The sequence below is a fragment of the Myxine glutinosa genome, chromosome 2, assembly GCF_964187855.1.
Source record: "Myxine glutinosa chromosome 2, kmMyxGlut1.1, whole genome shotgun sequence".
NCBI classification, from domain to species: Eukaryota; Metazoa; Chordata; class Myxini; order Myxiniformes; family Myxinidae; genus Myxine; species Myxine glutinosa.
Window position 1 is genome coordinate 77,857,853 of NC_136262.1, and position 144,179 is coordinate 78,002,031.

General features: G+C 46.5%; 2 protein-coding genes across 2 annotated transcripts; both read left to right on the forward strand.

The window, feature by feature from the left end:
- The first annotated feature begins 1,103 nt into the window (after positions 1-1,103).
- Positions 1,104-31,613, forward strand: C1QTNF3 (C1q and TNF related 3). Its single transcript, XM_078772790.1, has 6 exons — positions 1,104-1,409; positions 15,689-15,803; positions 25,496-25,650; positions 30,221-30,350; positions 30,836-30,935; positions 31,200-31,613. Exons 1-6 carry the CDS (start codon positions 1,341-1,343, stop codon positions 31,357-31,359), a joined length of 729 nt encoding a protein of 242 aa, XP_078628916.1. The 5' UTR covers positions 1,104-1,340; the 3' UTR covers positions 31,360-31,613.
- Positions 31,614-56,118: 24,505 nt separating this feature from the next.
- On the forward strand, positions 56,119-121,167 carry SLC45A2 (solute carrier family 45 member 2). The gene is made up of 7 exons (XM_078772862.1): positions 56,119-56,461; positions 60,837-61,007; positions 62,411-62,634; positions 65,412-65,561; positions 90,770-90,893; positions 120,533-120,738; positions 120,865-121,167. Exons 1-7 carry the CDS (start codon positions 56,119-56,121, stop codon positions 121,081-121,083), a joined length of 1,437 nt encoding a protein of 478 aa, XP_078628988.1. The 3' UTR covers positions 121,084-121,167.
- Positions 121,168-144,179: the final 23,012 nt, after the last annotated feature.

The following is a 144,179-nucleotide window of genomic DNA, read 5'->3' on the forward strand; positions in this document are numbered from 1 at the left end:
GGGGCCTCACAGCCCTGCCTGCTTGGTGCTGCGATGTGGCGGCTGGCGGCGCCAGCAGTATTTGAATGTCCTGGTTCTGGTTACTTTTATTTAGTGTCTTTAATACGTGCCGATTGCTTGGCGGGTAGTGTGTGTGTAGTGCAGTGTCATAAGGAACAAAGGAAAAGGTCACAGACGCAATTACATACAGGGAATTATTCTTATACCCTAACTAATTAAGATAGCCCCACCCCTCGCCATGGGGACAAATATATGACCTTACACGACATCCGGCCTGAATTATGTACATCAAGGTGGCTGCACGACATATGGAGCAAACTAACCTTATACAATTCTACCTGGCCTAGGTTATTCCATTGCCTTCCCCCTCACAAACGTAACACGAGTTATACAAGGCCTCAACCACTGTTTGTATTCTCTTAGTAATATGAGTTTTGGACAACCTGTATTAATTTTATGTGATAGGTTAAGGATGGCTGATGTGGCCCAGATTTGTTGGATTGGTTGACTCTTTTTAGCCTAATTAAGGTAAGACTGTGTCATCCAGCTGTGTCCCCCGAGTCTGCCCGGGTGAGATGGGAGTGCCAGGCGTCGCCAACTTTGCCGTGGCACGTCCTCTCTCTCATACCATGCAACCGAGAGATAATATGCGCATCGAATAATGCATCCGGCATTTTTGAATGAAACACATGTCTCATGTTATGCAAACCAAATTTAACATTTATCTGTGCATGTCAAGAGGTGGTGTCTTCAGCTGCTTCATTGGCAGTAACAAAATAGTTATGTTAAATTGAGTTTGGGTTAAAACTTTGTTTGATTCCCTGCAGCTTGATGTAAAACTTTTCTTTAAACAGGTGACATGCCATTGTGTTTGCAGGTGACGATTTTGATTTATTTTCAGCTTTAGTAACTTATGGCGTCGTCTTTGGAGAAGCTTTTGTCCTTCATAGGAAGTCATGGTCTCGAGTGACTTGAGGATGATATATTCATAAGAAAGAAATGGCCAAGAATTTGTTTTTGGCTGGAAATATTATTATGGTGGGATGAAAAACGACGAACAGCTGATCGTGTCTCCGCTTGGTGAATTCGGTAATTCAAACTCCAACGGGAAAGGGTTTTTGCCCACAGTGGACAAACGGGAGATTGTGCGCAGAACTTGCCAGGTGCCTGGCATTTGACTAAATACCATGTAATGAAAACATGATCCCTGCTCCACATGGTCAGCTTCGTCGGGCATATAAAACGGGTTTCGCACACCAGTAAAATCCTTTTTTTCCCCCCCACAAGTGTGTGAAATACGTTCCACTTTGGGTGTGCAGCAGAGCTCGCAAATTCATAACATGTGGAGAAGCGGCGCAACTTTCCTGATGTTTCTCATCCTTTCCTGGTCCTTCGCACAGCACCTTGAGGTGAGGCAGGTCAGGTACCAAATAAGCAGATATCGTGATAACTCGGTATTGTGGTATGTGGAGTCTGGACGAGCAGTGTTGCCTATCGAGGTGTGAGCACTCTAATCTATCCTGGGTTGGAGTCCCGACCCAACTATGCATTGTTACGCTAGTGTTTGTCATGGAGAACAAGGCATCAATGTGTGCCCCTTCCCGAAGGATGGACGTTAAGCCGGACCATCAGTCGGCCAGCACTAGTTGGTGGTGCATGCTAAAGATCCCTCGGTATCTTTCGTCAAGAGCAGGCGAGTTATTGCCAGCACCCTGAACAAATTACAAGCTCCCGTCCAGATCACCTTAGTCGAACGACAGGCCTGGGCAACTGATTCATGAAAGACTTGAGTCGAAAACGCTACCGGACGAGACTGCCAGCATAATGTGCTTCCAATGTATGGCGTACTCGTCGATGCATCACCCTGCCTGTGAAGCACCTCCCTGACAGTTTGTAGCTTATTTGGGATTCCAACCCACACGAGACAACACGAAATGCAAATACAAAGGTTTTTCACAAACCTAAAAAGCACATTATTAAATAATTCAATTTTATCATTTGAGTAATCGCAAGTAATGCAAATGTAAATAATTCGTTGTAATTAATTGTTTTCTTTTTGCTAAAAATGCACAAGGTGTACTTGTTAAATGTGTTACAGTTGTTGAATAATTTAGCAAACCATCTTAAATGTCTGGAATTACAAGTCAATCCATTCAAATGCAAAGTACGATTTTATTGTGTGATTCACACTGTAATTTTATTGTCATTGAAATGAAATTGCAGGCCTTGTGATGAAAGCAACACAACAATGTGAAAATAGCACAGCAAGGTGCTCAGGGCCAATTGCACACCTTGATTTTGGTGAAATTGTTAATTTTACATTTTGAAGGGAGGAAAATGCTGCATGGATGTTCCTTAATATTCCAGCTTTATAACTGCATTTATTGGAATATTTGTCATGATAAACGATTCATATTGAAAACAAAGTAAGCATTTACCGGTGCGGAGTCGAACGAAGCAATTTCATACCTTGAGGAAGGTTGAGTACGAATTAAAGATTTAAAGTTGTTGTTTTTAAGTGGTGAAGCCGCTTCAATATTTGCCTCTGTCCGTCCGTCCGTCAAAAATGAACAAAAAGAACCTTCTAACCACTGTTTAGTTGTAAAGGGTTCTAAAGGGTAATTCTGAAGAGTTCTAAAGGGTTGTAAAAGGTAATTCTAATGGGTTCTAAAGGCTAATTCTAAAGGGTAATTCTGATGGGTTCTGATGGGTTATAATTGGTAATTCTAATGTGTTCTAAAGGGTAATTCTAAAGAGTTAGAATGGGTAATTCTGATGGGTTCTAAAGGGTAATTGTGCAGGGTTCTAAAGAGTTATAATGGGTAATTCTGATGGGTTCTAAAGGGTAATTCTAAAGAGTTATAATGGGTAATTCTCAAGGGTTCTAAAGAGTTATAATGGGTAATTCTGATGGGTTCTAAAGAGTTATAATGGGTAATTCTGATGTGTTCTAAAGAGTAATTCTGATGGGTTCTAAAGGGTAATTCTCAAGAGTTCTAAAGAGTTATAATGGGTAATTCTGATGGGTTCTAAAGGGTAATTGTGCAGGGTTCTAAAGAGTTATAATGGGTAATTCTGATGTGTTCTAAAGGGTAATTCTGAAGTGTTATAATGGGTAATTATGAAGAGTTATAAAGAGTTATAATGGGTAATTCTGATGGGTTCTAAAGGGTTCTAATGGCTAATTCTGATGGGTTCTAATGGGTTCTAAAGGGTAATGCTGAAGGGTTCTACAAGGTAATTCTAATGAGTTTTAAAAGTTAATTCTAATGAGTTTTTTAAAGGGTGATTCTGATGGATTCTAATGGGTTCTAAAGGGTAATTCTGAAGGGTTCTAAAAGGTAATTCTAATGAGTTTTAAAGGGTAATTCTAATGAGTTTTAAAGGGTAATTCTAATGAGTTTTAAAGGGTAATTCTAATGAGTTTTAAAGGGTAATTCTAATGAGTTTTAAAGGGTAATTCTAATGAGATTTAAAGGGTAATTCGAATGAGTTTTTTTAAAGGGTAATTCTAATGAGTTTTAAAGGGTAATTCTAATGAGTTTTAAAGGGTAATTCTAATGAGTTTTAAAGGGTAATTCTAATGAGTTTTAAAGGGTAATTCGAATGAGTTTTAAAGGGTAATTCTGAAGGGTTCTAAAAGGTAATTCTAATGAGTTTTAAAGGGTAATTCGAATGGGGTTTAAAGGGTAATTCTGAAGGGTTCTAAAAGGTAATTCTAATGAGTTTTAAAGGGTAATTCGAATGAGTTTTAAAGGGTAATTCGAATGAGTTTTTTTAAAGGGTAATTCTAATGAGTTTTAAAGGGTAATTCTAATGAGTTTTAAAGGGTAATTCTAATGAGTTTTAAAGGGTAATTCTAATGAGTTTTAAAGGGTAATTCTAATGAGTTTTAAAGGGTAATTCTAATGAGATTTAAAGGGTAATTCGAATGAGTTTTTTTAAAGGGTAATTCTAATGAGTTTTAAAGGGTAATTCTAATGAGTTTTAAAGGGTAATTCTAATGAGTTTTAAAGGGTAATTCTAATGAGTTTTAAAGGGTAATTCTAATGAGTTTTAAAGGGTAATTCTGAAGGGTTCTAAAAGGTAATTCTAATGAGTTTTAAAGGGTAATTCGAATGGGGTTTAAAGGGTAATTCTGAAGGGTTCTAAAAGGTAATTCTAATGAGTTTTAAAGGGTAATTCGAATGAGTTTTAAAGGGTAATTCGAATGAGTTTTTTTAAAGGGTAATTCTAATGAGTTTTAAAGGGTAATTCTAATGAGTTTTAAAGGGTAATTCTAATGAGATTTAAAGGGTAATTCTAATGAGTTTTAAAGGGTAATTCGAATGAGTTTTTTTAAAGGGTAATTCTAATGAGTTTTTTTAAAGGGTAATTCTAATGAGATTTAAAGGGTAATTCGAATGAGTTTTTTTAAGGGTAATTCTAATGAGTTTTAAAGGGTAATTCGAATGAGTTTTAAAGGGTAATTCTAATGAGTTTTAAAGTGTAATTCTAATGAGTTTTAAAGGGTAATTCTAATGAGTTTTAAAGGGTAATTCGAATGAGTTTTAAAGGGCAATTCCAATGAGTTTTAAAGGGTAATTCGAATGAGTTTTAAAGGGTAATTCGAATGAGTTTTAAAGGGTAATTCGAATGAGTTTTAAAGGGTAATTCTAATGAGTTTTAAAGGGTAATTCGAATGAGTTTTAAAGGGTAATTCTAATGAGATTTAAAGGGTAATTCGAAAGAGTTTTTTTAGGGGTAATTCTAATGAGTTTTAAAGGGTAATTCGAATGAGTTTTAAAGGGTAATTCTAATGAGTTTTAAAGGGTAATTCTAATGAGTTTTAAAGGGTAATTCTAATGAGTTTTAAAGGGCAATTCGAATGAGTTTTAAAGGGTAATTCTGAAGGGTTCTAAAAGGTAATTCTAATGAGTTTTAAAGGGTAATTCGAATGAGTTTTAAAGGGTAATTCTAATGAGTTTTAAAGGGTAATTCTAATGAGTTTTAAAGGGTAATTCTAATGAGATTTAAAGGGTAATTCGAATGAGTTTTTTTAAGGGTAATTCTAATGAGTTTTAAAGGGTAATTCGAATGAGTTTTTTTAAAGGGTAATTCTAATGAGTTTTAAAGGGTAATTCGAATGAGTTTTTTTAGGGGTAATTCTAATGAGTTTTAAAGGGTAATTCGAATGAGTTTTAAAGGGTAATTCTAATGAGTTTTAAAGGGTAATTCTAATGAGTTTTAAAGGGTAATTCTAATGAGTTTTAAAGGGCAATTCGAATGAGTTTTAAAGGGTAATTCTGAAGGGTTCTAAAAGGTAATTCTAATGAGTTTTAAAGGGTAATTCGAATGAGTTTTAAAGGGTAATTCGAATGAGTTTTTTTAAAGGGTAATTCTAATGAGTTTTAAAGGGTAATTCTAATGAGTTTTAAAGGGTAATTCTAATGAGATTTAAAGGGTAATTCGAATGAGTTTTTTTAAGGGTAATTCTAATGAGTTTTAAAGGGTAATTCGAATGAGTTTTTTTAAAGGGTAATTCTAATGAGTTTTAAAGGGTAATTCTAATGAGTTTTAAAGGGTAATTCTAATGAGATTTAAAGGGTAATTCGAATGAGTTTTATAAAGGGTAATTCTAATGAGTTTTAAAGGGTAATTCTAATGAGTTTTAAAGGGTAATTCGAATGAGGTTTAAAGGGCAATTCCAATGAGTTTTAAAGGGTAATTCGAATGAGTTTTAAAGGGTAATTCGAATGAGTTTTAAAGGGTAATTCGAATGAGTTTTAAAGGGTAATTCTAATGAGTTTTAAAGGGAAATTCGAATGAGTTTTTTAAAAGGGTAATTCGAATGAGTTTTAAAGGGTAATTCTAATGAAATTTAAAGGGTAATTCGAATGAGTTTTTTTAGGGGTAATTCTAATGAGTTTTAAAGGGTAATTCGAATGAGTTTTAAAGGGTAATTCTAATGAGTTTTAAAGGGTAATTCTAATGAGTTTTAAAGGGCAATTCGAATGAGTTTTAAAGGGTAATTCTGAAGGGTTCTAAAAGGTAATTCTAATGAGTTTTAAAGGGTAATTCGAATGAGTTTTAAAGGGTAATTCGAATGAGTTTTTTTAAAGGGTAATTCTAATGAGTTTTAAAGGGTAATTCTAATGAGATTTAAAGGGTAATTCGAATGAGTTTTTTAAAGGGTAATTCTAATGAGTTTTAAAGGGTAATTCGAATGAGTTTTAAAGGGTAATTCTAATGAGTTTTAAAGGGTAATTCTAATGAGTTTTAAAGGGTAATTCTAATGAGTTTTAAAGGATAATTCGAATGAGTTTTAAAGGGCAATTCCAATGAGTTTTAAAGGGTAATTCGAATGAGTTTTAACGGGTAATTCGAATGAGTTTTAAAGGGTAATTCGAATGAGTTTTAAAGGGTAATTCTAATGAGTTTTAAAGGGTAATTCGAATGAGTTTTTTTAAAGGGTAATTCGAATGAGTTTTAAAGGGTAATTCTAATGAGATTTAAAGGGTAATTCGAATGAGTTTTTTTAGGGGTAATTCTAATGAGTTTTAAAGGGTAATTCGAATGAGTTTTAAAGGGTAATTCTAATGAGTTTTAAAGGGTAATTCTAATGAGTTTTAAAGGGCAATTCGAATAAGTTTTAAAGGGTAATTCTGAAGGGTTCTAAAAGGTCATTCTAATGAGTTTTAAAGGGTAATTCGAATGAGTTTTTTTAAAGGGTAATTCTAATGAGTTTTAAAGGGTAATTCTGATGAGTTTTAAAGGGTAATTCGTATGAGTTTTAAAGGGTAATTCTAATGAGTTTTTTTAAAGGGTAATTCTAATGAGTTTTAAAGGGTAATTCGTATGAGTTTTAAAGGGTAATTCGTATGAGTTTTTTAAAAGGGTAATTCTAATGAGTTTTAACGGGTAATTCGAATGAGTTTTAAAGGGTAATTCTAATGAGTTTTAAAGGGTAATTCGTATGAGTTTTAAAGGGTAATTCGTATGAGTTTTTTTAAAGGGTAATTCTAATGAGTTTTAAAGGGTAATTCGTATGAGTTTTAAAGGGTAATTCGAATGAGTTTTTTAAAAGGGTAATTCTAATGAGTTTTAAAGGGTAATTCTAATGAGTTTTAAAGGGTAATTCTAATGAGTTTTAAAGGGTAATTCTGAAGGGTTCTAAAAGGTAATTGTAATGAGTTTTAAAGGGTAATTCTGAAGGGTTCTAAAAGCTAATTCTAAAGAGTTATAATGGGTAATTCTGATGGGTTCTGAAGGGTAATTCTAAGGGGTCTAAAGGGTCATTCTGAAGGGTTTCGTTCGTTTCTAGGTTTTGCCTATTTCATATAAAAAATGCAAAACTGAACCACTTCCTTCGGACACAGGTACGATAAAAAAAACAAAAAAAAACTTTGCTGCAAAGGGCAATTTCTTAAAATCGATATAATGCATACCTTTATCTACGGAGATCCAAAAGGGTCGAACGATCACATCAAACGTTTTATAATTCTTTAAAGAGGACATTTTTGTTTCTTCAACCTCTCGCACCCTTGGAGGAACAATCACGAAAAATAAACAGGGTGTGGAATTGATCATGGTTATCTTTCTTCAACATTGTGTGTGTGTATACCACACACACAAACAAGTTGGGTCACCCAATTAAAAGTTGTCTTCAACCTCCGACCCAGCATCACCTGTGCAGGGCTAAAATCTGTCGGCTCAATAGGAGTATTACGGTAAGACATCAGCCATAGATATGGATCAGGTTGGTGCAGGATCCATAGATATGGATCAGGTTGGTGCAGGATCATTTTTGCAATGTGTACAGCTTTTTCAGCACATCCGTTGGCCTGTGGATACCTTGTGCTTGCGGTCACATGTTCAAAGCCATATTTTCCAGCAAATTTTGCAAACTCCTTGGACGTGAATTGGCTTCCATTGTCTGAGATGAGAGTATCAGGAATGCCCCAACGAGCAAAGGTTGACTTCATCTTATGAATGAGCATTTCACTTGTGAGAGACGGTAAGTATATGAGCTCGTTGAATCTGGAGTAGTAATCCACCACGACCAGGTAGTGTTTCTTGTCAAACTCAAGGATATCGGCCGCTCTCCGTTCCCATGGACGAGACTGAAGGAGAGTAGGGATTAACTTCGTCACTCCCTGATGTCCATCATCAATAATTATTTTCAACATCTCCGCCTTCATGTTGATCGGTATGACGAGAGTCATACAATAACAGTCCTTCGTAGATGGACAAATGCCCACGATTTTTTTTTTTTTTTTTTGTATACTGAATCGTGGCTCGTGAAAGAGCTTTTTTTTTCTTCTTTTTTTTCTTTTTGTATACTGAATCGAGGCTCGTGAAAGAGCTTTTTTTTTTCTTTTTTTTTTTTGTATACTGAATCGAGGCTCGTGAAAGAGCTTTTTTTTTTCTTTTTTGTATACTGAATCGAGGCTCGTGAAAGAGCTAACATTTATTTCACAAACAAATCAACCAGACAAACAAAATATATAAAAAGAGGGAGCGGAAGACAAGATGGGGAGAGAAGGGGAAGCACACAAACACAACATTTGAGAGCAGGGAGAAGTGTGGGAGGGAGAGGGCTTGGGGGGAGGAGGCATGGGAAGGGGGGGGGGGGGGAGAGGTATAAAACACAAGGGGACCGAAATTAGCGGGGGTAGAAAAGATCAAGGTTTTGGATTGGGGGAAGATAAGAGATGGTGGTGAACAGCTGTTTTAAAGACCTGGAGGGTGGAGTGGGATTGAAGAGAGTGAGGGAGTTTGTTCCAGAGGTGGGAGAAAAGAGGGATGAAGGAGTGAAGGTGAGCAGAAAGTCTTGATTTTGGCAGTTTAACCATAAGAGGGTTGCATGCAGATCTTGTGCGACCTGTAGGAATATTTGGAGGACAGAGCCCAGAGAGAGCTGGGGGGGGGGGGGGGGGGGCAAGGCCATAGAGAAGTCGGTAGAAGACGGAAAGACCACCAACCTGCCTCCGGTGAGTGAGTGAAAGGCCCTTGGAGTTAGCTTCATCACGGGAGATTCCAATGATTCTGAACGCTTTGGTTTCAACAGCGTGAAGACGAGCTAGGTGTGAGGCAGGAGCACCAGACCAGAGGGGAGAGCAGTATTCCATAGAGCTGCGGATGAAAGCCTTGTAAGTGGTGAGGAGCTCAGGTGTGCCAAGGAAGGACTTCGCACGACGGAGGATGCCCAGTCGGCGACTGGCTTTGGAGGCCAGATTTGAAATGTGGTTTTCCCAGGAAAGATCATGGCAGATAGTGAGACCCAAAAGATTGAGTGACAGAACTTCTTGGAGAGGATTATTCAGAAAGTGGATGGGAGGGTTGTCCAGTCGGTCTTTTCGGAGAGACATCGTAAGAGTGTGAGATTTGTCAGGATTGAAAGACATGTTCCATTTGTTTGCCCAGTCTGTGATTTTGTCCAGGTCTGCAGAGAGTGAGGAGGCTGCAGACTGCCGATCTGAGGGATGAGAAATGGAGCGACAGAGAGTGGAGTCGTCAGCAAAGAGATAGAGGATTTTCAAGAGAGTCAGAGAGATCATTGATGAAGACCAGAAAAAGCACAGGGCCCAGAACACTGCCTTGGGGAACTCCAGCCTGAACAGGAAGAGGAGATGAGAGAAACCCATTCAGGGCCACACGTTGACTACGACCAGAGAGGAAGTCCGCCAGCCATGCGTGGAGATTTCCATGGATACCAAAGGAGGAGAGTTTGGTGAGCAGAGCGGGGTGCCAGACCGTATCGAAGGCACGTGAAATGTCAAGGGAGACAGCTCTAATTTCCTGTTTGGCGTTTAGGACCTCCATCCATTGTTGAGAAAGCAGAAGCAGCATGTCCAGAGTAGAGTGACCAGGTCTGAAACCAAATTGATGGTCAGAGATCAAGCCATTGGAGCAGAGGAAAGATTTCATATCTGAAGCAATGATGGATTCCATGACTTTGCTGATAATTGGGAGAAGGCTGATTGGTCTGTAGTTGCTAGGATCTGTTTTTGCACCTTTTTTGTGCAAAGCGGTGATGTTGGCTGATTTCCAAGCAGATGGCAGATGACCTGGAGCAAAAGAGAGGGTGAAGAGAACAGAAAGAGGGAGTGAAAGAGCGGAAGAACATGATTTTAGGACCCGTGGCTGATGCCGTCAGGACTACTTCACAAACAAATCTACCAGACAAACAAAATATATAAAAAGAGGGAGCGGAAGACAAGATGGGGAGAGAAGGGGAAGCACACAAAGAGAGCAGGGAGATGTGTGGGAGGGAGAGGGTTTGGGGGGAGGAGGCGTGGGAAGGGCGGGGGGGGGTGGGAGAAGTATAAAACACAAGGCCACCAAGGACTTCCAGGACAGAGATTGGTATTTCAAAAAAGTGGAATTGGGGTGAAATTAGCGGGGGTAGAAAATATCAAGGTTTTGGATGGGGGAAGATAAGAGATGGTGGTGAACAGCTGTTTTAAACACCTGGAGGGTGGAGTGGGATTGAAGAGAGTGAGGGAGTTTGTTCCAGAGGCGGGAGAAAAGAGGAATGAAGGAGTGAAGGTGAGCAGAGAGTCTTGATTTTGGCCGTTTAACCATAAGAGGGTTGCAGGCAGATCTTGTGCGACCTGTAGGAATATTTGCGGGACAGAGCCCAGAGAGAGCTGGGGGGGGGCAAGGCCAGAGAGGAGTCAGTAGAAGACGGAAAGACCACCAACCTGCCTGCAGTGAGTGAGTGAGAGGCCCTTGGAGTTGGCTTCATCGCGGGAGATTCCAATGATTCTGAATGCTTTGGTTTCAACAGCGTGAAGACGAGCTAGGTGTGAGGGGCAGGCGCACCAGCCCAGAGGGGAGAGCAGTATTCCATTGAGCTGCGGATGAAAGCCTCGTATGTGGTGAAAGCCTTGTATGTTTTCCCAGTACGGATCGAGTATATCCGGTTGGTCATCCATGTACTGAGGCCAACCATGGATGGTGTCATCACTCACATGTTGCAAAACATGATCCAGCCTGGACGCATCTCTGATGACATCTAACTTTCCCTTGGATGCTGGAAAACCTGCCTCGACTCCATGAATGTATGCCTCCACTTCTTCTGACAACTCGCGGTCTGAGGCATGTGAACTACGGGGTGAGGCATGCTGGGAGTGAACTACGGGACAATGCCTCGGCAACAACCATGGACTTGCCTGGCACGTGTTCTCCTGCCACATTAAACCGCATGAGATGCAGGAGGAGGCGTTGGCATCTCAAAGGCAGTTGATCCAGGTCCTTGTTGTTGAGTAATGGCACTAAAGGCTTGTGGTCAGTGACCAACCTAATGGTCTGTAGCCCCCAAAGGTATTGATAAAAATTTTCGCAGGCCCAAACCGAAGCAAGGCATTCTTTTTCGATCTGTTCATACCTGGTTTCTGCAGGACTTAGTGTGCGTGATGCAAAACAGACAGGTCTCAACTTCCCATTAGACTGCTTTTGTAGTCAGACAGCTCCAATGCCATAGCTGCCAGCATCCGCACTCACGATTGTCTCCTTATTTGTATCAAAGAATGCTAGGACCCTTGAAGAGGATAACAGTAGATCTCGTCTCGAAGTAGATCGTTGAGCAGCTTAATTACTGACGATAGGTTAATGACATAACGGCCTAGATGATTATTCCTACCCAGGACCCTGCGTAGCTCTGTTTTGTTTTCAGGTGTGTGCATATCCACAATCACCTGAACTTTAGCTCATGAAGCTCTGACATCTGGTGGTCGATCATGTGACCCAGAAATTCAACTTGGTTCTTCCGAAATTCACACTTTTTCTGGTTCAGTTTGAGACCAGATTTCTTGAGAGTTTCGAGCACTCGATCAAGATTTACATCATGTTCTTTGAGAGTCCTTCCAAAGACCAGCGTATCATCAACATATGGCACGACTCCATTGTGACCCTCCAGCAATTGCGTCATCTTCTGTTGAAAGATTTCCGGCGCCGATGTGATGCCAAAAGGTAACTTATCAAAGGCATACCTGCCAAAGGGAGTGATGAACGTCGTGTCGTTGCACGAATCAGGATGGAGTGGGACTGACCAAAACCCACTCGAAGCATCTAGTTTTGAAAAAACAGAAGCACCAGCCAGTTTGGGAAGTATCTCCTCCATTGTAGGCATTTGAAACTTTGCACAGCGAACTGTTTTGTTCAGGTGTTTCAGGTCAACACAAATTCGGATGTCACCACTCTTCTTGAGAACCGGAACCATGGGGGAGCACCACGGAGTTGGCTCCATCACTCGATGGATGACACCCTTGCTTTCCATTCGTTTAAGCTCAGCCTCTATCTTGGGCAATAGAGGAGCCGACACAGGCCTAGGTGTAGAGACACTGGAAGGTGCAGCATTGTCTTGAAGCTGAATTTTTACTGGGCTGCACCGCAGACAACCCATGTCTGCAAAAATGCTAGCATGTACCTCACCCCTGTACAAAACCAGTCCCATGGCACTTGCTGTTGGTCCACTCAGCAAATTATTGGTACAGTTCTTGACCACATCAAGGGATCACATTGGATTTCCCCACTGACACCTCGAAGTGCTACTTTCGCAGGTTCCAATTTGGGTTTTGGAGCAAGTTTGTCAAACATCCTTTTATTGAGAATATTTACACCTGCCCCAGTGTCTATTTTAAAACACACCGAACAGTTGTTCAAGTCAACCGTCACACACCACGGATGATCTCGGGAACCCGGAACACTCACCTCCCAGAAACATGGTATCTTCCTCATGACCAATCACAACATCAACTACCCTTACACGACAACACTTTCTGTAGTGCCCCATTTTCATGCACCTGTAGCACTTTCCCTTGGCAGCTGGACACGTCTGACTATCCTTATGTGCAAAACCTCCTCAGCCAGTACATTTGGTCATGGGACGAGGTTGAAACGTTTTGTGTGATTTTTCCTTTTGTCTGCTCACCTCTTCCACAGCGGTTGAGTGCTCCTCTTTAAGACCCATCTGATCTATAACGAGTTCTCGTTCTCTTGCCATCTGAATTGCCATTTTCAGATTGAGATCTGCCTTCAGTTGTAATTCCAAGGTGAGTTTCTTGTCAGCCAGTCCCAACACGAGTAGATCCCGGATTTTACTCATTTTTACCATGGATACCACAGTACTCAGCACCAGTGTAAAGGCGCCGCACAAATTTTTCCACAGACTCATCCGCTTGCTGTGTTATTGACTGGAAAACAGCTCTTTAATGAATCGCGTTACGTTTGGGAATGAAATAGGCATCAAATTTCCTCAACACCGTCTGTAAGTCATTCTCATTTTCACCAGGATGGTCGCCATCAACAGCAGGAGTATAGGTAAAGGTGCTCACGACTTCTTCTGCCTCCGGACCCATCGCATAAATAAGGGTACTCACTTGGACCTCCCCCGTTTCTCCGGTCAGCTTCGTCGCTTTGGAGTATCGATCAAACCGCCGTTTCCAGCAGGGCTATCCAGCAGGCTTTGAAAAGTCGACGTTTTCCGGTGGTTAAACCTCGCCATGGCCCAGAACGATCTCCAAAACGATAACTGCAGACTTACTACAATTCGACCGATTTAACAATCGCTGAGTAACACCACTGCCACCATGTAACAGTAGCCGAAAGCCCGGGAATGATCGAGACACCAGTGATCAGCCATGATGGAACTACTTTATTATACATATGTCACAGGAACGCGTCATCAGTCCCACATTAGCATATGTATGAGCTGTACTTCCATAACACATACTATTCTCATCCCTGTCACGAGCCAATTTATAGTTCATCTTCTTCTTGTTGTACACATCCTCTTACAACTTGTTGTACACATCCTCTTCCAACTTGTTATGCACATCCTCTTCCAACTTGTTGTGCACAACCTCTTCCAACTTGTTGTACACATCCTCTTCCAACTTGTTGTACACATCCTCTTCCAACTTGTTGTACACATCCTCTTCCAACTTGTTGTACACATCCTCTTCCAACTTGTTGTACACATCCTCTTCCAACTTGTTGTACACATCCTCTTCCAACTTGTTGTACACATCCTCTTCCAACTTGTTTTACACATCCTCTTCCAACTTGTTTTACACATCCTCTTCCAACTTGTTTTACACATCCTCTTCCAACTTCTTGGAACTTCCAACTTCTTCTTCCAACTTCTTCTTATCCTCCAATATCATTTCCCCCATGTTATCCACCACTCTCCTTGTTGCCTTGCTCTAATGTCTTTGTTATAAAGATGCGAAACGCAGAGAGCATCAAGCACCATCTTTATTCCAGGCAATGGCAACACAGGCCTCATTCGGCCCCGCCCACAACGGCTTCATTTGGCGCCGCCCACAGAGGCCTCACTCGGTGGTCGTACCCGGCACTACACTTGCAATCCTGCATCCCGCTGCCTCTCTCCATCCTTGATATTCTCTGTCCTTTTCCAAACCTCCTCCTTTTACCAACTACCCTCTCTACTCATCCGTCCATCATACCTGGTTTCTATCCTTACCCCATACACCCTTTCATGATGTCCTTCCACGCAATATTTCTACAAGCCTCTCCGTACCTTTTCCATTCCTCCTCCAACCCTGTGTTGTTTTCACAACGTTCCTCAAACCCAGCCCTCATCCTGTCCTTGTACTCTACGGAAATGTTGGCCGTGCACTTCCCCACCTTATCTTACGCTGACCCCTGCTCTTAACTTCCCTCCTTTTTTGCATTCAAACAACAAAACACCACAGGCCTTTGCTGGGTGGTGACATGCTCTCCCACCACTGCCTTGCCTTACGATCCTTAACCCTCCACAACTGTTGCTTCCTCATGACCAACAAATCCAGCTCTGTTCTGTGCTGCCCACTCCTATAAGTAATTTTGTCACTCCTGTCCCGCTTATGAAAGAACGAATCAGCTATGGCCATCCCATTCCTTGCCACCAGCTCCACCTGATCTCGGCCTCCTATTCCTCCTTCCCCAACCAAATTTACCAACACATTCCACTACCCCCAGCTCTGATTCTCACACACGTACGTTAAAGTCCTCCACAATGCACAGCATCACCTCCTGGTCAACCATACCCATCATCATCTCCAGTGCATCCCTGAACCAAACACAAACACACACAATTATCTTGTTGTACCTTCAATGTTTTGAGTCCATTTTCATGAATGATACTGCTTTTTGCTTATGATGCTTGGGACATTTTCTCATTAATCTATCCTTTCAGACAATGGTTAAGAGGTAGCACACTCGCATTATTTGAGCTGTCTCACCTGGGTTCGTCTTCCCAACCTGATTATAAACTGTATCCTTGGAAGCAGAGCCCTGTATCGATGATTGTGCCATCTGTCAAATGGAGGTGAATACACCGAGGATCCGTTCACCAGCCTCATGATAGATGTTAAAGATCTTAGATGGTACACGCTGTCTTTAGATGCGAGTTGGCGAGTTATCTCCGGCTCCCTTTACAAAAATTTACATTTTCTCCACCCATGTGACGAGGCATTGCATCAGCGGCACAGCCGCCCCTTGGTTAATTAATTATATAAATATGCCGCCAGTTGACCAATTGAAGAACTGAATTCTGTCTCTCGCTGCTTTTTATTACTTTGTTTCGGCTAAAAATGATAATTTGTGCTGTTATGACAGGCACTTGTCTTCCCAACCCCCAAACCCAAACCTCGTCTTCCACCATCCCCCCTCACCCGTCTCCATCCCCACTCAATAACAGGAAACCTTGGATGTTCCTGGACATATGTCTCCCTGTGGTTGCTGTGGCCGCAGTCATGCTATCATTCCAGGCCCGAGGGGTTGGCCAGGCTCTGTGGGAACCCCAGGAATACCAGGTGAGAGTCTTAGAACCTCAGGAATACCAGGTGAGAGTCTTAGAACCTCAGGAATACCAGGTGAGAGTCTTAGAACCTCAGGAATACCAGGTGAGAGTCTTAGAACCTCAGGAATACCAGGTGAGAGTCTTAGAACCTCAGGAATACCAGGTGAGAGTCTTAGAACCTCAGGAATACCAGGTGAGAGTCTTAGAACCTCAGGAATACCAGGTGAGAGTCTTAGAACCTCAGTCATTCCACGAGGGATTGAGCCTTGATGAACTTTGTGTTTCTGCGAGGAATCGTATCCCCAAAAACCCCGCTCTATGGTACAATGCCAGTAACTGCCACTGTATCGTGGAGCACATAATCTCTCAAGGGAGACGGTGTGGCTGGCTGTTCCATCTGCAACGTGGATGTTCGATTTCTTCCATGACATTAATATATGCTATATGTTAGAAGAGTACTTCCGGGTCAGGGTTTTGTCACACGTGGACATCCTCATCAGCAGTTGCTCTCTCCAGTTAATCTAAGTTCCCAGATCTAATCCGTCGTGTTTTACTGTTTTATTTTAACCGTTGACTTGCTGGTCGTGGTTTTCATCACATTTCCTGTCCCAAACCGTATCTTGTTGTGTTGATTAATTGGTTTTGTGTCCAATGGTAAATTCCAGGCCTACTGGTGATAGTCGGGTTGTGCTTCTGTCCCCGATTTTTAATCCCACATGTCTCCTTTTGTCCCTGGTATTGTTACTTCTGATCTATCAGTAAAATCCGTTTCCCATCTTTACTCCAAAAAAAATACAAACAACATCAGAAAAAACCCAAACTCTATCTCCCGTGCTCAGTTCCTCCATAATTCCCCATCCCTTCTTCTTTTCAATATCCCCAAACTGAATTTTCACTGAATAAAACTTTTGACTCTTAACATGAAAAACTAGAAGGGTGCACCAGAGAGCGCACACCTCAGCCAGGTTGAACAGTTTGTTTTGTATCCCAGTGATAGGCCAGATCTGGATTCGGACCTGAACCAAAATCTAATCGGCTTGTTCTCGTCACCCAACCATCTCGTCCACCAAATTTAGTCATAACCCATCCATAACTTTTTTAATATCATGTTATATATCACTTTTCACCTGCTCTCTCAATGGTGAAGAGATCTCTCACTCCAGCTTGCTGCCAATAAACTGGACATCATCTGATTAACAGAATCCTTCCTCCCACACGACAACACTGACTCGTTAGTCTCTCTCTCTGGCTATTGTCTCCTCCAGTTTGATCAAACTGAACCCCATCCTGGCAGCGGAGTTACACTGTATTAAAAAACTCCATTTCTCACTCTCCTTGTACTGTTCTTACACCTCCCAAACCCCAGGAATACCTCTGGCTGCCACTTCCCCTCCGCTCCCGCCTCCGGTCTGTGTGTTTTACTGTCCCGTCAACAGTGACGACTCCATCTACATCTCTCTCAGCCAACATGGACCAACCTTTAACCACTCATCCCACACATGGTGTTGTACCTTTCACCAGCCATGGCACTTCAGCAAAGGACTCCTGTGTCTCCATGGGAATGACTCGATCTGTAAACTTTCCAACCTGAATTTCTGTCAATGGTAAATCCTCTCTCCTGGAATTAGTGATGACCAACTTCCCTGCCAATGTATCTATTGCTCTTCCTCTGCCCCAATTGGCTCATCTGATCATGTTCTTGTGAAGGTCAAACATCTCTCTGGCCATTCTCAGAGAACAGCCTCAGTGCCAGCGAGTCTGGCAGTTTACTCAGGTAAACTGCGAGGGACTGCGAGCAGCCATCACACGTCAGGACTGTATCACATATCTACTGCCACTGATATTAATTCAGCCTGGGATTTCTTCCACAGAAACCTGCTCTCTCTTATGCACAGATGGAGCCCATCTCGTCTTCAGTTATCTTACCCATCTCCCACCCTTGGTACACTGACTCCTGTGGTGAGGCAGTTGCCTTGAAACAACTTGCATTCAAATCTGACCGAAGACCACTCAGATCATTCCACAACGCCCACAACAAGTGTGTTTGTACTCTCAGGAGAGCCAGAAAACATCTGTCCAATCTCAAGATTGAACTTTTAAACTTGTCTCTCTCCTCGAAAACCTGGTGGTGCCTTGTTAAGTCTTTCTCTGTTGTATGCTGCCCCTCCATCACACCACAGCCAACACCACTCGTGAGCAGGCCTAATGCCTCAATTATGTATTTGCTTCCAAATGTCCCAAACCCGTCTCTCTCCCCGTCTCTCTCCCCCTCTCTCTCTCCGTCTCTCTCTCTCCATCTCTCTCTCTCCGTCTCTCTCTCTCTCCGTCTCTCTCTCTCCGTCTCTCTCTCTCCGTCTCTCTCTCTCCGTCTCTCTCTCTCCGTCTCTCTCTCTCCGTCTCCCTCTCTCCGTCTCTCTCTCTCCGTCTCTCTCTCTCTCTCTCTCTCTCTCTCTCTCGTTTGTGGTGGGCGTGGCGTCATGGCGGCTGTGAGCAACTGCTCTGTGGTGTAGTGAGTTATTTGTGAGTTTTCCTCCTCCCCAGCCCCCCCTCTCCTTCCTATCCTGTGTACTTTGGCATTTTGTTTTCATCCGTTCTACACCTTTGTCTGCGAAAGAGAGAGGATTGAGAGCGGGCCCATTTTGGGTGCGGCCTACTGGCTTCGACGGCATTTTGTAAGCCATTTTTGTGCTTATAATGCACGTTTATTACTTACTTTAGTTCGATTATTTAGGTTTGATACCTTCTTGTCCGGTTCGGACAAGTGGGGGGTGTTGAATTCGCTGGTATGGCGAATGCACGCTCTCGGTTAGAGGCGTTCGATAGCCTAACGAGGAAGCATGCATTTGTGTGTGTTCCACCAGAAGGAGTCCTCACTGAGGATGTGGTACTCGCAGTGGGGAAAATAATCGGGTGCGAGCATGTCCGAGCTGCCTCACGAATGAATCAAAAAGTTGTTATTTTCCTGTCCGAAGAAAACTTTGTTCACGACGTCGTGAGTGCAGGTTTAACCACAGAAGGTGGTGTTTTTATGTTAGCGTCCCCCATGGATACTCCAGCGATGAAAATCGTTGTATCAAACGTACCACCATTTATATCAAACGACAAACTAATGTCAGTCCTTTCTCGTTATGGAACAGCTGTGTCGAGAATGTCCATGATCCCTCTGAAGAGCCGAGACGAGAGGATAAAACACGTTATGAGTTTCCGTCGCCAAGTTTACATGGTACTTCCCGATCGTGGTGATGATACAGGGTTAAATATTTCATTTAAAGTAAAATCCGACGATCGGGAGTATCAAATGTACGCCTCGTCAGCCTCACTAACGTGTTTTCACTGTGGAGCCTTTGGTCACGTTAAACGTTTTTGTCCCAAGGTTTCGTGTTCAAAGTGTGGGGAAAATGGCCACGCATACACCGATTGTAAAAATGATAATACTCGTGTTCCTATTAAACCGACTGGAGTTAATCCTGTGAGTTTACCGGTTCCTGCTGTTCCCTCCTGCAGTGAGACGAACAATAGCAGCATCGATGCGCATATCCCGAGTCTAGAAAACGATCGCACTTCACTTCCTGTCACAGAAACCGAAGCGACCCCAACTCGCACAACCTTTGCTGTGATTCCCTCATGTAGTGAAGGAATGGAGGAGGACCCTATTATTGGTTCTAAAAAACGAAGGGCGTCGGTTGATAATTTTTCTACCAGTAATCCAAAAAAGGTGGTATTGGAGAAGGCCAGTGTAGCTGAACACACACCTCAATGTGTTCCTCATGCTTCCATCGGGTTTGAAAAAAAGGATGGTGAATCGGGTGCTGCAATTGAGGATAATATGTCTGAAAGTTTGTGTACAAACTCTGTGGACGCAAATTGCTATATGGGTGAAATAAGTTGCAACGCTGAATACGTTGATAAACCCTCGAACGAACCATTACGATCATTGACATCAGTCACTGTGAACGAGCAGACAGTGACTGACTCATCCCTCCACAGTGCTGCTCCACCGATGCAGATTCAAAACTGTGTTACCGAGTCACTCATCGATTCGGTAGATTGTGCTCCACAAGAGGATGAAACCGAGGCTTCAACTTCTGACGAGCAGAAATATCACCATGGCATCGTGGATTGCACAGTGGAGCTCTCCAGCGAATCCCCAGAGATACTGACAATTCCCATAGTGACCACGGAGGCCGACATCCTCGATCCTGGAGGGACCTTGTCAGACTTGTCGGAATCTGATGAGGATGACGAGGTGCCCGAGTTGTCTCAGTCTCAATTGAGTCAGCCAATGATATCTCCTCAACTCGTACTCTCCTTTCTGAATGAAACCTACAGACAGCGAAATGTAGTTATCAGGGATACATTTCCTGATTTAGGTTCATTCATTCAATCAGCAAAGGAAATAACAAGAAAGGGCAAAGAATTTCCACTAACAAGGTCACAATTTCACCGACTCAGGAAATTTATTACAAAAGCCAGTCTTGAGATTTCGCAACACCCAATCAAACCTTTTGATAAGGAATGAAGCAAATTACCTTTGGCACCTTGAACATTAACGGTGGAGGTGCAAACCCAAACCGCCAAGCTCAAGTGCAAAGTTTGTTTCGGCGCAAAAATGTCGATGTGCTTTTACTGCAGGAAACGCACATCACCCAAAACGTAGAATATGATTGGTGTCGCGTTTTTGGGGGACAGTGCTTTTTTAGCAACCTGTCTTCCCTTTCGGCAGGTGTTGCTTTCGTACTTCGACCAGGGCTAGTACCTGAGTCAATCCTCTTCCAGGAGATCATTAAAGGCCGATTCAGCTCTCTTGAACTGGAGGTTAATAATTTCCATTTCACATTATTCAATGTGTACGCACCAAGTGAGAGCACAGAACGGAAAGCTTTCTTTGCGTCTGTGATTAATCACCTGCAGACAGTTGATCTAAATCAATGTGTGTGTATCGGGGGTGATTTCAACTGTACCTTTGAACCTGTAATGGACAGGAACTCGGCAGAACCTCATCCCGAATCATGTATTGATTTATCCCTTTTCCTTTCTCGGGTGGGTTTGCCAGATGTATGGAGGGTACTTTTCCCCAATGAACCTCAGTTCACCTGGAGCCGCATCACCAGAGGAAGAGTGTCCTTTGCGAGACTCGACCGATGGTATATAAACTCACCTTTTAGAAACGCTATAGTCTCTCCCGATTATTTTCCGTCAATATTCTCAGACCATCATTTAGTAACCATGGGGTTTCTTTTTCCTCAGTCAATAAATAAAAGTGCATACTGGAAATTTAATACCAGTCTTCTAGAAGATGGTCTATTTAAAGAAGCCTTCCAAGTTTTCTGGGCTAATCAAATCCAAAGAAAGCCCTCTTTTTCTTCAGTTAATCTTTGGTGGGACAATACGAAAGCCCAGATTCGGGTGTTTTGTCAACAGTTTAGAGCAAACATTACAAATGTTAAGAATATAACAATGACTTGTTTGGAAGCTGACATTGTACAGCTCGAAGGTAAACTTGCTAAAAATAATAATGCAAGAAACTTCCAGTTATTACTAGAAAAGAAGACTCAGCTGAGAGAGTTAATCCAGGAGAAAGCAGCAGGGTTGTTGCTCAGACTAAGGGTTAAGAACTTAAAGGTTTTAGATACCCGTAGTAAAGCTTTTTTTCGTCTGGACTCTGTCAGTAAAGCACCCAAGAACATTTTTTCTGTAATTAATCCTGGCGGAGCTGTCGTTGTAAATCCCAGAGACAGACGGTTATGTGTTCAAGATTTCTTTTCCAAACTGTTTTCAAAACAGGTAGTTTGTGATGAAACAATGAGACTTTTAACCTCTCACCTATCCTCGTTAACCGAGTCCCAGCGGCTGGATATGGACTCGCCAATTACGCTCAAGGAGTTAACGCAAGCCCTGGCTGGAATGGACTCGGGAAGAGCCCCTGGAATCGATGGTCTGCCGGCTGAATTTTATGTGGAATTTTGGGAACTATTAGGTCCAGAACTGATGCATGTTCTTGAATCATCACTGACTCATGGAGAATTGCCTTTAAGTTTGAGAAGAGCGGTGATGTCCCTTCTTCCAAAGGCTGGTGATTTGCGACAAATGAAGAATTGGAGACCTGTTTCTCTACTATGCACTGATTATAAAATCCTTTCAAAAGTTCTGGCGAATCGAGCTAAAAGGGTAATTTGCGATTTGGTTCACCCTGATCAGAGTTATTGTATTCCAGGTAGATCTATGTATGATAACATATTTTTCATTAGAGATCTCATAGATGGCAACTGTGTGCAGAATGACTTTGGTATAATTTTTCTTGATTTAAAAAAGGCTTTTGATAGCATCGATCATGTCTTTTTGAATCATGTGCTTGAAGCCTGTGGATTTGGAGATAATTTCAGAACTTATATTGCTTTATTGTACAACAATATATTCAGTTTAGTTAAGGTGAACAATGAGCTTTGTTCTCCCATACAGGTTCAAAGGGGGGTAAGGCAAGGTTGCCCTGTCTCCGGCTTACTGTTCACCCTTGTAATGGAATCACTTCTCGTGTTACTAAGGAATAACGTTTCTGGAATGAGTATATCTCCTGATCATCCTCCAGTTGTCGTATCGGCGTATGCTGATGATGTTGCAATCATTGTTAAAAACAATAACGACATTGCAGCTCTGGCTAAGTGCCTACATTTGTTTGGTTTAGCTTCCTCGTTGAAGTGCAACTGGGAAAAGAGCAAAGCGCTATGGGTTCCCTCTGTCAGGGACAGTGCATCTAGAATGGCGCAAGACCCACCAATACACCTTCCTGCAAGTTTAAAGTGGGTGGATGGAGGTGTTCGCTATCTTGGAGTGTTCCTTGGATCCCCACAGTACGGCCAGAAAAACTGGGAAGGTGTCGCTGAACGCGTAAAAAAGAGATTGAGTAGATGGAGGAGAGCCCTGCCTCACCTTTCGTATAAGGGCCGAGTTTTGGTAGTCAAGAACCTCGTCGCCTCCTTCTTGTGGCACAGATTCATCTGCCTGCAACCACCAGAAGGCTTGGTGAAGGAAGTGCAAAGGCAACTGTTGGAGTTCTTTTGGGGAGGGCATCACTGGTTACGGCCAAATGTTGTATGCCGTCCATTGGCCGAGGGTGGCCAGAGTATGGTCGACATCAGGAGCCGCATAATGGCCTTTCGGCTATGCACTGTGCAAAAACTTTTGGTGAAAGAACAATTACCAAACCATGTTTTGGCCACCCACATTTTGCGGCAAGCTGGTGGGCTGGGATATGGCCGCGAATGTTTCTTGGTCCTGCTTCAACAAGTTGACACATCTCCTCTTCCTGTTTTTTATCAGAGTGTGTTGAATGCTTGGCAGAACCTCACAGTGTGCCGTCAAGAAGACAACTACGACATCCATATGTTTGCACAAGAGCCTTTGTTCTGCAATCGGCTTTTCCCAAACATACCCAAAAGTAGGGACCTCTGCCAGCATTTCGTAATTGCCGGCATCACAAAAGTATGGCACCTCCGGCAAGTTTCAGGTTGCGGGTGGAAATCAGCTCGAGAAGTAGCCGAGCTAGCAGGAATTCGGTCCGAAAGAGTGACTGCAAAAGTGTTGAGAGAGGTGATACGAATAGGGGTACGGCTGAGAGTATGCTGGTCCCACGAGCTCGAACCATTGCACGATTAGTGGGTTTTTCCTGGGTTACTGGTGCACTTCAAGTTGGAAGACGGTTAGCATGGGGATAAGCCCCTTTCAAGAGACTAGCAGTAAAGAGCTATACAAGTCATGTGTCAAGTTACTGCTGGGGGATATGCCGCTAAATGGAATAATCCGGTGAAAGAGACTGTTGCCTGTGGGACCCCCCTCTGAACCTGTATGGAACTCCATGTATAGCAAGCTCATAAGTAAAAGATCTGGTGATCTCCAATGGAGACTGATCCACTGGATAGTCCCCTCCAATAAGTTAATCAACCATTTCTCTCCTACATCCACACGTTGCCCATTCTGCATATGTACGGAGGACGTGTTCCACGCCTTCATTAATTGTGTGAGATTGGTTCCTTTGTTTCGGTGGTTTAATCTTGTGGCACACAGAATGAAGGTTGTTTTCTCGTTGCGTTCTTTTATTTTCGGCTTTAATGCCAAGTCAAGCAAGGAAAATATGTTAATGAGGTTTCTTGTCGCAACAGCCAAGCTGGCAATATATCTCTCAAGAAGGGAGAAATTGAACGGTAAACCTGCCGGGGAATGCAATGTAATGTTGTTTTTCAATGCCCTCGTGTCAGCAAGACTTAAACTAGAGTTTTGTTTCTATAAGGATGCAAACAATCTTGATGAATTCACCAATACTTGGTGTCATGAAGGGTTGTGTGAGGTTCGTGAGAACCAACTGGTAATATTTTTGTAGGTTGTATAAAGTTAATGGTTTATTTTGGCAAATTGTGTGCCGTGATACTTCTGTAACCTTTTCGTTTCATTGCTTTTTCATGTATTTATGATTGGTGTAAAGATATAAATACATTTTTTTGTATTATTTTGATAATAAAAGGACTTCAAAAGTCAGAAGTCTCTCTTTCTCTTTCTCTTTCTCTTTCTCTTTCTCTTTCTCTTTCTCTTTCTCTTTCTCTTTCTCTTTCTCTTTCTCTTTCTCTTTCTCTTTCTCTTTCTCTTTCTCTTTCTCTTTCTCTCTCTCTCTCTCTCTCTCTCTCTCTCTCTCTCTCTCTCTCTCTCTCTCTCTCTCTCTCTCTCTCTCTCTCTCTCTCTCTCTCTCATCCAGTCATACCTAACTGCTCCAGGACTCTTTTGCACTTGAGAAGGTGGAGAATTTATTGACAAGTCTTGACTCTGACTCTACTACTCGACTGGATGGCATCAGCTCATGCATCCTAAAAATCTACTCTGCTGCTCTTGCACATCTTCTCTCTGCCCTTTTCATGTTGTCACTTGCCCAGTCATCTTCCTTGCCCAGTTGGCTTGGTTTTTGCTCTGATATGCATTGTCAGCTGTGAGACCTTATATAGACAGGTGTGTGCCTTTCCAAATCATGTCCAATCAATTGAATTTACCACAGGTGGACTCCAATCAAGGTGTCGAAACATCTCAAAGATGATAAAGAGAAATGGGAGGCATCTGAGCTAAATTTCAAGTGTCATAGCAAAGGGTCTGAATACTTATGTCAATGTGATATTTCAGTTTTTTCTTTTTAATAAATTTGCAAAACTTTCTACAATCCTGTTTTCTCTTTGTCATTTTGGGGTATTGAGTGTAGATTGATGGGGGAAAAAATGAATTTAAACGATTTCAGCATAAGGCTGCAACATAACAAAATGTGAGAAAAGTGAAGGGGTCTGAATACTTTCTGAATGCACTTTATATCCTTATATTATTGGTATTAGTGCAATATAAATCAAAATTATTACAGTAAAAAACAAAAATGTTATACCTATGCATATTTAGCATTACAACCCATTTTATTTCACACATTTTAACAAATATGATCAGCCATTATAATTATAATACACCATACTTGATACATGTAAGGTACTTAACATATCATGGACCCTAGAAACAGCTATGATAAATTTGAGAAACTAATTATTATTTTCAACATCCTAAAACACGGGAATCCTGGGAAGCAAACATTGAGTGATTCAGCAAAAAGGTTTTTTTTTAATGACTCCTCCCCTCCCTTTACTCTTCCCCTTTCCTCCTAAATGCCCCTCCCCACATCCTCCTTAGGTAACCATGGTAATAATGGAAACAATGGACTTCCGGGAAATGAAGGTGGACAGGGCACAAAAGGTGACAAAGGCATTTCAGGTACTCGAGGAGAGCGTGGGCTCCCTGGGCACAAGGGAGAGAAAGGACAAGCGGGAATTCCGTCTGAACTCAAGGTCAGACAAAACCTCTTTCTTCAACACTTGACTGTACCTTTATGGAACAAAAAATATTTAAAATTCCACTTCATGGCTCTGTTCAATGCTTTGTTGTTATATGCAGGCACAGTGGAATAATTTCAGTTGTAGAGAGGATTGTGGGAGAGGGTGGTATGGGGGTGGGGGTGGCTAGGCCTCCAAGTTAACAAATCAATGCATTGGATTAAGTTTCTCTCGTGTAAGTTCAGCTCAGAAAAAGAAGTCGACTAAAACCAGAGTCCGCCTGTTTTTTATGTATGTTGAACGTTTCCTCTATTGTCAGATTGACACTGAAAATCCTCATTCAACAATTTCTCCAACATTTATAATTTGGCATAAGTTCAGGCAGAGGGATAGCAGAATATTTAGACGCATTCTCCTTCACCTTTAAGCTGCATAGACGGAGTTTGAATTTCGGTCCAGCAAAAAACGGTCATCCTGGTGTTTCACATGCATGGCGAGGCATCATTGTGTGCGCCTTCCGTCAAAAGACGCTAAGCCGACCCTTTTGCCAGTTCAGGTCATTGGTCGACATTAAAATTCCATTGGGTTGGCAGTATGGCCTAGATGCCGGTCAGGTTGAGATGGTGTGTTGGGAATGGTGCTGAGGTGTCGTCCACCGAATGGTGGTCTCCTTGGATTAATATATGGGGCTCCCTTTGGGTGGGTGCATGGAATGTCCTCACTCTAAAAGAGGATGATCACCTGTCTCTGCTGTCACCTGAACTCCAGTGTTTGCACATCAGTATTGCAGCACTTTCTGAGGTTCAGATACTGATTGTGGTGAGATCGTAGTGGGTGGCTACACCTACTACTGGTCTGGTCACTCTGATGGTTACTATTCACAGGGAGTTGCTGTAGCGGTGTCTATCGAGCAGACTCCTATTGTAATTGAGGTAACACCGGTCAATGAGAGTATTGGGAGTCTTAGGATTCATCACTCTCTGGGTGTCATTTCCCTGGTCTCTGTATATACTCCGACTGAGGCGAGTGATCTCACTATGAAGGAGGCATTCTATGTCGCGTTTGAATGTTGTTGATCACTGCACCAGGAGAGATACCATACTCTTCTAGTCTTGGGGAAGTTCAGTGCACTGACTAGCACTGATAGGGATGGTTATGAGACATGTGTTGATCCCCATGGGGCTGGAACCAGGAATCAGAATAGCACTAAGTTCATTGACTTTGCAAGGTGTTGTGGATTTAGGGTTGTTGGTTTATGGTTTCAACGCCCACAGCCTCATCGCTGAACTTGATAGTCCAATGCTGGTGGTGTAGCAAAGGAGATGGACCAATGGACCATGTTCTCGTTGATTGTCATTGGAGGATGCTTCAAAACTGCAGGGTATACCTGAGTGCTCAGTTCCTCAATTCCGCTCACAGGCTTGTTGTAGCAACTCTGAAGCTGTGGTTCAAATCCAGGAGAATGGTACCATCCAAGCCTAGTCTGGGTGTTGGCAAGCTCAAGGATAAAAGGGTAGCTGAGGAGTTTGCAAACAGGTTGAGTGGGGGTCGAAGGGATCCCGGTGTTTCAGGGGATCCTGAAGAGTTGTGGAGTGCCTTCAAGACTACCATCCTTGATGTTCCAGGTGGGTGTCTTGGCACCCACCATCAGGCGAAGAGGAACTTTGTCTCCCAAGGGACACTGGATACCATTGGCCAGAGCCGCAGAGCCAAGCTTAATGGCAGAACTGAGCTGTTCAGGGAGCTGAGGTGTAAAACTGTATGTTCGCCACTGAGGGTGGACGAGGAGGACTATGCGTGCAGAATCGGTGAAAGGGTACAGCATCACCTGTAGTCAAGAGATTCTTATCCTCCTTACAGAGGAATCAGTGCATTGCATTCCTTCAAGTCTCTCAGTCAGTGTACTGTAATTAGAGCAGAAGTTGGTGATCTATTGACAGAAGAGTGTGACGTGATGGCCCGCTGGGCCGGTTACTTTGAGTGGCTAAACCAGGCCAATCCACCAGCTCTTGAGTTTGATGTTAGAGGTGTTACTTTCTCTATTGCTGACCCTCCAATCAACTGTGAACCACGTTTGTTTATAGAAACACAGGCTGCGGTGAACAATTTGAAAGGGGCAAAGCTCCTAGGATTTGTAGCATCAATGCAGAACTTTTCGAGGCTGGTGGAAATTCTGTTCTCATGTTGTTGCATGCAGTTCTCTCATATCAACACTGTATCCAAAAAACAGAGATCTCTCTTTCTCACCAGAAAATCCATTGTATCACTGTGCACATAACTCCAATCTGCGCAGGATAGTTCTTTAATCCTGTGCCAGACAAGCTGTTGCCACTCACTCTCTCCACATCACTCTCAATTAAATATGCAACTGGTCATCGACCTGAAAAATGTCTTTTACTGTAAGAAAGGGGCCCATGTTCTCACTTTCACCCTTAATAAGCACCCATGGACAAATCTCCCACCTTACCTCTGTGGTCAGCTTCTGGGAGAGATATGGTCTCCCTGTGCCTCACTATCTGGTACATATAACCTTTTTGGACAGGTCATATCTCCAAGCTCTCTTCCAAAGCCAGCCACCACCAAGGAATTCTTCGCAGGACTTGATCTTTCCTTTGCCAGCTGCAATTTATAATGACGAGCAATGGCTACATCGGAATTGCCATGGAATATGATTTACCTGCAGGAACTGGTGCTGCTACCTCACATCCTGCCCCTGTTGAAAATGAGGAATCTATGGCCTTACATGGCATTGGCATCTCACGACAGGAAGCTTAATCTCAGGGTCTTCTACTTGTTTATCACAGTCAGGTTGATAGCTTTGAAGTAATTTTTTTCACCAGCAATGTTTTGATGCTTGTTCCTTCCACTTTTTCACCGCTCTGCCCGATCCATAACCCTCCAGGTTGCATGCATCCTACCAGAAAAACATTTCCTTGTTTCCTTTCTTTAATATCTAATTAACAGTCACCCTCATTCATCCTGCTAACCCCCGCTCTAGCGGAGAAAATGGCCTTAAAACGATCATTCATTCATTCATTCATTTATATTCCTCATTCATCCTGCTCTTCTCTCGTCCATGGAACTATATTCCTGAGTGTTATCTCAAGATCTTCCCTCAACAATTTCAAGCAGGCCGACCATTGCCACCTCGTGGTCTTTCCCATTTCTACATTTGAGCTTTACTATAACTAACTGAGACTCTGTTCTCACCCTCACCAAAACGTTCTTCCTGTTGTGCTAAAATGCATCAATATGTCTTGTCCTATTGTTTTCCATTCACCCCATTTTGTGTTTTCTGAATCATTGCCCCTGGTATTCTGCTCTTCCATGAGCCTCGACACCTGAAGATAACAAAAAAAAATCCTGACAAATATTAGCCAGTTAGATTATTAATCCTCATGAAATTTACAACTAATTTCATTTAATTCATATAATTTTTCAGCGATTATATATTACCAGCTGAAACCCGTGGAACATCCACGGAAGGGAGGATGTGGTGTATGGATAGAGTGTACCATTATGGATGGCATAGGGGATTTGCTTGTCCGAGTAAGAGTTAGGAAGAAAGATGAGAATGAAGAGTGCGTATATGAACAACGATCGCCGACACCGGCACAAATGCATGCTCTGGATTGTCCACTCAGTGGACGGCTTGCTTTCGCCTTCGCCTGTCCAATCAGCGAACGGCTTGCTTCGCCTTCGCCCAGCAGACGCCAATACGATGGCATCGTAAGATGGCGTCGTATCGGCAGTTAATCGGATGCTTTTGGGCCCCAACGTCGGCTAATTCAGATTTTTCGAGTATGGCTTTACGTGATAAACAAAGAGCGCGGTTCGTAGATCGTAAATCCATTCGTGCCGTGGGCATCGGGTCACTGGGTGCGGCGTAAAAGGGATAACAAAGTCGAGTCCTTACGCTATTATTATATAGATTGAGGGGATGGGTAGCTAAAGCCAGCCCCATAGCCCTCCCCCAACCCTCCTCTTCCCCGCTTCCCACCCCTCAACCTCCCACCCACCGTTCAGCCATCTCTGATATAATCGCCATTGCGGGACTTTGCTGAGGGGCCATTGACAATCATGCATCTTTTTTTTTCTTCTTTTTTTTGTATACAGAATCGAGGCTCGTGAAAGAGCTAACATTTATCACACAAAAAAAATCAAACAAACACACAAAGTATACAATAAGGGGAGCGGTAGACAAGATGGGGAGAGAAGAGGAAGCACACAAACACAACATTTGAGAGCAGGGACATCGGGAGATCTGTGGGAGGGAGAGGGCTTGGGGGGAGGAGGCGTGGGATGGGGGGTGGGGGTGGGAGAAGTATAAAACACAAGGACACCAAGGACTTCCAGGAAGGAAGTTGGTATTTCAAAAAAGTGGATTTGGGGTGAAAAAGGGGTAGAACAGATCAAGGTTTTGGATGGGGGAAGATAAGAGATGGTGGTGAACAGCTGTTTTAAAGACCTGGAGGGAGGAGTGGGAATGAAAAGAGTGCGGAAGTTTGTTCCAGAGGCGGGAGAAAAGGGGAATGAAGGAGTCTTACGGAATAAATCTTACCATCACTGTTATGTTCTCTCAAAGGTTGCTTTCATGGCTTCCATGGCAACGCACTTCACCAACCAAAACAGTGGAATTATCTTCAGCAGTGTGGAAGCCAACCTTGGAAATTACTTCGACATAATCACTGGACGGTTCACTACACCTGTAACTGGTAATGTGGACATTATTAAAATGTAGATTGCTCTAAGGGCTAACTATTTCATTGGGGTTATCCTTTTAGTTTGTTTAGGATATTTTAGGGCTCATATTTGTTACAAATGCATGTTGGGGGCAGAAGGAGATACATTTAAAGTTTAAAAAAGGAATACATCTTCACATGGAATTATCATAGACCACCACTGAAAATGAGCATTGTACAATTGTCACTTTCCATGGTACATTACCATGGCCCACCTCTTAAAATGTTTGGAGTATGCGCAGTATGAGTAAAGGGAAGGGAGGGAAACATATGTGTAGTGGGAATGGGAGGAGCACCATGCTAAATTCCACCATGTTTACAGACATAACGAATGACGGGACCCTTAGCCTTTGGCAGGAATTGCATTCTTTCTTTCTGACCCTTTTTATACGTGACATCTGGTCTATAAGACTGAAGTTTGGACAGGTTTCACTGTTTGCCAATGTACATTCCCACAGGTGCATATTTCTTTACCTTCTCCATGCTCAAGCATGAAGATGTAGAGGAAACGTTTGTGTACCTGATGCTTAATGGAGAGACTGTTATCACCATGTTCAGGTGAGCACCTTGTCAGCTCCTTATGATGTAGTAACCTGCCTTCGGTGGCACATTCGAGATTTTGTTGTCCTTCAATGAGAATGTTTTGTCTCGTCTGTCCCCAAACACCACATTCCCTGTATATGCTAAGTATCGGGCCGGCCACCTTTCCAAGTCTGTGATGTCTCAATGACCCTATAGGTCCATGGACTACAAGTTGGATCTAATTTCAAGCGGTTTAATGCATGTCCACGTGACCTTTTTGTGTCCTTGTGTCGGACACAGTTATGGGCTCAAAGGAAAACACGACACTGCTTCAAACAGCGCAGTTCTGAGGCTCAAGGATGGTGATGAGGTGTGGTTGAGATTGGGCAATGGAGCGATCCACGGAGACCATCAGCGTTTCTCAACATTCTGCGGATTCCTTCTATTCGAGAGCTTGTGATCCATCTTTGATTCCTTCCATCCCGATTGGTTTTGGCATCGTTACACCGATGACAAACGACTCATTGTGCATTTTATATCTGCATTATGTCTTCAGCTGTGGTGGTCTTTCCCTAGGCAGCTGTGGTGGGCGCTTCCTTAAGAGGCTTAACCACAGGGACGTTTCCCACAGAGTACAAGCTACTTTACCCATGAGACAAGCCACTATCCAAGCCCAGATTTGTCAATAAAGTATGCCACATCGTATGTCGTTTCCTCATGTGATGAAGTTATTTTTATTGCATTTTTGGGTCTTATGAGGATGTATGACCAATTATATCTACATCTTGTTCCTCATTGAATGATAGACGAGAACGGTACTCGGTAGGGCACATACTCCCACCAGGCTGAGCACTTTACGTTTTGTATCCTACTGATAGGCCGGATCTGGATATGGATCTGAACCAAAATCGAATCGGCTTGTTCTTGTCACTTATCAAACTTATTCACCAAGTTTTGTCCAAATCCGTCCACAGCGTTTGGAGATATTGGGCTATATATCGTTTTGGTCCTATCTGTCAATGGAGAAGAATCAATTAAAATAACAAGACCACGGGTCCTTCAGGTGGATCAGGAGCAACAGTCACTCATACCCCCCACAGATCCCCTCAGACCCTGATATTTTTAATGCCATGAACAAACTTTGGTACATCACAGATGATGAAGGTGGTGGGCAAGCTTCATCGAAATTGTGTGTGTAGTTTGGAGAAGAGAGCAAATACCTATTTGGGGCGGGGGGGGGGGGGGGCACCGTAAACCCCTTACTGAGTGCAGATTTTGATGCAGTCAACACACCTTCGTTAGGCATCAGATATGAAGCTTATGGCCAACTTTCATCGAAATTGTGTGTAGTTTTGGAGAAGAGAGCAAATACATATTTGGGGGGGGAGGCAAAAAAACAACCATAGCCTCCACAATGAGCGCAGATTTGGATGCAGTCAATACACCTTTGTTAGGCATCAGATATGAAGCTTATAGCCAAGTTTCATCGAAATTGTGTGTTTGGTTCAAGCGACAATGACTGAAGTCTTTACGGACTCACTCACTCCCTCACTCAATGGCTGCCTGACTTACCGAAGGACACTGCTCAATCGCATAAACTCACCGGACTTAAGTCCAGGTGAGCCAAAAAATGATAGTATCCGGATCTGGATCTTCACCAAAATCGAATCAATTTGTCCTTGTCGCATACCCAAAAATGTCCACCAAATTTTGTCCGGATCCGTCCATAACTTTGTCAGATAACCTGCTCAGAGAAAGACAGACAAACAGAAGTGTAAACATAACCTCCAACCAGCTCTGGACCACTTCCTACCTGCCGTTTAGGCAAGAATTTTCGAATTTGGCCATGGTGCAGGAGTTGACTAACCCACTCTTCATGAAAAACACCATCATATATATGTATATACCATATAAAATACAATGTGTGTTTGTGCGATGTCTGTCCCACTTCATAAGAGTAGGTTTTAAAGGCCTCCCCCCCCTCCCCCCTTCCCCCCTCCGCCCTTCCCCCCTCCCCTCCCCCCTCCGGCCCCTCCCCCCTGCCCTCCCCCCTCCCCTCTCCCCCCTCCCACCCCACCCCCCCCCACCCCCTCCCATCCCTCACCCTCCCCATCCCCCCCTCTTCTCCCCTCTCCCCCTCCCACTCTTCTCCCCTCCCCCCCGTTCCCCTCCCGTCCCCTCCCCCGCCCGGCAATGCCGGGTACTTCTGCTAGTACCATATAAAATACAATGTGTGTTTGTGCGATGTCTGTCCCACTTCATAAGGGTAGGTTTTAAAGGCTTTGACTAGGGCTTTACGAGGGTTTTGAGTGGAGTTTTAATGGGAAATCTTTGAACACCACTGTGTGTCCACCGGTTAAAGGACCTAAAAGACTCAAAGGACCCAAAATACCCCAAGGACCCAGAAGACCCCAATGACCCAGAAGAGCCCAAGGACTCTAAATACCCAAAAGACCTCGAGGACCCAAAATACCACAAAGACCCTGAAGACTGTTGAAGACCCCGAACACCCAAAAGACCCTTGAAGACCCTGAAGATTCAAAAGACCCAGAAGACCTTAAAGACCCAGAAGAACGAAAATATCTAAAAGACCCAGAAGACTGAAAATACCATGAAGACCGAAAATACACCAGAGACCCTAAATATCCCAAAGACTCTTAAAGACCCAAAAGACCCAAAGACTCCAAAGACCAAAAATACCAAGAAGACACTTAACAACCCCACAGACCCAAACAATCCAAAATACCCAAAATATCCCACAGGCCCTTAATGATCCTGAGGACCCAGTGGACCCAAAAGTGTTTTAGGCAAAAAAAAAAATTTTTAAATACATTTTTGAAAAAAAAAAAGTTTGTTTATGGGGATTTAAAAAAACATAGCTCTATAGTGCTTAAGCCTTTTTGATTAATTGACTTATATACAAGTACACATTTGCATAGATAAATACAGAACAATTACCAGACATTTGAACACAAATAAACAATTCTGGGAAGCGGTCAAAGTTGGTGGTAAGGCTTCTTCTTCTTCCTGAGCGTCATCATACTTAACTCAGAAATGTGATCAATGGCACATTCAGCAACATATATTCAACGAAAAGGTTAAATGAAAAGGACGGACTATAACCGAAACAGGCCCGGACAGGCCAGGCCCGGAAATGTCAAAACGAAGGTTACTGACCTTTAAATGAGATAGAAAATAATGTATAATCAGTTATGAGGTTAGTTAGCTACACAATACCGAAAATTCGGTTCAATTCCGACAACTTGGAAACTTTGACCTTTGTGGCCTTCAAAGGTCGAAGATTCTGAAATTTGTTGGAAAACCTGTATTTCATGATGTATGTGATAATATCAGATCATGTACGACATTTCACCCTATCAGGAAGCGAACAATGTTATAAAACCATCAAAAATCGACTTTTCTAAATTTCGTGACCTTGTGACCTTGACCTTGGGGCGAAAATGAAAGATCGAGCTCCGTGGGGCTAGACACATGACATTGGCCGAACCAAATACCGAAACCCCTGTCAGATTCCACCAAACCCCTCGGAGAAGATGTAGCTTGAACTCGATTACCCCCTAAAAATACATCTTTTCGGGCGTGGCTCCGCCCCCAATGGGCGCAATACGCCCACTCTAGGCAGGACACAACTAGATCATGATATCAACCTCCCACCCAAGTTTCATCAAGATCGGATGATATCATCGGGTAGTTATGCTGCGGACAGACAGACAGACAGACAGACACCCATGACGAATATAGTGGTCACTCTGTTTGATAACTCATGAACCAATACAACGAACTCGTGAGATCACGAGAAGCAACTTACAGGAACACCCTGCAAACGCTTCAAAGACTCCTTCAAAATGAATCTGGAGCACTGTCACATCGACCCGAAGTAGTTTGAAACTATAGCTTGTGACAAGTAGTTGTGGCAACAAGTTGCAGATTCGGCACTCAGAGCTTTGAATCTGAAAGAATCAGCAGGCTGGTTCTGCAGAGGGCAAGGCCTGCAAGGATGGAGTGCTGACATAACGGACAGTGAATCATCAGCATCATCAGTAGCCCCGCGGGGATGCTTAAGGGAAGCTCACAGCCCCAAGGAAGCCAGCCACACCGACTGGATTCCCCCAGATATCGAGCAAAGAAGAAATGTTAAATAATTATTACCCCCGCCACCAAAGGTGGATGGAGGTTATGTTTTCACCCCCTGTCTGTTTGTCTGTCCGTGTGTCTGTCCGTTTGTCTGTCCGTTTGTCTGTGAACAAAATATCTCAAAGAGTTGTGCCCGGATTCGGACGAAATATGGCAGAGATGTGGCGTATGTGACAGGGACGAAATTATTAGATTTTGATGAAGATCTGGATTCGGATCCGGCTACGAGAATTTTTAAACTGATTCTTCACCTTTGGGAGATCGGGCCAAAAACGATACGTAGCAGGATATCTCAAAAAGTTGTGGACGGATTTGGATGAAACTTGGTGGACCGGTTGGGTGTCTGACAAGGACGATTCGATTCGATTTTGGTGAAGATCTGAATATGGATTCGGAAATGAGAATTATTTAATTTTTTAAGTGATTCTTCACCATTTGGGAGATTGGGCCAAAAACGATACATAGCAGGATATCTCAAAAAGTTATGGGCGGATTTGGACGAAACTTGTTGGACAGATTATGTGTGTGACAAGGAAGAATCGATTCGATTTTGGTGAAGATCCGGATCGAGCTTGTGGAATTGTCTAAGTGATTCTTCACCATTGAGTGATATGGCCAAACAGGCGGAGGTTTGCTCTCTACTGAGTGCCGTTCTTGTTTGTATTGTGTGAGTTGACAGGAAGTTGTAATTAAGTGGTGTACAGTGTCAAGATAAGGTGACAGCGCAATTGGAACGGGTCCTGAGTTGGGTTGTGTTGATGTTGATGGGTTTTCAAGTGCAGGGTGGAGACCGGAAGGAAGTCCAGATAATGTTGCTCTGGAGGAGCGAGTGCGTTTGGGTTTGTTTATATGGATTGATCATGGAGTGTGGTTCGTTGAGTATTTTATTGTTGCGCTGTTGTTGCAAGGCGATGGTGGTGATGTTTGTGATGGTGGTGACCAAAGCGATGGTGGTGGACGTGGCATGCCTGAAAAGATGTTGTTATAGCATGTTGCTCTTGTGATATTTTTGTTTATGAGAGGGAGTTGGTGATTGAAGAAGTGGTGACATTGTTGTTCTCGTGTTCGAGGGGCATCAATGAAGAGTGCACCTCTGATATCAAGGTGGTGTTGGAGGATAAGTATTTTTGTTTGGTTGTGGAGATAATTTATGTAGATGAGTTGGGTGCAGGTAAGACGTTTTAACAAATTTGTTTTAATTGGGCAAGGTGAGTGCCCAACTTGAGATGGCATATTTAATCGTGGTTCAGATAAGCTGTTTGTAAGTTGTGGTTTGGGATTATTTTATTATTAGTTGTGGTTTGGTATTGGTTAATGCTTTTTGTCGACTTTAGCTGTAGTTTGTTGTATGTTTTTGAATGAAGGTCACGTGAGGGTCATGTGTGATTCCAGGTATTTGGGGGTGGGGGGGTATTTAGGGAGGGTTGTTGGTTGTACTGCTTATACAATATACATTGTAGTTGTTGGGTGGTAGTTGGGTTGACGCTTGTCCAGTGTTAGGAATGTTGATTTAGTTTCGTGAGACGTTGATTCTGTTAAGTGTGAGCCAGTGCTGGAATTGTGTTTGGATGTATGGTTGGAGTAAGCGAGTGGTTGTGTGTATGGTGTGGTCTGGTGCTGCTATGGAAAGGTCATCTGCGTAAGGATTTGTCACGTGAGGAGGAGGTTCTGGAATGTCATGGAGAAAGAGGACAGTGAATCATCAGTCATCACCATCCATTACTTCACATGGCGAACTACCACACATTCTCTTCAGCGAATGTGGAACAGTTCTATAAAATTTGGTCTTAAAGTACTGTAGAATGTATATAGACAGGTTCTATGGAATATATATATATATACATCCGTCCGTGTAAGCGTTATGTGTCTCCATGCAAGGGTTGGAGCTATGCTAATTAGTTAGGGCCTATGGATAAATTCTCAGTGTGTAATTGCCCTTGTGATTTTTCTCTTTGTTCTTATGAAGCACACTCGGCTGGCCATGTGACCGACTGTAAAGTATCTCGACAAACTGCGATCAATTGTCGTACGCGTTTATTCACTCTGCCGATCAAGGCCCGATTCACAGCAGCGCCATCCGAGGTCTGGCGTAGGGATACAACCCGGTCCCGGTGTAGGGATACAACGGTGAATATTTGCACTGCATACATGACATCCTCCCCTTTAAGTCCAAAATTACCACGAGCAATACGTGCTAGATTTCCAGAATTGACATTTCAAAAGCAACATTTCCAAAACATGTGAAAATATGTGTGCAAACGGTTATGAGAATAATGAAAATACGTGAAAATAGAACATATGTCAACGTGAAAATAGAACATGTGTCAACGTGAAAAAAAAACATCTTCAAAGATTCAACCGGTCGGGTGCTTTTCTCTCACGCATTGAGCGTCGCGGTGTACCAGTGGATACAGAGTCCGAGGTGATTCCTTTGGGTCGCGGTGTACCAGTGGATACAGAGTCCGAGGTGATTCCTTTGGTCTCCACGAAGGGTGTAGCGTTTGCAGAGGTTTTCGGGGCATCCGAGCCGGCTGGGGCGGCCACGACGATCTCCGGCAGTGGCGGGTCGAACTGTTGTCCTGACTGTGACGATGCTACAGGCTCCATCGACTCACAGTGACGGTAGGTTATGTGGTCCTGATGTCGACGAATTTCGCGGCCGTCCTGCAGGCGAATCACACAGGACAGTGGACCTGGCTTCTCGATGATGTCCCCCGGTAGCCACGTCGCACCTGCACCAAAATTTCGGGCAAACACTGGGATCTCCAATGTTGATACATCGACTGTTGGACGTCTTATCGTGCACCAACTTTTGGGGCTGGCTCTGATAAACATTTGATGATATGTCTGGTTTGAGATTGTCAAGTGTCGATCTCAAGTGTCGTTTCATCAATAACTCAGACGGAGCTGCACCGGTTGTTGATTGTGGCGTCATGCGGTATTTGAACAGGAGACGAGACAGCTTTGTTTCCAGGGTTCCCTCCTGAAGTTTCTGCAATCCGGATTTGATGATTCCTACAGATCGTTCGGCCAAGCCATTTGAAGCCTGGTGATGTGGGCTGACAAACTTATGTTTGATGCCGTTCTGACGTGTGAACTTGGCAAACTCGGTACTGGAAAAACACGAACCATTATCACTCACAATCATCCTGGGCAGACCATGAGTGGCGAAACAGCGTCTGAGTCTTTCGATGACAATGGCTGACGTAGTACCACGCGTCACATAGGCATCAATCCATTTTGTGTGCACGTCCGTAATTATTAGAATCATGCTGCCGTTAATAGGCCCGGCATAATCGAGATGTAGGCGATGCCACGGTTCGCTGGGCCAATCCCAGGGATGCAGTGGCGCTTTCGCAGGTGTATTCCGGGTGCTCTGGCAGGGGTAACAATGTCGAACATGATGTTCGATATCAGCATCAAGATTCGGCCACCACACATAGTTTCTGGCGAGTGACTTCATCTTCAAAAATCCCGGGGTGACAGTCATGGATTTCATCCATGACCCTGGAACGCAGATTTTTCGGGATCACGACACGACATCCCCAGAGTAGGCAACCATTTTCCACGCTGAGTTCGTTTTTACGTGCTTTAAAAGCCGCAAAATCTGGGTCACCCTCAGGTAGCAAATGCCATCCAAGCTGTACAGCCTGGACAGTTCTGGACAGAACGGGGTCTCGTCGAGTATGAGTGCGGATCTGGCCGGAATCGACAGCACAATCTTCCAGATGATCCATCAGTGCGATAATGGATCCTGGTGTAGGCGAATCATCAACGGATTCTGGAAGGGGTAACCGACTCATGGCATCTGCATTTGTGATAGACGAACTGGGCTTATAACATATGGTGTAGTCATAAGCAGCGAGAAACAGGGACCAGCGGATGATCCTGGGCGGTAGTGTGTCAGATGTCGCCTTAGTTGGACCAAACAGACTGATCAGCGGCTTGTGATCAGTGCGAATCGTGAAATGATGTCCAAGAAGGTACTGGCGAAATTTGCCGACGCCAAAAACGATTCCCAATCCTTCCTTGTCAAGTTGGGAATAGTTTTTCTCTGCCGGGGACAACGTTCTGGATGCAAATGCAACCGGTCTTTCCGTACCGTCAGGCATCACGTGTGATAATACACTCCCCACTCCATACCGACAGGCATCGCATGTCAGCACAAGATCCTTCTCTGGATCAAAATGAACGAGAACATTGGACGATTTGAGCAGATCCTTAGAGGTCTGGAATGCTGATTGTTCAGTAAACCCCCAGCTCCAGGAGACTCCTTTCCTCAAAAGCCGATAAAGGGGGCCCAAAACGTCGGTCACATTCGGGATGCAACGACCATAGAACTGAAGCAAACCGAGGTATGACTTCAATTCAGTCACATCTCGTGGAGCAGGAGCATCCTTGATAGCTCGGACTTTCTCATCTGTCGGGTGTAGACCCTCGGCATCAATCGTATGACCCAGGTACGTGACTGATGGCACCATAAACTTGCACTTGTCTCAACGCAAACGTAGGCCGGAGTCCGAAATCTTCTTCAGAACTCTCTCCAGGTTCTGTAGATCTTCCGCGTCCGTACGACCAGTAACCAGAATATCATCCTGGTAACAAACGACGTTGCGTTCGGCGGCAAACAAACTGTCCATGACACGCTGATAAATTCCAGGTGCAGATTTCACTCCAAAACTAAGTCGGTGGTACCTGTACAACCCACGATGCGTGTGCCTCCATATTGTCGCGGAAGTGGAGGGTGAGACTCAAGACGCCAATGGTCGGAAACAGGTTTTACAAAAGGTCACAACTTTATTAACTGGTTATTCACTTGATTCCATTTACCAAATAATACCGCATTATTCAATGGCTGAGATTAACTCTTTTCCATGGTCCTTTTCGTTCGGCTGATGTTCCTCCGCCATGGTCCCGTTCGTCAGAGCTCCTCGCAGCAAGTCCTCTCGACTCCAGCCGCAGCTCCCGCTTATATGGACCAACTCGACTTAATCCTCTGTCCGCTGAACTCGTAATCTCCTCTCCGCCGACGTCACCGGTCGCCTTCCTGGCGCCAGCTAGCCCCCCCCCCTGCTGTGAGTTCCTTTTATCAAACAATAGGGGGGTGCTCCAGCCTGGGGCTGTGACCAGGTGTTTCAAGAGACCATCATGTTCGTGCACATTCCTAACTCATTTACAAACCCGTCCCCCACAGAGTTTGCATGTAAAATGCATCTGCTTTGTTACTAGGTCAACCAATAAGTTACCAGTGCCAATTAATAAGTTACACTGAATTACACTTCCACAATTCCCTCATCTTTTTGTTTTTGTTTATATTAACCATTAATCTAAACATCAATATAAGTAAACAATCAATCACTACAAGTAAACATCATTACAAGTATAAGTAAATAATCATAACTTTGGTAATCAAATTCCCTTAGGCATACACCGTCATCCTGCAAGAATCACAAAACATTTCGTTGGTCATTGACTCCTTCCATATTGTTCAATCTATTGCATTTGCATCACAAATATATTTTCAAAACAACACTTCATCATCACCAAGATACAACAATTTCACTTCATTTTCAAGTTTTGTAAAGCATCTGCACCATCTGGCAAAAACGTTTGCCTCCACACAAATGTTGACTTTGTTTGAAAGGAAGGGCTGATCACTTGTGTTTGAATCCAGGTATGAAACATTTTCTCCTAATGTCTTCATAGCTCCTGCACTACTTCGTGTGGGATTTCGCTGTTGTGGTAACACTGCGGAGTCATAGACTGACCCTTCTCTCCATGTAGCATTCTTGCCACTTTTTTGCTGTGAACCATAATGATTCCTTGAACAAGGCCTTCACCCAGTTGTAGTCGACTTGCCTCTTCCCTCATTGTGAGTGGGCAGCAAGTATTGGTGTGACGTTGATTGGCCAGCAAGATGTGGAACAGGGATGCCGGATGCATCCACACTGATGTTGGGACCATGGTGTTCAGGTCATTCATGGTCCTTACCAGGAGCAACCAGCAGAATCGTGCACAGCTGTTGTGACAAGGGCACAGCCGTTTTTTGCAGCTCCATGCTGGTTCCCCGGATGTTGGTGAAGTAATAACATATGTCCCCGCATTTCACAGAGGTTGCAGGTAAAATGTCGTTGTCCTGCAACTTCTGATGTGGTGAATGTTCGAAGTCTTCGAACAAGAGTAAGTGATCGCCTTTCTTTCATATGTTGCAGTGTGATCCAGGCAAATGGTCACATAAATTTCCTTGGTGAAGGTAAGCATTCATCTCCAAGTTACATGGGAGAATGTCTTCATCATTCTTTGAGAAAGAGGGTGTATGCCACGATTAACTTCATTTTTAGCCACAAATTTTCTTTCTTTCTTCTTCCCAATTCCGTTAGCAATCCCTCCAAAATGTGATCTCGTCTTATCCTTATGCTCAGTCATATCTGAATCTGCTTTCCGCACACACTGAATCAGATAGGGTACATCTTACCATGAAATCAGCATAATCATGTATATCTTCCGACAGTTTCACATTCAACAATTTGTTGTTTTTCCTTCACACAAAAAGTTATATTCATTTATATGCGTCACACAAATAATATTCAATCAGGTATGTATTTTATTACTAAACTAAGAATAGCATTGTATATGATTACAATCACAAACGGGAATACCTAATTCCCAACAACAATTTTCCCAAACCAACAAATTAAGCATAATGTATTATTACCATAATTCCTCTCCACTTTTTCTTTTCCCTCTTTTTTTTTTTTTTCTAACAGTGTGTCACTCGTGGTGATATGAGTTCATTGATATTGTAATTGACACAACTCATAACATTGTCGTTATGCCATTATCTTAATTCTACTGTTTATGTCGCCATAAAAGTCTTCCTTTTCTGGTTCCACATTTCTTTCCTCATTTGTCACTTCATGTGTTATCATCGTGTTGTTGGTTACCTTATTCAAACACACCGTCACTAAGGCTTTCAAGCAAGCCACCACTAAAACAATTGCCAATATAACTACTAAACCAACAAACAAGTCTGCTACTCCTTGTATATATTCATATCTATGACATAGTTATATGTCGATGACATTTAACATTATATACCAAACTAACAAGCTTCCTAAAAGGTAAATAAAGAAAATCCCTTAATATGTAACATAATCAGATTATTTGTCTTACCCTGATCCCCCTATCTCCCGGGGTTGAACTCAATCCCCTGATCATGAGTGTAGTTGTGATACATTTTTTCACTCATGCTGTATTAATATCAGCAGGTAATTGTATGTCATGTAGGCAAATAAATGTCACTATTCCAAGTAGGAATATCACATGTTGAAAATGTAATGTTTATCAATGCAAGGGGTGTTAAAATGTAATTCAAATGACTGTAAATCATGACTATCATTTTTCTACCACTGAATGTTCTGCTGGGCTGCTAGGTGCAGCCTCATTTTCTGTGGGATCGTCCACCTTAGCCCCATGTGCTTGCTTGCAATGAGAGGCATGAATCCAACTTTCTATTTTGGGTCCATATTTGTTTCTATTCTTATCAATCTCCTATGGTTTATCAATTCGTTCCAAGATACCGCAACCAAAGGTTTTAACCAAAGCTCTACCAAACTATTTCCAATTTGAACAAAAATGCCAGTGAAACAATGATTCGAAGGATTAACTTCAAGGGGTCAATAAATTTATTCTATAGCCAGATCTAATTTTCCCATCCAATAGTTTGCCTTGCCACATGTCATATTATAACACTTTAATAAACCTTCGAAAAATGTTTCCCATCTCAACAAATTTCCTTTTTTACAAATAGCCATGTGTAACTTACGTGTTTAACTACAATTTCCTCTCAATTCGTTTGGCCTAACTGGCCGCAAAAGTGGCTGCCAGCATGCAGTACCGTTCTTTATCTACCAAGGAAGTGTTCCACACAAGACCTCTACCAAAATGTTGTTTGTAAAAACAAATCTGGGATTTCTGATTACATGGATGCACACTCTCAGGACATTTTCAGGCTGCTGTTAACAATCCACTACGATGACTTAATTCCTTTACCCACAATCAAATAATTAGTACAAATTGAGGATATTATCCCTATCACATTCTTTTATAGATTCATTATGTTGGATCTAATTTTTTCCAATAATTTTCCACTGCTGTAAGGCGGAACAATAGCTCTCATAAGTCTTAGTAATATCGTACTTAATTTGCCCAGCAGAGAATAATTTATTTACTATCCTTTCTCATCTGTTAACCAGTGACTTTGTTTAAACTCCAGAACTGAAAAACCCACAATAGTTCAAACCAGCAAAATTTTCTTTACTCTTTTCCCATATCATCTATGCCTAAAACACATCCATACATACAGCACAATTTATATGCTGATAAAATTCAAGTTTATATATACAAAATCCATGAGCAGAGTATTCTGGGAAGTCAGTGTAAGACCTCTCCCACATTTGGATGATTTTGTACTTCCTCATTTCCTTTTATGAAGCTCATATCCATAAATAGATGTTATTCTCATATACATTCTATCAAAAATGGAATCCCAAAATTACTCACAATTTTACTATTAATTAATGGCTGCTCATAACCCAGCACATCAAATTTTTTTTATATTCCATTTCCCTTGACAAAAGAGATAATGTTCATAATCAAATTATATTTCTATTTTATTTTACGGATTCTCTGGATATTCAATCCCATCCACATATCCCAATCCCATCCACATATAACTATCCATTTCCAGACAGGCACACTGTCGGTGTCAACAATCTTGTAAGATTGATACACAAAAACACACACACACATGCATTATGCATATTTGTTTGCGTTGGAACCATTATTTACAGATCAGATGGGTGTCAATTTTATTTCAATTTCATAAAATTTGTCAATCAAATTCAAAATGCTTATAGACAAATAAACCAGAAGTCCATTCTTAGAAAACCCTTATGATGTCATATTGAAATTACCCTTTCTGCCTTCACAATAATCTATCCAAATTTTGACTACACACCCATTTGCATGTCAGTCGACCATTGACCTATCAATCGTGCGGAACAATAGTCCGAAATTCCCACCTGATCATCATGTGACACTTGTTACTTGGTTTGCCAACAATTGCAACGCAATTGTTCCAAACTTTGTAAATTTAAAATTGCTGTGCCCAAAATAGAAGATCCAATTTTGGCATTTTATCAATTAATTATTAATTTGTTAACAAGCAAAAAGAAAAATGAATCATTCTTGCTCTGAAAACTTTTCAGACACAAGAATCATTGACAGTTGTTCATGTTTGTCCAGTAATCGAATCTGTTGAGGCCAATCATCATTTGGGATTTGCAGCAATGAAGGCCTAATCATTGTCTGAGGTACCGGTGAGCACTGGTACCCTTGATCTTGGTTTGCCCCATGACCTTGTCTTCCTGTTGACATACGGACATCTTCTTCTCCAATGTCCCATCTTTCCACACTCGAAACACCGGTTTCTGTCGTTGTCTGATCTGTGCGCCTGTGCACTTGTATTGCTGGGCTGCATCTCTACATCCCTGAGTTGCCACTGCAATCTCTCGTTATCTCCTGAAACACGAAAAAATTCTCTGTACCGTCCTTTTTGGGGAGACAACTGGAAATCAGATGGGACAACTGTGACTTTCATTCCTAATTTCGAGGGCAGTTGTGCATTTGTCTCCTCCACTGTATCCTGTATCCTTTTTATTTTAAGTTCTAGTTCCGTTATCCGTTCTTGCTGTTCCCGTTGTCTGGATTCACCATCCCAAAGATGGAATGCAAGCCAGTCTACCGTTAGATTCTGTCTCTTCCTGGCTTTCAATCTTTGTTCCAATCTTTCCAATCGACTTCGCTCAAATGTACCATCTCTTGGAAACTCCTCATCATGTCCCTTTGTCCACAAATACCAATTCTCGACCTGCCTTATAGCTTCGGCACCATAACGGTCGTACATATGATGTGTACAAGTACCTTTTTGTGGAATCTCTGGTTGTCCTTGTGTGTTCTTGCAGGCTCCATTTCCCATTCTGCCTTTTATCAAAGTAGCGTTGGATGTGTTGTAGCTTGTTCCAGGTTCCTCTAAAGCTTCACTCGTACCTCCAGGAAGGATCTCTCCACCTGTTCGCACGGTGATTTCCAGAGAATCTCCCTCAGCTGTGGCTTTTGCACAATCCAATCTCACAGATCAGTATTTGCAGATGAGCCGGAGGGTCAGTATGAAGTGGGTGAATCCTCAGGTGTCCGCTCTGTTTGACGGGGAAATCACACAATGGTAACCGCACATATATATCTGTATATAAACTCACCACCTTGCTCAATTTTCCCAGGTTGTCTCCACATTGATAATATCTCGCAAAGATATCAAAGCTTCTTTCTTGAGACCGCATTTTCATCAATCAAACAATCAATATATTCAATTCAATTTATTCAGTTCAATTTATGCAATTAAATTCAATCAATTAGATTCAAATCAATTAACAATTCAATCAATTATTCAATTTCAATTAATTCATCAATATTCATCAATAAATCAAATTAATCATTTTGAATGACTCCTTGCATAAGCCCTTTCCCCAATGATGTCAGGACAGGTCCATCCATTGACTGAGATCGAATTTCATCGGTCGTCACCTCGGATTCGTACCTCATGTCAATTGATGAATCGCCGTCCTGTCCTAGGGTCATATCTGACATATTTTCCCATTTTGCCTGGTCTCCACAAATTTTTCTTTGCAACCACTAAAGGCAACTCATCCTTCATTCGTGAGACAGCCAAAATGGATGCCAGATATTAAAGTTCTTTAGGAAAAATATCTCATCATTTTCCTTTTAATAGTACCCAAAATCTCTTGGCAATATAAATTTCGTAAAACTCCTGTAATGGGACTGTCAAATTCCTTCAATCATGCTAAATTTTGAAACTCCATCGCTTGTAATACCCAATTTATCCCATAGGGCTTGAAAGTTCTTTCCCAAGTTCATGCAATCATTCTGCATTTGAACCCTATGATATCATTCATAATAATCATCATGATTTTATAGTCATGGTCCTATCATAATCATCTATTTAAACGAACATTTCCTTTATCACCACAGCTATGTGGTATAATCAACAATAGAATAAAACTGTACATAGCAACAGGCTACCTCATGGCCACTTAGTATACCTATTGACAAAAAGTCATAACAATATCGAATAATCATTGAACAATTCAAAAATCGCTTCCACTGCTCTAGCCGCAGCATCCGTGATATTTGTTTGCTCATTCCCTATTCCTGATTCGTCATCAAGGATCTCCATCATCACACAGCGTACTTAATTCCGCATTTTAATGAGAATTCAACAGGAATTTACGACTCAAAGGAAAAAGAACGAGCAGACCTTTTGCAGGATGATCGTTACAAAATCGTTACATATATTAAAGTATTTCTAATGTCGACAAATCATATCTTAATTCTTGCAAGATTTGGTTCTTTGAATAAATCACAGCACCGGGAGAACCAGCTCCAAAAATGGATCTTTGTGTTTATTCAGCACCCTAGTAATTGGTTCTTTGTGTACTAATTACACAGCACCCAGGCCCCGCTCATATGGATCTTTGTGCAGCGCTACACAGCACCTGAGCAAAAGGGGTTTCATCTACATTTTCCCTATCTGGTGTACCATCCGTGATATTTGTCTGCTCATTCACTATTCCTGATTCGTCATCAAGGATCTCCATCATCACACAGCGTACTTAATTCCGCTTTTTAATGAGAGTTCAACAGGAATTTACGACTCAAAGGAAAAGAACGAGCAGACCTTTTGCAGGACGATAACTGGAATTAGTCGTGAAAATATATCCAAAATACTCAAAATAGACACCCACACAAATAAACAACATTTATTCCGTTTAACAGAACAAACATTTCCTCTATCATGACATGCATGTCTTCAAAATTATATGCCCAAGAGAAAAAGTAAAATTAATTAAAACTGCGGGCAGTGATGATCCGGGGACCATACCGCTCCATCCTGATTGGACGAGTGCGTGCTAGAGTCGTTAACAACGACAGTCCAGATCCGATTGTTCAAAATTTCAACTCAATCGATCGAAAAATGAACGCAGGGATGCATTTTAAAGGTGCAGTGGCACTAACTGAGTTGCCACGAATATGGCCACGAAATTGCCAATATGGCCATCACAAAATATTTTCCTTAATCAATTGGCTCATAGCATAACCAATCTGCAAGTATTTCATCCGAAGATGTGTCTCTGAGGACTTTTAATTAAATAAGTCATTTATAAATCAACGAGTTAATTTATTAAATGATTAACCAATAAATCAAATTTTCCTTGACAGCCATATCACTCGGTCAGTGTCATGTCCAAATATCAGCTTCCTTACTCAAAAGGTGCCTGAGTTAATGTAATGTAATTACTGTAATAAGATTACTGCAATTACTGTAATGATTACTGTAATTACTGTAATTACCGGAACTGTAATTACTGTAATTACCTCAGGTAATTACTGTAATGTAATTACTGTAATGTAATAGGAAATGTAATTAATTAAATAAGTACTTCATTAATCGTTAATAATGAAATAATTCCTGAATTCTCATTCGATTCACTTGACATTCGAATGTCCCCAAAACATTCCAACAACAAGTTCCAACAACAAGTTCCAACAGCAAGTTCCAACAACAAGTTCCAACAACAAGTTCCAACAAGTTCCAACAACAAGTTCCAACAACAAGTTCCAACAAGTTCCAACAACAAGTTCCAACAGCAAGTTCCAACAGCAAGTTCCAACAACAAGTTCCAACAACAAGTTCCAACAGCAAGTTCCAACAACAAGTTCCAACAGCAAGTTCCAACAGCAAGTTCCAACAACAAGTTCCAACAGCAAGTTCCAACAGCAAGTTCCAACAACAAGTTCCAACAACAAGTTCTAACAGCAAGTTCCAACAACAAGTTCCAACAACAAGTTCCAACAACAAGTTCCAACAAGTTCCAACAACAAGTTCCAACAGCAAGTTCCAACAACAAGTTCCAACAGCAAGTTCCAACAACAAGTTCCAACAGCAAGTTCCAACAACAAGTTCCAACAGCAAGTTCCAACAACAAGTTCCAACAACAAGTTCCAACAACAAGTTCCAACAAGTTCCAACAACAAGTTCTAACAGCAAGTTCCAACAACAAGTTCCAACAACAAGTTCCAACAACAAGTTCCAACAAGTTCCAACAACAAGTTCCAACAGCAAGTTCCAACAACAAGTTCCAACAGCAAGTTCCAACAACAAGTTCCAACAACAAGTTCCAACAAGTTCCAACAACAAGTTCTAACAGCAAGTTCCAACAACAAGTTCCAACAACAAGTTCCAACAAGTTCCAACAACAAGTTCCAACAGCAAGTTCCAACAAGTTCCAACAGCAAGTTCCAACAAGTTCCAACAAGTGCCAACAGCAAGTTCCAACAACAAGTTCCAACAAGTTCCAACAGCAAGTTCCAACAGCAAGTTCCAACAACAAGTTCCAACAAGTTCCAACAAGTGCCAACAGCAAGTTCCAACAACAAGTTCCAACAAGTTCCAACAGCAAGTTCCAACAACAAGTTCCAACAAGTTCCAACAACAAGTTCCAACAACAAGTTCCAACAACAAGTTCCAACAAGTTCCAACAACAAGTTCTAACAGCAAGTTCCAACAACAAGTTCCAACAACAAGTTCCAACAAGTTCCAACAACAAGTTCCAACAGCAAGTTCCAACAAGTTCCAACAGCAAGTTCCAACAAGTTCCAACAAGTGCCAACAGCAAGTTCCAACAACAAGTTCCAACAAGTTCCAACAGCAAGTTCCAACAGCAAGTTCCAACAACAAGTTCCAACAAGTTCCAACAAGTGCCAACAGCAAGTTCCAACAACAAGTTCCAACAAGTGCCAACAGCAAGTTCCAACAACAAGTTCCAACAAGTTCCAACAAGTGCCAACAGCAAGTTCCAACAACAAGTTCCAACAAGTTCCAACGGCAAGTTCCAACAGCAAGTTCCAACAACAAGTTCCAACAAGTTCCATCCTTGGGGAATTCCTTCTTTCTCCCTTTTGTCCATTCATGCCAAGATTCCAAATCTTTAAGTGAATGTGGACCATATTGCTGATACATGTGGTTGACGCAAGCGCCTCTTTGGGACAAGTCTAGCTGACCTTGTTTACCCTTTGTCTCACTCTGTCTATCTCTTTTTGTCTGTCTCTCTCTATGTGTCTGACTCTGACTATCATCTTTATCTCTGTTTGTCTCTATGTCTCTCTTTCTTTCTTTTTCTGTCTATCTCTCTCTGTCTGTCTCTCTTTCTCACTTTGTCTCACTCTGTCTATCTCTTTTTGTCTGTCTCTCTCTATGTGTCTGACTCTGACTATCATCTTTATCTCTGTTTGTCTCTATGTCTCTCTTTCTTTCTTTTTCTGTCTTTCTCTCTCTGTCTGTCTCTCTTTCTCACTTTGTCTCACTCTGTCTATCTCTTTTTGTCTGTCTCTCTCTATGTGTCTGACTCTGACTATCATCTTTATCTCTGTTTGTCTCTATGTCTCTCTTTCTTTCTTTTTCTGTCTATCTCTCTCTGTCTGTCTCTCTTTCTCACTTTGTCTCACTCTGTCTATCTCTTTTTGTCTGTCTCTCTCTATGTGTCTGACTATCATCTTTATCTCTGTTTGTCTCTATGTCTCTCTTTCTTTCTTTTTCTGTCTATCTCTCTCTGTCTGTCTCTCTTTCTCACTTTGTCTCACTCTGTCTATCTCTTTTTGTCTGTCTCTCTCTATGTGTCTGACTATCATTTTTATCTCTGTTTGTCTCTATGTCTCTCTTTCTTTCTTTTTTCTGTCTATCTCTCTCTGTCTGTCTCTCTTTCTCACTTTGTCTCACTCTGTCTATCTCTTTTTGTCTGTCTCTCTCTATGTGTCTGACTCTGACTATCATCTTTATCTCTGTTTGTCTCTATGTCTCTCTTTCTTTCTTTTTTCTGTCTATCTCTCTCTGTCTGTCTCTCTTTCTCACTTTGTCTCACTCTGTCTATCTCTTTTTGTCTGTCTCTCTCTATGTGTCTGACTATCATCTTTATCTCTGTTTGTCTCTATGTCTCTCTTTCTTTCTTTTTCTGTCTATCTCTCTCTGTCTGTCTCTCTTTCTCACTTTGTCTCACTCTGTCTATCTCTTTTTGTCTGTCTCTCTCTATGTGTCTGACTCTGACTATCATCTTTATCTCTGTTTGTCTCTATGTCTCTCTTTCTTTCTTTTTTCTGTCTATCTCTCTCTGTCTGTCTCTCTTTCTCACTTTGTCTCACTCTGTCTATCTCTTTTTGTCTGTCTCTCTCTATGTGTCTGACTATCATCTTTATCTCTGTTTGTCTCTATGTCTCTCTTTCTTTCTTTTTCTGTCTATCTCTCTCTGTCTGTCTCTCTTTCTCACTTTGTCTCACTCTGTCTATCTCTTTTTGTCTGTCTCTCTCTATGTGTCTGACTCTGACTATCATCTTTATCTCTGTTTGTCTCTATGTCTCTCTTTCTTTCTTTTCTGTCTATCTCTCTCTGTCTGTCTCTCTTTCTCACTTTGTCTCACTCTGTCTATCTCTTTTTGTCTGTCTCTCTCTATGTGTCTGACTATCATCTTTATCTCTGTTTGTCTCTATGTCTCTCTTTCTTTCTTTTTCTGTCTATCTCTCTCTGTCTGTCTCTCTTTCTCACTTTGTCTCTTTGGTCCATTCGCAAAGCCAAAACGAACGACCACAGAACCCTCGCCATTAATATCTATTGTAAGCGTGCCAAATCAATAAGTATCAATTTTTCTATGAGCCTCGACCAGAGAGTGGTTGCTACTCACAAACACCATTTCCTGTAATTATCTCTCACTAGGGCATGCCCATACTATATATATATCTAAAATTATATCCCCCGCCGAGCAAGTCGCTGGCTCCAAGTCGAGTGCTTTGAACAAAAAAAGAAGTACTCTTAACGGTGGTTTTTTATTCAACCGTGAAGCATGTCTCAAAGGCTTCTTGATGGACCTGGACAAAATTTGATGCAATTTTTCCTCAATCGCCATCTTTCATCATAATTCTGGACCGGCATGAGGGGGGTTGTCTGTCATGAATTTATAGGCATGGCGGGAAAACTGAAAAAAAATTCTCTATTTAAAACGGGTGTACACGATTGTACACGTGTACGGACCTTACCGAACCTTACCGACCCGGCAAACAAATCGTCTCATGGTGCACTTCATGAGCCGACTTGCCCGCAGACCAGAGTAAGGCTCTTAACACCCAGCGTATACCGTACGCATATGCAAGCACACGAATAATAGAATCATTTAAACCGTTCCATCCGTGACTTTTACCTTGGACGGTCGTGACAAAAATACTTTTACACTCCTTGGATTACCTACGGAATGCAAGTCCCACACACCAAATCCTCCATCTTCAGAGTTCATATTTCATAATGGACAGATCCCCAAGACGTCATGCTTACATGCTCACCTTGGCGACGTCCACTCGAAATTTCAGCGGTGCCTCCATCTTGTCGCGGAATGTGGAGGGTGAGACTCATGACGCCAATGGTCGGAAACAGGTTTTACAAAAGGTCACAACTTTATTAACTGGTTATTCACTTGATTCCATTTACCAAATAATACCGCATTATTCAATGGCTGAGATTAACTCTTTTCCATGGTCCTTTTCGTTCGGCTGATGTTCCTCCGCCATGGTCCCGTTCGTCAGAGCTCCTCGCAGCAAGTCCTCTCGACTCCAGCCGCAGCTCCCGCTTATATGGACCAACTCGACTTAATCCTCTGTCCGCTGAACTCGTAATCTCCTCTCCGCCGACGTCACCGGTCGCCTTCCTGGCGCCAGCTAGCCCCCCCCCCTGCTGTGAGTTCCTTTTATCAAACAATAGGGGGGTGCTCCAGCCTGGGGCTGTGACCAGGTGTTTCAAGAGACCATCATGTTCGTGCACATTCCTAACTCATTTACAAACCCGTCCCCCACAGAGTTTGCATGTAAAATGCATCTGCTTTGTTACTAGGTCAACCAATAAGTTACCAGTGCCAATTAATAAGTTACACTGAATTACACTTCCACAATGGTAAGATACTATTTCGAATTCTCGTCCAAGCAGAGCTGTAGATAGGCGGATTTGAGATCGAGTTTCATAAAAGTCTTGCCTCCCGTGAGACGAGCATAGAGGTCTTCGATCCTCGGGATTGGATATTTATCCAATGAAGAACACCTGTTCACGGTCATTTTATAATCTCCACATATGCGGATGGACTGGTCCGATTTTATGACCGGAACGATGGGCGCCGCCCATTCGGCATACTGGATTTGCTCGATGATCCCCAGATTTTCAAGATGATCCAGTTCCTTGTCAATCCGCTCACGCAGGGCGAAAGGGACTGGGCGAGCCCTGCAAAATATAGGGTTGGCATCCCGGTCAACCCTGAGTTTAGCCGTATGTCCTTTCAAGGTTCCAAGCTCATCCTTGAAGACATCCGGGTACGTATCCAGCACATTTTTGAGTGTGTATGCTGCGGTAGGAGAAACGTTGGCTGCCCGGAGTTGATGAATGCTTTCCCACTTCAGTCGAATTATGCTCAACCAGTTCCTGCCGAGTAAGGAAGGGCCCTTTCCAGGAATGACGATCAGGGGTAGGTGAAACTCACAGTTATCGTAGCCCACCGTGACGTCACATGTACCACAGGGAACAATCTTCTCACCTGTATAGGTGGAGAGTCCATAGGTAGTAGGTTTCAGATGGGGTCGGTCAGCATCACTCCACAGGTTTGTGAAAACAGCATGGCTGATGAGCGAGACGGCTGCACCAGTGTCGACCTCCATTTGCAATGGTCGATTGTTGACGACAACATTGGCAAGAAGAGGGTCCCGCCTATGGTGAGAATCAATATGAAGCAGGTCATACGATTCTGAGTTGTCGGAAACAGAGCTCACCTGGTCAAGCTCGGGTTCCTCCGAACCGATAAACTGATGAATCTTGTCAGCAGCTTTTCCTTTTCCTGATTTGCGAGTGATGCAAGCTGGAGCAATATGGCCAGTTTTCGAACAGAAATGGCAGGTGGCATCTTTGAACCGACACGTCTCCGGAGGGTGCTTTCCGTTGCACCGAAAACAGTTGTTGTGGGTTTGAGACTGCACTGGCTTCTGACGAGGAGCCTTGTTCCAACGTTTTGGCTGAACATGATCCAACCGATTCACAGCAGGGCTGGTACCAGACGAGCGAGTGGCACCGATGCTTGTAGCGTTGCGTTCAGCACTTTCCATGGAAATGGCGGTGTCTCTGGCATTTTGGAACGTCAGTCTTCTCTCAGCAAGCAGGCGTCTACGAGTGCGGTCATCGGACATGCCAACCACCAGCAAATCACGAAGCATGTCATCGATCGTGTCCCCAAACTCACACAGATGTGACAGTTTTTTGAGGTGTGCAATGAAGTCTGCGATCGACTGACCTTGCTGCTGTCTGCACATGTAAAAATTAAACCGACACAGGATGAATGAAGGAGATGGGTTGCAATGTTTCTTCAAAGCGGCCTTGAGCTCTGCATACGTGAGCTCCTGGATTGTCCGAGGCCGAATCAGGTTTTTAACGAGTGTGAATGTCTCACCTCCGCAAACGGACAGGAAGACGGCCTTCATCCAGCCTTCGGTCGCGATGCTGTTCGCCTCGAAGTAGAAAGACAACCGCTCAGAATACGTGTCAAAATCCCCCTCATGAGGGTCGAATTCATCGATATGGCCGAAAGAAGTCATGGTCTAGATGTTTATCCTCGTCGCCATGTAAAGTATCTCGACAAACTGCGATCAATTGTCGTACGCGTTTATTCACTCTGCCGATCAAGGCCCGATTCACAGGAGCGCCATCCGAGGTCTGGCGTAGGGATACAACCCGGTCCCGGTGTAGGGATACAATGGTGAATATTTGCACTGCATACATGACACCGACCCATGATTAAAATAGCATAATCGCGACGGTACCCAGACACTACGACACCACCCAGCCGAAACTTCTCGACGGGCGCCATGGAAAGGTCATCTGCGTAAGGCACTCGGTGATTGCGTAAGGCGCATCTGCATCTGCGTATATAGAATAGACCCCGATGGACGATTGGTTGGGACGATTCGACGGCGCTCGGTGATTGGAGTGCAGGTGACGTCAGAGAGAACGTTCGAGACAGTCGGAGCAAAAAGGGAAAGCACCGCCATTTTCTCTCTCTCTTTCTGTCCCTGTCTGATCTGATCCATAGGTCGCATTCGCGCTCTCTTTGTTCCTGGCTGCGTGGAAGGCGGACCCATTTTGCTCTCTCTCCCTGTGCCCTCGATGGAGGTGGCTGCGCATGGAGCAGAGCGCGCTAGCAGGGGCGCCGCCATGGATTTTGGGCCCCATGAAAAGATATCACAATGGGCCCCTATGAAGCACGCACGCACATTTTTCCCCGACATTTTTGCCAGGAGGTTGAAACAATGCTTATATTTCTGCATACAGTATGGAATTCACTATTTGATGCAAGACTGATACCCACACAAGAAATGTGCTCATGGCCATCTTTTACAGTCTAAATGTAATTTTAATGGTAAGAATAATTACAACATACATTAACCTCTTCAATTAAAATAAATGAACATTATCATCTACAGAATGATATAACAAACAAAATAATAAAATCAGTAGCAGAGTATACATACAAGTATACATACCAAGTGTAGTGATCCAATATCCATCGCCATGCCATTTAGTTATCACTAGTCCTTGCTCAGCCTTACACACCAAGAGCCCAGCGCCGAGCCTTGTTGCTAGCAAAGTCACTGATCAAGTCTTTGAAGTCCAGCTTTCTAGCCAACTGACTTTCAATAGACAGCATGGCAAGACTGCAAAGCCTGGTTAATAATTTAATATTGAGAATTTTTACCTAATGTTCTAATATTTTTTAGGGCCCCTGTCAGTGCTGGGCCCTTGGAATCATCCTAACTTTTCTCCCCCTTACAGCGCCCTGCGTGCTAGTAAAGTGAGTGGTTGAGCCCGGTGGATCGCGACGGTCGGAGGAGGAGGGCGTTTGGCCATCTCTCTGCGGGTCGGTGGCTACAACGGGCGCCACTGCGCGCCATCTTGTGCGGTTCCTGTGCGGTGGTTCCACGACCGGTCAAGGACACCAGGCGGAGTATCAGCCAAAGCACCACACCACAGTTTATCTTTATTTTATCATTCCCTGTGTCTGTATACGAGTCCGTAGGGAGGGTCCCTCATTTAGGAATTCGATTTTAGCTTAACTTTCATTTTTGTTATCCTGGCATTTATTTTCATTAAACCATTATTTGTTGCATTTCATTTGTTATATTGTTGATTTGCCTGTCTTGTACGTTCATTTGTTGTGGGGATCGGATAACCCCCATGTGCAGTCCGTCCGTGCAGGTAAGGACCTCGCTGCCCTCCACCACCCCACGCGTGAAAATGGTACCGCCATAGTTGGGTACATGCCTCGGAGTTGAAGCTCGTTTGGCCATCTGTCGCCCCTGAGGTCTTCATTACAGGGTGGACGCAACGTCGCAACAATATATACATAGATATTATATAGAATTTCTATGGAACAGTTCTGTAGAATTTGGTGTTAAAGTACGATAGAAAATTAATATAGACACACTCTATAAAGCATCTGAAGAATTCTATAGAACACCCATTCTCTGCAGACAAATACAGACATTTCAATGGATCTTCATAAAGCGTCTGACGAATTTTATGGAACAAGCGACCTCTCCCTAGAGTTCTATATAATCCACAGGTTACACAAACATTCTATTGAGTTCGGTATAAATTATGCAGAACATTTTTCGAAGGGAAAGCACGAATGGAGTTAATTTGAGTAAAATCTTGGACAGCCAGATATAATACGCTAGCTTTCTTTGCCTTCGGCTGTAGCTGTTGGTCACATGACCCGTACCCTCGTGGTGTACTCGTGGTTGAGGCGCGCGCGGGTTCCCTCCGCAATCGCGCGCGTCTCTCGAAGGGACACGTAGTATGGCAGGTGAGCAAGTGTACTCGCGACCAGAGCCCCCGGTGAGCCGCTCCACAGCGTCCATCCTCATGCACAGCGCCATTATGTTCGGCAGGGAGATGTGCTACGCGGTCGAGGGAGCTTTCGCTACTCCGGTGTTGCTGAGCGTCGGGTTGCCCCGAAACCTCTACAGCTTGGTATGGTTCATCAGCCCCATGCTGGGCTTCGTGCTGCAACCTTTGCTGGGCTCGGCCAGTGACACGTGCACGTCACCGTGGGGCCGAAGGCGACCGTTCATTCTGGTGATGAGTTTGCTAATGCTGCTGGGACTTGCGCTTTTCCTCAACAGTGACGCAATAGTTGAAGGTCGGTTTCAATTGCAATTATGTGTAAAGACAAACTTACATTTTGTCTTCTTTTTTTCCCCCCACGGACACAATTATATAATTCTCACCTGCTCGTGAGGTTCGCATGGGAGTTTTGGCGCAAATCTTTCATGAGCCAATCGACCCAGCCTGACGTTCCACCAAGTAGGTTAAACGATGTAGCTCGCCTACTCTTCGTGAAGGATCTCTAACATTCACTTGCAGCCTGCATCTAATTTTGGCACATGGGACACTTGTCTTAACATCCATCCAAGGACTTCCTGCACACACATTGACGCCCTGCGTGAGAAACACCAGTATGGCAGTTTATAACTTGGTCAGGATTCGAACCCAGACTTAAGCACTTGAAAGGCGACGATGCATACATACCTCTAGGTCTAGGCTATTCTGCAATACGATTATTACCAAAGGTGGATGGAGGTTATGTTTTCACCCCTGTCTGTCTGTTTGTTTGTCCGTTTGTCTGTCCTTTTGTGAACAAAATATCTCAAAAAGTTGTCGACGGATTTGGACGAAATTTGGCAGAAATGTAGCGTACGTGAGAACGACGAAATGATTAGATTTTGGTGAAGATCCGGATTCGGATCCGGCTACCAGAATTTTTTAAGTGAGTTCACCATTGGGAGATCGGGCCAAAAACGATACTTAGCAGGATATCTCAAAACGTTGTGGACGGATTTGGACGAAACTTGGTGGACCGGTTGGGTGTCTGACAAGTACAAAGAGATTCGATTTTGGTGAAGATCTGAATATGGATTCGGATATGAGAATTATTTAATTTTAAAGTGATTCTTCACCATTGGGTGATCGGGCCAAAAACGATACATTGCGGGATATCTCAAAAAGTTATGGACGGATTTGGACGAAACTTGGTGTACCGGTTGTGTGTGTGACAAGGAAGAATCGATTCAATTTTGGTGAAGATCTGAATATGGATTCGGATATGAGAATTATTTAATTTTTTAAGTGATTCTTCACCATTGGGAGATAGGGCCAAAAACGATACATTGCGGGATATCTCAAAAAAGTTATGGACGGATTTGGACGAAACTTGTTGGACAGGTTGTGTGTGTGACAAGGAAGAATCGATTCAATTTTGGTGAAGATCCGTATCCGAATCCAGCTGGTAGAATTTTAAAGTGATTCTTCACCTTTGAGTGATATGGCCAAGCAGGTGGAGGTATGCTCTCTACTGAGTGCCGTTCGACTTGGTACACGATTATTCGCATAACTTATATAACATGTACCTTAGAGGTAAAAAAAAAACAAAAAAAAACAAAACCTGCCAGCTGGATTTCAATATGGAGAATACTTTATTGTTGGATTGTATACTTTTGCTAAGATGTTATGCAAGTGGAGTCGAATAATGGGAGCGGGATGGCAGGATGGCTTCCAGGTAGTCACACCTGCCTCTAGGCTGTCGAGCCTGGGTTTGAATCCCAACACAGCTATAAACTGTCATTCCGGTGTTTTACAGGCGGTGTGATTCATCAACGTGTCGTCCCTCGGATGGACGTTAAAATGGGTGTTCCTTGTGCCGACATTAGTTGGTAGACGTAAAAAGATCCCACAGGGTCCTTCGCAAAGAGTAGCTGAGGTATCGCCAGCACCCTGAACAAATGATGTATTCCTGCCCGAAGCTTAGTCGAACCTGAGGCCTGTCCAGCCGGTTCATGAATGACTTGGGCCAAGCTTTTCCCGGCCAATCCCACAAAAACGTGGGAATAATTGTGGCCGTTAAGAAGATGTCCAATAGTGGGAGCAATGCAATCATTAGAGAGGGGCGGTAAACCGGCTGTATCACCTGCAATTCACAGGTGAACGTCAAATGTTCTTACGACTTATGTTATGTTTCTTCGAACGGTTAACTGGATACTCCATAAAAAAACTTTGGGTTCCACGCATTTACATTTTATGTCTGCGTTTTGCAAGTAATATACAACGTTACCAATAGTCAGGCAGATAGGTGTAACAATTGTGGGTTTATACGTACAAGCATGAAATTTGGCACAGTCATAGATAATAGTCTAATGAATAATTCCAGATATGGACCCACCGCGAAAACGAGAGTACAGACTTCCTAGAAGAGAGTACAGACTTGCTGCGGCTGGACACAAGAGACATTGCTGACCCAACTGTTGTTTCTACTGTTCAACAGGCTGAGGAGATAGGTAAGCAACAGTACAAGACCTTCGTAGCAGACCGTCTACTGGAGCGAACCGTACCTCTTACTGAGCCAATAAAGAAGAATAAACTCCCATTGTTTAGTCGATCGTCTCCAAGAGATAAATCCAAGACAAGTTTGCAAGTAACTTCGCTAAAGAGTGACTGCTCTTTATTCTCAAGACTCTACATTGCGTCTCAAACACGAGATGGTGATCTTGCAGAATTTTTCCGCCATGAAAACCAAGCATGTCCCCCGTCTTTATCTCAGCTTGGGAAGTTACGACTGGGAACCAAATCAGATCTATTGGTGTGTCTAGAGAGTTGCGCAGAGGTCAGAGGTGATGCTCCAAAACCAGATACTGACGTCACTATCCTTGACGGGGCAGTGTTGGTGAATGTTCTGAAACCAGTTGCTGCCAAAACCTTTGATGATTATGCGCTGAAAGTATTCTTGCCACACATACAAGGTCACTTGCAAAGAGCCTGTCGTGTGGATATAGTCTGGGACCAGTACCGTGACAACAGCCTGAAATCTCAAGCCAGGGACAAACGTGGGAAAGGCATTCGAAGGAGAGTTGACGGATCCACTGTTCTTCCAGGAAATTGGCAGCAGTTCCTGAGAATTGATGCAAACAAAACAGAACTGTTTGCCTTCTTGACAAAACACATCACACATCTTGTATCGGATAAGCAGATAGTCACCACGGATGGTTCAGATGTGACGTGCATTCCCGCACGCGACACCAGTCATCTTGCCCCATGTGACCATGAGGAGGCTGATACATGAATGATGATACATCTCGCGGATGCAGTCCGTGATGGATTTCAGAAAATTCTTCTGCGTACGGTGGATACAGATATAGTGGTATTGGCTGTGGCAGCAACAACCAAACTCAAAATCCAGGAGCTTTGGGTGGCCTTTGGGACAGGCCAGCACTTCAGGTATATTCCAGCACATGAAATTGCAGCATTCCTCGGACCAGATAAGTCACAGGCCCTCCCGATGTTCCATGCATACACAGGGTGTGACACAGAAGCATTTGTGTCGTCCGGTAAAAAATAATCGTGGTCAAAACGGCCATTTTGTAAAATGGCCGCCATGGCTACCATAGGACGTTTTCGCGGTGGGTCCATATCTGGAATTATTCATTAGATTATTATCTATGACTGTGCCAAATTTCATGCTTGTATGTCTAAACCCACAATTCTTATGATGGATACACCTATCTGCCTGACTACAATAGTTATGATTGTGATATATACAGTGCCTTCAGAAAGTATTCACACCCCTTGACTTTTTCACATTTTGTTGTTACAGCCTGAATTTAAAATTACTTAAATTGAAATTTTTGTCACTGATCTACGCATAACATCCCACAATATCAAAGTGGAATTTTTTTCGAAATCTTTACAAATGAATTAAAATTTAAAAGCTGAAATATCTTGAGCTAATAATTATTCAGCCCCTTTGCTATGACACTCCAAATTGAGCTCAGGTGCATCCATTTACCTTTGATCATCCTTGATATGTCTCTACAACTTGATTGGAGTCCACCTGTGGCCAATTCAATTGATTGGACATGATTTAGAAAGAAACACACCTTTCTATATAAGGTCCCACAGTTGACTACATCAGCGGCACAAACGCACTTCCAGAGAAATGATGCAACCAGCAGCTACAGGCTGCATACGAACCAACAACAACAACTCTTTACAGTTGGGTGAGGCGTCGAATTTTGAATAGACCTTTTGGTGAGGTTGTTAGCCACCTCTGAGCTACCTTATTCTCGGCTCATATATGTAGGCCTATGGCAGATGATCTGGGAAGGACCACTGAGAGCAAAGTGAAGTCTGTGTCACGTGGAAAATTCTCTCCAGTTTTTAAAACGTTGTTTACAGCTTTTCACAATGTGGACTGAATTTGAGGCAGAAATACCTCCTCAACAAATGGGAAATAGTACACCTGCAGCAAAATTAATGAACTGTACCAGCTTGTTGTGCATAACTCACACTTGTCTCAGAAATCCAATTTTGCTGTATTTTGATAGGAAATCTCCAGTTTTGCACAGGAATGAAACTAGACTGAGAATTATGGATTTGGAACTTGGAATTAATATACGGAACTTAAAATGACTTGATGATGTGAAAATTGCAATTTTTCGAATTGCGTCTGTGCTGCTTTCGTCCAGTGGTTGCCGGACACGTGGAGACTTTTTGGCCTATCGCCATCGCTATGCTTGGTATCGTCCTATTCGACTTTTCAGCGGATTTGATCGATGGACCAATTAAGGCCTATCTCTTTGACGTGTGCTCCCACGCAGACAAGATGCGGGGCCTACACTGGCAGGCTTTGCTCACAGGTATGAAACCACGAGTGGTGGCCGAGTCCAGTTATTGAAGCAACTTACGGAGGGATGCATTCAATGTTTAGTGTTGGTGTCAGTGGTGTCCCGCAATTTGAAGAATTATAATTTTTCCTTGATTTAATTTATTATTATTTATTTTTTCAATTATTTAATTTTTGCATCTTCAATTATTTAATTTTCATTAATTCGTTTATTTTCTATTTTCAATGAGCTAAAAAAAAATTACAATTTTAATCTTACTATAATTCACCAAATGTCCGTCCGTCTGTCTGTCTGTTCGAAGGTACCGCAAAAACGGCTGAACTGATCGCAACGATATTTTGGGTGTGTAATCCTAGGACCCCTGGAGTAAAATAGGCTGTATTGTTTTTCCAATTTTTCAAGGTTTTCCAATTTTCCAGTTTTTCCAAACACAATGGAATAATATTTACTGATATGAACAGTGATGTGGCTTTTGTTGAAATTCTACGTAACAGGAGAGAGTAGATCGACTCCTGACGAACTCTTCCAATATAAACGTCCGGCTCCGAAGTAACACGGCAGCGTGTGCCAAGCGACTGAGAAAGAGGTGTAGCGGCCGCTTCCGTTTTACAGATTCGGCGTGCACTCTTCACACATAAACGTGCGACTGAGAAAGACGTGTAGCGGCCACTTTCGTTTTGCAGAATTCAATCTTTTTTCACTATGGGCGCCATGTACTGTTTCGATTTTGATGACTTGCGTGTGATATGATTCAACGGATGTTTATATGAATCGTTTAAAATTTTAAAAAGCCTTCAATTTCTGATATTTTTCCTTTTCATTTGGGCTTCCCAATTGAAGCCCCGCCCGTAGGGAGGGTACCGTTGCTAGTTTATTTAATTTTGCAATGATTTTTAGTTTCCAATTATTTAATTATTTTCTTTAAAAAAAAATTTTTTAATTTCAATTATTTATTTTTTCGTTTTCCAATTTTCATTTATTTATTTACTTTTCTCTTGCCAATTATTTATTTTTCCCTTATTTATTTTTTATAATCGTTCCTGGAGGGATGCATTAAGTGTTTCGTCTTGGTGTTTATGGTTCCCAGAGGGAGGCATCAAGTGCTACCAATTGTCTAATATTACAAGTTGGCTAAACCGGGAACCATGAGCGATCTCCGATTGCAGCCCTCTAGTTGTTAAAGTAAGATTAGAAAATTTGGAAAGCATTTTGTAAATTTTCTGTTACATTATCTCTTGAGTTATCTTCACTCTATTATAATCTTTCACAGTGATGCTTATAATTGGACCTCTAAAACAAATTCATCTCTCGGTCTTCTCACCAAGCAACAGCAATACCAGTTATCTTTGCCCAGAAATACACTTGGTGATCTTGCATTAATATTGTACATTTCAAGGAGATGCTATTGTCCACAGGTGTTGGAGGTGTCCTCGGTTACCTCATCGGGACGGTGGACTGGGAAACCACGATTCTTGGACACCTCCTGGGCTCGGAGTACCACGTCATATTTATGTTTGTGCTGGTGATCTTCTCACTCTGCCTCATCATCCATCTCTGCAGCATGTCAGAGAGTCCTCTGGCTCCAGTATTGAGTGTTGAGAACTTTCCCAGTGGGATGGAAAGGCCAATAGCAAATACGGTCAGTGGAAGAATGTCTTCAGTAAGACGAAAATGGCTAAAAATGTGTCATAATCAATGACCCTACTCTCTTCCTAGACCTAGAGCATCACTTCTGCCAAAGCAGTTTCTTTGACTGTTAACAAATTTCCTAACACGTGACTGCTCTGTTACATGATGATATAGGTTAAGGCTGGAATTTTGAATTTGGCTTCAGCTACCAGCACTAGACACCCTACCTTTTGGTGAAAGACACAGTGTAATCTTTAAAAGTCATCAATGAATGCAGATGCTCCGCCAGCTTAGCATTTGTCCGAGAGACGTCATACCCCCCGATTCAATGCCCTCCCTGTGAAGCACCAATCTAATGGTTTATAAACACGATGAGAATGCAGCACAGACGAGACAGCTCAAAGGGGGGTGCTTCCTCTGAGCAAACATACCAGCCCCTGGGGATGTGTTATGGCTGTGTAATAGCCAGGAGATTGATAGATTGCTTCGTTCAGTTAGACAATCCTGCAGCATGAAACTTGTGAAGGAACGATGCCACTAATGGTAAAAAGATGCCGAGAGCTTTATTGCAATTTCAACAAAACAAGTACATCACACGAAAATGTGAAACGATAAGTATATGTAAATATATCCTCGATTATAAAAGCGAATGAGACGTATGTTTGTTTGTGACACTACTCCTCAGCTCCCAAGGTTAATCGTGAATAACTTTATAGCATCATATTTTTTTACCACTATGCACCTAACTAAGTGTTTTAAACAGTCATTTTCTCACAATTCATAGCATAAACACATGAGCCACCACCTGTCTCAATCTCAATGGGTAGATGCCTCTTATTATAATGGAGCAAACGTACAGTATATGGTTATGTATGAATGTATATTTGTCACCAAATCGTCTCCTTCTTCAAATCTATATGTATAACTGAAAAATATGGTTTGTGAAACCGTGAGAGGGTGAGGTGGTGAAGCTGTGCGACTATATATCTATTAATCACGTACTGTGTGAACGGCAGTTGCATCCTGTCTATTAATTTATGTAAGTCTATTAATTACATTGGAATATACGCACTGTCGAAATATACCTTTCGATACTTTAGACTGCTGAGACCCCTTTGACCTTTGAAGACTCATGTCCACCGTGACCCTTAAGACGCCTAAATACCCAAAGACCCTTGAATACCCAATAGATGCAGAGGACCCAAAATAACTTGAAGACCCAAAATACCCAAAGACACAAAAGACCCCGAAGACACAAAAGACCCCCAAAGAGACAAAAGACCCATGAAGACCTTAAAGACCCAGAGGACCCTAAAGACCCAGAGGACTGAAAAGATCATTGAGACCCCAAAGACCCGTAAGACACTTTAGACCCATTAGACCAGTTTGGACCCTTCACCATTTCGACCTTTAGACCACTTGGACCTTTTTAGATTCCAAATAAATTCCAAATATATAATGACACCAATATTACCAATACATTCCAACCAAAAAAATGCTTGCATTATGATCGGTGTAAAATATTGACAACACTGCAACTCAAATTCAGTCAGATCATTATCCTCAGTTAAAACAAGCCCGTGCCTCTGCAGCGACGTTCGGTGAGGCGAGCACAGCGAGCCAATCCACAACAGTATTTACAATGCTTTATAAAAAGGCCAAAATGTCTTTGGCTTTCAACCCGGGATAACTATATAATTGGTGAGATGGTGAGCTCCAATCGGTAAATATGGTATCAGATGTGAAACATAACTGGTAATTAAACCGTTAAAACGATCGGTAAGATTGGTGAAGGAGTCACGTGACCTCTCAAATGCGCTAATCTCTAATTATTAAAAAAACAAAATAGTACAAATATAACTTACACATCGATTTAAATGCAATTTCGCCACTCATCTAATGACATCACAAGGGTAAAGTAGACGGTGTAGAAAAAAGTTACCACCTTAGCTAACTTCTCCAAATATACATCCTGCAAAAAAAAAAAAAAGAATCGATTTTGATCTGCATACCTATTATAGTTGTTTAGAATGCATTGCGATGTTCTGATGACAACAAATCAGATTTCGAATATGTCATTTAATTAAGTCAAGACGATCTAGGGTTAGGTGTTCGGGACAATTGGTGTGTTTTTAACTAAGGTCGTTATAAGTTCAATAGGCTGTAGTTCGGGAATTACAAGCCGTACAGATTATGCAAATTAATTTTATTAAAGCCAGATCAGCCATGCAGTCAATGACAGAAGTCAGAAGGGTGGGGAAAAAACGAGTTTTGGAGTCGTTGCAGTACGAGTGGGTCCTTGGTGAAGTAGCATCGGCCATATGTATCTATTTATGTCAGGCGATTTTAGAAATGTACAAATGGTCCGTGTATACATACAGCTATTTTGCATGTGACCAAAGCAATATATAACAACTTGCTTTTTTAATATAACTTCAAACCATATCTCTATAACGGTTCAGGTTTACAAATGTCTGTAATGCAACTTCTGACATTCGGCACGATTAGAGGACTATCCGATTGTAGAAAGTGTTTTGTCCGTTTACCTGACATTATTGACCATCAATAATCCAAATTTTAGGAAAGGACGCTGATCTGAAGTCCATTAGGAATGTATTCTCAACTTTAACTGCTCATCTTTGTTGCATCTTCATCCTCAATCCTCATGTTGCAATCATCATCATCATCATCATAATCATACTCATTCAATGAAGTGGAAAAAGTGAAAAATAATACTGCATTACTGTCTGGTGGTTCAAGCATTTCCTGTTTATGGTCCATTTGCAGACACCATCTCGACCACCTATGACTCTCAAGTTGCTCCTAAAGACCCTGGCAAACATTCCCGCTCCCCTCCGGTGCCTGTGTATCAGCCACCTCCTGGGATGGACCGCTTTCCTTGCTATAATGCTCTTCTTCACAGATTTCATGGGCCAGGTTCGTTTTTGTCATACGATTGTTGATGGATAGATGTATATTATACTATGTTACAAAAATTGTGTGTATTTATATTTATTTATATATATATATATATTTCATAAACAGGAATTAAATTCCTGCGTGGGGCTGAGTGTGAAAAACTCTAACTCAACATGGGACTCGAACCAAGCGCTTCCATCACTTTCGTGGTGACAGCCCACTGCGCTATTGAGCCAGCTGAAATCTCCTCAGAAATTTTCCACACTTAACACTGCGAGCTTTATAATGGCCGATGTATTACGTGCTAGGCAGACCCCGGATGTGAGCGTAAGTATATGTATGCGTATGTATGTGTATGCAAGTATATGCAGAAGTGCATTGGAGATTAACTCATCAACAATTTTTTATAAACAGGAATTAAATTCCTGCGTGGGGCTCGTGTGAAAAACTGTGTGTGTGTATATCTATATCTATATATATATATATATATATATATATATATATATATATACACATACATACATATATATATATATATATTGTTGCGGATATGGGATTTACATCCATCCATATCCGCTTGTAAATATTCCCCTATTTCCTCAATACTTCCCAACTATCCCCAATCCCCCATTCCCTAGTCCCATTTTCTGTAAACAACGCTCTGTAGACCCGACCTCCCCCTATTTCCCCCATTAAATGTCGTGCCCAAGTTCACCGCATCTCATGTAAGACAACTATAGGACATCTTGCTAGTTATTCTTAGTCTATGTCAGTTAAGGACTCGTTTCTATTAATTCTGACCCTTCGTTGCACCAGAATGTGATTGTATGGCACCGTTAGGAAGTTTAGGACCTCCCAATACCTCCCCGCAGCTCTTCCTCACGGTTCAGCAACAACAACAACAACAGCAACGGCGGCGGCGTGCACAGGGAGTGCGCGTCCTCACTCTGGCTTGGTTGGTAGGGGGTGTTGGGAGGGCACGAGGCCTTCCCAACGAGCCGCCATCGAACATGTGCTCGACGGGGTTACCAAATAGGGGCTCCCTGTCAGCTCCTCGTCAAGGGCGGAGCCCGGTAACCCCCGCACCCAATGGAAGCGGCGGACCGGTCCCATCTGGGGCGGAGCCAACCAGCCGAGGGCGTGTGACTCCCCGCTGAGCATGCGCAGGAAGAGGGAGGTGACGTAAGATGCGCGCTGAGCTTGGAGCAAGCAAGACGTACCCTCCGAGCGCTGTGAGGCCTCCCCGCATCTCTGGACTGGACCGTGCTTTATCCTGTCCCCGAGCCAAGGTGCACCTTGTGCTATCGACTACCTGTCCCTTCCTGCCATCAATCCCTGTGTAAGTCAGCCTTGTTCCGTTTGTCTGTGGTCTGTCTGGGTTAAGATAAGACTGTAATTAAGTGCCTATCTCTTCTGTGTCTTTACCTCACTACCTTGTAATCTACCCCTTTTCTCCACCACTGTAATTATATCCTCCTCCGGAGGTCTTGAGAACTGTACCCCTTGCGTCGTTTCATCTATCCCAGTCGTTGTGTCCTTTCCATCATTGATTTAGCATAGCACGATTTGGTCAACGTCTGGGTGGAATCGGGGTCTAGTCGGGGAATAACTGTTCGGTCGCGGTCATACCAACCGCTCGGTCAAAAATAACATCTAAACCGCGACCGTAACAATTGGTGTCGAGGAGTGGGATTCGAGGCCCGAACCAAATTTTTTTAAAACATCTCAGAAAAAATTTGGTCAAAATTATAAAGACACCGAAATTTGATTTTGTTTTACAAAAAACCCGAATTTTGAAAGTCGCGCTATGGCAGATCAAGACGGCTGGGTTCCGGTAGAGGAGAGTGAGGCAGGGTCGATCCAGGACCAAATTGAGGGACATGAGGAGAGCGAAGCAGTGAGGGCGGCAGGTTCGCAAAATGGCGTCCTCGCGCACGAGGTTACGGGCGCGCAAAATGGCGCCTCGCACATGGCTACGGCGACCGCGCCCGCGACTGTAGCAGCGTCGTTGGTGGATTTGAACCTTTTTTTTATACAAATGAAGGCCCTTATGGACAAGAATAGCGAAGAAATGGAAAGCAGAATGATGGGGGTAATGGGGAACCGGATGGATGCTCAGAGTGAGCAAATGAGGGCTGATAGTGAGCGATTGGGGGGCAGAATGGGGGGCAAAATGGGAGAAATGGGGGAACGGCTAGAAGCTAAATTAGAGGGGTTAGACAATGGGATAGAAGGGGTGAAACATGGGTTAACGGGGGTAGAAAACAGAATGGCCGCTCAAGAGAATCAAATGGAAGGGATGAAAAAGGGGTTAGAGGGGTTAGAAAACAGTATGGAAGGCAAATTGAGGGACATGAGGGACCAAGCGGAAAGGGAAGTTTAAAAAATGGGGCAGCAGATAGAGGGGGTCAGAATGGGGGTAGAAACTAAATTGGATGCTCACAGGGAGGAAATGGAGCAGATGAGGGTGGCATCTGGGCAGGAGATGCAAGTGATGGGAGAAGAGATCAGAAGAGGTGTGAGTGAGGAGGTCGGAGGAGTGCGCGAGGAGGTGAGGCACTGTAAGGAGCGCATGGAGAAGGAGGTGAGAAAGGGGACTGTAAAATTGCAAGGTGGTATAGAGGAGTTGACGCTGGGAGTAGAACAACTGACAGTGGGACAAAAGGAGTTGGGGGACCAGGTAAAGAAGAACACAGCGGTAATAGAGGGTTTAAAATCGACACAGAAGGAGATGAAAAAGGACGTAGGGGTAATTAAAAAAGAGTGTCAGACGGTACATGAGGACCTGATGAGGAAAATGAACAAGGTGGTAGAGGTGATGGAGGTTAAAGAGCGGGAGGTGCGGGAGCACATAGAAAAAAATAAGCTGGAGTTAGAGGAAGAACTTAAGGGGGCACACGAGGAGATGAAGGAGGTGAAGCAGAAATTAGAAGAAGTGGAAGAAGGGGTGAGCGAAATTAAGAAGCGACGGAGAGAGGATAAGAAAGAGATAAAGGAGGAAGTAAAAGAATTGGTCCAAAGTCTGTGTTCGGATCGTGATGATGTGCTCATTAACCGGATGAGGGATTCGCAGGTGATGGAGGAGAAGCGAAGAGAAAGAGGACCCGGTGTAAGTGGTGACCAATATGGTCGTGCGTATGATGCGCCAGGTGATTTAATAAGCTTGGGGGTCGAGATGGACCCGGATGTTCGTGAGAGGCCAAGAGTGAGGTGTATGGCTGGTCCGGAGGGTATGGAACGAGGGTGCGAGCGAGAGGGTCCGGTGATGGGAGAGGTGTGAGGTGTGAGTGAGCAAGGTTGTGGTGGTATGGAATGGGTAGCGGGTTGCGGAAGTGTGACCCATGCACCGACACCAACAGGGGTAGTTTTTAGAGGGACAGGGGAGGTACGGGAGCCCCTTGGGGGTATTGTACTGTGGGGGCCCGGCCGGTTCGGCCCCGCGCTGACCCCGCAAGGGGCGACGCACGGGGTCCGGCAGGCGGGCAACGACTCACATACGAGGTGGTCCCACGAGGTCCCACTCGCGCCGTATGACGGTGGGTAAGGGTGGCATCCCTGCCACCCTTCCCATGATGGGGCAAATGCGCTATAGCTTATGGGGTGTATGGCAGTGAAAACTAGCCCGGGTGGGTTAGGATATTGTGTGTAGGGATCTAGCGAAGATGACATTAGGTAACGTTAAGGTTTAGATAGTGACTGCTACCTGTAGTGGGGACGCAGGTAGTTTAGTGTGTTTGATAATGACGTGGGAGCGCTGAGTGTAAGGGAAGACGGGGAAGCGCAAGTTTCAGAGGGGAGTAGTTAGATGAGATGATGCTGTGTGAGAACTGGACAGGTGTGTGGAGCAGTGTATGAGTAGTGAGTGTTGTGGATCAGCGCGAATGCGCTTGGGGGAGAGAAGGGTGCAGGCGGCACCAAGTATGAGAGCACAGGTGTGCAAGTACAGGTGTGTGGAATATATGGAGCAGAGAATGAGTGGTGTGGAGAGAGTTGGAGTAAGTGGTACGGAGTGGTGTGCATGGTGCGAAGGTGTGGATGGGGGAAGAGTGGACCCCTTTTCACGAGTACCCGGGGAGGGTAGTTTAAAGAATAGTTAGAAGGTATAGGTAAATTGTGGTTGGATATTGGCATTTGTGGTGCGCTTGCAGAATGGTATTGTGGATGGGTGCATTGGTGTGGTGAAATTGGCTGGTCGTGTGGCCTGTTAGTATGAGTGTGAATGGTTGGGCACTCCGCCACTGTTAGATGTCGGCCAGGTGAGGCCGCAGGTGGGCTCTGGGAGCCGTTAGTGTCAGTGGGTGCCTGAGGATCCCGGGTGTGGATCGGGCAGCCCGTGCCAGAGAGGGCACTGAGGGGGTGAGAGTGCGAGAGGGCCTTCCCCAGTTAGTTAGGTTAGGGTGAGGAGCAGGTGAGCTCGGTAGGCAACAACAGTGGTGGAGGTGTGCAGGTGGGCGGACCAGCTGGGAGCGTCACACGACCCAGCCACCGAAATTGTGCGGGGGCACCGAGTGTTGAATCGGGGGAGTGAGACCCCAAATTGAGAAGCACCACAGTTTGGTCAATGGGAATTGGTTTTTAGAACCCATTGTGTAAGTTGGCCAATGGATTGGCAGGGAAAGACCCCGGGTAATGTAAAGTTGTTAAAGTCATTTAGGAAATAGTTAGGATTGATGAACCTGTCGCACCATACGCAGCCACTTACCTGAGGTGGTGATGATGACTCCACACCTGTGTTTCTTTGTTCTGTGTTGCAGGAAAGGAGAATTGCTGTGTGGATTTGTGAGACGCATCACGACGTGGATGAGACATTGGGGTGATTCCATCTCTCCCTCCTTAGGAGGGACTGATGATGAATTGGTGATGGCAAATTTTGATGTTTAGTTGGAGATGGCAAATTTTGATGAGAGTTGGAAATGGCAAATTTGATTGGTTAGGAGGGAGAGAAGACGAATTTGGTTTATGGGAGGAACGGGGAAGACAGTAGGGACGTTTGTTGATGTGTAAAGTAGATGTTTATGGGTAATGTTGTGTTTTGTGGATACAGTAAGGGGTAAGGGAGGGGCAATGTAGGTTGCCTGGTGGGGGGGGGGGGGGGGCGTACGGTAGGAACGTACCTGTCTCACCTGGTTCCCATGTGCCCCCAGTGTGCATTACCTTGAATTGCGTGCACTTTTGCGCCCTTACCACCTTACTCACTTGTCTTCTTTTGTCTCCCACCTCCGAGGATCTGGCTTTGGGGCAGAGAGAGAGGAGAGAGAGGTGCTGGCTCTGCAGTTGTGGGCCTGTACTTCCGCTGCTTGCTGCCTGGATCGATACACCATATGGACCGCAATTTTTGTGGCCGCCCACCATGGACCGCAGTTCTTTTGCGGGCAAGCACCACCCGTTGATGGACCTCTGGGTCAACGTGGCACCTATGCCATACAGGTGAACCACTTTTAGTTGGCCCCCTGACGGCCACAATTAAGAAATGGACGCGGTTGGCGCCTTTCTTTATTTCTAAAGAAGCCAGAAGGCCAAGTGCACTCCAAGAAGGCAAGACCAGCGGCAGAACATCGGCCGGCTGCGACACCACCGGTGACCATGGACACTTAATTGTGCATTTTTATGAACACTTTATTGGTGCACCGGATGGTGCTGACTGTGCGTAATGGGGTGGTGCTTTTGGTGCTTGGATGGGGTGCTCTGCACATTATTAAAGGCCGTAGGGCCACAGGGCACTCGTGGGTTGGTGTATCGATGCTGGCATGCGTGCTCTCCCTATGCATAACATCTGCATGTGTTCCTCAAAGAACAGGTCCTGGATCGTAGTGTAAATATCAGTGTAGTCTTGTATAAATGATGCTCCCTACCGGCTGTATGTTTAGTTTGAGGATGCTTTCCGCGATTCGGTTATCCTGTGGGTGTGTTTCTGTTAGGAGAAGGGTGCAACGTCGCAGGGGGACATATTTACTCATTTGTGAACATCTGTAAAACTGTCGCACTCAGGGTTGAGTTAATAGTAGAGGGAACTACATCTGAGTGCCACACATAAAGTAGGTAAAAATTTATCGGGTCGGGACGCCCCGAGGTAGAGAAGGGTGCAATGTTGCGGATATGGGATTTACATCCATCCATATCCGCTTGTAAATATTCCCCTATTTCCTCAATACTTCCCAACTATCCCCAATCCCCCATTCCCTAGTCCCATTTTCTGTAAACAACACTCTGTAGACCCGACCTCCCCCTATTTCCCCCATTAAATGTCGTGCCCAGGTTCACCGCATCTCATGTAAGACAACTATAGGACATCTTGCTAGTTATTCTTAGTCTATGTCAGTTAAGGACTCGTTTCCATTAATTCTGACCCTTCGTTGCACCAGAATGTGATTGTATGGCACCGTTAGGAAGTTTAGGACCTCCCAATACCTCCCCGCAGCTCTTCCTCACGGTTCAGCAACAACAACAACAACAACAGCAACGGCGGCGGCGTGCACAGGGAGTGCGCGTCCTCACTCCGGCTTGGTTGGTAGGGGGTGTTGGGAGGGCACGAGGCCTTCCCAACGAGCCGCCATCGAACATGTGTTCGACGGGGTTACCAAATAGGGGCTCCCTGTCAGCTCCTCGTCAAGGGCGGAGCCCGGTAACCCCCGCACCCAATGGAAGCGGCGGACCGGTCCCATCTGGGGCGGAGCCAACCAGCCGAGGGCGTGTGACTCCCCGCTGAGCATGCGCAGGAAGAGGGAGGTGACGTAAGATGCGCGCTGAGCTTGGAGCAAGCAAGACGTACCCTCCGAGCGCTGTGAGGCCTCCCCGCATCTCTGGACTGGACCGTGCTTTATCCTGTCCCCGAGCCAAGGTGCACCTTGTGCTATCGACTACCTGTCCCTTCCTGCCATCAATCCCTGTGTAAGTCAGCCTTGTTCCGTTTGTCTGTGGTCTGTCTGGGTTAAGATAAGACTGTAATTAAGTGCCTATCTCTTCTGTGTCTTTACCTCACTACCTTGTAATCTACCCCTTTTCTCCACCACTGTAATTATATCCTCCTCCGGAGGTCTTGAGAACTGTACCCCTTGCGTCGTTTCATCTATCCCAGTCGTTGTGTCCTTTCCATCATTGATTTAGCATAGCGCGATTTGGTCAACGTCTGGGTGGAATCGGGATCTAGTCGGGGAATAACTGTTCGGTCGCGGTCATACCAACCGCTCGGTCAAAAATAACATCTAAACCGCGACCGTAACAATATATATATATATATATAATATATATATATATATATATATATATATATATATATATATATATATATATATATATATATATATATATATATATATATATATATATATAAAAATATATATATACACAAAGAATTAAGTTAAGCACCCCCCCGTTTTGTTACAACCTCGCACATTACAAGTTTGTTGTCGTCAAAACAGTGTAATATACCCATGATATTGCTATATTTTCTGGAGAAGTGATATTATGGTCACATAAAAACATAACAATCATGCCGTTTTCAATATTTTATTCTGAATAATTTAAGGTGAAATTTTTTGGGAATTTTAGGCATATTTTCACCTCAATTTAAGTATGGAGCTATAGGTCCATCACGGACAGTGTGGATGACGTTTATGTTTTCTAACGTACAGTCATTGTTCTGAGAAGACCTCTAGCGATCTTTGCGTCAATAACGTGTGTAGGACCCACGTGATCGGATCACTGACTCAACCCTACGTCTCATAGACCCTGTAAGCCGTCGTATGCGTTGCTGTGGCAGGTTGTTCCATTCCCGATGTAATGCACGTTCCAATTCATCCAGATTGGCTATTGGAGGGACCATCTTCGCAATTTGTCGTCCCAACATGTCCCAAACGTGCTCGAGGGGGTTCAGGTCAGGACTGTACGCAGGCCAGGGGATGGTTGTCACAGCACCTTGCTCCATCCGATCACGTGGGTCCTACACACGTTATTGACGCAAAGATCGCTAGAGGTCTTCTCAGAACAATGACTGTACGTTAGAAAACATAAACGTCATCCACACTGTCCGTGATGGACCTATAGCTCCATACTTAAATTGAGGTGAAAATATGCCTAAAATTCCCAAAAAATTTCACCTTAAATTATTCAGAATAAAATATTGAAAACGGCATGATTGTTATGTTTTTATGTGACCATAATATCACTTCTCCAGAAAATATAGCAATATCATGGGTATATTACACTGTTTTGACGACAACAAACTTGTAATGTGCGAGGTTGTAAAAAAACGGGGGGGTGCTTAACTTAATTCTTTGTGTATATATATATATATATATATATATATACATATATATAAATATATATATATATATAAATATATATATATATATATATATATATATATATATATATATATATATATTGTAACGGTTTTGAGAAGTGTAACGGGTTTTGAGAAGTGTAACAATTTTGGAGGAAGTGTAACGAATGTGAAAACGTTACAATGTGAACATTACAAAAGTATGGTAACACCCTGGTAATGTAAATAATGGTCGCAGCCGTCCTCCTAGTTAATTCCATGAAACTTACACGCAGGCCACGATATATCTTTTTAAATAGTGTATTTCCTTATTCTATGTAGGCTAAATATGTGTTTCCCACTAGATTGACTTTGCATTGTATCAAACAAAATAAGCGTAGGCCCTTTCAATTCCCAAATCATCTCCGCTCTCCAAAGTTCCTTTCAAAAGGGTGCGAGTTGTGTTCAATCCCGCAAGCCGCCATTGCCCATGTGCTAACCTCGGAGAAGAAAGGCGTGTCTCCACCTCGTCATAGAGGGGAGGAGTGAGCCAGCCCTAACAGCCAATCAGCACCACGGTGAGCGACCCGGTAGGCGTGCCCTCGGAGCCGGCGGCTTGATTCCGCCCCGAGTTATAAAAGCGACTGAGGGACTGCTTCACCAGATGACCTGGGAGATGAGCGAAGAGGCGACACCAAGAGGAGCGGTGAGATGCGAAACGCTCCAAGCCAAAGAGGAGAGGTACTCGGAAAGGAAACCAGCTTTGGAGAGACGCGCTGAAAGGAGGGAGACGGCTCCACCAGAAGGAGAGGAGCAGGTGTGCCGAGCCAGCGCGTGACGTCTACAGCAGCGGATACGCGACGGAGGGTTTTCCCGCCAAAAGCGCGAGGAATTGAGAGCTGCTGCCTCCGACCCTGCCTCCCCCCTCTAGCAATCCACCTCAAGCCCTACCTGCCTGCAATATCCCCCGTGTAAGTGTGAACGTCGTCTGTCCTACTCGTTGTCTTGGGATTAAGTAAATTGAATAGAATAAGCTAACGATGCACTGTGTGACTGCTTTTTCCATCCATTGCTTGTAAATAATTTTGGTCGCTTTTCCTTTTTGCTTGTGTGTGTATAATAAATCTGTTCTTCCTCTGTACTCTGTCTTCTTCTCTTTTCCTTCTCTTTCGGTCGCTTTAGAGGTTTCCCGATTGAATATGTGCGGTGCGATCTGGTCAACGTCGGGTGGAATCGGGTTCTAATCGGGGAGTAACTGTTCGGACGCGGTAATACCAACCGCTCGGTAAAATAACATCTAAAACCGCGTCCGCAACAATATATATATATATATATATATATATATATATATATATATATATATATATACATATATATATATATACATACACATATATATATATATATATATACATATATATATATATGCATTTTGGTTGAAAATATTGCTACGGTTTTGAGATTTGCACATATTGATCATTAAAGGCTAAAGGTTTGCCCCCATAGTTAGTTCCACGAGCAACAAGTAGGCCCACTTGTAGTATAGTTATGTCATAGTATGTGTAAGTATAAGCCATTTCCCCTATTAATATCTGCATTGTGTAAAGACATGAGATTAGGTCCCGTTCATTTTGCGTCCACCCTCCAATTCCACCTCGATGGGCGTAATTGATCCCGCACCCCATTTGGCTGCCCGCTCAGTTTGTTAAGCATTTGCTGCCCTTTGCTCACTCACTAGTCGAGTAACACGAGGTAGGCCTGAGAAGGAGGAGTGCGGGGTCGGGGTGGGGGCAGCGTTGAGATCAGAGCATCAGAGGCGATGACGGTAAGAGCCACCAGCCAATCAGGGCTCTAGCGGCATGGCGTGAGAGGGCATGGAGAGGCGCTTCTGGTGAGTTCGAGAAGGTTCGCGGGCGTGCCTATATAAGTCGCTGCACAAAGCCCTTGAACAGGACTTGTTGGGAGAGGGCTTCATGCGAGGACTTGCTATCGAGAGGACTTTGAGGATTTGAGGACTCGCTCGCTTTGGAGGCATTGAACTGTACCTCGCAGTATAACGTACGCGCCAGAGGGGAAGAAGAAGAGGCATTGGCGATACGAGTACACGGCTGCAGCCAGACGCGCCGGTGGCGAATAGCGCCTACTTCATCCACGCGAGTAAACGCGGCCATAACCGCCAGTGATAACCGCCAACCGCACCAGATCCCACCCCCCTACCGCTCGGCCCGTAATAAACCTGTGCGTCCAAACGGCGCGCTACGAGCTCCTGCCTTCTCCTCTTACCATCTGCATGGGACGAGCCTGAGACCGGAGGGAGCTGCATGAGAGCCATCCCTGGATGCACGGACCATCATCCTGCAGCTGCAAGCCCCGTGTGAGTGTGTATGTGTGTGAGACGGGCCCGTTTGGCCTGGGTATTAAGTAAGACTGTATAAGGCTGCACTGTGTCCCCTTTTTCTTGAACCATTGTATCGTGTAAATAAATCTGTTCTTCCTTTTTCCAATTCCATCACCTCTTTGATTTTGCCATTGACTAAGCGTGGCACGAATAAAACCGCTAGAACCAGGTTCACCATCTAAACGGCACGGATCGCGTGTACGCACCACTCGGTGTCTCAACACACGTGGTTCGTGCGGGGCTTATTTCTTCGTTTCAGGGCAGCGCGAGTAATTAGGTAATAGCGAATTTTAGTCCTAGTACCCTATTTCGCGCTGTCCGGAAGGGACGTCATAGGTCCCGGGTCCCGCCAGGCCAGTCAAAGACAAGAAGACTAATCCCCCCTTGGTAAGGGGAGAAGGCCGGCGGCAGATCCGCAACAATATTTTATAATACAGTACATTATTTATTATTATTATCATTTTTGGGGGAGGCAATGGCAGTAAGATGAATATTAATTAAATCAACACAGACAACACGTTCACAATTTCAGTATCCATTTCAATTATTTCATTCACAATATAACAATCGGAATATCACAATATCCACTAGCACAGCATAACATGCACACAATCGTACAGATTACACCTTTCCACTTTAAGTCAACCTACTTTTTCTCACCTGCAGTACTGTACCCATTCTATCCCGATTATACAAGGATTTATACATGTAACTTTGACACAAGAGGAGGCCATTTGGCCAATAATGCCTGTGCGACAACAACACCACGTTAATTAAATATATCAGTTGATCTGGCATCCACTCTGAGACTGGGCGATCAGCATTCGAACCCTGGCCGAGTCATACAAACGACTAAAAAGAGGGGATATGTGTTGCTTCCTTGCTTGATGCTCACTAATATAAAAGGATAAATCACAGACAAACAGCCATAGGTTGGAAACCATTATGTAGACTTGATGGATGGGTCTAATGGCCTGGCCCGCTCCATCTTGTAGAGCATTTAAATGGCTTAATTAGCAGGTATATTGATGCTCTGTTCCAGACTCTGTGACGCAATGGTTTGAGTGTCTGCTTGAAGAGAATGAGATTGGAGAGAATGTGGAAGTTGTTTCCACAGCCAGGGAAAAAGAGGAACAAATGAGTGGAGAAGTGAAAAGTGATAGGCCCATAGACTCAGCTTCATCATGGAAGATTCAAATTATCTTGAAGGCCCTGGAATCCAGACCCCAAGCTGAGAAAGGTGTGAGGCAGGGGCACCAGCCCAGTGGGGAGGGTGCTTCCCAGGGGGTTCCCCCAAAATCAGCAGAGGTCTGAACTACAACCTCAAGATGATTGTCAGCCCACTCGGGGCTATTTTATTATTGTTATTATTATTATTATTATTATTATTATTATTATTATTACTAGGGCATGCCCGTACGTGGGTGCCCATTCCTTGCCAAAAAAAAAAAATAACGCTACCCGTACGCTCTACCCCGCCCGTACGCCCGTAAACAAAAAAAACAACGCTCTTCGCTTCCGCCCTTCGCTCTGACTGAATTGGGAGAAATAATGCGCATAAGAAATCGAGAAATTATTATTTTCTCCGGAAGAAATCGAATTACGAACCGTAATGGCGCACGCGCTCGGCTCGGCTCGCTCTCACATCGGCCAGGCCTACGCAACAACGCGTTCTGTGATTGGCTGCCGGAAGTGCAGTCTTCACTGTCCGGAAGGTCGCAAATCGCAGTTACGATGAATCGCAAATTAGTTTTAATTAGTTTTAAAACATAGTTTAACGGCAACATAGTTTTCCAACGTGAAATAAATGAATACGCTCTCAAATGTGCCGTCCGAGGCAGAGTCTGTTCGCCACGTTCGGCACACGTGATAGCTCGCTGCTCTCTGATTGGTTGAATCGTTTTTTGGACATAGCTCGGTAACTACTTCTCCGATTAATATGAAACCTTGAAAAGGCACATCCTCGGGTCCCCAGCAATATACCTGGCAAGTTTCAAGTATATCGGACCCGTGGTTGTCGAGAAACAGCGGTCACAGACATACAAACATACAAACATACAAACATACAAACATACACACAGAGATTACTGGAATTATAGATAGATAACCACTACTGGCTGACAAGTCCTCAGCTTCACCTTCCATCCGACAGATGGCGCATTTATTGATGTTATGTCCTGCCTGTGATTCTGTGAAACACCATTGCGACAGATTGTTGTCAGACCTGGAATGGAACCCAAGTTAGACAGCTCAAAAGCAAAGGTTGGCTTCTGAGGTATCCTGTCAATCCATCAAAACACATTAAATAGCCCTAGTGCTTAAAGCCACGATAGCTCTTGCTCAGAAAATGATACAAGTAGTACACAATATTAATTTTGACATAGCACCAAAATGACGAGTAGTGTAAGCATGTGAACAAGGTGACATTCCACAAGTTTCACCCTTGGAAGGTTGTGATTCGTGCACTATTTGCTTGTTTCAAATTAACTCTTATGCAGAGCTTATGTGTTGGCTTGGAATGTGCCATCTTCTGCTCAAAGAGTGAAAATAGCTTTGAAGAAAGTTAAGTCCTCTCGGCCGAGGGTATCTTTCAGTTACGACATGGATGATTTTGCAAATAGGATCTCTCAGAGGTAATGAAAACGCATTTACCTTTGAACTGTCTCGTCTGGGTTTGATTCCCAACCCTAGTAAACACTGTCGTCCCGGTACTTCACAAACTGGGAATTGCACACACGAGCATTTCCTTTGGAAACGTGAAATAACCAATATTATCTATCTATAATTCCAGTAATCTCTGTGTGTATGTATGTATGTATGTATGTATGTATGTATGTATGTATGTATGTATGTATGTCTGTATGTCTGTGACCGCTGTTTCTCGACAACCACGGGTCCGATATACTTTAAACTTGCCAGGTATATTGCTGGGGACCCGAGGATGTGCCTTTTCAAGGTTTCATATTAATCGGACAAGTAGTTAGCGAGCTATGTCCAAAAAACGATTCAACCAATCAGAGAGCAGCGAGCTATCACGTGTGCCGAACGTGGTGAACAGACTCTGCCTCGGACGGCACATTTGAGAGCGTATTCATTTATTTCACGTTGGCAAACTATGTTGGCGTTAAACTATGTTTTAAAACTAATTAAAACTACTTTGCGATTCTTTCGCTTTCCTGCGCGTTTGTGCACGCTATGGCGATTTCTTTACCAAACTCCGCAAGCCGTTCGCTTTGGACCAAACCATTTCATGTAAATAGAGGGGGGGGATTGTCACCGTACTCGCAAGCCGTTCGCTTTGGACCAAACCATTTCATGTAAATAGAGGGGGGGGGATATAATTTTAGATATATATATAGTACGGGCATGCCCTAGTCTTTCAAAAAGAGGATGTCATTGTGTGCACGTACCATGGCCAAATTCCAATTTTCTGCTCTGGTTTGAAGGCTGCTTCCTCAGCATCGTGCGATGATATCGCGAATTTATCTTTAGGGTGGTGTAATGGATTTACCAGACTCGGTGGTGTAATGGTTAGAGCGTCCACTCCAAGAATGGGGCATTGCTGGTTCAAACCCTGGCCAAGTCATACCAAAGACTTTAAAAATTGTATGTGCTGCTTCCTTGCTTGACGTTCAGCATTTAATAGGATGGAGCATGGACAATCCCCATCAGTTGGCATCCATTGGGAGGAGGAAATTCCTCCTGAAGAAATGCTACACTGAGTGTGGTGAGAAAAGCAGCTCCATTGTGGCGCCATTATTATGACATCACTGGTACCCAGAGTATCCCAGGAAGTGACGTCACTTCCCAGGGTATTTCCTGTGAACAGGATTTAGCCTAGTCAAGCCCATTCAGAAAAGTCAGATATACAGTACTCTCTTAAAAAGGTCTTTGCCAGAATATAATGACCACCCCTTAATGCTCTTCTCTGCATCACTGTTTTTTTCTCTGCAAGGTAATCTCACGGTGGGGCACGCATCAAGGGACTGGATAAGGAATGGGAGGAGGGAAGGAAACATTGACACAAACAAGCAAGATGGTTGAGTTAGGAAAGGTTAATGTGGGTAATAAAAATCATGGGACAGAGTTGGGAATGACATGAGGTAGTGGTGCACTGCTTGCTTGAATTTCTGCAGGGAAGATAAAACAGCATCAGGAAGGCAGTTCCACAGATGGGGAAAGTGAGTCCTAAAGAGTTGAGGTGTGCAGTCAGCCTGGATTTTGGAACTTTAACCAGGATGAGCTACTGGAGGACAGGTGAATCCAGGATGGGCGATTGGAGACCAGGTGCATCCTCTATCTGGAGGATCGGAGAAGCGAGAGATTGGGGGGGAGTAATGTTGAAGAATAGACGGGAGAAAACAGACAGACTATACCGACCTGCCGGTGTTGACCTTATGCTTCAGCCTCGTCACGGGAGATTCCTATAATTTTTGAGAGCTTCATATTCAACAGAATCCAGGTTATTGTGTAAAACCATTGCCCTCTCCAACCCACTGTTAGTTAATATCCCATGACATCTCGTTCTTCCGTGAACCTTGATCTTGTAAAGGAAAAAAAAAACAAGGAAATTATCCTGGTAATTGAAAGGGTCTCATCACTCTAATCTTGTGGACCACAAGTGCAGCACGATTTTAAAATTTCCCTTTCAGGGGGTAAAAAGGTGTAAAGTTGTCCGATTTGATTATGGTAGAGCACTCACTGAGGGGCGGTCTTTGTGAAAGAGAAAATAAGTTTTCAGAGTTTCTAGCATTTACTTGAAGGTTTTTCATATGCAGGTATCGAGGGTCTTGGTAAAATCAGAATGACAGGGAGAATTGGGTCAACCGACGAAATGGTGCGAAGTCAAAATTATGCGATAACCACAAATGGATGCAGTATCATACAAACAGGAATTGCAGGAGAAGGATGGGAGCAATGTCTTAGCGGATATAATAAACTCAGAGGTAGAAATGGGAAAGACCATGAGGTGGCGGTGAGAGGCCAATCCAGGGTCCATCCTGGCCTGAAGGGTGTGGTTATTTTGTCTTCTGTTCTGACACTTTCCATTTTTTGCCAGGCTATCAGCACGGATCATACATGCTGTAGGAACCGGGAGTGCATTTATTCATTGGGGAGTCAGGTAAATCAGACGAGCCACTCCCTCACTTCGTGGATGTAGTCCACCTTCCCCTCATCCACCACCTTTCTCCCAATGAATAACATAGATCGTTTCTGCAAAAGAGTCACCTTTGTTGTTAAATAGTGTTCACACAGAAGGTTTATGAATGAATGAAGGAACTTGCAAATTATATATTGAATAGACAAATTATGAGATTGGCAAATACTGACGTTCCTAGAAAAAGTATCGATGACCTTTGAGATATTTCTAATCACTATTATGGAGCCAGTGAGAACAATGTGTGTGTGTGTGTGTGTGTGTGTGTGTGTGTGTGTGTGTGTGTGTGTGTGTGTGTGTGTGTGTGTGTATATATATATATATTTGTGGTGGTGGTGGTGCAGATGGTGCAGCAAGAGGTGCTGAGATCGAGAGAGAGAAGAGTGGAGAAGGAGAATGATGGGGGAGAGGTGTGGTTTGTCAAAGAGGGCCAAGTGGTAAGAGGTGGAAAGAGGAGGAGGTGGAAAGAGGAGGAGGTGGAAAGCAAGAGAGCTGTCAGATGCTTGTGATTGGCAGGTGGTGGCAGACCTAAAGCCACAATTGGTATTCCCAGAGGAGATCTGTGTGACAAGGTTGCAGCCTGACATTGTCATTTGGTCAGGTGCAACAAGACAGGTCATCTTAGGGGGATTGTCGGTACCTTGGGAAGAGAACATGGAGGAGGTGCACGAGAGGAAGAGAGGAAAGTACAGTGAGGTGGAGGCAGAGTGCCAGGAGAAGGGTTGGCGAGTTTCGTGTCAGCCATTTGAGGTGGGGTGTAGAGGGTATATTGGCAATTCCTTTTCTGCATTTCTTGCTAGGCTGGGAGTGTGTGGGACAGAAAGAAGGAGGATGTGTGACAAGGTGGCCCAGGTTGCCTTGAAAGGGTCATTTTGGATATGGAGGAAGTTTATGGAGGCACGTCGAACGGTGTAGGTTGGTTGTGTTTTTTTTTGTTTTTGTTTTTTTGTTACCTTTATTATTTCTTATTTTGTGTATGTGAGTGAGTGGGTGAGGGTGTGTGTTTTTGCATGAATTAATTATTGCATGAGTGTGTTTTTGTGTGTTGAGTGGTGTATGATGTAAGGGTAGGTGGTTGGTTGGTTGGTGTGTGTGTATGTGGGTGTATGGGTGTGTATGTGTGTGTATGAATGATCTGGTGTGTTTTGTTGGTGAGTGGTGAAAGGTATAAAGGTGGGTGTTTGCGTGTTCCACCATGTTTGTTTGGTGCTGTGGATTCTGGATGTGGAGGTGTTGTTGTTGTTGTTGTTGTTGTTGTTGTTCGCACTGGCTGGGGGTGGGGGTATGTATGCATCCAGGTGCAGTTGCTGCATGTGGATGTGTATGTGCCCCGGCTGGCCCACCTTAGCTGACTGTATCGAGGTTGAAGGGCCGAAACGGGATGATGCTGAGGACCTCGACTGAGGACCCGGTCAGTGCGGCACACTTGTGACCAGGTGTGTTTTGAACTTACATATATATATATATATGTAGATTGTTGGGGATTTGGGAATTGTGTGTGTAATTTGATGTAAAACTTGTTGTAAATATCACCCTCTGGAGTATAAAGATAAAAGGTCGTCCGTAGTTAGGCCATCGCACACACGTAGCAAATCATAGCTGTCCCTCAGTAGTTATGTCCTTAGTAAATGTCAGTATAAGTCTCTGTGGTCCACTAATTCATTGCATTGCATCAATTAAATAAGATAGGTCCCTCCGACGCCCCCATGGCATCTTCAAAGTGCCAGGTTTGCTGGGTTTGCTGCACTTTCCTCCATTGAGCACGCGGTCGAGTCGAAGAAGAAAGGCGTGCCTCCACCTCGTCATCGAAGGGTGGAGCCAGGAGAGCCCTTGCCGACCAACCAAGAACGAGGGGTTTGGCTTTGAGAGGGCGTGGAGAGAACGTTCGCGTAGGCTCGAGGGTGTGGCCTATATAACCCGTCCCAAAAACGCCCCCGGGGGAGGTGGTGAGAGGGATGCGTCGGATACAGCAGCTTGAACGATCGGAGCTTGGAGCACAGCAGCTTGAACGATCGGAGCTTGGAGCACAGCAGCTTGAACGATCGGAGCTTGGAGCACAGCAGCTTGAACGCCGCAGCGTTGAGCTTTAACGGCGGCTGCTCACGTCAAGCACACACCGACCGGACCCCCATCCTTCCCGCCCGGAGATCCCACCTCATCCGTCCTGCTGGCATTCAATCCCATCTGCAATTTCCCCATCGTGTGAGTCTTCCTGTTTGTCCGTCTTTCATGTTATCTTGGGGTTTATTAAGTAAGCTTGTATAGTTAAGTTAATATTTGCACTGTGTCTCCTTGCTTCTTTCTGTCCAGTTATTTTCTTATCCTTCCTCCTCCTTGGTTGTTTTGATGATTTGTATATAATTAATAATAAACCCTGTTACTTCCTACCTTGCCTTTCTTTCCTTTACATCCGTTTTGCTTTAGTGATTTCCCTCATTGAATACCTGTGGCACGATTTGGCCAACGTTATGGATCGGGTCAGTGCTTGTTAATAGTTCGTGCCGCGGTTGCTAAACCGCTCGGCAATTAACATCTGTCTGCGGTCGCGAATGGGGTTGCGCTCCTCCCTCTCCGGAGGGAGCGGTGCAGCCTCAGGACTCACGTCGGTCAGTCACGAACAAGGGGACTAATCCCCCCTTCTTAAGGGGAAGAAGGCCGACGTAGAGATCCGTAACATTTGGTGTCGGGAGCGAGATTCGGACCTGAAGCGCGCTCAAATTACGAGTGGCCCACAATTTTATTTTAACATCTTAAATTTAAAATCGTGCCATGGATGGTCAAGGTGATCGGATGCTGGTTGGCGAGTTAGAGGGGGTAGAATCGACCCAGGACCCCAGGGAAATGTATATGGGGGAGAGGGAGGAGGAGAGAAATGAGGCTGTGGTTGAGGGGGTCTCAGGTGCACAAAATGGCGGCGCTTCGCACGTGGTCGCTGCAGCCGAGCCCGAGATGCCGGAGTACATGAGAGTATTTATGATGCACATAATGGCCAAATTAGACACCCAAAAAGAAGAGACGAGGGCTCAGGGGCAGCAATTGGCGGCAATGAGGGATGAAGTGAGGGGTACCAGTGAGCAATTGGGGGCAATGAGGGACGAAGCAAGGGGTACCAGTGAACGGCTAGACAATAAATTTGAGGGGCTAGACAATAAATTCGAGGGAATAGACAACAGGTTGGAAGGGCTAGCAGGTAAATTGGTGGGCCAACTGAATGACGTGGGTAACCAAATTGGGGAAATGAAAGAGGGGTTAGCGGGGTTGGAAAATAGAATGGCTGCCCAGGAGAACCAGATGGAAGGGATGAAGAATGGGTTAGGGGGGTTAGAAAACACTATGGACGGCAAATTGAGGGAAATAGGGGAGCAATCCGCCCGGGAGATTAAACAAATGGGAGAACAAATAGAGGAGGTGAAAATCGGGTTCGAAACCAAATTGGAAGCCCAGAGGAATGATTTGGAACAGATGAGGGCAGCATCTACCAAAGAGATGGGAGAAATGGGGGAGGAGATCAGACGAGGTGTGAGCGAGGAGTTCGCGGGGGTACGCGAGGAGGTAAAGCGAGGTGAGCAGCGTATGGAGAAAGAGGTGAGAAATAGTACGGCTAGGTTACAGGGGGGCATAGAGGATTTAACGAGGGGAGTAGAACAGCTGACGGTGGGACAAAAGGAATTAGTGGAGCAGGTGGAAAAGAAAACTGCGGTAATGGGGGGGTTAAAGGCGACGCAGAAGGAGATAAAGAACGAACTCATAGCGACAAAGAGGGAATGTCGGATGGTACATGAGGGGTTGACAAAGAGGTTGGATGAGGTAACGGAGGCAATGGAGATGAAAGAACGGGAGGTGAGGACGCACCTAGAGATGACTAAGGTGGCCTTAGAGGAGGAAATTGAGGGGGCGCACCGGGAAATGAGGGAGGTAAAGGAGAAATTAGAGGATGTGGAAGAGGGGGTGAGTGAAATTAAGAAGAGACGGACAGAAACTAAGAGGGAGATAAAGGAGGAAGTCATGGAATATGTACAAGGTCTGTGCTCAAATCATGATGATGTGCTTGCTAACCAAATAAAGAGTTTGCAGGTGGCAGAGGAGCAACGGAGACGAGGTGCCGAGGTGAGTGGCGAAATACTCGGAAATGTATATGGTGTGAGGGGAGATCCAGTCGGCTTGGGTGTTGGTGTAGACCCGGGTGTTCGTGAGAGCCTGCTGGTGAAGTGTGCGACAGGTACCGAGTGTGAAGGAGGAGGTGTGTGAGGATTTCCGACTATGGGGTGTGTGAGGAAAAAGTGCGCGCCGAGGAGTGAGTGTGCTGTCGAGAGTGAGTTAGTCGTAGCGCGTGTGCGGGGGGGCACATGGAAGCACGTAATGGGGAGTGTTACAGGGGATGTAACGGAAGAATGCACACCTGTGGTGAGTGTTACGGAGGGTGTAACGGGAGAGTGTGCGCAAGAGGATGCGTGAAAAAGGGTGTGTAACCGAGGAGTGCATGATTACAGAGTGCGCTGTCAAGAGTAAGGGTGAATGCGCGACCGAGTGTGGTGGTGAAAGTAGTGAGAGTGACATGGAGCACGAGTTGGTTGTAGCAGGTGAGAGAGGATGCACACCTGGAATGGAAGGATGTACACCTGGAATGAAAGGATGCACACCTGGAATGGTCGAGGGCGTGTGGGAATGCATGCTTGAGTTGGTAGTGGAGCACGTGATTTGGTGTGCAGAGGAGAGCACACCCGTGGTTGTCACAGAGGATGTGACCGAGTAGTGGGCGCGAAGAGGTGTGTTGGTGAGGTGTGCGAACGACGAGTGTGTGCTAAGGTGTGCGGTGGTCAGGTGTGTGACGAAGTCTATGAGTGTACAGGGGGGGTGTGTAAGAGAATGTGCAATGACGGAGAGCATGGAGACAGCTGGATGTGTGAGCAAGGAACGGAACGCGGGGTGTGAGCATGCAAGTGGAGCATCGACATTAACCGGGTTAGCGGTTAGATCGACTTATAGCCGAAGCGAGCCCTCGGTTCGTGCCGGGCGTTGTGCGCCGTGGGAACCAGCGGGGATCGTAACCACGGCGGTTTCAAAGGAACCGCCGTATGGGATCCACGCCGGGCCTCGCTCTGAACGGTCGCGTCCGTGCTCCGCTAGGCGGAGCGGGCGGCCCGGTCGGAAGGGTCGTCACGGCGACCCCTTGTGGTTGAGGCGTTCCGGCAGGGCGAGATCGGGCCATCGGACGGCTCCATGCCGAGATGGTGCGTGGAATCTCGGCCCGGGTAAGTCCCCTTCCCTGCACCGAATGCCGGACAAATCCAACCGCCGGCAACAAACCACCTGCATTCATTGCTCGGCTTTGCGAAGCTGAGCTTTGGAAATGAATTGGCGCACCGAGAGGCTCAAGTGAGTCGACATGTGAGGGTGGTCGCAGTAGCAAATTGGAAAAGCAAAATTTGATGATTGGAAAAAAATTTGATTGGCAGATTGATGATTGGTAGAAGGATTGGCAGTGATTGGCAAAATTTTGATTGGTTGAAATTTGAGAGCAAAATTTATAGTGGAAGATGCCTGATGTGCAAGGATGGCCAATCCACCATCCCTCGCACAAAAGGGGGCAAAGGAGCTATAGTTTTATGGGGGTTGGCAGTGAAAACTAGCCCGGGAGGGTTAGGATAAAATGGTAGGGATCTAGAGAAGATGACCATAGGTAACTGTAGATTTAAGTAGCGACATTGGACAGGTCGTCAGGGACATAGAGAGGGTAGTTGGATTATAATGACGAGGGAGCGCAATCATGTAAGGGGCGACGGGGAAGCGCGAGTTTTAGCAGGGCACCAGGTAGATTAGATGATGCCGTGTGAGTGAGAGTGTTGATATCGAGCAAATGAGGAATTGCGGGGCAATGCTCGGGAGATGATTGTGAGTTGTATTGAGCATGGAGGTGTATGGAGCAGTGCATGAGTGAGTAATAGTGATTGAGTGTTGTGTTGAGCAAATGGTCCTGGAGGAAGGAGGGTGCAGGAAGCACCAGGTGTAGGAGTGATTGCACAGGTGTGCAAATCCAGGTGAGAATGGTTGTATGAAATAAATGGTATGGAATATATGGAGTATGGAATGGATGGTATGGAGTGAGTATGGTAAAAACTGTGGAGTGGAGTGGATGGTGCGAAGGTGTGAATGGGGGAAAAGTGGACCCCTATCACGAATACCCGGGGAGGGTAGTTTAAGAGTTAGGTAGGGGGTACAGGTAAATTGTGGTTGGATATTGGCATCTGTGGTGCGTGTGGAAGAATGGTGTTTGGATGGGTGCATTAGTGTCGTGGAAATGGCTGGGCGTGTGGCCTGTTAGTGCGTGTAGTTGAATGGGCACTCCACCACTGTGAGGATGTCGGCCAGGTGAGGCCGCAGGTGGGCTCTGGGAGCCAGTAGAGTTGTGGATGTGGCCCGAGGATCCGGAGGACGGACCCGGGTAGCCCAGTGCCAGAGAGGGCACCGAGTGGGGAGAGCGCCAGAGGGCCTTCCCCAGTTAGATAAGTTAGGGTAAGGAGCAGGTAAGCTCGGAGGCAACTGCAGTGGTGGAGGTGTGCAGGTGGGTAGACCTGCTGGGAGAGCTACATGACCCAGTCCAGAAATTGTGCAAAGGCACAGGGAGTTGAATCGGGGGAGTGAGACCCCAAATTGATGAAGCACCCCAGTTTGGTCAATGGGAATTTGGTTCTTAAAACCGTAAAGAGTAAGTTGGCCAATGGATTGGCAGGGAAAGACCCCGGTAGTGTAAAGTGTATTAAAGTCATTTAGAAGGTAGATAGGATTGGAATCCCCTCGCACCATCTGCATCCACTCACCTGAGGTAACGACGGTGCTCCACACCATGCCATGTGTTTTGGTTATTTTTGTGCAAATGTTTGGAATGTGAGGCGCATCATGACGTGGGTGTGACATTGCGTTGATGTTCTGTCTCTCCCTCCTTATGAGGATTGATGATGATTTGGTGATGGCAAATTTGGATTAGAGGGATTGTGGTGACGAATTTGGTATAGGGGAAATATAGTGAAGACGAGACGGTAGCAACGAATTTGTAAATGTGTAGATTTTTGTAAATATGGGGTAAGGGGCAAGGGTAGAGTAGGTAACAGGGGGGGTGACGTACGGTAGGGATGAGCTTTTCTCCGCTCAGTCTCCAGACGCACCTCACCTTGCATTGCCTTAATTGATGTGTACCCTTGTGACCTTACCCCTCACTCACCTGTCTTCTGTTCCCCTGTCTCCCACCCGAGGTCTGTGCTCTCTGGGCACCGAGGGGAGCGTGCGGGAGTCCGCCATTGTGTGCCAGAACTCCCGCAACCAGCATGCATTGCATTGATGCACCACTTATGGACTGCCGTTCTGCGGCCAAGCACCACTTTATGGACCCCACGTTTTGGGGCCTGGCACCTCTGCTGGAACCGGCCACGATGGCCCGGGGTCTTCCTTGCGGACCTCGGTAAGGTGGCACCTATGCCGAACAGGTGGACCACCCTTAGTTGGCCCCTGTGGCCCTAAATAAAAATGGACACGTTCTGTGCTGTTTATTATTGCCAAATAGGCCGCATGAAGAAAGGAAACATCAGGAAGAACATCGGCCCAGCAGAGAAGAGGAAGACCACCACCAGTTGTTTTTTTTGTGTGTATCATTATTATGAACTGGTGACTGTTGCACCGAATGGTGCTTTTGGTGTGGATTTGGTATTTATTGGTGCTCCTTATAGCACTGGTGCGTCGTTGCAATGCGTGCTGTCTCCTCCCTCTCAACAGGAATTTCTTTTTGTTTCCTCAAAAGAACAATCACAGGTCCTGGGTTGCGTTTTGTAAATAGTCAAAATAATGTCAATGTAAATAATGCTCCCCCACCGTAAATGTTTAGTTTGGAAATAATTCCACAATTCGGTTAGCTGTGGGTGTGAAACTGTCAGACAGGGTGCAACGCAATTAGCGGGACATATTTATTCGTGTTTTAAGATTGTCGCACTAAGGGTCAGGTTAATTGTAGAGGTTTACTACACCTGCGTGTCACACTAAAGGTAAAATTTTCGGGCCGGGACGTCCCGTAAGGAAGGAGGGTGCAGTGTTGGGGATTTGGGAATTGTGTGTGTAATTTGATGTAAAACTTGTTGTAAATATCACCCTCTGTAGTATAAAGATAAAAGGTCGTCCGTAGTTAGGCCATCGCATACACGTAGCAAATCATAGATGTCCCTCAGTAGTTATGTCCTTAGTAAATGTCAGTATAAGGCTCTGTGGTCCACTAATTCATTGCGTTGCATCAATTAAATAAGATAGGTCCCTCCGACGCCCCCATGGCATCTTCAAAGTGCCAGGTTTGCTGGGTTTGCTGCACTTGCCTCCATTGAGCACGCAGTCGAGTCGAAGAAGAAAGGCGTGCCTCCACCTCGTCATCGAAGGGTGGAGCCAGGAGAGCCCTTGCAGACCAACCAAGAACGAGGGGTTTGGCTTTGAGAGGGCGTGGAGAGAACGTTCGCGTAGGCTCGAGGGTGTGGCCTATATAACCCATCTCAAAAACGCCCCCAGGGGAGGTGGTGAGAGGGATGCGTCGGATACAGCAGCTTGAACGATCGGAGCTTGGAGCACAGCAGCTTGAACGATCGGAGCTTGGAGCACAGCATCTTCAACGATCGGAGCTTGGAGCACAGCAGCTTGAATGATCGGAGCTTGGAGCACAGCAGCTTGAACGCCGCAGCGTTGAGCTTTAACGGCGGCTGCTCACGTCAAGCACACACCGACCGGACCCGCATCCTTCCCGCCCGGAGATCCTACCTCATCCGTCCTGCCGGCATTCAATCCCATCTGCAATTTCCCCATCGTGTGAGTCTGCCCGTTTGTCCGTCTTTCATGTTGTCTTGGGGTTTATTAAGTAAGCTTGTATAGTAAAGTTAATATTTGCACTGTGACTCCTTGCTTCTTTCTGTCCAGTTATTTTCTTATCCTTCCTCCTCCTTGGTTGTTTTGATGATTTGTATATAATTAATAATAAACCCTGTTATTTCCTACCTTGCCTTTCTTGCCTTTACATCCGTTTCGCTTTAGTGATTTCCCTCATTGAATACCTGTGGCACGATTTGGCCAACGTTAAGGATCGGGTCAGTGCTTGTTAATAGTTCGTGCCGCGGTTGCTAAACCGCTCGGCAATTACCATCTGTCCGCAGTCGCGAACGGGGTTGCGCTCCTCCCTCTCCGGAGGGAGCGGTGCAGCATCAGGACTCACGTCGGTCAATCACGAACAAGGGGACTAATCCCCCCTTCTTAAGGGGAAGAAGGCCGACGTAGAGATCCGTAACAATATATATATACATACACCCCCCCCCCCCCCAAAAAGGCATTATTTATTATGCAATAAACTCAAATCAGCTGCTCACTGACCATGACACATACTTTTGCAGATCGTGTATAAAGGAAACCCCTACGCAGACCACAAATCTGTAGCATACATTCTTTATGAACACGGAGTGGAGATTGGCTGCTGGGGGTTGAGTATCAACGCTTTGGTTTCTTCAGCCTACTCCTGTAAGTATATCATTATATTACATACCATTTCTTTCTGATTTATCTATTTTGTGGATGGACAACCTGTTACATATCATATTTGAGTAATTTTATGAACCCTAGATAGGTGTACCCCTGAGTAAACACATCCGTACAGAATCCGCCAGTTATCTCGGGTTAAACATCCTGGATGTAATACATGCAAGGTTTGGTTGTGAATCACTGTTTACATTGCAATTCCACATGAAAACCACATATTAACAATCTTATGGTACATACGAGGAAGAGTCAACAGGTTGTTTCGCTTTATGCTTCGGGGATGGGGGGGGGGATTCGTTTCTCACAGCGAGTGAATGTAAGCAACGAGTGAACAAAAACGTAGAAATAAGCTCAGATACCTCATCTGGGTTTGACCATTTTTGAGAAAATGTGTTTGTCAATCGAGCCAATAAATCAAGAACGATTACGATAAGGAAGGTTTTTGTTTTGCAAAATCTCATGAAAATCCCATCATCGGTTTTGGGAAAAGTTTAAAATGTTAATGGCGATGGATGGATCTATCGATGGACGGACGAGCGGCATGCTATGGTACAAGCTTCCCGTTTCATAATTAATGTCATAAGAATTTAATTTATTTCCTAAAAAGTGCACTAATCTCCCCGACCACTGCTTCTTTAATGGCTCCAATCAATCCCGGGTACATTATTGTGGGGTCAGACAGGGGGAAGTTTGGCCCGAGTCTTTCACAACCCGACAGACCAGGAGCTGATTAGAGCAGGAATTTTGAAATTTGCTTCGCGTCCAGTGATAACTTGCCTACTCTTCGCGAAATACACAGTGGGATGTTTAAAGTGCACAAACCATAATACGAGCACCTCGGCTTAGCGTCATCTCAGGGATGGCACACTTTGCAAAGCAATGTCTGTTCCCGTGAGACACCAATTTATAGTCGGGTCATGCATCAAACCCACTCAAGATGTCTGAAAGGTAACAGCACGAGTTCTGCACCATCCCGATCATGATCCCAACGTTAAAGTAGGTAATGATTTTTGTTGATTTTCTTTTGTATACTTAGTCGAGGCTCATGTCAAAGCTAACACATAGAACATATGATAAAGGGAGTGGGAGACAAGAGGCAGAGAGAGGGAAGCACAACAACAGTAGAGAACAGGGACATCAGAAGATCAGTGGAAGGGAGAGGGCTGGGCAGGGTAAAAGGGATAAACAAAATGGGCACTACAAGGGATTTCAGGAAAGAAAACAGGGCATTTGAAGGAGGTGGATTTTGGTTGGATTAACGAGGGTAGAAAAGATCAAGGTTTTGGATGGTTGTCGAGATGAAATGGTTGTAAACAGCTGTTTTGAAGACCTGGAGGGAGGAGTGGGATTGAAGAGAGTGAGGGAGTTTGTTCCAGAGGCCGGCGAAAAGAGGAATGAATGGGTGAAGGTGAATAGAGAGTCTTAATTTTGGCAGTTTCACCAAAAGAGGGTTACTCACAGACCTTGTGCGTCCTGCAGGAATATTTGGGGGACAGAGCACAGACAGAGCAGGGGGAGCAAGGCCGGAGAGGAGTCGGTAGAAGACAGAAAGACCACCAACCTGCCTGCGGTGAGCAAGTGAAAGGCCCTCAGAATCAGCTTCATCGCAGGAGATTCCAATGATTCTGAATGCCTTCATTTCAACAGCCTGAAGCCTAGCTAGGTGTTGGGCAGGAGCACCAGAGGGGAGAGCTGTACTTCATCAAGCTGCGGATGAAAGCTTTGTAATGGTGAGGAGCTCAGGTGTGCCAAGGAAGGACTTTGCACGACGGAGGATGCCCAGTCGATGACTGGCTTTGGAGGCCAGCTTGGAAATGTGGTTTTCCCAGGAAAGTAGAGCAGCAACGAAGGCTGGAAAGGGTGGAAATGCGAATGGTTCGGTGGATGTGCGGAGTGTCGCTGAGAGAGAGGAAGACAAATGATGAATTGCGAAAGATGATGGGAATAGAGCCTGTGATTGATGCTGTGCAGAGAAACAGGTTGAGATGGTGGTCAGGATGAAAGTGACTGGTTGAGAAGAGTGATGGAAATGAATGTAGAAGGAAGTAGAGGACGGGGAAGACCGAGAAAGACTTGGCTAAAGACGGTGGAAGAAGACATGCGGGCAAGGGGGTTAACAAGGAGAGAAGCAGAAAATAGGGGAAAATGGAGGATTGTCATGGGGACCGCAAGGCTAACCCCCATTCTTGCAGGGAAAATGGCCTTAAAATGCATGTTGTTGTTGTTGCCTCCAAAGCCAGTCGCCGACTGGGCATCCTCCATCGTGCGAAGTGCTTCCTTGGCACACCTGAGCTCCTCACCACATACAAGGCTTTCATCTGCAGCTAATGGAGTACTGCTCTCCCCTCTGGGCTGGTGCTCCTGCCCCACACCTTGCTCGTCTTGACGCTGTTGAAACCAAAGCATTCAGAATCATTGGAATCTCCCGCGATGACGCTATCTCCGAGGGCCTTTCACTTACTCACCGCAGGCAGGTTGGTGGTCTTTCCGTCTTCTGCCGACTCCTCTACGGCCTTGCTCCCCCAGCTCTCTCTGGGCTCTGTCCCCCAAATATTCCTACAGGTCGCACAAGATCTGCCTTCAACCCTCTTATGGTTAAACTGCCAAAATCAAGACTCTCTGCTCACCTTCACTCCTTCATTCCTCTTTTCTCCCGCCTCTGGAACAAACCCCCTCACTCTGTTCAATCCCACTCCTCCCTCCAGGTCTTTAAAACGACTGTTCACCACCATCTCTTATCTTCCCCAATCCAAAACCTTGATCTTTTCTAGCCCCGCTAATTTCACCCCAAATCCACTTTTTGAGGTGCCGACTTCTTTCCTGGAAGTCCTTGGTGTCCTTGCGTTTTATACCTATCCTGCCCCCCCCCCCCCCCCCCAGGCCCTCTCCCTCCCACACATCTCCCGATGTCCCTGCTCTCAAATGTTGTGTTTGTGTACTTCCTCCCCCTCTCTCCCCATCTTGTCGACCACTCCCCTTTTTATATACTTTGTTTGCTTGTTTGTTTGATTTGTTTGTTTGATCAATGTTAGCTCTTTCACGAGCCTCGACTCTGTATACAAAAAATATATATATATATCATGGCAGATAGTGAGACCCAAAAGCTTGAGTGACAGAACTTCTTGGAGAGGATTGTTGAGAAAGTAGATGAGAGGGTTGTCCAGTCGGTCTTTTCAGAGAGACAAAGTAAGAGTGTGTAGCGGCTACCGCTGGGTTTTCACAATCGCCTTGCACCTATCAAGGACGCGGAGCGATCACCATGCCGGGCTCGTCCAGGACGCCCGGGCAGGCCCGCGCTCAACTTGCCAGGCCTCGGTCGGGACGCTGGGCCACTCCCCCTCTCGCCTTTCCTGGGCAAACGCTCCGGGATAATATGTATATATATTGCTGCCCGATAAACGGGCTTTTCAGAGTGCCTGAGTGTTTGGTTTGATTAAAGCAACTCGGATGAATTCCAGCTTTTTGTCGCGTCCATTCTTCCGATCGACGTGGGAGCCCCAGCTCCTTCATTGGTGACCTACCGACATGGACACGGCAGTCGCCCTTAAACTGCCTACCTTCTGGGAGGCTCACGTGGTGGTTTGGTTCGCACAGGCGGATTCCCTGTTCGCCCTGCGAGGCATCACGGCCGACGACACCCGCTTCCACCATGTGGTAGCAGCGCTCGGTTCGGCCACCGCGGCCCGCGCCCTGAGCCTCCTCGAGAGCCCGCCAGCCGCTGACAAATACGGCGCGATTAAGAAGCTTCTCCTCGACGCTTTCGCCCTCCCATCGGCGGAGCGCGCACGGCGCCTGCTCGACCTGCCCGAGCTCGGCGACACGCGCCCTTCCGAGCGAATGGACTACATGCTTTCACTGCTCGGCGAGCACTCTCCGGCATTCCTGTTCCGGGAGCTGTTCCTCCGTCAGCTGCCTAACCCGGTACGCCTCGCCCTGGCAGGCACGTCGATCACAGATCCCCGGGCCCTTGCCAGAGAAGCCGACAAGATCTCCGCCGCAGGACAGCGCATCGCAGCGGCGACATGGGACCCACCGCCGTCCGACGCAACACCCATGGCGCCCGAGCACCCGGCACGGTCGACGACCGAACTGCCGACGCAATTGGCGGCCGCTACACCGAGCCGACCACCTCCAGCACGACGACCGGGGCCTCCACCTGACCAAGCGTGGTGTTACTATCATGCCAGGTTTGGACAGAAGGCCCGGACATGCCGACCCCCGTGCACCTTTGGCAGGCCGGGAAACGGCCGGGCCGGCTTTCATTACCAGCCATGAGCGCCGGCCACACGGGCAACTTACTGTTTTTTTTTTTTTTTTTTTTTTTTTTTTTTTTTTTTTTTTTTTTTTTTTTTTTTTTTTTTTTTTTTTTTTTTTTTTTTTTTTTTTTTTTTTTTTTTTTTTTTTTTTTTTTTTTTTTTTTTTTTTTTTTTTTTGTATACAAGATCGAGGCTCGTGAAAGAGCGAACATTAATCACACAGAAAGACAAACCGACACATAAAACATATAACATCGGGAGCGGTAGACAAGATGGGGAGAGAGGGGGAAGGACACAAACACAACATTTGAGAGCAGGGACCGAGAGACATGGAGACATCGAGAGATCTGAGAGAGGGCGAGGGCTTTGGGGGGGGGGGGGCATGGGAAGGGGGCGGTGGGAGAGGTATAAAACATATGGACACTGCCAGGACTTCCAGGAAAGAAGTTGGAATTTCAAACAAGGTGGATCTGGGGTGAATTAGCGGGGGTAGAAAAGATCAAGGTTTTGGATGGGGGAAGATAAGAGATGGTGGTGAACAGCTGTTTTAAAGACCTGGAGGGAGGAGTGGGATTGAAGGGAGTGAGGGAGTTTGTTCCAGAGGCGGGAGAAAAGAGGAATGAAAGAGTGAAGGTGAGCAGAGAGCCGAGATTTCGGCAGTTTAACCATCAGAGGGTTGCTGGCAGATCTTGTGCGACCTGTAGGAATATTTGGGGGACAGAGCACAGAGAGAGCTGGGGGTGCAAGGCCGGAGAGGAGTCGGTAGAAGACGGAAAGACCACCTACCTGCCTGCGGTGAGTGAGTGAAAGGCCCTCAGAGATAGCTTCATCGCGGGAGATTCCAATAATTCTGAAAGCTTTGGTTTCAACAGCGTGAAGCCGAGCTAGGTGTGAGGCAGGAGCACCGGCCCATAGGGGAGAACAGTATTCCATTGAGCTGCAGATGAAAGCCTTGTATGTGGTGAGGAGCTCAGGTGTGCCGAAGGACTGTTAATCACGGATAAAGCGTCCGGACGGCGCTTCCTGTGCGACACCGGCGCCCAACTGAGCGTCATACCCGCCTATGACCAGGACAGGCAATCCGTGCTTTGCGGCCCCTCCTTGGTTGCGGCCAACGGATCGACCATCCGCACCTTCGGCCCGCGCAACGTCACCCTCTGCTTCGGCGGCCAACGCTTTGCTTGGACGTTTGTAACCGCAAACGTGCCCATGGCTCTGCTAGGCGCCGACTTCCTCTGCGCACACGGCCTGCTGGTGGACGTCCAACGGCGTCGTTTAATCAACGCCGAAACCTTCAGCTCCCTGGTATGCACATTGAGCAGCTCCGCGCCGACCGAGCTGGCATGCGCCGTCCCGGCGGCGAACGAGTTTGCTCGCCTGCTCACGGAGTTCCCGGCCCTCACGCGGCCGACGTTTTCGGCCATCGCAGTACGTCATGGGATCGAGCACCACATACCAACCACGGGCCCGCCGGTCTACGCCAGGGCCCGCCGCCTCGACCCAGCCAACTCGCCGTGGCGAAGGCCGAATTCGACGCGTTGGAGCACCTCGGCATCATGCGTCGCTCCGATAGCGCGTGGGCCTCGCCACTGCACATCGTGCCAAAGCCGGGGGGTGGATGGCGCCCGTGTGGCGACTACCGCCATCTCAATGATGCTACCACCCCCGACAGGTACCCGATCCCGCATATCCAAGACTTCTCTGCCCGTCTGGCGGGACGGGTCATTTTTTCGAAAATTGATCTCATACGGGGATATCACCAGCTACCTGTCAGGGCGGCCGACGTCCCTAAAACGGCAGTCATCACGCCGTTCGGCTTATTCGAATTCTTGCGGATGCCGTTTGGTCTCAAGAACGCGGCTCAGGCGTTCCAGCGCTTGATGGACGGCGTGCTGCGTGACCTGCCGTTCCTTTTCGTTTACCTGGACGACATCCTCGTCGCCAGCACGTCCCGGGCCGAGCACCTCCTCCACCTCTGAACACTGTTCGGGCGCCTCAGCGAGCACGGCCTCATCGTCAACCCGGCCAAATGCCACTTCGGCACGACGGCTGTTGATTTTTTGGGCCAGCACATCACCCAGAACGGGGCCGTGCCGCTGCCAACCAAGGTCGAGGCCATCACCACGTTCCCGCGTCCCCGCACCATAAAGGCCCTGCAGGAATTCCTGGGAATGGTGAATTTTTATCACCGCTTCGTGCCCCGCGCTGCTCAACTCATGCGGCCCCTCTACGAAGCCCTCCGGGGCAAGCCGGCCAAGCACAACATCGCCTGGTCCGCAGCAATGGATGCGGCCTTCCAAAGCTCAAAGCGGGCCCTCGCCGACGCAACACTGCTCGCTCACCCGGTGCTCAACGCTCCCATCGCCCGCACCACGGATGACTACGCGGTGGGCGCCGTACATGAGCAATGGGTGAACGGGGTTTGGCAGCCACTCGCTTTTTTCAGCCGGCAGCTCCGGCCGAACGAGCTCAAATACAGCACGTTTGACCGGGAGCTCCTCGGTCTACACCTGGCCGTCCGCCATTTCCGCCACCTCCTGGAGGGCCGACCTTTCACGGCGTTCGTCGACCACAAGCCGTTGGTTTACGCCATGGCCAAGGTCACGGAGCCGTGGTCGGCCCGCCAACAGCGCCACCTCTCCGCCGTGTCGGAGTTTACCACGGACATCCGGCACGTCGCCGGCAAAAACAACGCCGTGGCCGACTGTCTTTCCCGGGCCAGCGCGAACGCGGTCCACCTGGGCGTGGACTTTGCGCTTATGGCGGCGGACCAAACCACCGACACCACGGTGCAAGCCCTCCGGGCGGCGGACACGGGCCTCCGCCTGGCCGACATCCCCTTCGCGGACACTGTCCTGCTCTGCGACGTCTCCCAAGGCCAGCCTCGCCCCATCGTGCCCGTCACCTGGCAACGTCGCATCTTCGCCTCCCTCCACGGCCTTTCCCACCCGGGCCGGAAAGCTTCCCAGAAGCTGGTGTCGGCGCGATTCGTCTGGCACGGCCTTCGTCGGGACGTCCGCGATTGGACCAGCACCTGCACGGCCTGCCAACGGGCCAAGGTCCACCGACACACCCAGGCCCCGCTGGCACCTTTCACCGTGCCCGAACGACGTTTCGACCACGTCAACGTGGATCTGGTGGGCCCCCTCCCCCCATCACGGGGGTTCACACACCTGCTCACCATGGTGGACAGGACCACCAGGTGGCCGGAGGCCGTTCCCCTCGTCTCCACCACCACCGCCGACGTGGCGCAGGCTTTCATCGCCACCTGGGTCGCCCGCTTCGGCGCACCGGCGGACATCTCGTCAGACCGCGGACCACAGTTCACCTCCGAGCTGTGGGGCGCGGTCGCCCGCAACCTGGGGGTCAAGCTCCACCGTACTACGGCCTACCACCCCCAAGCAAACGGGTTGTGCGAGCGATTCCACCGCTCCATGAAGGCCGCGCTCATGGCCGGCCTTCAAGACGGCGGTTGGGCCGACCGGCTGCCGTGGGTCCTTTTGGGCCTCCGCACGGCCCCCAAGGAGGACCTCCAGGCATCCACCGCCGAGCTTGTCTATGGCCAGGCACTACGCGTCCCGGGCGAATTCGTGCCCGACGCTACCAGTCCCTGGTCCGCAGCTCACCAGCGCTCGGACCTCCAGGAGGCCGCCCGACGGTTTGCCCCCGTGCCAACATCCCACCACGGTGACCCCCAGTCCTACGTCCCCCCAGCACTTCGCACAGCGGAGTATGTTTTTGTGCGTCACGACGCACATCGGGGGCCACTCCGGCCGCCGTACGACGGGCCCTTCCGGGTGCTGCGACGGGATGACAAGTCGTTCGTCATCGACATCGGCGGCAGGTCGGACCGGATTGCGGTGGACCGCCTCAAGCCGGCGCACGTGGACGTCGACCACCCACCACGGGTGGCCCTTCCGCCGCGGCGAGGCCGCCCCCCGTCCACGGTGCCCCCCACTCGACCACCCACCACCACACCGGACCCCCTCCCACGACCCGCCAGGGGTCACTTCGGCCGGGTCATCAGGACCCCCCTCAAATTGACCCTGCCGGTGCAAGTCGATTCTGGGGGGACGTGTGTAGCGGCTACCGCTGGGTTTTCACAATCGCCTTGCATCTATCAAGGACGCGGAGCGATCACCATGCCGGGCTCGTCCAGGACGCCCGGGCAGGCCCGCGCTCAACTTGCCAGGTCTCGGTCGGGACGCTGGGCCACGCCCCCTCTCGCCTTTCCTGGGCAAACGCTCCGGGATAATATGTATATATATTGCTGCCCGATAAACGGGCTTTTCAGAGTGCCTGAGTGTTTGGTTTGATTAAAGCAACTCGGATGAATTCCAGCTTTTTGTCGCGTCCATTCTTCCGATCGACGTGGGAGTCAAGTGTGAGATTTGTCAGGATTGAAAGACATGTTCCACTTGTTTGACCAGTTTGTGATTTTATCCAGTTCTGCAGAGTGAGGAGGCTGCAGACTGCCGATCTGAGGGTTGAGGAATGGAGCGGCAGAGAGTGGAGTCAACAGCCAGGAGATTGAGAGGATTTTCCAGAGTCGGAGAGATCATTAATGAAGATTAGAAAAAGCACAGGGCCCCGAGCACTACCTTGGGGAATTCCAGCTTGAACAGGAAGGGGAGATGAGAGAATTCCATGTCGATGTTTATCAATGTTGTATTTGTGCTGCTTCTGTTTCTCATTGCAGCATGCTGGAAATGGTTGGGCAGTTTGTGCAGTTAATAAATCTTTCATAAGATGAGTTTTTGAAAACAGTGTAAATAAATTATACTTTTAAAACAATTCTCGATTTTAAGGCATTAACTATTGCTTTAATGGGTGAGATATGTGAAATAATTTTGCCCTTTTGTGTCAAGGTCTGAAAGTTGGCAAGTTGTTTGACAATGGATCATAAAGAATTTGAGGGAATCAGTCAAAACTCATGAAATAGCCGTATTACACCTACAATTTCAAATGGCCATGCTCGTGGATGTGTTTCATCATTTGTTTGTCCGGCCTTGTAAAACGTCACAAGATGTTCGGCATGCTAACTTCCGCTTGTTCTGCAAGTTCTTCAGCATTAATCTGGGCAAGTGAACAAGCATCAAGGAACAGCAGAGCACACCTGGGAACATGTATGGATCGATGTCAAAAGTATGAACTTTGTGAAGTTTGTCTCATGTGCCGATCTTGCCACAAAAAACATTTGTTTCAGTGGTTGGTTTACTACTTCACTGGAAGATGGATCACTCTCACAGGTATACCTGGCTACATATGAGCAGCACTCGTTGAAGCTTTCAGCTTCTGTGCTCCCTGGAGTTTGGATTTACTGGAGATCATCCGACACAGCTTGTGTACTCAAGCATTCCTTGTTGTGAAAGTTTCTACAAAACATCCATTTCAACAAGTCTGTCTATTTTGAGAACAAACAACATGAGCACTATAATTAATATGGTTCTTGCCCAAAACCTGGGTGTATCCATTTTATTCAACCTCATATCTGCCTTAAAAGTGAAACCTTTATGTGTTTTGCTGGTTGATGGCAGCCATCTTGAAATCCAAGAAGGCTGCCCTAACAGGACCATTTCAGCATGGCTCCCTACCTGAAAAGGTTTAATGTATGTTTATCTCCTTATTTACCATGCTCTATACAGAGCTTCCGTTCTGCCAAAACAGTTTCCTGGGTTTCAATATTGGATGGGTCATCACTTTGATGCAAGACTCTTGATCAAACGGAAAATGAAATACGGTACTGCAATGGAGTCATCAGGAAAAACCAGAAGTAAAGAGCAAAGATTGAGTCATCAGGAGGAACCTGGATAAGGTTTGGGTTTCATCCTCTACTCCACTACCCTCAAATCCATCTGGACACAGCCAAGTGAGCATTATAGAAAACTTTCTGCAATAATTCACTTCTCATCAGACAGCTAGATAAAGAAAGAGAGAAAGGAAGAATAAGAGATAAAATAAAAGAAAAAGCAAGAATTAGAATGACTAAAGAGAAATGTGAAAAAGTAGAAAGAAATGTGAAAGGAACAAAGAACAAAGATGTCGGGAAGAACTCGATAGATATATTTCTGCAGTTACTCTCGAGGCTCAAATGCAGAAGAGGATACAAGTTACCAGAGGTCCGTCAGCAGGGAAGCACAGTCCCCTCAGCATCAGGATATGGTACTTGGTGTGCAGATGCGCATTTGTATGACTGAGTGTGCAGGAATTTGTAATTTATTCAGAGTGCTGGACTGCTGGTGATAACTGACCTATTGTTGGTTCACCACTAGCATTCACGATAACTCAGAACACAATGGTATCTTTGGCGTCCGCCAACTAAAGTCTCACAGTTTAGATTCTACCCAAGGAACGGCACTCGCGTTCATGAATTGTCCTGCTTGTGAAACACCGGGATGCTAGTTTATAGCTCAGCCGGTATTCAAATCCCAGGCTCGAAGCAATAAGCGACAGCTTTGCAGCTCAGAAACTCTTCCGAAGTAATTTCCCTCGTTTTAAAATTGACTTCCACCTTAACTATGACTTTGATCTTTGAGAAAAATTAAAGAAGCAAAGTTGATCTGTCAGAGGTCATATACAAATTGCAAAGGAAACGAGCAATGTGACTGTGTCGCCAATATGCCTCCGCATAGTCCCTGCCCATGACAACGCTTAGATGTCCTCGTTGACTGTCCGAAAAATAAACAAGTTTGATTTAAATCCCTTCAGCTGTTTTCAAGTATCACATTTTCACCAGACAGGACAGGTTTCATCAGACATTTTCACCAGACAGGACAGGTTTCATCAGACATTTTCACCAGACAGGACAGGTTTCACCAGACATTTTCACCAGACAGGACAGGTTTCATCAGACATTTTCACCAGACAGGACAGGTTTCATCAGACATTTTCACCAGACAGGACAGGTTTCATCAGACATTTTCACCAGACCGATCGGTGAAGCGTTTTTGTAGAAGGGATTTTTTTTTTAATATCAGCTTTCAAGCTAATATGGCTGCCACACCACATGACATATGACCTTTAAAATGTACATTCTGCATAAGTATGGGTAGGGGATCACGTTTGTGAATTTCCGTGATGATCGGATAAGGTTTGTTTTTATATCTAAGATGGCTGCCAAACCACATGACTTTTTTTTTTTTTTTTTTTTTTTTTGTATACAAGATCGAGGCTCGTGAAAGAGCGAACATTAATCACACAGAAAGACAAACAGACACACAAAACAAATAACATCGGGAGCGGTAGACAAGATGGGGAGAGAGGGGGAAGGACACAGACACAACATTTGAGAGCAGGGACCGAGAGACATGGAGACATCGAGAGAACTGTGGGAGGAAGAGGGCTTTGGGGGGAAGGCATGGGAAGGGGGGGGGGGTGGGAGAGGTATAAAACATATGGACACTGCCAAGACTTCCAGGAAAGAAGTTGGAATTTCAAACAAGGTGGATCTGGGGTGAATTAGTGGGGGTAGAAAAGATCAAGGTTTTGGATGGGGGAAGATAAGAGATGGTGGTGAACAGCTGTTTTGAAGACCTGGAGGGAGGAGTGTGATTGAAGTGAGTGTGGGAGTTTGTTCCAGAGGCGGGAGAAAACAGGAATGAAAGAGTGAAGGTGAGCAGAGCCGAGATTTCGGCAGTTTAACCATCAGAGGGTGGCTGGCAGATCTTGTGCGACCTGTAGGAATATTTGGGGGACAGAGCACAGAGAGAGCTGGGGGAGCAAGGCCGGAGAGGAGTCGGTAGAAGACAGAAAGACCACCTACCTGCCTGCGGTGAGTGAGTGAAAGGCCCTCAGAGATAGCTTCATCGCGGGAGATTCCAATGATTCTGAAAGCTTTGGATTCAACAGCGTGAAGCCGAGCCAGGTGTGCGGCAGGAGCACCAGCCCATAGGGGAGAACAGTATTCCATTGAGCTGCGGATGAAAGCCTTGTATGTGGTGAGGAGCTCAGGTGTGCCTAGGAAGGACTTCGCACGACGGAGGATGCCCAGTCGGCGACTGGCTTTGGAGGCCAGCTTGGAAATGTGGTTTTCCCAAGAAAGATCATGGCAGATGGTGAGACCCAAAAGCTTGAGCGACAGAACTTCTTGGAGAGGATTGTTGAGAAAGTAGATGGGAGGGTTGTCCAGTCGATCTTTTCGGAGAGACATAGTAAGAGTGTGAGATTTGTCAGGATTGAAAGACATGTTCCACATGTTTGACCAGTCTGTGATTTTGTCCAGGTCTTCAGAGAGTGAGGAGGCTGCAGACTGCCGATCTGAGGGAGGAGGAATGGAGCGGCAGAGAGTGGAGTCATCAGCAAAGAGATACAGAGGATTTTCCAGAGAGTCGGAGAGATCATTGATAAAGACCAGAAAAAGCACAGGGCCCAGCACACTGCCTTGGGGAACTCCAGCCTGAACGGGAAGGGGAGATGAGAGAAATCCATTCAGGGCCACACGTTGACTATGACCAGAGAGGAAGTCCTCAAGCCATGCATGGAGATTTCCATGGATACCATAGGAGGAGAGTTTGGTGAGCAGAGCTGGGTGCCAGACCGTATCGAAGGCACGTGATATGTCAAAGGAGACAGCTCTGATTTCCTGTTTGGCATTGAGGACCTCCATCCATTGTTGAGACAGCAGAAGCAGCATGTCCAGAGTAGAGTGACCTGGTCTGAAACCAAATTGATGATCAGAGATCAAGCCATTGGAGAAGAGGAAAGATTTCATATCCGAAGCAATGATGGATTCCATGACTTTGCTGATAATTGTGAGCAGGCTGATTGGTCTGTAGTTGCAGGGATCTGTTTTTGCACCTTTTTGTGTAAAGCGGTAATGTTTGCTGATTTCCAGGATGCTGGCAGATGACCTTGAGCAAAAGATAGGGTGAAAAGAACAGAGAGAGGGTGAGATAGAGCGGCAGAGCAGGATTTTAGGACCCGTGGGCTGATGCCATCTGGTCCAGTTGCAGAGTCAGAGTCGAGGTTTGACAAAAACTCCTCCACCTTGTCAGGAGAGAAGGTCACAGAGTCCAGGAGCAGTTTGGTTCGACTGGGAAAGGTGGGAACAGAGAGAGATGGGTTTGGGACTAAGGATTTTGAGGCAAACACAGAGTTGAGGCATTCGGCTTTGTCACGTGCGATGTCAACTGTGTGGCCATTTGAGGTAAGGGAGGGGATGGAGGGGGAACAAACACCAGAAACGGATTTGACCAGACGCCACCAGGATTTGGAGGAAGGAGACAGGTTTGAGAGTTCATTCTTGAGTGAGGAGAGATAGTGCTTCCTGGCACTCCTGAGGGTAGACACACACTTGTTCCGAGCTTGGTGGAAGGAACTGAGATTTCCTTCAGTTGGATTAGCCTTCCAAGAGGCAAAGGCAAGTTGTTTCAGGGCAACTGCCTCACCACAAGATTCAGTGTACCATGGACGGGAGGAAGGGTAAGACAACTGAAGGCGAGATGGGATAAATCTGTGCATGAGAGAGATCAGTTTGCTTTGGAAGAATTCCCAGGAAGAATTGATGTCAGAGGCAGTGGAGATGGGAGACCAATCCAGACGATTGATGGCTGCTTGAAGACCGTCCCAGTCGGCCTGAGTGAAATGCCAGACTCGTCGACGCTGAGGAGGCTCTCTGAGGATGGCCAGAGAGATGTCCACTTTGACAAGCACATGATCAGAAGAACCGATTGGAGCAGAAGAAGAGCAGCAGACATTAGCAGGGAAGTTAGTCATAACCAAGTCTAGAAGAGAAGATACTCCATTGGCTGAGATCCGGGTCGGGAAATTGACAGATTGTGTCAATCCCAGTGAGTCACAGAAGTCCTTTGCTGAGGTGCCATGACTGGTGAGAGAGGAACCCACACCCAACCAGGTGGCATGATGACAATTGAAGTCACCACATATGAGGAAGAGAGAGTTGGGATGAGGGGATAGAAGTTGGTCCATGTTGTCAGACAGTGAAATGTAGATGGAGTCATCACTGTTTGGGGGACGGTACAGAACACATATGAACAAAAGGTGGGAGCGGAGTGGAAGCCGTAGCCAGAGGTACTCCTGGGGGTGAGGAGGAGAGAGGGCAGTGCAAGGAGAGTGAGGAATAGAGTTTTTGATAAAGATAGCCACCCCACCACCAGGCCGAGGCTCAGGTCTATCATACCGGAGGAGGGAGTAACCAGGAAGAGATATTAAGGAATCAGAGACATCTTGAAGGAGGAAAGTCTCTGTTAAGCAGATCAAGTCTGGATTGTCAGAAGCAACCTGTATGGAGAGATCAGTCAGGTTTGAGCGAAGGCCCCGGATGTTTGAGGTCCATACCGTTAATGAAGAGAGAGGGGGAGCATCGGGTACAGGACAGGGGAGGGGAGGAGTAGGGTAAGATGAAGGATGAGAGGGGGAGGTAGGGAGAGCAGTTGTTAGTGTGTCAGCGATTGCAGAAGAGTTCCAAGAAAGGGAAGGATGAGGAGGATGAAAGGTTTGAAGGTGAAGGGATGAGGCACAGTGAGGGGTTGTTTGAGGGGGGGCAGAGGAAAGAAGAAGGTTGGGGGGGGTGGAGGTATGAGATAGAAGGGAGACGAAGTGGGGAGGAGGCAGCTTTGAGGAGGAGGGGGGAGGAGGGAGAATTGGAGAGGAATGGTATGGGGGGAGATTTGAATGGGAGGGGTTGGGGGGGAGTTTTGAAGGGGAGGAGTGAGGGGGGAGTTTAGGAGGGGAAGGGCAAGGGGGGAGTTCAGGAGTGGAAGGGCAAGGGGGGAGTTCAGGAGTGGAGGGGTAGGGGGGGAGTTTAAGAGTGGCGGGGCAAGGGGGGAGTTTAGGAGTGTAGGTGCAAGGGGAGGGATTTGGATGGGAGGGGCAAGAGGGGAGTTTAGAAAGTGGATGATTAATGAAAGACGAACATTGAAAACAAATTGGGTTTGTTGTGATTTTCAAGTTAGCAATCCGGTTCAGAATGATGGAGGAGGGATGGAATGAATGTGAATTTAGACCATGTAGTGAGGGAGACGTATAAGATATTGAATTTCTTTTTTTTGAGGTGGAATGAGTTGGAGAGGAAATTGAGAAAAGCCTTCTAAATAGGAAGAAAAACAGCGTGTTGTAAAATACCACTGAGTAAAACACTGAAGGGGAAAGGTTATACATATTTAAATAATATTTAAACAGAACCGTGAACAATCTTATGTGCACAAAAATACCAACGGGGGGAGAGCCGAGAGGGACCACCACGAGTCACGTGAAGGGCAAACGGGACCTATAACATCATTTTCAAACTACATGCAACAATGGTGTTAAATGACATTTGTAAATTTCGCATCGATAGGGTAAGCGGTTTCAGAGATATAATTATTTAATATTTTCCTTCAATTCAATATGGCTGCCACACCATGTGACCAATTATGTTTTCGTGATAAACTTTTAATCACCATGCCTATTCAATGATACATGTAGTTTTGAGTCATTTTATTTGGTGGTTTGGGAGAAGATGTTTTTTTTAAGGTTTTAGGTTGAATCCAATATGGCTGCCAAACCATGTGACCTATGATATCATAAATTTAATATTTCAATACAAATGGGTCTGAGATAATGTGCATGCAATTTCAGATTTTTAGGATAAGGCATTCGATTAAAACAATTATGGCTGGTATAACACTTCACCAATTATGTCATCATTATCATGCTTTTGTTCCCCATTGGGAGTACTTGACAATGTGCCAAGTTTCAAATTTTTCCATTCAGCAGTTTCCGAGAAATAGTTTCTAATTATTTGCTTTTAATCCAAGATGGCTGCCATACCACGTGACATATGACGTCACAATTATCATAAAAACATTCTGCATGGGTGTCACTCCTACGCTGAAAGTTTTGTCTCAATCGGACATATGGTTGCTGAGAAAAACGAGGTTAAGCTGGACGGACGGACGGACGAACCATTAACTTCATGACAAACCCGAAAACATAATGCCTCAGGCCACCTTCGGGGACGGAGGCATAACCAGATGGTATTCATAGAATACTTACCCTGCGCAGTCAACTTGTTGCGAGCCAACTCTTCTGTTTTTAAACATTTTTTTTTCCTGCATCCAATATGGCTGCCATACCACGTGAGCAATGACATCATCAATTTATATTCTCTGATCTAATTGTTGCATAGATCACGCTCAATACATTTCAAACTGATCAGACTAAACGTTGTCCCTGTCGAATTATAACGTCATAATTATTGCACCAATGACGTCACCGTTAACAACACCTATTCCCCATATGGATTTCTTTACAATGAGCCATGTTTCAATTTTTTCCATGCAGTGGTTTTGGAGATATAGAGGTGCAACATTTTTCGTTTTTTCCAAGATGGCGCCTGTACCACATGACCTATGACGTCATGATTATCATTAAAATATTCTGCATGAGGACGCGTTCCTATGGTGAAAATTTCGTGCCCATCAGACCAACACTTGCTGAGAAAAAAAATTCACAATGATCGGATACATGTTGTACTTGTCGAATTATGACGTCATAATTGCAAAGGCACAGATGACATCATCATTAACATATCTTATTCCCCAAGGGGAGTACTTGACAATGAGCCATGTTTCAATTTTTTCCATGGAGCGGTTTAGGAGATATAGAGGTGCAAGGTCTTTCATTTTTTCCCAAGATGGCGTCTATACCACGTGACCTATGACGTTATAATTATCGTTAAATAATTCTACAGGAGGAGCCGCTCATATTCTGAAAATTTCGTGTCCATCAGACTAACAGTTGCAGAGGAATTTTTGTTTCATTCATACTGATCAGATCAAGCGTTGTACTTGTCGAATTATGACGTCATAATTAAGGCACTGATGACATCACCATCAACATATCTTATTCCCAATGGTGAGTACTTGACAATGAGCCATGTTTAATTTTTTTCCATTGAGCGGTTTGGGAAATATAGAGGTGTAACTTTTTTCCAAGATGGCGTCCGCACCACGTGATATATGACGTCATAATTATGAATAAAAAAATCATACAGTTGGATGCGCTTCTATGGTAAAATTTCGGGTCAATCGGACCAACGGTTGCTGAAAAATGAATTTTTAAAACTAGCAACGGTACCCGCCCTGAGGGCGGGGCTTCAATTGGGAGGCGCAAATGATTATTTAAACGATTTATATAAACATCCGTTAAATATCCCACGCAAATCATCAAAATCTAAAGAGTATTTTTAAAATTTGAATTAAAAAAACCACATCACTGTTCATATCGGTGAATATCATTCCATTAAAGCGCGATGCTGCGCGCGCTAATGCTTACGCAAGGAGCAAGCGGACAACGCGGTCCATAAAAGAGTCTTTATTCAAAGTACTCAAACTGCAGCACTGAGCTGCTCAGGGCTGCGCGCCCCGTGTATATCGTGAGGCCACGCCTCTCTCCCTGGCGTGGCCCATCCCCACTTGGTGTGCACGGTGATGTCACCACGTCAGTGCTTTCGTGTCCGCCACACGCGCCCCCCCCCCCAGAATCCCCGCGCACCTGAAGGGTCAGTTTGCGGGGCAAATGGATGATCCGGCCGAAGCGCCCCCTGGCGACTGGCGGCGTCTGGGATGCAGGGATGCCATCTGGGATGCCTCCGGCTGCAAGACCGGGGGGCGGCGTGGCGGTGGGGCTGGGCGGTGCCGGGGGTCCGCCCGCAGGGGGGCGGCCCCGACGCGGGGGTCGGGCCACTGGCGGTGGATGGTCCACGTCGAGGTGGGCCGGCTTGAGGCGGTCTACAGAAACGCGGTCAGGAGTACCGCCGATGTCCAGGGTGAAGTGCTTCTCCCCGGTCTCCAGCACGCGGAAAGGCCCGTCGTACGGGGGCCGCAGTGGTGTCCGGTGGGCATCGTGGCGGACAAAGACGTACTCCGCCGTGCGAAGCTCCGGGGCGACGTGCGTCGGTGGGTGCCCGTGGCATGCCGTTGGCACCGGGGCGAACCTCTGGGCGGTCTCTTGCAGAGCGGAGCGCTGCTGTGCCGCGGACCATGGTGCCGTGGAGTCGGGGAGGAACTCGCCCGGCACCCGCAGCGGTTGCCCGAAGACCAACTCCGCCGCGGATGCACGCAGGTCCTCCTTGGGCGCCGTCCGGAGGCCCAGCAGGACCCAGGGGAGCCTGTCGACCCAGCCGCCGTCGCAGAGGGTGGCCCGGAGCGCGGCCTTCAATGAGCGGTGAAATCACTCACACAGGCCGTTAGCCTGGGGGTGGTAGGCCGTGGTTCGGTGCAGCCGGACCCCGAGCCCCTGCGTGACTGCCCCCCAGAGCTCCGAGGTGAACTGGGGGCCGCGGTCGGACGAGATGTCTGAGGGGGCGCCGAACCGGGCGACCCAGGTGGCGATGAAAGCCTGCGTGACATCCGCCGCCGTCGTCGACGCCAAGGGCACGGCCTCCGGCCACCGGGTGGTCCGGTCCACCATGGTGAGGACGTGGATGAAACCCCGTGAGGGGGGCAGAGGTCCCACCAGGTCCACGTGGACGTGGTCAAACCGGCGTTCCGGCACCGTGAACGGGGCCAATGGGGCCTGGGTGTGCCGGTGCACCTTGGCGCGCTGGCACGCGAGGCACGTCCTGGCCCAGCCGCGGACGGCCTTCCGGAGGCCATGCCAGACGAACTTGTCGGCGATCAACCTTTGGGAGGTCCTCGCGCCCGGGTGGGACAGGCCGTGGATGGCGTCAAACACCTGGCGCTGCCAGCCCGCGGGCACGATGGGGCGAGGATGCCCAAGGGAGACGTCACACAAGAGGGCCGCGCCCGCACCGTCGAACGGCACCTCGGTGACGCGGAGGCCCATGACGGCGGTCCGCAAGGCCTGGACGTCGGGGTCAGCGGCCTGGTCCGCTGCCATCCGGGCGTAGTCGATGCCGAGGTGGACTGCGTGGGCGACGGCCCGGGAAAGGCAATCCGCCACCGGGTTGTCCTTCCCCACGACGTGCCGGATGTCCGTCGTGTACTCGGACACGGCCGAGAGGTGACGCTGCTGCCGGGCCGACCACGGCTTGGTGACCTTGCCCATCGCGAAGATCAGCGGCTTGTGGTCGACGAAGGCCGTGAACGCACGGCCCTCGAGCAGATGGCGGAAGTGCCTGACCGCCAAGTGAAGCCCGAGCAACTCGCGGTCGAAGGTACTGTAATGGCGTTCGGGCGGGCGAAGCTGCCGGCTAAAGAACGCCAGCGGTTGCCAAGCTCCACGCACCCATTGCTCGTGCACCGCGCCCACCGCGTAGTCCGAGGCGTCGGTGGTGAGGGCGATCGGTGCATCGGGCGCCGGGTGCGCGAGCATGGTGGCGTTAGCCAAGGCGAGCTTCGCGCCCGTGAACGCCGTGTCCATCTGCTCGGTCCAGGTAACGTCGCCTTTGCCCGGCTTACCTCGGAGAGCTTCGTGCAGGGGGCGCAGGAGCTGGGCGATACGGGGCAGGAACCGATGGTAAAAGTTCACCATGCCCAGGAACTCCTGCAGCCCTCTGATCGTGCGGGGGCGCGGAAACCCCTTCACCGCCTCCACCTTGGCCGGCAGGGGGACGGCTCCGTGCTTGGTGACACGGTGCCCCAGAAAATCGATTACGGCGGCGCCGAACCAGCACTTTGCGGGGTTCACAATCAGGCCATGCTGGCCCAGGCGTTCGAAGAGCGTGCGGAGGTGGCGTCGGTGCTCTTCGCGGGACGCGCTGGCGACGAGGATATCGTCCAGGTAGACGTAGACAAAATCCAAGTCGCGCAGGACACTGTCCATCAGTCGCTGGAACGCCTGAGCCGCATTCTTCAGACCGAAGGGCATCCGCAGGAACTCGAAGAGTCCGAATGGCATGATGACCGCCGTCTTCGGGATGTCCTCCGGCCTGACGGGGACCTGATGGTAGCCGCGTATGAGGTCCACCTTCGAGAAGAAGGACATGCCCGCCAAACGGGCGGAAAAGTCCTGAATGTGGGGGACGGGGTAGCGGTCGGGAGCGGTGGCGTCATTGAGATGGCGATAGTCCCCGCACGGTCGCCATCCCCCGCCGGGCTTCGGCACGATGTGCAGCGGCGACGCCCAAGCGCTCTCTGAGCGCCGAACGATGCCGAGTCGCTCCAGGGTAACAAACGCCGCTTTTGCCACCGCCAGCTTCGTCGGCTCGAGGCGGCGTGCCCGGGCGTAGACCGGTGGCCCAACGGTGGGGATGTGATGGGCCACCCCGTGCTTGACGGCCCCCGCCGAGAAGTTCGGCCGCGTGAGGGCCGGGAAGCCGGTGAGGAGGCGGGTGAATGCGTCCGCTGCCGGAAGCGTACAGATCAACGTGGCCGGAACCGAACCGTTCGGCAAGCCGCTTGGCAAGCTGCTCGTTGAGCTGCTCGACGAGCTGGGCAGCGCACAAGCGAGCGAGCTGAACGTCTCGGCCTGGACAAGACGTCTGCACTTTACGTCGACCAGGAGCCCATTAGCGCACAGGAAGTCCGCGCCAAGCAGTGCCATGGGCACGTCGGCGGTGACGAACGTCCATCGGAAAACCTGCCCTCCGAACCGCAGAGAGAGGCAGCGTTTTCCGTACGTACGGATGGGTGTCCCGTTCGCGGCAAGCAGCACGGGGCCCCCGCCCGCAATGTGCTTGTCTGACGTGCCGGTGGGAACGACACTCACCTGCGCTCCCATGTCGCACAGGTAACGGCGCCCGGATAAGGTGTCCGTTATGAACAGCAGGCTGCTCGAACGGCCGGCGCTCATCGCCACTATTGAGCGCCGGCCCGGGCGTTTCCCGACCTGTTGAAGGAGCATGGCGGATGACATTGCCGAGCCTCGTGGCCAAACTTGGCGTGGAACCAGCACCAGGTGGTGGAGCTGGAGGAGTGTGGCTGGCTCCGCCAGGCCGGTGGAGTTGGCGGTTTTCGCCGCGGCAGTGGGCGGGGCGTGGCGGCGGTCACGAGGGGCGTATCAGCATGCTGCGTATGCTGTGTAAGCTGATGCTGTGGATCAGCATCATCAGCAGCATCAGCAGCATCAGCCTCGAGGTCCGTGACGGCCGCACCGACTCTCGCCCGCGTATCCGAAGCCGCGAAGTACCTGTCCGCCTCGGCTGCCAATGCTCGGGGTTCCGTTAGCCCGGTCCCGGCCAACGCGAGGCGAACCTGCGCTGGAAGTTGGCGACGGAAAAGCGCCCGGAATAGAGAACCGGGGGCTTCGTCGCCCAACAGTGACAGCATATGGTCCATTCGGACCGACGGGCGCGTGTCGCCGAGCTCGGGGAGATCCAGGAGGCGGTCGGCCCGTGCGTCGTCCGTGAGGCCGAACGTGGCTAGGAGTAGCTGCTTGAGTGCCTCGTACTTGTGGCCGTCCGGTGGGTGGCGAAGGACGGACACAACTCGAGAAACCGTGCCGGGCCCGAGGGAGGCGACGACGTGGCAGTAGCGCATGTCGTCGTTGGTGAGGCGCCGAAGCTGAAATTGGGCTTCGGCTTGAACAAACCAGACTTCGGCCTGGGCCTCCCAAAATTCGGGAAGTTTAATCGCCATTGCCTTGTCGTTTGCCATTGCAATGGCGTCGTGTTCGGAAGGATCGCTATGGCAGATCCAACGTCGAGGTCACCATATGAAGCGCGATGCTGCGCGCGCTAATGCTTACGCAAGGAGCAAGCGGACAACGCGGTTCATAAAAGAGTCTTTATTCAAAGTACTCAAACTGCAGCACTGAGCTGCTCAGGGCTGCGCGCCCCGTGTATATCGTGAGGCCACGCCTCTCTCCCTGGCGTGGCCCATCCCCACTTGGTGTGCGGGGTGATGTCACCACGTCAGTGCTTTCGTGTCCGCCACACCGTCGTGTTTCAAATCGTGATATCAACTGTACTCTTTTCTTTCGGGAAAAAAATGGAAGGATTTTGCACCTCTTCTTCAGCTTAGAACTTCAGGACAGACGACATTGCTGATAAAAGTTCCTTTTCTCTCTTTGAAGTTCTTGGCAAACATTTTTATATTGTCACTGCTGCCAACGCGACGCCATGGCATTATTCAATAAATCATTCATTAATTTAATGTTCATTAAATATTCTTCTTACGCTCATTAAACGTTCATTAAACATTAAACTTTCATTAAACGATTACGAAAATAAAAACGAAAAACATCACGAAATTACGTTCATACCGTCACGTCAAACACCACCGTGAACACAAACATCGTCACAACATCGTCACAATGAAAACATCGTCACAAACGTTACGTTACGTAATTCAAACCGTGAACACATCGAATATTGGAGAGCCGATTGCCCAAACGATTTGTTTTCTCTGGTACGTTTATCAAGTAATCAGATGTACATACACGTTAATCTTACAGCCGCCATGTTGGTGCTCGCCGTCACTGCGATGCGAAGCGAAGTCAATGTGGGGTTTATGGTGCTGAGAACCACGTCAATGTGGGGTTCATGGTGCCGAGAACCACGTCAATGTGGGGTTCATGGTGCCAAAATCCAGTCAATGTGGGGTTCATGGTGCCAAAATCCAGTCAATGTGGAGTTCAAGGTGCCGAGAACCACGTCAATGTGGGGTTCATGGTGCCGAGAACCACGTCAATGTGGGGTTAATGGTGCCGAGAACCACGTCAATGTGGGGTTCATCGTGCCGAGAACCACGTCAATGTGGGGTTCATGGTGCCGAGAACCACGTCAATGTGGGGTTAATGGTGCCGAGAACCACGTCAATGTGGGGTTCATCGTGCCGAGAACCACGTCAATGTGGGGTTCATCGTGCCGAGAACCACGTCAATGTGGGGTTCATGGTGCCGAGAACCACGTCAATGTGGGGTTCAGGGTGCTGAGAACCACGTCAATGTGGAGTTCAAGGTGCCGAGAACCACGTCAATGTGGGGTTCAGGGTGCCGAGAACCACGTCAATGTGGAGTTCATGGTGCCGAGAACCACGTCAATGTGGAGTTCGTGGTGCCGAGAACCACGTCAATGTGGGGTTCATGGTGCCGAGAACCACGTCAATGTGGAGTTCAAGGTGCCGAGAACCACGTCAATGTGGGGTTCAGGGTGCCGAGAACCACGTCAATGTGGAGTTCGTGGTGCCGAGAACCACGTCAATGTGGGGTTAATGGTGCCGAGAACCACGTCAATGTGGAGTTCATGGTGCCGAGAACCAGTCAATGTGGGGTTCATGGTGACGAGAACCAGTCAATGTGGGGTTCATGGTGCTGAGAACCACATCAATGTGGGGTTCATGGTGCTGAGAACCAGTCAATGTGGAGTTCATGGTGCTGAGAACCACATCAATGTGGGGTTCATGGTGCTGAGAACCTCGTCAATGTGGGGTTCATGGTGCTGAGAACCACATCAATGTGGGGTGCATGGTGCTGAGAACCAGTCAATGTGGGGTTCATGGTGCTGAGAACCACATCAATGTGGGGTTCATGGTGCTGAGAACCTCGTCAATGTGGGGTTCATGGTGCTGAGAACCACATCAATGTGAGGTGCATGGTGCTGAGAACCAGTCAATGTGGGGTTCATGGTGCTGAGAACCACATCAATGTGGGGTTCATGGTGCCGAGAACCTCGTCAATGTGAGGTTCATGGTGACGAGATTCTGAGCACCCCCATGAGGTTTCATTTTTCTGTTTTTATTTTAATGAATGTTTGGGGGGTGGGGCAAGAAGAGGGGAGGGGGGGAGAGGTAAGGCCCATGGGAAGGATGGGGGAAATCCTGTCTATACTCTCAGGTCTCTACTGCCACATGAGCCTGAGAGGGGGCGGACCGTTCACAACCTCACATGGAAAACAAAACAGGACAACAAGAGACAACGAGGTCGTGACCGTTCACTGCCCGAATCAAGTGACTGAAATGCGCACTTTATATACCGGAGAGGCGGACCTCATAGAGGACATGCACTTCTGATCCATCTCAACATTTGTGCTTTCTTTTCCTCTCTGTACCGTCTCCATCCCTCTGTTCAGCGTCACATCGACCTCGCTCGAGTTTCTCTCATTGCGGATTTAGTTGAGTAATTCTTCAAAAGGAAATATTCGACTAACTTTCCTTTAATCATCTTCAAACAGCCTCAAAAGTTGATGAAACCACAACTCAAATCAGCCATTTAACACTTCGAAGGTATTCTGACCTCGTTCCTTCCTCTCGATCAAACCACCTCTGTTTACATATGATATTTGCTTCTTTTAAAGGACGACACAACTCACAGTTAAGCAATTAATTTAATTGGACGTTTATAACTTTCACTTTTTTTGTATACAATATCGAGGCTCGTGAAAGAGCGAACATTAATCACACAGAAAGACAAACCGACACATAAAACATATAACATAGGGAGCGGTAGACAAGATGGGGAGAGAGGGGGAAGGACACAAACACAACATTTGAGAGCAGGGACCGAGAGACATGGAGACATCGAGAGATCAGAGAGGGCGAGGGCTTTGGGGGGGGCGTGGGAAGGGGGCAGTGGGGGAGGTATAAAACATATGGACACTGCCAGGACTTCCAGGAAAGAAGTTGGAATTTCAAACAAGGTGGATCTGGGGTGAATTAGCGGGGGTAGAAAAGATCAAGGTTTTGGATGGGGGAAGATAAGAGATGGTGGTGAACAGCTGTTTTAAAGACCTGGAGGGAGGAGTGGGATTGAAGGGAGTGAGGGAGTTTGTTCCAGAGGCGGGAGAAAAGAGGAATGAAAGAGTGAAGGTGAGCGGAGAGCCGAGATTTCGGCAGTTTAACCATCAGAGGGTTGCTGGCAGATCTTGTGCGACCTGTAGGAATATTTGGGGGACAGAGCACAGAGAGAGCTGGGGGTGCAAGGCCGGAGAGGAGTCGGTAGAAGACAGAAAGACCACCTACCTGCCTGCGGTGAGTGAGTGAAAGGCCCTCAGAGATAGCTTCATCGCGGGAGATTCCAATAATTCTGAAAGCTTTGGTTTCAACAGCGTGAAGCCGAGCTAGGTGTGAGGCAGGAGCACCGGCCCATAGGGGAGAACAGTATTCCATTGAGCTGCGGATGAAAGCCTTGTATGTGATGAGGAGCTCAGGTGTGCCGAGGAAGGACTTCGCACGACGGAGGATGCCCAGTCGGCGACTGGCTTTGGAGGCCAGCTTGGAAATGTGGTTTTCCCAAGAAAGATCATGGCAGATAGTGAGACCCAAAATCTTGAGCGACAGAACTTCTTGGAGAGGATTGTTGAGAACTGAGCTGAGGACTGAGGATTCACTATTTCAGTGAATCGATTTCCACTCATTACTAACACAACTGAGCGAGGGGCGTGGCGTTTGCCGTTTCCAGGCAGTCTACGCGTCCTTAACAACAACCAAGCTTGGGAACATCATGTATTTGCCATCAGCAGACAGCAATAAGCTTGGTATCGCTTGCCAAGCCAACCGTTCCTTATAAACCGTTTATTTGGAGTGCTTGCTTGAGTGTTTAAAATCAGAGAGCCACTTGGCGAGCGCTTTACAAGCTCATTGAGTTATGGAACACTTATGCAGACCTGTGGGAGGGTCGCAGCTCGCAGAGCGGTTTCCAAGTCCTTAATCTATAAATTACTGTCGATTACGATGGAAACTGCAGAAACTACAACGGCACTCAGAAGAGAGCATATACCTCCACCTGGTTGGCCACATCGCTCAATGGTGAAGAATCACTTTAATATTCTAGTAGCCGGATCCGAATCCGGATCTTCACCAAAATCGAATCATTTCGTCCTTGTCGCATGCGCTACATCTCTGCCAAATTTCGTCCGAATCCGTCCATAACTTCTTTTTTTTCGATATTTTGTTCATAGACAAACGGACAGAGAAACAGACAGGGGTGAAAACATAACCTCCGTCCACCTTTGGTGGCGCAGGTAAAAATGTTCTCATCTCTCAAACGAATGCACACTGAAAGGAAATGGCATGATTCACATCTGTAAACTGCCATTTCCGAGGGCAGGTGGTGGCACCTGTCATGGCCACAGTTGTGCTGTCCAGTTTCAAAAACCATGAATGCGTGGAATGAATTACCTGCTGCATGGCACCTCCTCCCTCCCCTATTAATATCCCATATTTTTATTGGGGTTAATGTCGTGAGCAAAAGGACACTCGGCCATCACTGAAAGCATTCATCTTTGTTGCCGTTTATATCTGTAGAGAAAACTGTTACATTTATACATTTGGTGGAAAATGGTAATACTTCGATTAAGGCCGATTACGCCATGTATGTTCATGTAGGTGGGGAATTCTTACCTGTTTTAAGGTGTGTTGAGGGAAAGGGGACTTCAGCACTGGAGCTCGCCAGGCGTGGAAGAGGGAGTGGGGTTTGTCTGATTTAGAGAGAGCTAAAGGTAAATGCATCCTGTCTATTTTCCCCTCTGTGGAACCACACTGCTGAATCGTGCAGTATAGGGTGACACCGAACACACCCTGTCACACCTACAGAGGGAGATAAACTCCTCCTCTGCTGTCCACAACTGAAACACTCATGGACCCTCAGGGCAGGAATTCCTAAGGCCTGATTGCTAGATCCACTCGTGGCGGAAACTTGTGGGGCCCCTGAGGGTGGGGATTCCAGAGGGCCTTGGACTGTCATTGGTGGAATCACTGGGGTCTCATTGGTGCAACTCCTGGCGGCAGAGACCATTGTGCTCTGTGATTGGTGAGCTTCGGAAGGCTGAGACTTGTGACACAATGGGGTTGGGTGTAAAACCCTGGCCCCAACAGTAAACATGCTGAGTCTCTATCTCGATTAGTCCTCTGTCTAATTGAGTCTGATGCTCTCTTGGACCAGCTCGCAATCTCAAGCTTGGATCCACTAGCGCCCTGACCACCACTCCACTTCCAGCCACTGGCTCACTCTGACTCTGGCCCACACTCTGACCCGATGGGCCCACACTCTGACCCGATGGGCCCACACTCTGACTCTCACTCTTCCCTTGGTGATGACGCAGCATTGTGCATGTTCTGAAGAGCACAAAGCTGGAGCTTGTCAGCTTCATGCTCTTCAGTTTGTGCCTTTCCCTCTATCTTGCCTAGTTCTTGTTTGTGTGTGTGTTTGTGTTGGTGTGTGTGTGTGTTGGTGTGTGTGTGTGTGTGTGTGTGTGTGTGTGTGTGTGTGTGTGTGTGTGTGTGTGTGTGTGTGTGTGTGTGTGTAGCCGAAGGGGAAAAGAGGGGCGGTTGTCTTGTGTTTGTGTGTGTGTGTGGTGTGTGTATGTGTGTGTGTGTGTGTGTGTGTGTGTGTGTGTGTGTGTGTGTGTGTGTGTGTGTGTGTGTGTGTGTGTGTGTGTGTGTGTGTGTGTGCATTAAATCCTATTGCGAGTAAAGTTGGAATAAGTGATGTTGCATTGATGGGTTGACTGGCTGCCTGGACGCAACTGAGGTTGTGGATCTACTGATTTACCATCAATTGATGTGGATCCATGATCGAGGTTGTGGATCCGCCGTTTGGAGAGGTCCTGCGCTGAAAGGATTGAAATCTCGAGGAAGAACGGTGCCCAGCTGATGATCCATGCAGTCGGGAAACTAGTCAATTGCTTACGGGTTAAGGTTCTTGCTTTAGGTGGAGAAACTATGTTTGAGGTTTACAATTTAAATAAAGTTGAATATGGGATGTTGAGAAATTAACATCGTTTACAACAATCCTTTAAATTATTTATATTTAAGTTTTGGAACAACCGATACTGTACAATTAATTGTGTGTGTGTGTGTGTGTGTGTGTGTGTGTGTGTGTGTGTGTGTGTGTGGAGCCGAAGGGGAAAATAAGGCGGTTGTCGTGTGTGTGAGTGTTTGTGTGTATGAGTGTGTGTGTGTGTGTGTGTGTGTGTGTGTGTGTGTGTGTGTGTGTGTGTGTGTGTGTGTGTGTGTGTGTGTGTGTGTGGAGCCGAAGGGGAAAATAAGGCGGTTGTCGTGTGTGTGAGTGTTTGTGTGTATGAGTGTGTGTGTGTGTGTGTGAGTGGAGCTGAAGGGGAAATGAGGCGGTTGTCTTGTGTTTGTGTGTGTGTGTGTGTGTGTGTTTGTGGAGCCGAAGGGTAAAATAAGGCGGTTGTCTTGTGTTTTTGTGTTCGGTATTCGTGTTTACCATATCTTGCACAGGTAATTTATTTATATTTTAAGCATCGACTTGTCTTGTATTACCACCATTTTGTCACGCCAACAATCAGATTCATTGGGGGTTCGAGAAGGGCTAAATTAATTGAAATCCTGTTATTTTGACGGTTATGGTAAAAAAAAAATTCGACACGCACGTACGTACGTACCCGAATGCTTAACCCCGCATTTCGCTTCGCGAACGCAGGGTAACCACCTTCGGCGACGGAGGCATAAAAATGGCAGAAATCACCTACTCCCAGTTCCCCCATAGGCTCTTTACATACGTCTCCTGCAATTCCTCTCCGCATTACTTCTTTCTTATTCCAACTTTTTTGCCTCTTCTCCGTTCTCTGCTCACCAACCCTCATTGCTTTTTTTTATATCCATGTACCCCTGACATTTTTACCCTGCGCTCGCGAAGCGAAAAGTGGGGTTAAGCATGCAGTTATTTACGTGTCGTGTGCTGTACGTGTGCTGTGTGCCGTGTCTGCTTTTTAAAAATTCATTTTCTCGGCAACCGTTGGTCCGATTGACATGAAATTTTCACCATAGGAGGGCCTCCTCCTTTATAATAGTTGAATGATAATCATGATGTCATAGGTCATATGGTACAGGCGCCATCTTTGAAATACCGAAAAATGTTGCACCTTTATATCTCTGAAACCACTCCATGGAAAAAATTGAGACCTGGCTCATTGTCAACTACTCCCCATGGCGAATAAGATATGTTAATGATGATGTCATCGGTGCCTTCGTTATGACGTCATAATTCGACAAATACAACACCTATCCATTCGATCATTATTTTAAAAATTTCAGCAACTGTTGGTCTGAGAGACACGAAATTTTCACGATAGGAGCGCCTCCTCCTTTAGAATATTTTAATGATAATCATGACGTCATAGGTCATGTGGTACAGGCGCCATCTTGGAAAAACCGAAAAATGTTGCACCTCTATATCTCCAAAACCGCTGCATGGAAAAAAATGAAACATGGCTCATTGTAAATAACTCCATATGGGGAATAGGTGTTGTTAACGATGACGTCATTGGTGCCATAAATATGACGTCATAATTCGCCAGGGTCAATGCTTAGTCTGATCAGTTTCAAATGTATTGAGCGTGGTCTATGCAACAATTATATTAGAGAATATAAATTTATGATGTCATCGCTCACGTGGTCTGGCAGCCATATTGGATCAAAGAAAAAAAATGTTCAAAAACAGAAGACTTGGCTCACAACAAGTTGACTGTGCAGGGTAAATATTCTATGAATACTATCTAGTTGCTCATGTAGTATGAAGATAGACTTCATTTTGACTAACTCCTTAACCTCTGCTTGTCAGATGTGCAGCGATTGCTGAAACCCCTTGTTGGACTGCAGGGGCTCTACTTTGCTGGATACCTTGTTTTTGGGATTGGCACGGCCTTCCTGGCACTCTTTCCAAACGTGTACGCGACACTCGCACTGTGCAGCGTATTTGGAGTCATGTCCAGCACCCTTTATACCGTCCCCTTCAGCCTCGTGGCAGAGATTCACAAACACGAGGAGGTTATTAGCAACTTCCTTGCTCGTAATATTGCTGACAAGTATAATAGGCTCCTTGCTGCAACACTCGACCTAAATATGTCTGATGTAGTGCACCATGCTTTTCTAAATCCACGACTTTGTGTGCAGATGCTCCATCTTCTGGAAGGAGAGACTGACAAGCTTCAGAGAGGGTCCGGCATTGACTGTGCTGCCCTTACCTGTATGGTCCAGTTGGCACAGGTTGCTGTCGGTGTGGGGGTTGGGGCGCTGGTCACCGCCGCTGGCACGACAGCCGTCGTCCCAATCATTGCATCCATTGTAGCTCTGATCGGTTGCATCTTCATTGGACTTTTCGTGCACATCTAAGTGGATCAATCATATGGACTTGTGGTTGTAGGATTATGATGAGTTGTGTACATTACATTTTTTGCACTACAAGAATGTGTGGGTCATTTATTTTGATGGGCAGTCTATTTACTGATTATGGTTTTTTTTATTACGTGGAAATAATAAATCACGAGTAAAAGACCTACATTTATGTGATATACAAGGTGAATCAAAAATGTTAACACCTCTGAGAATTTCTTTTTCTTTCCTTTGCAGTTGAATGAAATGGCAACGAGATTGAATTTGGAGCAAAGAAGAAAGGTTGTTGCATGGATGGACGTCTTTCAGTCACCCACGGTGGTTCGCAAAAAATACAGAGAGCATTTCAACTGTGATCCATTCCCGAGATTGACCATTTATCGCGTTTACAACAAGTTCGTCAAAACCGGCTCATTTGCTGATAATAACAAACTAACAAAGGGAACAGCGGTCGACCACAAACAGGCTGATCCCCTGGAAACATAGCTGTTACACAAGAAGCTTTCTTGTGTAGCCCATGGAAATCAACCAGATGAATCAGCGTAGAATGTGGTCTTCCCTGGGCAATGGTGTGGAGAATCTTGAACAAGGACCTGGGAACGCGGACATTTCTCCATTTTGCCCTATTTTCTGCATCTCTCCTTGTTAACCCCCTTGCCCGCATTTCTTCTTCCACCATCTTTAGCCAAGTCTTTCTCGGTCTTCCCCGTCCTCTACTTCCTTCTACATTCATTTCCATCACTCTTCTCAACCAGTCACTTTCATCCTTCCTCAACACATGACCAAACCATCTCAACCTGTTCCTCTTCACAGCATCAATCACAGGCTCTATTCCCATCATCTTTCGCAATTCATCATTTGTTTTCCTCTCTCTCAACGACACTCCGCACATCCACCGAACCATTCGTATTTCCACCCTTTCCAGCCTTCGTTGCTGCTCTACATTCATGACCCATGTCTCGCTCCCATAAATCATAACACTTCTCACACATGCAGCATACACCTTTCCCTTCAGCTTCAACGACACTCCCCTCCTCATCAGCACGCCACTCAGTTCCCGAAACTTCTTCCATGCACATCTCACTCGAGCAACCGTTGCCGAGTCTGATCCACCTTCTCCATTCAGCATGTCTCCGAGGTAGCAAAATGTTTTCACACCTTCCAGCTTCACGCCGTCTCCAAGATCCAACTCAACATTTCCTCCATCTGCAGCTCCCTCTGTGCACACCTTACATTTGAATGTAGCTGCCACACTGGTTAATGACCCTCTCAGACCACTACATTTTTGATAAACTCACTCAGCGCACATTGTACATTGAATGGAGTTCACTCCGACACCCTTCCTGCACACAGCACACGGCCACTTCCCAGTTCTTTCCACCTCACCACATGCTTTACCACTTGCCATCACCTTTGTCTTTCCTATATTCACATTCAGACCTTTTGTCTCCATACATTCCTTCCACTTGTTCATCTTTTCCTTCAGTCCATCCATACGTTCCACAATCAACACCAGATCATCTGCATACAACAACTCCCACGGTAAACCCTCCTTTACGGTCTGAGGCAGCACCTCCATCACAGCTACAATTAGTATTGGACTTAGTACCGACCCCTGATGCACGCCCACCTTCACCTCAAACTCACCACTGTTCCCGTCCTTCATCCTTACAGCTGTGCGCGCTCTTTTGTACATTGCCATCACAACTCTGATCAACCATTCCTCCACTTCTAACTTCCTCAATGCCCATGTCAATACTTCGGGTGGAACCCTATCGAATGCTTTCTCCAGATCAACAAACCCAAGAAACAACTTCTTCCTCTTCTCCATGTACTTCTCCTGCAACTGCCTCACAATAAAGAGCGCGTCTGTCGTTCCTCTTCCTGGCATAAATCCAAACTGCATTTCGTCGATCTTCACCTTCTTCCTTATCCTCCTCTCCAACACCCTTTCCAATACCTTCATTCCATGCTCCAATAACTTTATCGCTCGGTACGAGCCACACTCCAGAGGGTCACCTTTCTCCTTGTATAGAGGGACGAGGGTACTCAGTTCCCAATCGACTGGAATGCGACCTTCTTTCACCACCAGATTACAGATCTCTGCCATTCTCTTCACACCCCAACTTCCTGCTGCCTTCAACATATCTCCCACAACTCCCGTCGGCCCTCCTGCTTTTCTACTTTTCATTGCTTTTATCGCTTCCTCAACTTCCTTCTCAGTTATCTTCTCTGCCGGTCCTAAAACTGGGTTACTCTCTATGTTGCCATCCCATTCATTCTCTGTATTCAACAGCATTTCCATATATCTTTTCCATCTTCCTTTAATTCCATCTGGGTCCACAACGATTTGTCCCACTTCATCCTTAAAGCAACTCATCCCCATCACATCACACCTCTCTTTCGCTATCTGCTTTGCAATCCTGAATACCGCTCTCTGACCCTCTTCCGAATCCAAGCGTTCTCCAAACATTTTCCTACATGTCTCCTGCGCCTTTGCTACCTCTTTCTTTGCAGCCTTCTTGGCTGCCTTATAACTTTCATGCTCTGCTTTTTCTGCTCCCGTACCCTTCACCTTCTGCCACTCCTTGAACTCCTTCCTCTTCTCGTAAATCCTCTTTCCAACTTCATCATCCCACCACCATGTTTCCGAGTGCCTCGGTGGTCCTTTTGTCCATCCACATACCTCACCACATACCTCACCAATGGCTCCCAACAGACTATCTTTCATTGACATCCAACCACGTTCAAGCTCAACCACATCATCCTCTACCCGACTCAGCCCCTCTTTTAATGCCTCCCTTACTGTCACCTCTTTCAACCTCCACACCTTCATTCTCGGTTGGTACTTCACCCGCCGAGCTCTCCTCTCACCTTTCACCCTTATGTCGCAGACAACCAAGTGGTGCTGTGAAACAACCTCCTCCCCCGGGATCACCTTTGTGTCCCGGAGCTGCCCCCTATCTCGCCTAGGCACCATCAGGTAGTCAACAGTTGTCGTCGACCCACCTGACGTGTATGTAACAAGCTTATTATCCCATTTCTGGAACTGAGTATTACAAACCAACAAATCAGCTCCATCAGCAAACTCCAAAATCCTTTCACCATCTCCATTTCTCACACCATATCCGTAACCCCCATGAACTCCCTCAAAACCGTCCATACTCCTTCCCACATGTCCATTTAGCTCTCCTCCTACCACAACAACTTCCTCATCTTTCACGTTTTCCATCAGCTTCTCTATCGCACACCAGAACTTGTCCTCCTCTTCATCGCTCCGACCAACCTGCGGAGCATATCCCGAGATGACGTTCACCAAGAGCTTTCCAATCATCATTTTCAATTTTTTCACCATCATCAACCTATCACTCACTCTAGTCACATTCCCCACACTGTCTACAAACTCCTCAGAAAACAGGACACCAACACCATTCACGCCCTCCGGGCACCCTTGCCACACAAACTTGTATTTCTGTCCCTGCCTACCCTTCACCATTCTCACACCACTTCCTTTCCATCTCGTCTCTTGCACACAACATATGCCCACTCTTCTTCTGATCAATACTTCCACCACTTCTCCTGATCTCCCTGTCATTGTCCCTACATTCCATGTCCCAAACCTGAGAAACCGATCTCCACTTCGGGCTGTACCCTGCCCATATGTAGTTGTAATTGTCATGGTTCTCTTTTTGCGGCAATGTTTTTATAGCCGGATGCCCTTCCTGACGCCAACCCTCTTAGTCGCCTCTTAAGACACGCAGGGATACGGTGTACCTATTCTAACCAGGGTACACACCGTCCTTGTTCCCTCACATAAATTCCCCGTATACTCTCTTCACCCAGTATGCAAGTTATGAACAATCTAAAAACTATTTGTAATGTAAAGAGATTTAAATTAAGGCCTGGGTTAAGACCACTGTTTCACTGCATATTCCACATCCTATCTGGATGATGGAACTTGTGGAGGGATGGATTAAATGTCCCAATATGAATTTTGTCAAAAGGGAAACTTTGTTGAAGTGCAAAGTGTATCATGATGAATATATCCAGACATATAATCTGACAGCACCATTTGCCGAACCTTAGCGCATCCAAAATATATGGCAACCCTGAATGGTATATCTTTGTCCTGCCGAACATTAATCCCATATGGTCTGAAAGATCTTCTTTTGGATATACACCATGGTGGAGCATCATGTGATTACCAACTATAAAGGCATTTATAAACTCGGAAGGATCTTCTTCAGCTATGATTGTGATAAATACGATGATCGACTGCAGTTATTTACCTTTCACACTGCAGATGAGGACAGCCAGCTTATAATATCCTCTCTCTCTCTCTGACGCTGAACAATGCAGTTCCTCCTGCTGCTCTTGAACCACACGGATGTTTTAGTTAAATACAATTCTCATGACAACAGGCAAGTGTCATGACAAATATGGTTCGAACAGTGAGCAAACTACCAACTATCCACTTACCGTGGTGCCCATGAACCCAGCATCGTGTTCTGGAATGTCTGCCTTTACTTGTTCAATGTTCATTTTTAAAAGAGTAAATAATTATTTTGATTCAAGTTCTGTTATCAATGGGGTCTTTACAGTGGCCTGCAAAAACATCCGCCCCCTACGGCCCTACCCATAATGCCGCATTTAGATGCATCTTTTTCAGTAATGGCTTCTTTCTTGCCACCTGTTCATGGAGGCCAGCTTTGTGAAGGGAACGGGATATTGTTGATTGAGGAACACTGATCCACATCTCGAACCAGGCAGTAAACGTCCACCAAACGAATGCCGCCGGCAGATGAGAGGCTCAGTTTAATGTCCGCACACATTGGTGAATCACCTGCATGTGAAACACCTGGATAACAGTTTATAGCTAGGTCGGGATTCCAACCCAGGCTAGACGGCTTAGAGGCGAGTGTGTGTACCTCGAGCCCATCCTGGCAGCCTCAAAGCCCGCACCATTCATCCCCTATTACTTCATCTCTAAAATTGTTTTTCTTTGTAAACTGGCGATGTGTTTCTTTTAAAAATCGTTCTGCAGCCCCAAAACCAGGTAATAAATAACGCACTCTCACCTCCACGAAGCTTATTCAACATCTCCACTTTCTGAGTCAGACATCACTTTCCTTGATTTTTTTGCACTTGCTTCACCACGAGCAACAGTGACTTCATCAACAGTTTTCCTCTTGGGAGCAATGGTTAAAACCATTAATTAAGGGCAATAATAACCGAAAACAAGGTAGTTGATTATGATTACATGGAAAACTAGAACGACCAGTGGAGATCGAGCGTACCTCCACCTGGTTGGCCATATCACTCTATGGTGAAGAATCAAAATTTCGTCAAAAATTAAATAATTCTCATATCGGAATCCATATGCAGATCTTCACTAAAATGGAATGGATTCTTCCTTGTTACACACACAACCTGTCCACCAAGTGTCGTCCAAATCCATCCATAACCTTTTGAGATATCCGGCAATGTATAGTTTTTGGCCCTATCTCCCAATGGTGAAGAACACTTAAGATGAAATAATTCTCATATCCGAATCCATTCAGATCTTCACCAAAATCGAATCGAATCGTCCTTGTCAGACACCCAACCGGTCCACCAAGTTTCGTCCAAATCCGTCCATAACTTTTTGAGATATCCTGCCATGTATCGTTTTTGGCCCAATCTCCCAATGGTGAAGAATCACGTTAAAAATTCTAGTAGCCGGATCCGGAACCAGATCTTCACCAAAATCTAATCATTTCGTCCTTGTCACATACGCCACATCTCTGCCAAATTTCGTCAGAAACCGTCCACAACGATGATTTGAGATATTTTGTTCACAAACAAACAAACAAACAGACAGGGGTGAAAACATAACCTCCATCCACATTTGTGGTGGAGATAATTACACCGAGGGTAGTGTTGACGTGGAGATAAGTAAAGTACAGTACAGTACTATACACGCGTTGCATGTCTCAGCTGATTTACAATTAGATGTGTAAATTCTAAACTGGTAAACAATTATATGTAAAAACTAGAACGCCACTCAGTGGAGCGCATACTCCCGCCGTGGGTCAAGATGGAATAGTACGATTTCACAAAAGTTTGAGGGAGTAGTTCAGTGACAACACAAGACAAGACAACACAAGACAGACACTGCACAGATATATATATATATATTTAGAATATATTGTGGCGGACACGAAAGCTCACTGGCGTGATAGCATCATTCCGCGCACCAAGTGGGCGGCGGCCACGCCCGAGGGGTAGGCGTGGCCTCGGGATATACACGGGGCACACAGCCCCGAGCACGGCAGTGCTACAGTAGGGCTCTTTCAATAAAGACTCTTTTAATTCACCGCGTTGTCCGCTTCCTCCTTGGTAAGCAAGTAGCGCGCGTAGCACCGCGCTTCATTTCGTGAACTCGACGTTGGATCAGCCGTCGCTGACCATCCGTACACGCTATAGCAATGGCAATCAACACGGTAAAGCTCCCCGAGTTCTGGGAGGCCCACGCCGAGCTCTGGTTCGTGTAAGCCGAAGCCCAGTTTCAGCTTCGGCGCATCATGGGCGACGCGACGCGATACTACCACGTCGTCGCCGCCCTCGGGCCCGGCACAGCCGCCCGGGTCGTATCTGTCCTGAGGAACCCGCCGGACGACCACAGGTACGAGGCGATCAAGCGTCTCCTCCTCGCCACGTTCGGCCTCACAGAGGACGCACGGGCCGACCGCCTCCTGGACCTCCCCGAGCTCGGCGACACGCGACCGTTGGTCCGAATGGACCATATGTTGTCGCTGCTGGGCGACGGAACCCCGGATTTTCGATTCCGAGTGCTATTTCGACGCCAGCTGCCGGCACGAGTACGCCTCGCGTTGGCCGGTTCCATGATAACGGAACCCCGAGCTCTCGCTGCCGAGGCCGACAAGTTCTTCGCGGCTTTGGACATGCGGGTGAGTTTCGGTGCGGCCGTCGCGGCTCCCGGGGCTGCGCACCCCTACTCCGAGCCCGCAACTGCTGCGGGTGACCACCCCTACTATGCGACGCACCGCGTGGCCGCTGAACCTCCTGCGGGTGACCACCCCTACTACGTGACGCACCGCGTGGCCGCTGAACCTCCTGCAGGTGACCACCCCTACTCTGAGGGGCGCCTCGTGGCGGCCGCCACACCAAGCCCACCTCCGCCGCCACGGAAAAAAACCACAAGCCTGGTGCCAGTTTCACACCAAGTTCGGCCATGAGGCTCGGCAGTGTCGCCCGACGTGCTCATTCGGCAGGTTGGGAAACGCCCGGGCCGGCCCTCGGTAGTGGCACTGAGCGCCGGCCATTCAAACAGCCTACTGTTCATAACGGACACCTTGTCCGGGCGCCGTTACCTGTGCGACACGGGAGCGCAGGTGAGTGTTGTTCCCGCCGGTATGTCCGACAAGCAAACCGCGGGCCGGGGCCCCGCGCTGCTTGCTGCCAAAGGTACGTCCATACGCACATACGGAAAACGCTGCCTCTCTCTGCGGTTCGGAGGGCAGGTTTTCCGGTGGTCGTTCGTCACTGCCGACGTGCCCATGGCATTGCTTGGCGTGGACTTCCTGTGTGCAAATGGGCTGTTGGTGGACGTAAAGCACAGAAGGCTCGTCCAGGCCTAGACGTTCAGCTCGCTCGCTTGCGCGCTGCTCGGCTCGTTGAGCAGCTCCCGGAGCAGCTCATCGAGCGGCTCGCCGAGCGGCTTGCTGAGCGGTTCGGTTCCGGCCAGGTTGATCTGTACGCTTCCGGCAGCGGACGAATTCACCCGCCTCCTCGCCGGCTTCCCGGCCCTCATGCGGCCCACCTTCTCGGCGGGGGGCCGTCAAGCACGGGGTGGAACACCACATCCCCACCGCCGGGCCACCGGTCTACGCCCGGGCACGCCGCCTCGAGCCGACGAAGCTCGCGGTAGCTAAAGCGGAGTTCGCTACGCTGGAGCGGCTCGGCATCGTGCGGCGCTCCGAGAGTGCTTGGGCGTCGCTGCTCCACATCGTGCCAAAGCCCGGCGGGGGATGGCGACCGTGCGGGGACTACCGGCGCCTCAACGACGCCACCACCCCCGACCGCTACCCCGTCCCCCACATTCAGGACTTTTCCGCCCGGTTGGTGGGCATGTCCTTCTTTTCAAAGGTGGACCTCATACGCGGCTACCATCAGGTCCCCGTCAGGCCGGAGGACATCCCGAAGACGGCCGTCATCACGCCATTCGGACTTTTCGAATTTCTTCGGTTGCCCTTCGGGTTGAAAAATGCGGCTCAGGCGTTCCAGCGACTAATGGACAGCGTCTTGCACGACTTGGATTTTGTCTACGTCTACCTGGACGACATCCTCGTCGCCAGCGCGTCCCACGAAGAGCACCTCCACCATCTCCGCACGCTCTTCGAATGCCTGGGCCAGCATGGCCTCATCGTGAACCCCGCCAAGTGCCGGTTCGGCGTCGCCGACATCGACTTTTTGGGGCACCGCGTCACCAGGCACAGGGCCGTCCCCCTGCCGGCCAAGGTGGAGGCGGTGAAGGGGTTTCCACGCCCCCGCACGATCAAGGGGCTCCAGGAGTTCCTGGGCATGGTAAACTTTTACCATCGGTTCCTGCCCCGCATCGCCCAGCTCCTGCGCCCCCTGCACGAGGCCCTCCGAGGGAAGCCGGGCAAAGGTGACGTTACCTGGACCGAGCAGATGGACGTGGCGTTCGCGGGCGTGAAGCTCGCCTTGGCTGACGCCACCATGCTCGCGCAACCGGTGCCCGATGCACCGATCGCCCTCACCACCGACGCCTCGGACTATGCGGTGGGCGCGGTGCACGAGCAATGGGTGCGTGGTGCCTGGCAACCACTGGCGTTCTTCAGCCGGCATTTTCGCCCACCCGAACGCCGTTATAGTACCTTCGACCGCGAGTTGCTCGGGCTTCACCTAGCGGTCAGGCACTTCCGCCATCTGCTCGAGGGCCGTGCGTTCACGGCCTTCGTCGACCACAAGCCACTGGTCTTCGCGATGGGCAAGGTCGCCGAGTCGTGGTCAGCCCGGCAGCAGCATCACCTCTCGGCCGTGTCCGAATATACAACGGACATCCGGCACGTCGCGGGGAAGGACAACCCAGTGGCCGATTGCCTTTCCCGGTCCGTCGCCCACGCAGTCCACCTCGGCATCAACTATGCCCGGATGGCGGCGGACCAGGCCGCCGACCCCGGCGTCCAAGCCTTATGGACCGCTGTCACGGGCCTCCGCGTCGCCGAGGTGCCGTTCGACGGCGCGGGCACGGCCCTCTTGTGCGACATCTCCCTCGGGCGGCCTCGCCCCATCGTGCCCACGGGCTGGCAGCGCCAGGTTTTTGACGCCATCCACGGCCTGTCCCACCCAGGCCCAAAGGCCTCCCAGAGGTTGGTCGCCGACAAGTTTGTCTGGCATGGCCTCTGGAAGGCCGTCCGCGGCTGGACCAGGACGTGCCTCGCGTGCCAGCGCGCAAAGGTGCACCGACACACCCGGGTCCCATTGGCCCCGTTTACGGTGCCGGAACGTAGGTTCGACCACGTTCACGTGGACCTGGTGGGACCTCTGCCCCCCTCGCGGGGTTTCACTCATGTCCTCACAATGGTGGACCGCACCACCCGGTGGCCGGAGGCCATGCCTTTGGCGGCAACGACGGCGGCAGACGTCGCACAGGCGTTCATCGCCACCTGGGTCGCCCGCTTCGGCGCCCCCTCGGACATCTCATCCGACCGCGGCCCCCAGTTCACCTCGGAGCTCTGGGGGGCGGTCGCACGGGGGCTCGGGGTCCAGCTGCACCGAACCACGGCCAACCACCCCCAGGCCAACGGCCTGTGCGAGCGGTTCCACCGCTCGTTGAAGGCCGCGTTCCGGGCCACCCTCTGCGACGGCGGCTGGGTCGACAGGCTCCCCTGGGTCCTGCTGGGCCTCCGGACGGCGCCCAAGGACGACCTGCGCGCATCCGCGGTGGAGTTGGTCTTCGGACAACCGCTGCGGGTGCCGGGCGAGTTCCTCCCCGACCCCACGGCACCATGGTCCGCGGCGCAGGAGCGCTCCGCGCTGCAGGAGACCGCCCGGAGGTTCGCCCCGGTGCCGACGGCGCACCACGGGCACCCACCTACGCACGTCGCCCCGGAGCTTCGCACCGTGGAGTACGTCTTCGTCCGTCACGACACCCACCGGACACCACTGCGGCCCCCGTACGACGGGCCTTTCCGCGTGCTGGAGACCGGTGTGAAACATTTCACCTTGGAAATCGGCGGTACTCCCGACCGCGTCTCCGTGGACCACCTCAAGCCGGCCCACCTCGACGTGGACCACCCACCGCCGGTGGCTCGGCCCCCGCGTCGGGGCCGCCCCCCTGCGGGCGGACGCCCGGCACCGCCTGGCCCTGCTGGCACGCCGCCCCCCGGCCCCGCACCCATCCTGGGTGCAGCCGGAGGCATTCCAGCGGGCATCCCTGCACCCCGGACGCCGCCAGTCGCCAGAGGGCGCTTCGGCCGGGTCATCCGTTTGCCCCGCAAACTGACCCTCCAGGTGCGTGGGAATTCTGGGGGGGCGCGTGTGGCGGACACGAAAGCTCACTGGCGTGATGGCATCATTCCGCCCACCAAGTGGGCGGCGGCCACGCCCAAGGGGTATGCGTGGCCTCGGGATATACACGGGGCACACAGCCCCGAGCACGGCAGTGCTCCAGTAGGGCTCTTTCAATAAAGACTCTTTTAATTCACCGCGTTGTCCGCTTCCTCCTTGGTAAGCAAGTAGCGCGCGTAGCACCACGCTTCAATATAGAAGATAATGTTAAAAAAATACAAGGCAATTTCACTTACATCGGATTCAGCGTTCAATTCTATATTTGTGAGTGTATTTTGAGGCATGTGTGACTTCAAATAAAATTGTAAGGCAGGAAAAACGTTCGTTTCATTCCATAGGGATACAACATGTAAAACTGGCCCAAACGGCAAAACAAAAGTCGCTCATTTTAAGTCGTACAAGCTAATGCGACCACTCATTCTTCTGGGAAGAATCCCGTGCACATGCTTGTCACACTTATAGGTCACCTGTCTTTATAAGTTCATCAAATACTGACACCGCGATTGACATTCGCTGAGGTAAATGTTGATATCTCTGCTGAGGTAAAAAAAAAAAACAAAAAAAAAACAGTTTTAAAGCATTATACGTATCAAACGATACATTTTATGAAACGGGGAAAACGAATACACACTTTGGTGGTTTTAAAATGACAGAATATGTCTATTAGAAAAAAAAGAACCTTGAAGACGACGCTGCTAACAAAATACACCGCTCTAACGCATAATCACGAGTTTAAACTACATTTACAACAAATATGAAAACTATTTTCATATCACAATGTTAAATATAGAATATATAGAAGATAATGTTTAAAAAAAACGAGCCCTATCTTCCAATGGTAAACAATCCTTCAAAAAATTCCTTAGATTCGGAATAATATCCTGAGCTTCACCAAAAACTAATCAATTCTTCCTTATCCCAAGGGCAATCATCCCACAAACTTTCATCCAAATCTGTTCAGAACTTTTCCAGATATCTTGTTCACAAACACACGAACACACACGCACACACACACACACGGACACGATCGAATGCATTACTCCCTGGCGGGAGTAACAAAATGGCTACCTAAATACCAAATTTCTTCCTCAACAAATATCCAAATAGCCTTTAAATATTGTCAGGCTGCGAAATATTGTATATTTCACTCAGGTCTTCACTATAGACAAGATTGAGGTAACATAATCTTCCAGCGCAGTCAAGAGATGATCATGGTGCTTTAGCTGACCTTGCCTGACAACATCTCTGAGTAGCTCCTCAGCCACCATGCGCATAACTCTTTTATTCATTGGAAACTTCTTTCTCGTTAGCATTTTGCACACACCTCCAAACACAGACTCCAAAGTCTGTGGTAGGCCAGAAACTGCCATTAATGTTCCAACAGCATCCAACATAATCATAAGATCATACCCCCATGCCGATTGTTGAAGTCATGCCCAGAATCTGTACCCCCATGCCGATTGTTGAAGTCATGCCCAGAATCTGTACCCCCATGCCGATTGTTGAAGTCATGCCCAGAATCTGTACCCCCATGCCGATTGTTGAAGTCATGCCCAGAATCTGTACCCCCATGCCGATTGTTGAAGTCATGCCCAGAATCTGTACCCCCATGCCGATTGTTGAAGTCATGCCCAGAATCTGTACCCCCATGCCGATTGTTGAAGTCATGCCCAAAATCTGTACCCCCATGCCGATTGTTGAAGTCATGCCCAGAATCTGTACCCCCATGCCGATTGTTGAAGTCATGCCCAGAATCTGTACCCCCATGCTGATTGTTGAAGTCATGCCCAGAATCTGTACCCCCATGCTGATTGTTGAAGTCATGCCCAGAATCTGTACCCCCATGCCGATTGCTGAAGTCATGCCCAGAATCTGTACCCCCATGCTGATTGTTGAAGTCATGCCCAGAATCTGTACCCCCATGCCGATTGCTGAAGTCATGCCCAGAATCTGTACCACCATGCTGATTGTTGAAGTCATGCCCAGAATCTGTACCACCATGCTGATTGTTGAAGTCATGCCCAGAATCTGTACCCCCATGCCGATTGCTGAAGTCATGCACAGCATCTGTACCCCCATTCTGATTGTTGGCCATGCCCATAATCTGTACCCCCATGCTGATTGTTGAAGTCATGCCCAGAATCTGTACCCCCATGCCGATTGTTGAAGTCATGCCCAGAATCTGTACCCCCATGCTGATTGTTGAAGTCATGCCCAGAATCTGTACCCCCATGCTGATTGTTGAAGTCATGCCCAGAATCTGTACCCCCATGCCGATTGTTGAAGTCATGCCCAGAATCTGTACCCCCATGCTGATTGTTGAAGTCATGCACAGCATCTGTACCCCCATGCTGATTGTTGAAGTCATGCCCAGAATCTGTACCCCCATGCCGATTGTTGAAGTCATGCCCAGAATCTGTACCACCATGCTGATTGTTGAAGTCATGCCCAGAATCTGTACTCCCATGCCGATTGCTGAAGTCATGCACAGCATCTGTACCCCCATGCTGATTGTTGGCCATGCCCATAATCTGTACCCCCATGCTGATTGTTGAAGTCATGCCCAGAATCTGTACCCCCATGCCGATTGTTGAAGTCATGCCCAGAATCTGTACCCCCATGCTGATTGTTGAAGTCATGCACAGCATCTGTACCCCCATGCTGATTGTTGAAGTCATGCCCAGAATCTGTATCCCCATGCCGATTGTTGAAGTCATGCCCAGAATCTGTACCCCCATGCCGATTGTTGAAGTCATGCCCAGAATCTGTACCCCCATGCTGATTGTTGAAGTCATGCCCAGAATCTGTACCCCCATGCTGATTGTTGAAGTCATGCCCAGAATCTGTACCCCCATGCCGATTGCTGAAGTCATGCCCAGAATCTGTACCACCATGCTGATTGTTGAAGTCATGCCCAGAATCTGTACCACCATGCTGATTGTTGAAGTCATGCCCAGAATCTGTACCCCCATGCTGATTGTTGAAGTCATGCCCAGAATCTGTACCCCCATGCCGATTGCTGAAGTCATGCCCAGAATCTGTACCACCATGCTGATTGTTGAAGTCATGCCCAGAATCTGTACCACCATGCTGATTGTTGAAGTCATGCCCAGAATCTGTACCCCCATGCCGATTGCTGAAGTCATGCACAGCATCTGTACCCCCATGCTGATTGTTGGCCATGCCCATAATCTGTACCCCCATGCTGATTGTTGAAGTCATGCCCAGAATCTGTACCCCCATGCCGATTGTTGAAGTCATGCCCAGAATCTGTACCCCCATGCTGATTGTTGAAGTCATGCCCAGAATCTGTACCCCCATGCCGATTGTTGAAGTCATGCCCAGAATCTGTACCCCCATGCTGATTGTTGAAGTCATGCACAGCATCTGTACCCCCATGCTGATTGTTGAAGTCATGCCCAGAATCTGTACCCCCATGCCGATTGTTGAAGTCATGCCCAGAATCTGTACCACCATGCTGATTGTTGAAGTCATGCCCAGAATCTGTACCCCCATGCCGATTGCTGAAGTCATGCACAGCATCTGTACCCCCATGCTGATTGTTGAAGTCATGCCCAGAATCTGTACCCCCACGCCGATTGTTGAAGTCATGCCCAGAATCTGTACCCCCATGCCGATTGTTGAAGTCATGCCCAGAATCTGTACCCCCATGCCGATTGTTGAAGTCATGCCCAGAATCTGTACCACCATGCTGATTGTTGAAGTCATGCACAGAATCTGTACCCCCATGCCGATTGTTGAAGTCATGCCCAGAATCTGTACCACCATGCTGATTGTTAAAGTCATGCCCAGAATCTGTACCACCGTGCCGATTGTTGAAGTCATGCACAGAATCTGTACCCCCATGCTGATTGTTGAAGTCATGCCCAGAATCTGTACCCCCATGCCGATTGTTGAAGTCATGCACAGAATCTGTACCCCCATGCCGATTGTTGAAGTCATGCCCAGAATCTGTACCACCATGCCGATTGTTTAAGTCATGCCCAGAATCTGTACCACCATGCTGATTGTTGAAGTCATGCCCAGAATCTGTACCCCCATGCCGATTGTTGAAGTCATGCCCAGAATCTGTACCCCCATGCCGATTGTTGAAGTCATGCCCATAATCTGTACCCCCATGCTGATTGTTGAAGTCATGCCCAGAATCTGTACCCCCATGCCGATTGTTGAAGTCATGCCCAGAATCTGTACCCCCATGCCGATTGTTGAAGTCATGCCCAGAATCTGTACCCCCATGCCGATTGTTGAAGTCATGCCCAGAATCTGTACCCCCATGCCGATTGTTGAAGTCATGCCCAGAATCTGTACCCCCATGCCGATTTTTGAAGTCATGCCCAGAATCTGTACCCCCATGCCGATTGTTGAAGTCATGCACAGCATCTGTACCCCCATGCTGATTGTTGAAGTCATGCACAGAATCTGTACCCCATGCTGATTGTTGAAGTCATGCCCAGCTTCTGTACCCCATGCCAATAAGTCATACACCATATGACTAGCTTGTGGAACGGACCCTTGTGCTTCACTTTATCAAGGGCTTTTGACATATCCAAAGCAATTAATCGAGCTTCACCCTTGAGTTCCAATGCCCTGTTGAAATGATCCGTGATTAAGGATAGCAGATCAACAGTAGAGCGAAAATAGCGAAAACCATACTGGCAGTCAGTGAGAAGTTCATCGTCCTCCAGATGTCTGAGACGTTGTTCACTGATGACGCATTCATATACCTTACTTATTACAGGAAGCAGGCTGATGGGGCGGGAGTTATTTGACTCAGAATGCTCACCAACACTCTTGAAAACAGGGACAACAGAGCCACTTTCCAGGATGAAAAAAAAACAACCGACGTGGACAAGCACAGGTTGAATAGCTTGGCAAGAATCAATGGCAGTTCAGGACAACACATCTTCAATACAATCACAGGGATTCCATCAGGACCAGTGAAATTGAGGCATCTAGGGTATGAATAATTCTGGAAACCTTCCGAGGAGGGATAAATGGAACAAATAACGTCTGTACGAGATGGAAAATCCGGAAGAGGGTATCCCTGGTCATTGAGGGTAGAATTAGAAACAAAGTGAATCAAAAAGAGGTTGGCCTTATCCAGAGGTGAAGTAACAACCTCAGGTCCATGAAAGAGAGGAGTTTATAGAAGGTTTGTTGTGGTTGAGTACATTGTTGCCAATCCGTCACAAGTCCCGAGAACCAAGCCGCTGAGTCGCAATAGAATCGGCTACAGAAGCAGCATATTGCCACTTGGTATCCTCAATAACTCTTTTACAGTGGTTACTTGCTTTCCGGAACAGACATTTAGACTCCAAAGACCCTTGCACATGGTACTGCTTGAAATAGTGGTTGTGATGAGCAATTACTGATGCACAATCCGGAGTGAACCATGGATGGGAATAAACCTTCACTTGATAGGTATGTGAGGGAATATAAATATCCATACCAGTGCCAATCCAATGGGATATTTCAACGGCAGCCATATCAGGACCAAGACAAAGCTGAGGTCCATGGCACATCAGCAATAAATGAACGGAATCCATCCAAATCAGTTTTACCAAACTGAAACAGTGCGATGAAAAGGATGCACTGGAGTTGAGAATGAGGAGTAGGAGACACAAACAGAAACAGTGGAATGATCCGAGTTACTGAATGGAGGCAGAACATTGGCAACACAGTCATCAGGATTAGAATACAAAAAGAGATCAAGCAAGTATCTTCCATCAGAAGGCACGGTCAGGAATATGAGTGGGAGAGGAAACAATTTGCGTGAGATTTTGAGAGAATGAGAAATTATAGGCATCGATACCAGGAGGGTCGGTATTGCGAGAGTGTACCATCCAGTCCTTGTGGTGAACGTTGAAGTCACCAAATACCATGATGTGTGCAGAAGGGTGGAGTAAAATAGCCTCGTGAATGCTGTCAGAAATCACTTGGAGCATGACACAAGAGGGATAGGAATGTGAGCGATACAGAAAGAAGAGATATGTTGTTGAATGCAGGAGACCATGGCGCGGAAACATGTTGTCGCGCCATTGCCCCTCGGTTAAGACTAGGAATCGCGGATGGCCAAAACGAGCTTTAACTCCAAGGCGACGATCAATGGCGGATTTCCTATGCACGCACGGGAGGAAGGGAGGAAGAAGAAGCGGGAAGCTTTTACCTGACAAGATCTCGCCGGCAGCTCCGATCCTATAGGAAATGAACTCAAACGGGAAACGGCTTTATGTACAATGAAAATAAATGAGGTTCTATTGCCACGGATGCCAATAATAATGAAATAAAACGCGCCGGTTGAATAACTATGATTCCTAAATCGGGAAGTCCCCACACCAGACTTAAACACGGACAAATGGGAATATAAAAGGAAGAAAAGCAAATGTGTGAATTATCGTGCACTCAGCTCGATTGGCGCCTTGGCAGCGATCGTCCAGTCTGAGCGCGCACTCCGGTGTTGGCGGGAGGAAGGCCGCAATCCACTCGGTTCCACGCGCCGCTGGGCCTCACCGGAGTCTCGCCCACTTTGACCTCGTCACGCTTCAGCGGCAAGCAGCACTCATCCATGCGTCGTCTCTGCCTATCGGCTGCTTCAATCCCCCATGCCAAATGAACAGGGGAATGAGGAGACGAGGCCGGCATGCAACCACCTGTGCGAGGACCAGAACGCCGATCATCCACACACTCGCAAACAGGCTCCAGAGCAGGAGGCAGTCCAACCACGAGAGGAACCAGAACCAGAAGAGAGGGAGTAAATGTCGGTCTCCGACCATTTGCTATCACGTCCAGAACAACAGAGAACAAATGGGGACGTCGACGCTGACAAAGCCAAAATGCAACCGCTCGCTAGGGGATCCAGCACGAGAATGGCAAAATCTCGGCTCTCAGTTCGTGGTGTGGCTTCTCCTCTGACGTCATCGATCCTCCCTTCCAATCAGTCCTTCGCAAGGTGGGCGCGGCCTCAGCCTGCCTGAGCAATGAGTGTTTCTGGTGATGTAACTGATGGTAGCTGCATCGGCGGTGCCCTAAACTGGCTTTCGGTGAGTTTTATGGTTATTGTGGCGGAGGGGGATTAATTAATGTGTGTGCTAATGGGAATGGATTCCTAATCTACGTGTCTATGTGTGTTGCCATAAGAGACACAGGGATGACCACAGAGGGAACTACACACAGGGGAATTAACATATTCCCTACAACTACTTAACATGCCCGCCCCCTCGTGGCGGGGACAAAGTTACACTTAATCCGACATACGGGCTAGACAGGTCCTCTCCTTACTGTACATCGAGATGGTTCTTCTATCACGATCATCGGAGCAGCTACATATGCAGATCTACCTGGATCTAGATATTCCTGGATTAAGTTTTCTACCTGGATTAAGTTTCAGTTTCAGATTAAGCAGATCTACCTGGATTAAGTTTTCACGAGCTAAAGGGAGAGAGTCCTTAGCATAGATACCAAGACGATGAGAGGGGTGACCTAGTCGGCGAAAAATGTAACCGGGTCACTTAAAAGAAACAGAGGAGACGCCACTGTCCAACCGACACTGAGATAGAGCCGCAGGTCGTTGAACAAAAGATTGCACAGAACAAAGTTGGAGCAAAAGCCCATGAGATTGGAGAAACAAATATTAAAAGGATTTGAGCGTCGCTGCGCATGGGCTGGTGGATTGACACGTGGAGGTGGAAATACATTATTCTTAGATTATAGAACCATATTCATAGTGATAAAAATACATAAAATTTGGAAATGTTGGACAGGCTTGACAAGGAAGAAGAAAAAGAAGAAGAATAAATCATAAATATCTAGTTATTGTTTTCCGCACAACCGTTTTTCATGCTATGTGTCCGGATGAGTTCCATTTAAGCTTTTTTGATTATGACCAGAATGTCACCGGCTTTATTCTTTTTATAGGGTCTAATACTCGTGGAGGAGCACATGCATGTAGACAAATACATGAGATAATACCGGACTTTATTTCAGACAAACACAGCCACTGAGCTTTGGGGAAGTAAAGTGATATCAGCTCCCAGAGCACCCTGGGTACCAGCGATGCATCTTTTATGACTTTGCTTTTCTCCCTGTACTCAGCAGCTCATTTTGAGTCCTCAGGGTCTTTTGGGTCCGGGGAAGGGGAAGGTGGGGGAGGAGGAGAGGTCTTTTGGGTCCCTCTGGGTGCTTTGGTTTAAGTATTTCAGGTTAAAATTGTGGGTGGTATCAGGTCAGCTGTTTAACTAATGAAAGAAGAGTGGACACACATACATAATCATAAACATTTGCTCCATTATAAAATAAATTAACGTTATTAGCTGCGACGAGCAGCTCTATGAGAGGACCGCGTTGTTGTTCTTGTTGTTGGGGTGCCTTTTTGAATAGCGCATGCGCATACACTCGGACGTGCGTTGGTATGAGGTAAGAACATCGCGGACTAAAATCGCGATTTGTTTGAAGAAACCAGAATAAATTTAGCAACAAAGAAAACATGAATGTTTTCATATCAATCTCGTTTCACAGAACTTGACACAAATTAGGTGTAATTATTGAATAGCGCATGGGCATACACTCGGACGTGCGTTGGTATTAGTAAGGAAAACATATGAAAATCTGTTAACTAAATTGTTACCAAAAAATTTCTTCACCAATATGTTTGTAAAGGTGTGTAATAACATGTGTTAAAATGTTGAAGGTCAACTCCCGTGGGAAACCCAGAAAAAAAGCTGTTGAATTCGGGTACAGAAAAATTATTTTCGAGAATTTTTATTTTTTTTAATCGGCCCTTAAGTAACTTATGAGGGGTCAAATAAGGGTTTTTCATGATTCTGAGTTGATTGTTAACATTTATATTTCACCACAGACACTCCTTTGTGGAAAAATAATTTCTAAATATATCTCATTTTCTACTTTGCAGGACATGGAGTCTAGCAATATGGATGAAGACGTTACTCCACCTGTGCTCAATTGCTTCATCTGTGCACGCTCGGATACACCAGCTGAAAGGCTCATACAGGCAACTCCAAAGGGATACTCAACTTTATTGAAACAAGCAGAAACTGTCGAAAATGTTACTGTTGTGGAACGTATGAAGGAGGCTCAAAAGGAAGGAAAACTGAGGTACCACCAGAAGTGTAAAAATGATCTGTACAACAACTTTGTTGCAACCACCAAGAAGTCAGCTCAGTCAGCAAGCATCAAAGGCAGAGAAAGAGTCATCAAAGTTGAAGAGAAGACGCACTACTTGTGAGTTCAGTTCATCAACTGGCTGCAGTTCTAGAAGATCACAGTCAGTTGACCTCCTGTATAAGGATGTATGCATTCTTTGCAACCAACCAGCCCAGCTCTACAAAAATAATCCAGCACAAGCTAGAAAGAAATACAGAGTGCCAGATAATTTGACTGCAGATACACTGAAGACAAGCTTGCTGAAGACAGCACGGAGTCGCGGGGATGACTGGGGCACTGAAGTCGCTGGACGCCTGGAAGGGATCAACGACTTGGTAGCAGAAGAAACACTGTACCATTTGCGATGCAAACTTATGTTTGCGAGAGGTGACAGTTTGTCCAAGACTGATGAGGAAGGAAAAAGGAAGAGAGGACAGAGGAGTATTGATGAGGAGCGAGAGGCAGTTTTTATTGAATTCTGCGAATGGTTAGACTCAGAATTAGAGTATGGGGTAATGAACATGGACCAAGTCCATGAAAAGCTGTAGGAGTTTGATCAGTCACCAGAGAAGAGCCTTTCTTATTCAAAGCATTGGCTAAAGATAAAACTTCTAGAGAAATACGAAGACACCTTGTATTTCACAACACAGGAAAGAAGGGCAGATGTACTCTGTCTCAAAGATGGCACCGACAATATTCTGCGAGCCACATCATGCTAATCTTGACCATGGAGATGAGAAGACTCAGATCATAAAGACGGCACTCAAGTTCATATCCAATGATATTGCCTTGATTGATTTAGGTCCAAAGTCATACCCCACCACACACAGTATGACTGACATCGATAGTCAGCTGACACTTGTTCCTGCAAGCCTTCAGATGTTCTTGAGACCGATTGTCAAGACAGACGAAAGAGTTGCCGTTTGGGGGCAGAATTTTATTAAGGCCTGTCGACCTCGGTCTGGAGTATTGCCACACCAAATGGGGCTTGCCATACAACTTGATCATAGATTTGGGTCAAAATGGATGCTCAACAAGTTCCACCAGCTGGGATACACTGAGTCTTACACGGAGACACAAAACTACAAATACTGCTTCCTTAATAGTAGGAGTGGAGATGATGTTCCAGATACTTCTGGCACTCTTGACACCATTGTGGAGGAAACCGATGAACAGATCAATGATGAGGTTGCGGTTGATGCTGCGCTTGAGGATCAATCAGTGATGACAGCCAAAGTGCCAGCCAGTGAAAGTGAATTGTCAAGTAATGATCAGGTGGTCTTTATGGAGGTTGGGGAAACAAACAATGCAGTCACTCAGTTTGTTGGAGACAATATAGATTTAAACATTGTCTCTATTCACGGAAACACTCCCTTTCACTCAATGGGTTGGATCGAAGTCACCTCTCCGGCACCACCTTTGCCAGATCCACAGACAACAGCAGCTTTCCCCCGGGTGAAGTTGAAGGCACTCGACAAAGCTAAGATTTTCAGGGTGGCATAGTTCCGAACCCGAAGGATCGGTAACCGACACAATTTCGGTCTTTGAGGCCGGCCGATAGGCACAGTGTGACCAGAAGGGACGAGGTTCTCCTGACCACGTGGCCCTCGACTTGGTGGGGTTTGTCCGCACAATGTGGGCGCTTCAGGATGAACTTTAGCCGGGGAGCGTTTGAGCGCCCCGGTCTGATACTGCCGCCCATGCGCAGAACAACTTGTGAGTGCACGTGGGTCCCGGCGGTCCCACTGGCCTAGCGCTACCATGTTTAGACAGCGAAATCCATCCCCGGGCACCGGCTCCTACTCCCGGAAGTTTGAGAGAATAGCGGCGCCAGGCACTGTAGGACACCCGCGGAGCCCCGGCAGACCAGGGACGCGCGAGCCTACGCGTTAGCGTGCTACGGCGGAATCAACGGCTTCGGCCACGGTCGGGCCGATACTCGGCCCGGTCGCACCGGGAATGAACTGGTTCGACGCCCGCGCTGGAGAGGTCGCGGGCGACTGAGATGTATTAACAAATTAATTAATTAATTTGAGACGTCCGATTTCTAGTGTTTGGAAATTTGGAAGAGCTTGATCCTAGCCTTTCCCTTGCGAGGGCAAGGAGGAACTTAATGCTTGACACTTAAGCTTAGTTTGAAGTACACCCTGACCAGCGCTCATGGTGGGACGGCAAGGCAACCAGAAGGGACGAGGTTCTCCTGACCACGTGGCCCTCGATCTGGGAAGCGAGAGGCGTTCCATTAGTGGACGCTACCCTCACGCCCGACATTTGGGCGGCCCCGGCAGGCCGTTTGTTTTGACGTTCCGTTCCGTATGAGCCAGTTCCAACACTGGACCCCACGGCTCCTGAGGAGCTATTGCAGTTCACGAGCTGTAATTGTCATGGAGATTGCAGCAACCGGCGATGCAGCTGCAAGAAGAATGGGGTCACGTGCATCTCGGCCTGTGGAGTCTGTAATGGCATTACATGCAGAAACTGCAGTCATGATGTTGTTGAGTCTGAAGAAGACATAGACAATGACTGTTGAAACTTCTGACATTGTGAATGAGAAATAACTCTTGAGTATTATATATGTATGTGAAATAAAAGCTACTTTGTGTGTAAATGTAAAAGTGAAAATATAAATGTTAACAATCAACTCAGAATCATGAAAAACCCTTATTTGACCCCTCATAAGTTACTTAAGGGCCGATTAAAAAAAATAAAAATTCTCGAAAATAATTTTTCGGTACCCGAATTCAACAGCTTTTTTTCTGGGTTTCCCACGGGAGTTGAACTTCAACATTTTAACACATGTTATTACACACCTTTACAAACATATTGGTGAAGAAATTTTTTGGTAACAATTTAGTTAACAGATTTGTGGAATATCTCATAAAATGCCCTTACTATATGAGATAAGAACATCGCGGACTAAAATCGCGATTTGTTTGAAGAAACCAGAATAAATTTAGCTGAAAGACAAAAAGACGCTAGTGCACGCGTATAATTTAATGAGTGGTCGAATTTGGTAGTGCATATTGCAACGGATATCCTCATGATTCTACACGTCGCAGCTGGTGACCACACTGTGGTCATTTTTCTCTTGTTTTTTATTACGAAGACGACGTTATTGTATTAATCAACCGAGGCTAATTCCTTACTCCCGTGATCATTAGTACACCGCTTCTCATCGAGTCATCCATGAACCATACACCACATCAATCCAGTAACTTTGCAGTCACGACAAAGAAATTGCAGTATTATGATTATATTAACTATATTATTATTGCTGTTATTATTATTTCAAAAACGATACTACTGTATTAATAAACCTG

Coding starts and splice junctions, on each gene's coding strand:
- C1QTNF3 (XM_078772790.1), top strand. CDS start 1,341: ATGTGGAGAAGCGGCGCAACTTTCCTGATGTTTCTCATCCTTTCCTGG. Junction 1,410..15,688: donor CCTTCGCACAGCACCTTGAG/GTGAGGCAGGTC, acceptor ACTCAATAACAG/GAAACCTTGGATGTTCCTGG. Junction 30,936..31,199: donor ACTGTTATCACCATGTTCAG/GTGAGCACCTTG, acceptor TGTCGGACACAG/TTATGGGCTCAAAGGAAAAC.
- SLC45A2 (XM_078772862.1), top strand. CDS start 56,119: ATGGCAGGTGAGCAAGTGTACTCGCGACCAGAGCCCCCGGTGAGCCGC. Junction 62,635..65,411: donor AAAGGCCAATAGCAAATACG/GTCAGTGGAAGA, acceptor GTCCATTTGCAG/ACACCATCTCGACCACCTAT. Junction 90,894..120,532: donor GGTTTCTTCAGCCTACTCCT/GTAAGTATATCA, acceptor TCTGCTTGTCAG/ATGTGCAGCGATTGCTGAAA.